Source organism: Miscanthus floridulus, chromosome 11, assembly GCF_019320115.1.
Source record: "Miscanthus floridulus cultivar M001 chromosome 11, ASM1932011v1, whole genome shotgun sequence".
NCBI classification, from domain to species: Eukaryota; Viridiplantae; Streptophyta; class Magnoliopsida; order Poales; family Poaceae; genus Miscanthus; species Miscanthus floridulus.
Window position 1 is genome coordinate 81795811 of NC_089590.1, and position 144179 is coordinate 81939989.

At 47.7% G+C, this 144179-nt stretch overlaps 5 protein-coding genes and 3 pseudogenes across 7 annotated transcripts; 6 read left to right on the forward strand and 2 right to left on the reverse strand.

Moving 5' to 3' along the window:
• Positions 1–13616: 13616 nt before the first annotated feature.
• Positions 13617–18307, reverse strand: LOC136491361 (secretory carrier-associated membrane protein 6-like). The gene is made up of 12 exons (XM_066487638.1): positions 18083–18307; positions 17852–17968; positions 17688–17750; positions 17562–17595; positions 17326–17448; positions 17085–17147; positions 16907–17000; positions 16368–16413; positions 16181–16248; positions 15328–15376; positions 15155–15220; positions 13617–13938 (listed from the first exon to the last, which is right to left on the reverse strand). Exons 1-12 carry the CDS (start codon positions 18137–18139, stop codon positions 13906–13908), a joined length of 813 nt encoding a protein of 270 aa, XP_066343735.1. The 5' UTR covers positions 18140–18307; the 3' UTR covers positions 13617–13905.
• Positions 18308–32264: 13957 nt separating this feature from the next.
• LOC136494893 (probable WRKY transcription factor 14) lies at positions 32265–35207 on the forward strand (annotated as a pseudogene).
• Positions 35208–51993: 16786 nt separating this feature from the next.
• On the forward strand, positions 51994–52924 carry LOC136490829 (uncharacterized protein At5g39865-like; annotated as a pseudogene).
• A 253-nt stretch (positions 52925–53177) lies between these two features.
• LOC136493586 (protein NRT1/ PTR FAMILY 8.5-like) lies at positions 53178–55938 on the forward strand. Its single transcript, XM_066489685.1, has 4 exons — positions 53178–53478; positions 53937–54030; positions 54238–54455; positions 54550–55938. Exons 1-4 carry the CDS (start codon positions 53245–53247, stop codon positions 55927–55929), a joined length of 1926 nt encoding a protein of 641 aa, XP_066345782.1. The 5' UTR covers positions 53178–53244; the 3' UTR covers positions 55930–55938.
• A 14947-nt stretch (positions 55939–70885) lies between these two features.
• On the forward strand, positions 70886–75425 carry LOC136493630 (uncharacterized). 3 transcript variants are annotated; one of them, XM_066489727.1, is made up of 5 exons: positions 70886–71140; positions 71243–72470; positions 72570–72776; positions 72865–74957; positions 75035–75425. In XM_066489727.1, the coding sequence occupies exons 1-5, from the start codon at positions 71027–71029 to the stop codon at positions 75137–75139; spliced, it is 3747 nt and encodes a 1248-aa protein (XP_066345824.1). In that variant the 5' UTR covers positions 70886–71026; the 3' UTR covers positions 75140–75425. The 3 variants fall into 3 exon arrangements, with proteins under 3 accessions (XP_066345824.1, XP_066345825.1, XP_066345826.1); XM_066489728.1 differs by having other exon boundaries at positions 72883–74957; XM_066489729.1 differs by having other exon boundaries at positions 72588–72776.
• Positions 75426–92310: 16885 nt separating this feature from the next.
• LOC136493588 (late embryogenesis abundant protein At5g17165-like) lies at positions 92311–94838 on the reverse strand. The gene is made up of 2 exons (XM_066489687.1): positions 94604–94838; positions 92311–92917 (listed from the first exon to the last, which is right to left on the reverse strand). The coding sequence occupies exons 1-2, from the start codon at positions 94687–94689 to the stop codon at positions 92641–92643; spliced, it is 363 nt and encodes a 120-aa protein (XP_066345784.1). The 5' UTR covers positions 94690–94838; the 3' UTR covers positions 92311–92640.
• Positions 94839–99632: 4794 nt separating this feature from the next.
• Positions 99633–101191, forward strand: LOC136493589 (large ribosomal subunit protein uL11z). Its single transcript, XM_066489688.1, has 2 exons — positions 99633–100220; positions 100946–101191. Exon 1 carries the CDS (start codon positions 99718–99720, stop codon positions 100216–100218), a length of 501 nt encoding a protein of 166 aa, XP_066345785.1. The 5' UTR covers positions 99633–99717; the 3' UTR covers positions 100219–100220; positions 100946–101191.
• Positions 101192–122681: 21490 nt separating this feature from the next.
• Positions 122682–132620, forward strand: LOC136492302 (probable transcription factor FL; annotated as a pseudogene).
• The last annotated feature ends 11559 nt before the right edge of the window (positions 132621–144179 follow it).

A 144179-nucleotide genomic window follows, 5' to 3' on the forward strand; every position in this document is an offset into this window, starting at 1 on the left:
GCCAACCTTCGAACTCCTGGGCCTTAATGGGCCGTGGGAGCATTTTCAACTCTGTATCCATTCTTACCTACGGTGGTTTTTGGCCCATTGAAGGGGCAACCCGCTGTCTAACGCGCCCTTTGAGGAGCGACTGGGGTGGCGTGTGGTGATGTGATGAGGCACGATAGGCGCGTCAATCTAGCTGGTCTGTGATGGCCTCGAGCTGGAGGAGATCGAGGAGTCGGTGGCCCCCCTAGCGTATGACCTATCTGTCAAGATCAAGGATGAGGTCATCCCCCGAGGGGTTAGTTAGTTAGATAGCCAAGCGGCGAACTTGTAATAAGTAGACAAGTTTTTAACTTTTGTTATGGCCAAACAGACTTTTGGTTCTTCTCCATTTTTTATGTATGAAAAGGTTAATGTGTTCCGACCCGTTCCATAGTTAAGGTTGTAAAGCTCGGGGTGCGGGCAAAAAAACTCTGATCACGCTGGTGAGCAAAGATGTTGTAGCTGCTGGGGCGTAGGTTTCTTGCGATCCGATCAGTTTTACTCAGCGTTTGTTTTCGTAGCCCTTGCTTCTAGATCTTAACGTAAGAGAGGATCGGGCGCAGAGAATGTTTTTCGGTAGATATACTCCTATCAGCCCCCGAGTGAGGTCCAACCCCTTGTTGTTGCTGGGTTCGAGTGTCACAGAAGATTGAGGAGACAAATAGCAAAACCGATAAGAAAAAATGTTTTTGAATTTTAGAAACATCGTTCTTAATTTCCGCAAGTACATGCATAGGCTAGGGGTAAAAGTGACTTAGTTGTTCGATGTTCCAGACGTTGATGAAGACTTTGTCGTCGTTGGTCTTGAGCTTGTAGGTGCCCAATCAGAGCACCTTTTACAATGATGTACGGTCCCTCCCACGATAGAGAGAGCTTGTGGTGGTTCTTGTTACTCTGGATGAGGCGAAGCACCAAGTCCCCAACATTGAAGGCCTAACCCCGCACCCAACGCCCGTGATACCGGCGCAACGCTTGCTAGTACTTGGCCGAGCAGAGGAGGGCAACGTCGCGCGCTTTATCGAGCTGATCCATGGCGTCATCGAGGGACGCCTCAGCTGTTGGAGGCTCTCTCATCGACGTCCTCGTCCTGCTTCGCTTTGCCCTTGGAGCGGTCAAAAATCGCTCTAATCGCCTTCTCGCCTGAGGCGCGGCTGGTCGTGATGTCGAGGAGCTCCTTGGTAGTCCGAGGGCCCTTGCATCCCAGCTTGTGGACCAAGGACTCGTAGGTGGTCCTGGATAGGAAGGCTCCGATGACGTCGGCGTCGGCGACGTCGGACAACTAGTTGCATTGCCTGGAGAAGCGTCGGATGTACTCACGGATAGTTTCCTCAGACTTTCGTCGGCAATTCTTCAGATCCTAAGGGTTCCCAAGGTGCATGTAGGTGCCCTGAAAATTTCCCACAAAAACCTCCTTCAGGTCCGCTCAGCTTTGAATCTGGTTGGGCGAAATGTGCTCTAGCCATGTTCGTGCCGAATCGGTGTGGCAGAACCGCCCAAGATAACGCGCTTACAGGGGTGCTTGTCTTTCACTGACACTAAGCACTCCAAGAGCGAGCTACATCAGGCGGGTTCCGTCGGACACACCCTAAGGGAGATCCCGAAAGATCTACCTTTTTCCCCAAGGATCCAATAATGAGAATGAGTTACAATACTTAGTCTATTTCATACATCTAGAGTTCTTAGAAATGCATTATTACATTATCAAATTCAGAGTGTGGAATATTAAACAGCGGAATGAAAAGAAACATCTATCGATAATGAACAAAGATCCGTCTGTGCCCACCAGAAGAATCCCTCACACAACGGCTACTCCTCAAGTAGTACCTGCAACAGGGGTAAATAAACCCTGAGTACACAATGTACTCGCAAGACTTATTCAACTAGTGGGAATAATTTCCTAACTCCAAGGGATATGATAAGCTTTATGGTTTGCTGGGTTTCTTTTTATAGAAAGCAATTCTGATAGTGAGTCCTTACTTATGTTCTTATTAGCAGTCATGATTAATTTATTATCTAACCATTCTATGTAAGCACATGTTCTATTTTCAAGGAAGGGTTGAGCAATCAGTTCCATTTCTTCACCTTTCATCTTTCAGTTCTTACTACGATGCTAGACGATAGACAAGCCGTACCGGAACGCCGACGATTCGTGAATCAATTCCCCCAGCTGGGTACCCCAAAAACACACGTCCTGCTTGTGCCCCAGGCACAAGCAGGACTAGCCCATCACTCTCCTATCATGGGGTCTAGGTCCCCGTCCAAACTTGGACTCCAAGACCCCGCTCCTGAGTCCTGGACTCAGTGCGGTGCTTAGACCTCCACCATCCCCGCCTTCAATCAGCCGGTTCGGAAAGAGCTAGAACCCACGACAAGAGAGCAACAAGTCTTCCCTACACCTATACCCAAGTATGTGTTCGGGATAATAAATTTGTGACTTACCTAGAACTCAATGCAACGATCGGTCCTTAACCGACATAGACAGGGAAAAAGTGTAACCAAGCTATGCCATGTTGGCCACAGAACACAATCTCTTACACCCACCAATACTCAAACCATATCCCTGCCCGATCTCCATTTTCCTTTCCACCATTTTATCATGAGTGATCATAATTATCACCTATTGTGAGTAACGGCATGTTACTCACGCTACCGATACCCTGAGCATAGCAGCTACTCGACCTATACTAATAGGACTCATAGGTAGATATATCTATGCATGTAATTTCCATGAAATGCCTGTAACGTAAATGCACATCATATATATATATTCAATGATCATTCAAAAATAGAGGTTATGCACCGGGGCTTGCCTTGGGCAGGCGGTGTGTCAACAAAGTCAGCAGCGAATGGCTCCGGGACTCCCTCTTGTACGAGAATCTCCTCCTCGTACTCCTCAATAATCTCCTCGTAGTCTTGTTCGTCCGCAGGCACGAACTCTACCAACTCGTTATCCACATGTATGAAATGATGATGCAACACTTAGTAATACGGCAACAGCAACTCTTAAAATTCAAATACACCTGTCAAGCTACCAAACTAGCTCTACCGACTAAGACGCTATGTTACTCATCATTCCCACTAAACAGGTATGAAATGTTTCATGCATTAACTTAGCAACTAAAGGAATCCCTATTCTTAATATCGATTTACTCTATATGATGAAACAAGGAGTACTAGCTATTCTATTTATCAACCAACTCTACGGCTACAAAAATTATAGTGAGCACATAATAATCTAATGAGGCTACTGTAAAAAATTCATGGCTAAAGCTATCACCAATTTGCCACAAAAATTCATACAAATATTAAACTAAATAATACTAAGCTTTCTAAAGTAAATTTATGAATCTATCATTATCACAGCTAATTGTAAACTAAGTACACCAACAAATAGATAACAATTTTGTGAACTTAATAAATTTTGTTTCACTATTTTTGGACATTTATAAAATTTACAATAATTTTTCAAAGTTCAGCTCAAAACTAAAATGAATAAACATTTATTACTTCACTGGAAAAAGGAAAACTAAATCCACCGCACGGCCCACTGCGCGAGCGGCTCGGCCCACTCTGGCGCCTTGCGCGTGCACTGCGACCCACCAGCGCGGCCCAATGTGGGCGCGACCCATCCACGCGATGACGGCGCGCGCGCGCCGGTCATCTTGCGAAAACACCCTCAGACTACCCAGTAATAGCGTGAGCCCTAAGCGCACTATTCCTTCAGTTGAGATTACGCAAAAGGCCCCTGCAACAACCTATCTTCACATCGTGGAGGTCCCTGACTTGGCTGCGCACGCCGACGCGACGACCAGTGGCACCGACGGCCCCCGTCGGGCACCCAAGACCCTCCCCGCCCTATCTATGGAGCCAATACCTGCCTAGGCGCGAACGCAAAGCACTAGGCAAAGAAAGCATGAGCCGAGACGCCGTAGTAAAGTCAGACCACGATGGTGGAGCTCCTGCGGTAAAACGGTGGCGTTCCGGTGAGTTACAACAACGCCAGAGTAAATAGGGTAGCGAGTGAGCTCCAGGCACTCACCACGGACCCAGTCGAGGTGGTAGTTCGGTCAGAGGCGGCCTGAGCCAAGCTGGCCACGTGCGCACGGACGGTTGAAGGGTCAAGATGGCGACTAGAGGGGGGTGAATAGTCATTTCTAAAACTTAATCGCGTCGGCTAACCAAAACAAGTGCGGAATTAAAACTATTAGTCTAACCAAGACTACACCCCTCTATCTATGTTCTTTAGCACCTTGCAAAGATCCTAATTAAGTAACAAAGGTGCTAGGCTAACTAGAGCTCACCTAACCAATTCTAGAAACAAGGTCACACAAATCTTTGCCACTAGTATTTCAAGCAATGAGGGAGCTCCTACACATGCTAGTAAGCAAAAGCACAAATCCAACTAAGCTCACTAGCAATGCCCAATAAGAAGGCAACCAATGCCAAATTAGAGAGTGCAAATACTTAGCTACACAAACTAAGCAAAGTGACTAACAAGGTTACACAAACCAAATTAGCCACGCAAGGGAGTTACTTCTATGCTACACAAGCAAGAAGGTAACTAGCGAGCTACATAAGCATAATGTATATAAAAGTAATCACAGGCTTGTGTAAAGGGATTGCAAACCAACGGAAAGAACAAGGTTGACACGATGATTTTCTCCTAAGGTTCACGTGCTTGCCAACACGCTATGTCCCTATTGTGTCGACCGCTCACTTAGTGGTTCGGTGGCTAATTGACATCACCCGCCAAGCCCGCACGTCGGGCACCGCAAGAACCTACCCATAAAGTGAGTGTAGCTCCATAACACACTCAACTAGAGTTGCTCTTCATGGCTCTCGCGGGGCGAGCACAATGCCCCTCACAAAGCTCTTCTCCGGAGCACCACACAAGCTTCTTGCGGGCTTCGACGGAGACCACCACCAAGCCATCTAGGAGGTGGCAACCTCCAAAAGTAACAAGCACCACCAGCTTGCAACTCAATCACCTAGTGCCACTCGATGCAATCTCACAATGCAACGCACTAGAATCACACTCACTCGCAATCGATTCGCACTCTTGCAAGCACAAGTGAATTAGAGGGCATCCAAGCACTCCTACACAAGCCACATAGGTGTGAGGGTGCTCTACAACCAGCCCAAGGCCGGCCACACACTGCTTTTATAGCCCCAAGGGCTAAAATAACTGTTACCCCTTCACTGGGCAAAGCGCGTACTGATCGGACGCGCAGGTCATAACGACCGGACGCTAGACCCCAGCGTCCGGTCACTTATAGAGAGGTTCTAGAGACGTTTTTCAGCGACCGGACGTGTCCGGTCGTCACTGACCGGACTCTCCCAGCGTCCGGTCGCTTCTAGACACGCTAAAAACACTGACCGAATGCTATGACTGGACTCGCAGGTGCTGACCAGACGGTTGGACCCTAGCGTCTAGTCGTTTTTTGTGCCAGCGTCCGGTCATAGACCTTTCAGCGCTAAAACGGCTATAACTCTTAGCTTCGAACTCCAATTTCGATGATCTTGGACATTTTGGAAAGCTTACTCAGAGGGCTACACATCCCACATGCATACTTGATCCAAATCACAATGGATCAAAACAGTATTCTAATCCAAGGACCATCCTATAGTTTGGAGTACATCGAAAAACATTTTTCTCTTCTCTAAGTTGATTCACGACAACTCTAACTTCTTCGCCTTTGCAAATGTGCCAACACCACCAAGTGTGCACCACCATGTGTATGTGTGTTAGCTTTTCACAAACATTTTCCAAAGGATTGGTCACTCAACTTGCCACGCCACTCGATCCTAGCGATGATGCAAAGTTGGATCACTTGAGTGACACTAGATGACCGATATGCAAACAAGTTTGCTCCTCTTGATAGTACGACCATCTATCCTAAACCCGGTCATCAACTTCTCTACACACCTATGACCGGTGAAATGAAATGCCCTAGGTTATACCTTTGCCTTACGCATTCCATTCCATCTCCAATGTCGATGCAACATATGCACCAACATGATCAACAATGATATGATCCACTTTATATCATCACGTGATCATATTGGTTCATCGATCTTGACTTCACTTACTTTTCACCGTTCCCTTCATCCATCGGAGCCAAGTCTTGCTCAAGCTTCACTGCCACGCGGTACATCGCTCCAAAGCCTCTGACTTGCCCTTCACGCTTGCAACCGGTCCATCAAGCCAAGTCTTGTCTTGATTTTCTCCACCTTGATCACATGACTCAATGTCATGTCTCATGTGCAATAAGCTCCTTCATCATCACATGTGTGAGCTTTGCAACATCTCCAAGCCATTTTTACATTCATGGCATATGCTGCTCACACATATGTATCTGTGGACTAATCACATGTGTATCTCGCATAAACACAATTAGTCCACCTAGTTTGTCACTCAATTACCAAAACCACACAAGGATCTTTCAACGGTGTGGTGGTGCACCGCGGTGGCAAGGCTATGTTAGGGGTGGCTAGAGGGTGGTAGCGACTTGGCAAGGGTGCACCGGGTGATGGGTAGGTGGAGGCAAAGATGGCGGTGCAACGGAATGAACACGAGCAGCTCTAGAGTGGGGGCCTTGCCGTCGACGCGTGTCGAGACGGACTTAACGACCCGGTGAGAGGAAAACTCCAAATTGGAGCATGGCACAACAAGGATCACTGCATGATGGGGTTGGCTGGCTGGCTAACTACACCACGAAGCCATGGACAAAGCTAATTGGACCGAGGTGACTCCACCAAGCCGAATTGAAGGTGCAGGTCCGGTGACCATAGCGATAGAGGAACAGGGAAAGAGCCAACATGGCTTGGCTCGTCGTTGCCGTGGTGGGACGTGGTTGTCAACTCGTAGCACAAGTGCACATGTGTTATAGGGTGATGGGCTACAGGATGTGCTGGCCAAAAGCCTAGGGCCCCATAGATCGGGGCTCGAGCTTTGGTCCTCGTCGTTGTCATAGCGTCTGCCACGACGAGGGTGGTAGCCGCGACCGGCCTCCTCTCTCTTGTCCCCCTATCCGCGCCTATGGGTGTCTAGGGTGTTACGTGTGTCATGATTGGGGCCGAGATGCTCATGCACCGGGACCATGGCAAGCCCCCTGCCGTCGAGCGGCGCCTGGTGGACGGATACGTCCTGACCATGATGTCCCGAAGACATGCGCTGACTGGCATCGAGCTCGTGTTGCCGAGTTAGTGAGCTTTCCGCATGCTGCACTGTCGCGTGCTCGAGCGTCATGGGCTTCAGGAGCCCTTGGAGCAAGGCCGCCATGGCAGCTATGTTCTGGCTTGCCTAGGTGAAGTGCGGGAGGCCTCCGTTGTCCTTGATGATCCTTTGGTTTACGTCGTGGGCGATGGCGCGTGCACGACCACCGTCTTCGCTCGGTTCGATCTCACGCTCGAGCTCCACACGCTCCTGCTCCAGCTAGAGTCGCGCATACTCGATCTCCTTGTGCTGTGCCCTCAGTTGCTCCACCCGCAGGTGAGGCGAGGCCCCTACATCTCCCTTGACCTCATCGTCGGGGTCATCAATAGGTGTAGCCCTCCCTCGTGGATGCTTTCATCGCATCCCTTGGGGGTGCCTACCATAAAGCATTCTCGCGAGGGGTGATGGCTTCCCCTACTGGATTCAGAGTTAGAGATCGTCTCTAAATCTCCCGCAAGAAGGTCGTGGAAAGATTCCACGACGTAGTATGTCATACCCACGTATTCTTCATACGTGGGGGATGGGTACATACGCTATGCCATGACATGACCAATGGTCCTTGCGGCGTTGCGCAGACCGAACAGGAATGCTGTCGGGGCGCTCTGGGTGAAGTATTCCATGGAGAGCGGTTCCCCTCTAGCAAGCTGCGTCATGACGTTGGCAAACGAGAAGGTGAGACAGCGCAGGTCCTCCCAGGACAGTCAGGGTCCTAGGAAGGCCTCGAGCTAGCACTCTAGCCTCCCGTAATCGAAGCCAAGGAGCTGGTCGCTCCCGAGGGCATGGGCCTCCAAGGCGTGCAGCTGTAGTTCTTCGAGGGCCTCGATAGTTGTGTCAAGGTCGGTGGAGCGAAGAAGTTGGACGGAGCGGGAGCCCACGCCACCTCTCCCTTCATGGTGACAAAAAAATCCAGGCTCCCAAAGTGCACATGCACACCCGAGACTCAGCTGACGTGTGGCTAGCCATCCGTGGCCTATTGTGGGCGACGAGACGCACAAAAGCCCCCTACCTGGCGTGCCAACTATCGGTGTTTCGAATCACCGACCAGTAAATTTATGATTTGCGTGTCTGGCCTGGATGGTGTGCTCGGAGGACACAAGAATTTATACCAATTCGGGCGGAATGTCCCTACGTCCAGTCTACTGTTGCTCATGTTACCGACACTAGTTTGTAGTAGGTGTTACAAACAGGCGAGAGAGAGGGAGTAGGTCCCAAGTCTCTGGTGAAAGGGTTGAATAGAGTTGAGTCTTGTTGAGCCCGTTCAGCCGTCTAGCCATCGAGCCATCTCCTTCATGGAGCGTTCTGCTTCCCCTTTTATAGATAAAGGGAAAGACATAGGTTAGACGAGAAAATGAGAGAGAGAGAGAGACAAGCAAGGAGGAGGAAGGCCTCCAGGATCGCGGCGCCCTTCATATCCTTTACGCGAATCCTACCAACCCTGTAGATGATGACGGGGACAGCTCCACGTCATGACCCTGCTCATCACTGGCGCTATACATGGGCGTCGTTAGCCGGTCGTGGCACTCCATTCTGTCCCGGCGAGCGGCATGGTTAGCAAATACCCCCGTCGAAAGTCGTACGGGGATTAAGTAGCATAGCGCCGGCATGCCCAACACTATTGGTGACGTGAGTCCTCAGGTATGGCACATCGTGGCCATGAGTCATGTCAAGACACACCTACTCCCTTTCTGGTGTTAGAAGTTTGACCCTGGGTTCGTACTCTTAGAACCGTAGTGGTCGGAGACGGTACGAACCCCCGTCGGACAAGGCAAAATCCCCCTTTGAGGGGTCTGGCGAGGCGAAGTCCACGCCCGAGGGTCTGGCGAGACGGAGCCCGCGCCCTCGGGATCGGGCAAGACGGAGCACGCGCCCTCAGGGTCAAACGTGACAGAGCCCACGCTCGAGGGGTCTGGCAAGACGGAGCCCGCGCCCTCGGGGTCAGGGGTGACGGAGCCCGCGCCCTCGGGGTCGGGCGACACGGAGCCCGCACCCTCGGGTCGAGCCAGACGGAGCCCGTACCTTCGGGGTTGGGCGAGACCAAAATACGCTCTTGACCATCCGGACGAGTTAGCGTTCACGACCATCAGCTTCCTTCTTCTAGATATCCCCAATACTGATACCTGACATTTATAATATGTAATAAATATCGTTACATTAATAGTGAAACATGTTTTTTCTAATAAACACATTAGGAGATGCAAATGTTGATAATATTTCTATATCTAGTTATAATTTTAAGGATTAAGTCCACTTTGACCCCTCAACTATTAGGTTCATCTAATTTTGACCCTCAACTACAAAACCGTCTAATGCTAGTACCGCAACTGTCAAAACCATTCACTTTTAGCACATGGGCGCGGGTGAGGCTGTTTTGTCCCACGTGGAGCGGTTTTGACCATGCCACGCTGGCATTGACCACCATCTTAGTGACATGTGGGGCCCACGCGTCATCGACTCAACTCCTCCCTCTCCATTCTCACAGCCACTCCCTGACGCCTCCTCTCTCCGCGCGCGGCGGGGCGGGCGCTGCTCCCTCGCACGGCTCCCTCATGGGCGCTACTCCCTCCGACGTGACAGCGCTAGCCTCGGCGTTGACCGTGCCACGCTGGCCCCTCTTTTTCCTCCCGTCACTGGCGACGAGCAGGCTACGGTGGCAGCGCGCAAGCAGCACGGCAGCACGCGAGCAAGCGGTGGTGCTTAAGCAAGTGGCGCACGGCGGCGCCTGAGCAGCACGGCAGCGCATGAGCAGGCTACGGCGGCTGCCGCCTCCCTACGCCACAGTCGAGGTCGCCGCGGACGCCGCCTCCATGCGCCGCAGCCAAACTTGCCGGTTCCACCTCCAAAATTCGTCACCTACACTCGACCTATCTTCAATTCCTATTACACGTAGCCTCCCGAGGTTCCTAGCTACCTTGTGGACGTGGTCGCACTGGCTTTCGTGCACCATAGAGCTCGCCATGGCTATCTGACGCGGCGGAACCGCGGTAGCGGCGTTGCGTGCACGCGCAGATGATGGCTCGGCATGGGCGAGACGGGGCGCAGCGCTGTGCCCAACCAGGCACGCAGTGGCGACAGGGCTCTCAGCCATGGCGTGGATGCGGCAGACACACAGCTTGGCGTGGCAGAGCCCACGTGCAGCAGAGGCACGCGCGGCAGCGGGTCAGCCGGCTAGCCATCGAGCGTTGTGACGACAAGGGCATGATCGGGTGCGGCAGCGAGGCAGCAGCACGATGCGGCAGCCAAGTAGCAGGGGAAGCGCGGGCGCAGTAGGTCAGCAGGACCGGCCAGGCCAGCGACCGAAGAAGCGGCGATGGCAGGGCGAGGCTAGATCGGCTCAGCCGTGGCACAGGCGCGACAGTGGGTCGACCAGGCGAACTGCTATGACAGCGCAGCGAGGCAGCACGGTGCAGGACGAACAGGTGCTCGGTCCTCAACGACCGGACACAGTGACCGCGGACACCGGTCGAAACAGAGTGCTACATGATTTTTGGCATACGTGTTTCTTAGATTTCACCGTGGCACTCTGGCCCGTTCAAGTTACTAGCCCCAAGCTTGCACTTAGAACTACAACCTTTATTCAGGCACTTCCCGGTTTTGAGCAACTGACAGGGAAGAACAGAAGCCCCAACATCGATTTGTCAGGCTGTGCAACGTAGAGAGATAGACGTGGTCAAAACCGCTCAACGTCGGTCAAAACATCCATGCCCCCTCTGAAAGGTCCTAATATGGCTAGAGGGGGGTGAATAGCCTATTTAAAAATCTACAAATCAACTAGAGCAATTTGATTAGTATGACAAATAGCGTAATAAAAACTTGCTCTAGCTCTACAAGGGTTGCAAGCCACCTATCCAACAATTCTAGTTGCAATGATTACTTAGGCACACAAACTTGCTATGTAATTACTCACTAAGAGCTCTCAATCTTGCTATTCTAAAGAGCTCAACTAGATAAATATAAATAATAAAGCAAGCTCTCAATTCTAATTACACTAAAGAGTTTGTATCAACTAGTTTGCAAAAATGTAAATAAATGAGTAGGGTGATTATACCAACGTGTAGGGGATGAACCAATCACAATATGAATATATATAGCCAATCACCGGGAGAATGCCAAAGATAAGAGACAATCGATTTTCTCCTGATGTTCATGTGCTTGCCAACACGCAACGTCCCCGTTGTGTCGACCAACACTTGGTGGTTCGACGGCTAAGAGGTGTTTCACAAACCTCGTCCACACGATTGGACATCGCAAGAACCGACCCACAAGTGAGGTAACTCAATGACACGAGCAATTTACTAGAGTTACCTTTCGGCGCTCCGCCGGGGAAGGTACAACTCCCCTCACAATCACCGGAGACGGCCACGAACAATCACCAACTCGTGCCGATCCTCCACCGATGCACTGAGCCATCTAGGTGGTAGCAACCACCAAGAGTAATAAGCAAAATCCGCAGCGCAACACGAATATCAAGTGCCTCTAGATGCAATCACTCAAGCAATGCACTTGGATTCTCTCCCAATCTCACAAAGATGATGAATCAATGATGGAGATGAGTGGGAGGACTTTGGCTAAGCTCATAAGGTTGCTATGTCAATAAAAATGTGCAAGAGTTGTTCCTTGAGCCGGCCATGGGGCTATAAATAGAGCCCCCATCAAATAGAGCCATTATACCCCTTCACTGGGCAAAACGCGCTCTAACCGGACGCTCCGATCATATTAACCGGATCCTGGACACAGCGTCTGGTCCACAGATGTAAGCCACGTGTCATTCTGAGTTAAACTTGAGCCGTCAGATCACAACGGCTATTAACTGACCGGATGCTCCGGCAAAACTGACCGGACGCTGAACCACCAGCGTCCGGTCGTTTACAGTAAGGGTCCAAATCCGGTTTTCTTCGATCGGACGCGTCCGGTCCACCTTGACCGAACACAAACTAGCGTCCGGTGCTAAACCCTAGTCACTGTGTTGCCATGTCAGTTTGACTAGACGCAGAAACCAGCGTCCGGTGCATCTCAGGTCCAGCGTCCGGTCAGTTGACCGACGCCAGCGTCTTCGCGATCAACTCGTTTTCACTTCTAACTTCTCCACCCTTGCTCCAATGAGCCAACCACAAGAATTTGCATCCGGCGCAATAGAAAATAGGCATTCTATTTTCCCGAAAGCGCCGAATCCCGTCGAGCAAGCTCGGCGGGAGGGAGAGAGGGACCCAAACCCCATCTCAACCCTGCAAACACCATCTCCTTTGTAAATGTGCTAACACCACCAAGTGTATCACCTTGTGCACAAGTGTTAGCATATTTTCACAAATATTTTCAAGGGTGTTAGCACTCCACTAGATTCTAAATGCATATGCAATGAGTTAGAGCATCTAGTGGTACTTTGATAACCGCATTCCGATACGAGTTTCACTCCTCTTAATAGTACGGCTATCTATCCTAAATATGATCACACTCACTAAGTATCTTGATCACTAAAATAAAATGGCTCCTACATTTTATACCTTTGCCTTGAGCCTTTTGTTTTTCTCTTTCTTCTTTTCCAAGTTTAAGCATTTGACCATCACCATGCCATCACCATTGTCATGATCTTCGCCATTGCTTCATCACTTGGAGTAGTGCTACCTATCTTATAATCATCTTGATAAACTAGGTTAGCACTTAGAGTTTCATCAATTAACCAAAAACAAACTAGAGCTTTCACCCTCCTAGGTGCTTAAAGTGAATAGTTTTGACAGTTGAGGTACCGGTACTAGATGATTTTATAGTTGAGAATTAAAATTAAACTAACATAGTAGTTGAGGAGCCAAAAGTGGACTTAATCCTAATTTTAAAAAGAAGCTCTAAAAATTATATGAGCAGCTATTTTAGGACAAAAGGAGTATATATATAAAGAAAAGTGCTTGGTTACTCCCCACAGCCACATATGACAAAAAAATGTCACTGCTTGAATGGATAACGATCAATTCTTAGGACCACAGGGCTATGCATATAACTGTAGTCAATGACAGCTAGATGAATAATCAGCGGACTGTTTGTTTGGCTATGGCTTGTCGTAAACGATCGTAAATTTTCAGTCGGATTAGTATTTTTCTCTCGCACAAACCAGCTAACAGTACTTCTTCGTGAACCAGCCAACTGAATAGGCTGCATAGGCTGCAGGTCGACAAATTTGTCTTTCAGGTCTCAACTATAGCTGGTTGAAATGGACTAGAAATGTATACGTCTTGTACCAGCAGCACAACTGCATGTTCAACGACAGAAAGCCCCAGGTATTCGACCGACCGCAAAGGACCAAACCAAACGACATGGACGCGAGGCTAATGTTTCAACAGCCATAGCGCCTCGAGTGCAATGAAAGCTGGGAAAAGACGAACGGTTCTCAGACCAAACTTTCGACTAAATTGGCCGGAACGATAGCATATACTAAGCATATACCAAATATTGCCTTGTACTCCATAAATTGACCATTACGCTAATGTTTCAGAAGAGCTACCCTCCTACTTCCATACCATCTTAAAAAGCAATTCTCAGCGCCACTGACATAAGAAAAGAAGACTCAAGGTGTACTGACAGGTATGCACAAAACCATCGAGTGAACATGTGCTACGTAGCCACAAGTAACTCCCCATTTTCTCAAGAAATGTAATTCTCCATCATGACTGGCTTCACTTGTTCCCTCTGAAGTACATGTACACTTTCTGCAAACATCAAGACACAGATAGCAATGTTATGCTTTAGAATTATGTATTATTATTAAGAAATACTTCAAGAAAGGTCATCTGAAACATGGAGCAATGTAGAAACAAAAAAAGTAGACAAACATCACACCATACATAATGGTGTTATATCGGCTGCAACAAAATTGTAAGACCAATTCTTATGCTGAGTCCCTACATATTAAGAAAACTGTATTGTTCATCCAAATGACAAACTAAATAAAATAGCAAGACAACCAAATATATCATTTGGCAAATCAGACATTAAAAAATTGGTAACAGTTATGTTTCTCAATGAAGCACCCCCACCGTATTCTTCTAAGGCAAACATTTTTTACTCAACTGTACATTAAGGAAAAAGTCTACATAGTCCCCTGACAAAACAGGTATCTTGCACACTAGACTATTTTACTCAACGGATGCCATCAATTCCTCGGAGAGGTCAGCCTCCTTGACCCCTGAACGCGGGCCAAGTCCAGAACATCCTGCAAATTTGGTAGCAGGGACTGCCACTATTACATCCCTCTCTGCCCAATCGACGCCACCACTAAGGCAAGCCCCCCCCCCCCCCCCCCCCCCCCCCCCCCCCAACTCAACAATGTTGTGGCCCACCTCCTTCCGTGGGGTCAAGGCCCAGCACTGGTCCGAGGCTGTTTGTGCAGGTCCACCATGTGGACGGCACAAAGAAGTGGAACGGGATAGGGTGAGTAGCTCTATTGGCGTAGGGGCATCATGTGGTGGCCAAAAAATCACTACAGCAACTGGCATGGAGCAAAGCGAGGGAGGGATGAGCGGCAGCAACATACGTGGAGGAGAGCTGGCAAGGGTTGATGCAGGGACAACTAAAGCACGTCAGTTGCACCCTGACAAGTGGCCCAGGCCTCGCGGCATGCCACTGGCAAAACCACCTCAGGTGGTCATTCAAATGGTATTGCATAGTTTAGTGTGTGGAATACCACGTTTTATAGGTTGAGGGGGTGAAGTAAGCACCCTAGGGATACCTTAGGGTGTATGTAGACTTTTTCCTAACATTAACGTCCATAAAATGTTTATATCAATGTGAACTTCAGACTTTAATACCAAAAAAGGACTGCTCATCTAGTATGTTGTTACACAATGGAATATCCACTAGTATGCAGAAACATTGAAATGTCAAGGTAGCAAATTGATGACTGTTGAGGGGAAAAAACTTTCATACCTGAAGAACCCCAATGCTCAGCAGTGTCTCCAGACAAAACAGTGCAAACCCCACAAAGTAAAAGATCTGCAACAGGGAAGTATTGATTCTTATTATCGCCCCAAGATTTGGGAGACATCACGTATCTGATGCATTGAAAAAGGCACGAAAAGTGTGTCCACCACTCAGCTTACCCCAATTATCACATGCTCAGAGAAGGTGTCAATCGCAGCCAGAATACCACTAACAAGAATTTTAAAAAAAAGTTCTGCATCAGACTAAGCATAATACATTGATGTTAAAAAATAGGTCAGCTATGAATAACATTTTCACACCATCCACTCAAGCCAATACGTTTAAGAGCATATTTACAGACCCAATAAAGCATAAAGCAATGAACAGTTCAGCTGCTAAATTTGAGACATTGAACTGGCACATGGCCAGCCATATTCTTTTAAAAGAGCGTAAAATTAATCAAATTTTTGACATATTTCAGATTCAGACCTTACAGAGGAAATTTGAGAGGTTACATGACCAACCATATCTTTTAAAAGAGCATAAAATTAATCAGCTAACTGAGTTATTTCAGATTCAGACCTTGCATAGGAATATGGAAGAACTTATTTCTGACCTTTCACAGAAAATTCTCAACTATAAGCACCAAGTAATTGAAACTAACTATACTCATAATATGGCCATGGGCAGCCATCCAACAAGGCGGCACACACACGTCCAATTATCATTAATTGTTGTTTGTTTGGAACCCTATATCTGAAAATTTAGGGAATTATCTCTTGCGATCCATAGTGACATTGTTTATTATGAAGGTAGAAATCCATATAAAAGGGTTAGTCATCTACGGGTTATGATCAAGCAAGAATCAACCTAGTTTCTCCTCCGAAATCTGTGATCCCAATCTATGATTTACTGATTTCTCCTTTCCCAGCAGCCAACATCACTGGCTATCTACGCAATGGTGCTTACCCACCCAAGCCCATAACTACTGATGGCTTTGATTACTTTAGATAAAAGGAGTGGCAAACTTACGTTAATGATTTCCCATGAAATACAATTGGTGGAGCAATGGCAGCAATTATGCAAAAACCAATGTGGATCTGCACCAGACATAATTGCAAAAAATGACCTCATCTGTGCTAAATGAAAAGTGACAACTACTAAAGTAGTTGAACTGAAATGTTAATCATGCAAAATAAACTTGCAAATTAGATCTTACCAGGTAACACAGGAAAAACCATCCAAAACTGAAAGCACTGTTAGTCCTGTTTAACAAGTTAATGAGAGTGTCAAATACAAAGCATCATGCAGCAAAGCAAAGACTTATAAATATAAGCATCTTGGTTCCAGAAATGTATATCATAACTATAGTAAGTTCCACTTAACAATCTTATACTAGAATTCGAGCCACATCAATGTTTGGTGCCTAAATATAATAGGGACAAATATACCGTGCCTCAGCTAATTGGTACATGAAAATAGTCACTACACTTCCCAAGTTCGCATATACTATATTTACACAAGAACTTGCGTTGCAATACGCACTGATGGAACACTTCCCAAGTCCGCATATACTATATTTACACAAGAACTTGCTTTGCAATATGCACTGATGCAAAAGACTCTAGGATGGGCACATATTAATTTACGCAATTGCAATATGCACTGATGGAAAACGCTCTACGATGGGCTCATCTAAATGTACTACAACGCGAAATTTATCCATATTAAGGAGTTCCAAAAATGATCACGGCATACCTCATTGCACGGTAGAGTGGCCTATACCATATCAAATATGACAGAGGAATTCCAAGCAAAGCATAGATTGTTGCAAGGAAAAACAACTTTGAATCTGCAAGCATAAGATATGCCAACTATTTAATGCAAGTGCAATGTATAGAGTACACCAGCATTTACAGACAACCATGAAACCCACCTCCCTCCTTGATCCAGCAGACTATGACAGCAATGAAGTTCCAGGACAGGCAAAGCACAATTCCTGCAATTTTATATTAACACAAATCAAAAGCATGAACAATCACTGCTAGCCACCTTTCAAATACACCATATCTAGTAGGCTTGTACCCCTAATTGCCTGATTCTGCAACCCCACCTAGATAAGAAAATGACTTGTTACTAGTAATCACAGTGCAACAAAATGGTCCATGCCAACATACCAAGCCAGCTTGCAAATGCAAGATACTGCAACTTCTGCACATTGGCTGGTATCTCATTGGCAATGTCATGGTGGATGATGGGGAAGAATGGTGGCCAGTTCTTCTCCTCCATCGGCACGCCAGCTGCACCAAGCAAAATGGGGGGAAATGCCAACGATCATATTTAAGTTGAAACAAGTGACAACTCGAACACCACTGACAGTCTGACACTAGAAAGAAAAAAAATAGTGACGCACCATTCTTCAGCGCCTCCTCCCTCCTCTTGATATCCTACAGCCACAAAACAGAAGCCATGAGAACACCACCGATCAAACAGCCAACTAAAAGTTCGAAAGTGGAAATGGAGGACAAAAAAAACCCACCGCCTCTCGCCGCTTCAGATCTGATTCCCACGACGAGAACTCCCTCGCCTTGCTCTTCGAGTCCTGCATTGCGCGCCGACACCGACCCCAAAACACTGGGATTAGCCCACGAATAGCAACTGAGGAAAAAGGGGGAGCAGCGTGTGGATGAAGCGCCTTATTACCCCCATGGTCTCGAGCGGGACGTCGACGACGGCGTCGCCCCTGCCGGCGCCGCCGAACCCGACGGGCTCAGTCGGCCGGAACCCGTACTGCTGCTTGCCACCTCCACCTCCTCCATTCTAGGACGCAACAGCGACGGTTGATTAGATACTCGCCTAAAATCTCCAGATCTACCAAACCACCTAGGTAGGCAGCAAAATTTCCGAATGAGGGGGAAAGGGTTTTGGGCTCACGGAGAAGGGGTTGTCGTCGGCGCTGCCCTCGTCGAAGGGGTTGGGGTCGTGATGCATGCTCGCCTTCGCTTCGGGCTCGACGCCGGCGGGGGGAGAAGAGAGGAGTGCGAGGCGCGGAGGTGGCGCGGCGCGGCGCGGCGGGGCTCGGTGCGGTGGTTTTGGACTAGGGTCGCTTCCAGTTCAAGCAGTTTCTCCGCCTTTTTTCAGCCTCGCGTTGCGGTTGCGCCTGCGCTGCTTTTCACGTGAGCTGCGGAGCGGCGGATGGCGACGCGACTGGGAGCGGGTGGTGAGTGTTCGGTCCGTCCCAACACCAACACGCGTCGTGGTGGCGGCGCCCACCGAGAGGAAGAGACCACGGGCCAGGGCCCGCCTTCATGCCCGTTTACCTGCGAGAAAACAGCGGCCACCTAGTGGCCCATTCCGATAGAGCCCGCAAGAGAATTCGTTCGGCCCCATTTAACTTTGGTGCTTTTCTGACAACTTGGGCCTTACATAGGCCCCCGAGAGAATTTCCTCTAGAAAATCGGCCGTGTCCGCGCGGAGTCCAACAAAGATTTGGGAGGTGACGAACGCGTAGGATTGCTCACTCCAAGGAGCAGAAATTCGGGAGGGGATCCATGGAATGGAACCGAAATGCCTCTCAACCGAAGCAAAGGTTCGTCGTCGCTATCTTCTTCCTCTGGCTAACCCCCGTCATCAGTCTCATTTAATTCGAGCCATGTGCGAGCTCCACATGCGTCTCACGCGTCCCCAAGCTTTTCTATCGTCCCGGACGCGCTCGGCAGGAGCTCAAATCTTTCTTAATTTTCTTTCTTTGAGAGGGCAGGGGAACTCAAATCTTAGCCACGAGCACTTGTGTTTAGTGTTCTTTACGCTAACCGCAGGTGCTTAATATGCAACTTGAAATGATAGAGTACAGAGAAAATGTTGCATATACAGCTGGCTTAGGGGTTCCACGCACGACAGCATAAGTGGTTGGTTGTTTCCTTCTTCAGTTTTTGTGTTTTGGCTTAATATATCTGGCATTTAACTGTTTATCAAGTATGGCCCATATGTGGACATGAGGCGCGAGTGAGTGAGAGGTTTGTGGTTTGTAGGAGCTCGATATCTGCGGTGGTCCTGCCTCTTGGTAGGGAGCCCCCTTGTGGAGCGAGATCCAAATAAAGCTATCTAGTCTCGAAGCAACAAGGCCAGAGATTGAATTGCCAAGTGGCCGCTAACGTCTTTTGGCAGTGGCGTAGGGACCTAAATAATCAGAGTGTTGAACGGATACAGTAGCGGCGTCACTGAAAGCATTGGATCCCACTGCACAGCTAGGTGTACTTCTGCTTACTCTAGCAGCGTGTGTAGAGGTAGAGTATGCAGAAGCTAGTTGCAGTTGTGGGTCGATCGATCGATCTGTAGCCTAGTAGATAAACGATCGTAAATTTTCAGCCGGAACAGTATTTTTCTCTCACACAAACCAACCAGTAGTACTTTTTCACGAACCAGCAACGATATGAACCAGCCAACCGAACAGGCTAAACCGGTCGAGCACGTAACTTGACTGGAAGTAGTTCTAGCTAGCTAAGCAATATAATGCCATGCTAGCCACATCAGCTCGATCGGCTTAGTTTTATGGAAAGGTCGTTATTACTAGCATATATTATTGAAAGATCGATCCCCTGAGTTTGACCTCAATATGTGCCAACGGCCCAGCCATAGCACTAGAGACGATCAAGATGAGATGAAAGGCAAAGATCTGGCTGGTACAGCATATTCAATGTTTTCGTAGTGTTTTTTATGGAGTTGTCGCTCTGATTATTTTTAGCTGCAGCTACGGGCAAATCAAAGATATTTTTTGCGGGAAGGGATTCTATTAATAAGATAGCACAGTTACATCCGTGTTTACATGCAAGTCTCTGCAGACAAAGAAATATACGCTATAGTATATCCAGAGCCCCCTTAGTAACAGCCTTCACCTCTAAATCATGTTGATGACTATCTGAATTCAACCCGTTGGAACTCAAATAACGCCGACGATATCCAAAGGAGCACAAACCCTTCAATCATCCTTAACGACAAGCACCAAAACTTGAAAACGCCGCATGGTCCAACGCCACGGGAACTTCCGGCCTATGACACATTTGGCACATTGAAAGAACATCGGTCGCCTCATCGTCGCATATAATCAAGGGACAATGTTGGATCTGGATGCCTAAATATCGGCCCGACTGCAGCTAAGATCGGGATCCAGTGAGTCGTTAACACATAGATGCAAATGGGGAACTCGATCATCCCGCCCAGTCGCATCTACCCTGCAAAAACAGAAGCAACATGAGGAGGGCCATTGTGATCAAAGCGACGACGGTAGGAGGAGGCGGTGGCTCTGGTACATATGTTTAGCTATATATTTAACTATTCTCTCACATCAATGGTATTTGATGAGCAACTGTGCTGTTGTTTTGGATTAAACACTACTTTGACCCATTTTATTTATTTCACAAACTCTGACAAAAATCCTGCATGGATCCGCTTAGAGTTGGAGTTATGACAAATAGTAAGCATGGATGTTGGTCTTTTTCACATTTTTTTCTCAAGTGGATAAAGGGTGTTGTAGTGCCATTTGGACAACCCCGAGTGTGAAAATAGTTGGGTCACTTAGTAAGAGATTGTCTGGATCCATACTGCTTATGTCAGTTACTAGAAGAAAAAAGCTAGCTAATATATATATAGTTTTTCATTAGTGGGGCTATTAGCTCCGTTTGGATTACCTAGCTATAGTTAGTAGTATTAAACTTGGGTAAGACAGTTAATAGCTTCGTTCTTAGCTATGTAGTTTATTTTGAGATATTAGCTGGACGATCAGCTATGGTTTTTGGATCACACTAGTGCTAATTTTAGCTGCTACTAGCAGCTGGGATTCACACGGCCTCTAAATAATACTCCAATAAGTCTTAGGAAGTATCTCGATTAGCTTGACTAAAGTCCCGTTTGGATGGGATTTTAGAATCCGGATTCTGAATAAGAATAGGTTTCTTGGATTCTGTGTGATAAAATCCCGTAAAATCCTAACCTGTTTGGAGGGGATTGTGAGATTGTGAGATTTTTTATCCGGATTTTGAAAAAACCCTAAGAACCAAACGGGGCCTAAAAGACCCTCAGATAGTTGAGAGACAAAATTACTAACCGTCGGCCACTTGCAAAGAAACTGTCGTGAAATGTTGCAAAAGTAGTACATTTGGTTGTCGGCATGTATATGCATGTGTGGATGCACGCTATAGCTCAATTTGTCGACAAAACGGCACCAATGCAACTTTGTCAAACTCAGAGATCAAGTTAATTGTAACTCTCGATGCGTACAGGTTCATATCTACTTCATATGTCCCTAAAAAAAGTCATTCTCGCTTCTAAAAAGTCAACAACTTTTGAAAGTGTTCGACTACCATTATAAGCCGACTTATAAGCTTTGATACAATATTTTTCTCTCACAACAAATCAATCGTACAAATCAACACAAACGACTTTACGAGTAGCCGAACAGAGCCTTTAACTTTGACTAATATATTTAACAAAATATTAATATTTATGGTACATAAATAGTATCATTAAGTAGATCGTTGAATTTATTTTTATAATAAATTTATTTAGAAATATAAATATTGTATATATTTTTTATAAATCTAGTTAAAATTGAGAAAGTTAGACCATTTCCATAGCTTCTTCCTACGACGGAGGGAGTGGCCCGTTCGGGTGCACGAAAAGCTCTGAAACATGGAGCACTGCACGCGCATGCCACGCAGTCCTACACAGCACACACACTACATGTACGGGACGGGACCCCATATGTCAGTCATCAGATCGACGGATTCTAGTTAAACATTTGCCTAATAATAAATGTGCAAGTGCAAGAAGTGTCACTGCACTCTCTTCTCGAACGGATCATCTTCGATCCAGGGACAGATCGAGATGCCATTGTTTTTCTGGCACTGCATGCATGGAACTCTGCAAAAACGGCAAGCAGCAAACAGCCTATTCACTTAGTCGTAAATAATCATAGATTATAAATTAGAATAATATTGTAATAACACACGAAGGCTAAAAGCGCATTACTACTACGCTACTGCTAGCAGTAGTTAACAAGGGCGAGCTCGCACCTACTAGACCCATATATATATATTGAACTCTGCAAAAACGGCAAGCAGCAAAGCGCACTACTACTGCTACACTACTACTAGTAGTTAACAAGAGCGAGCTCGCACCTACTAGACCATATATATATTGCCCTACCCTGGCCCTGGTCAGTCGCAGGAGTATTTTTAATAAGCACTTGGGACTGTATTTGTTTTCGTTGATAAAAGTTTAGCCTGTCACATTGCATCTTGATACCAATGAGAAGTATTAAATATAGATTAACTATAAAACTAATTACATAAATTGAGGCTAATTTAGGAGACGAATCCATTAAATCTAATTAGTTCATGATTTGACAATGTAATACTATAGTAAACATTTGCTAATTATGGATTAATTAGGCTTAATAGATTCGTCTCGCTAATTAGTCTACTCCTATGCAATTAGTTTTATAATTAGCTCATATTTAGTCCTCATAGTTAGCATCCGAACGTTCGATGTGACACGACTAAACTTTAGCCCTGAATCCAGACACAGCCTAACACACCCTTTAAAAAAAAACTTAATACACAAAGGGTACTCATACTCCTCATCCTTCTTCTTTGTGTAATGTAGCGGTATATACTTCAGTTAGCCCTGGTTATTATCGTCACAGATTTTGTACTTGTACAGAACTTGTATGAAAACATGAAGTACTTCTCATTCATGGCTTATTAGCAAATATACTCGTGCGTTAAAATGGGAGAAAAACGTTCGACTGGTTCGCTTTAGCTTACTGCACAGCTGCAGCAGCCACGACAACTTAATTTGTATAGGTGACTTGATGGTGTGAGTGGTTGATGCAACAATTACAAACGAACAAGTCTGTTAATGGAAACAAGGATGACAATGTTAAATATTTATTTATGTATTATTCCTTTTATAAAATTTAAAATATATACTTTATTGTATGATGATCATTGTATCCATATAATGTAAGTTAGTCGGAGGTGCTCATAGGTGTAGGGTATGTGTACTTGTGTTCATAGAGGTGAGTGTGTGTTCATGTATGTGAGCGTTTACGTCTATAACTGGGTCTCGCAAACAAAATATTGGCAATAATATGACAAATGTTGTATTAATTATGTATTGAATTAAACTACAACCTAGATAGGATTTTTTTTTCTTTCGTCATTGGACACTAAAATATTTACTCGCAAATGTATCCTAACTTTAGTTTTCATGCTATTCATGTGTTGGTAGAGTTAGATATCAAAGTTCAGTGATTTATTTTGAGAATCCATAAAAATATGTAATTTTAAGAGCATCTCTAAGAGTTCCCAAGAATTTCTTCCCGTAACCATGAAGTTTTTCAACTTGCTAAAATATATTGGGAGGAATAAATAAGATCATCTCCAACGGTTTTCAATAACTCATTCTTAAAATATAGAAGACAATTTTACATCAATAATCATATGCTATATCTAAATTATCCTAACCACTTTTATATATTCTTCTCTCCTGTACATTTGCATTAGGAACCTTTTTCTACTCTTTATTCTTTTTTTGCCCTTCCACCTTTAGATTGGCCGAAGTATATGGGTGTTTGGATCGTTGCGCGAGAAGATACGTGTGACCTGGAGTCTGCGCATCTTTACGCGCAAGGGGTTTTTTCTCAAGTGCCAAAAGATTGGGAGGTGAATTTGGGAGTTGTTGGAGATGGATTTTTTTCATTCTTCCCAAAATTCATGGATTGGGAAGGATTATTGGGTACTTTTGGAGATGCTCTAATATCTTATTAAAGTCGGCATGGGTTGGTCGACATTGTGTCTCGATTTTCATATGTCAGTAGCACTGGTATGCAGATAGCTTGGAGAAACATTTATTTTGATTAGATTGAATGAAAATTTGCTTAAAATTTCAGTTTATGATTTAATTGGTTAGACCATTGATTGATTCATATTATAGTAATAATTTATATCTAATTAGAACCCACAATTTAGTAATAGAAATATTTATTTATTAAGGGTCAGAGTTTCAAATGTAATATTGTATAGATTTTTTACCTTTATCTTTATATAAGAAATTAAAAGTATAGCTATTTATTAGAAAAGAATAAACAAAATAAAATCACGGAAGAGGCAATTACAGACACCACCGTGCACGAGCGGGGCAGCACATCTAGAATGAGACACCCATCAGGCGGACAATACGGAACATGTACGAGCCAGAGAAGGGAAAAAACAGAGACTGCAACGGAAAAAAAAAGACGCTGGTAATACGGACAGAACACGGTTTATGTTGAACGAAAATTTAAAGTTGGTAGAAATTTTGTCTCTTTAGTATTAGGTATAGATAGCTAGGTTCCTGGCTTCGCATCGATCTTATTATGGTAAGAACAATTCCACCAGGTCCCCTTTCCCCTTTTTCTTAAAATATAGTATAGGAGATTGAGAAAACTATAAATTGCAGAGTATAGGGGATATCTACTCTAGCAGATTGAGAAAACCAAATCCCCATTATATGTGGGACCTACGTGTCAGACACAAAAATGTCTTTCTTCCTCTTCTTTCTTTTCTCTTGCCCTTGTGTGTGCGTGCTATGACTCACCGGCACTGGCGCGCGAATGCGGGGCGTGGCTTGTCAGCCACTAGCTCAGATGTGCGATGGGGGTGGCTTGCCGGCCGGGGCACGAACGCGTGGTGCGCTGCAATGCAATATGGGGCCCATATGTCATATTGAGAGAGAAGGTAAAAAAGGGGATTGAGAAAAATTGCTACCAAATCCCCTCCATTTGAGGGAGAGAGGGGAGATTTTGAGGGTGTGAGAAAAAAACTTTTAGGGAAAGGAGTATGAGAAAGGGGATCGGTTGGAGCTGTGTTATTGCACCTCAATCCCCTTTATGCAATAATGTATAGGGAAAGAGGATCTCTTTTCTCAATCCGGTAGAGTTGCTCTATAGCTCATCTTCTATCTACTCAGGGATATGCTGATGGAGAGTGTGAGTGAGAGTGATACATGGAGGTTCTTGATACATATTGGCTTGTTGCACTAGAATATATACGCTCGGGCGTCACGTCACATGGCCGGATGCTTCTCATTCCCTCTTACACTAGCCCATATCCTATGCATGCATTGCATGCGCAAGCATGGCTAGCTACTAGCAGCAGAGAATCCCAGCATGCAGCACATACATGCATGTCATATATGCGTATGCATCTCAGAGAGGTCGAGAGATGTGATGCACGCAGTCTTGCAGAGAGAGAAGTGTGTGGGGATACTGGTACTGGGGCAGCTGCTAGGGCGCCCTCGTTTTGTGCCCCAATAACAAGAGAGATGCTCATGATCAGATCGATTTGATGGTGGTCGCCAATTTTTAGGCTCACGCGCGAACATGGGAGTTGGAAGAGGCAACGAATTGATGGCCTGAACTGGACAAAATCCAAAATCATATGATGATGTGAAGGTTGGTGGGGATCACTCAAATTTTCTGTAGCACTCGACGTTTATATATGTCTCTAGTGACGAACATTGAAATTATGGCACCATCGGTTACCGTACCAGGAATACTAGAATATGGGATTGGCGAGTGAATGCTGCATCAATATTGGCCCCCTGCTTCTTGTTTTGAAAATACAAGCTTCTGAATAGGCCACGTAATGTGATTTGCCAAGCAGAGGGGAGTGCAAATTAGGTTTACATTAGCATCTGATTTAACTTTTTTTTAGCAAACCGTACGTGTCTCACTTGCAGACCTTACATCACTACCCAGAATAATATACCCCTATTCTAAATTATAAGTCGTTCTAAGTTCTCTAGATACATAATAAAAGTTATAGTTATATATCTAGACATAACATATATTTAGATATGTTGTAAAAATTATATACTTAAAAACGAGAATAATGACTTATAATTTGGAACGAAGGGAATCCGATACATGTCCAACTGCAAAAGTTCCCAATTGTTTTCAAATACAAATGAAGTTCAGCCACAGCATACATGTTTGCATGCTGGCATTCTTCAATTAATTACTCTGAGATACTTTTTTTTTGCGAGGAAGAGATACTAATTAATTATCTCTAGCTAATACAATAAGCCCACTCCTTGAAAGGAAGATTCTCTAGCCTTTATTAAAGCGAATGTATCGCCTTAATCACAGCATGACACACAAAGGACAAATCCATATCATCTAGAACACCACCTAATCCCATTTGTTTAAGGTAATAATAACCGTGTACCTCTAAACAATTGTGAACGGGTCAGTGCATGTATTTTATAATGTCCTCATCATGTCAGGCTGCCCTCAAATTCCAATTCAGAGACTGCAGTTCTCCGTCACTAATTAACTCCAAACAATTCCTCTTAGTGCTCTGTGGTGTAGAGATCAGGCATTGATCGCCTTTTGGACAGTATCGCGAGTCAAGAAGTCAATCCAGTTCCAAAGCATGGTAATAAGGGAGAGACCAGTGGGGACTGCAGTTTCGAATCCAGAGAAAAAAATATTAAGGAATTGAACCCTACTCCATGCTTGGCACAATGTGCAGTTGTCAGTAGAAAAGAAACAAGGTGCACACACATCAAAAAATACTCCATGCTTGGAGTGTGGTTAAGTGATGACAAGACTCTGTGTCTTGACTCAACTCCATGGTGCTAAGTCAAACTGATCAGACAATAAGTTCATATAGTTTCTAATTAGTCTATGAGCATCTGATGCCTACGTGTGAAATAGATTCCACTCTGAGGTTGGAGTAAAAGATTAGAAGCCGCAGGTTGAATATGGTTTGACCAGTACGTAGGCTACGAGAAGCTAGGCAGCTAGCGAAATTCACACATGCATTTTTTTTAAATCACTGTTATTATTTGTAAACAACTTTCTGTAACTCGAGCATGTCACATGTTTATTGATGTCATAAGAATGTTGATGGGTTGCACTATGTTTCATCAAAATGGAGTTTATTTCAAACAATAGTACTATCGTAGTATGTAGCAAACACCAATAGTCAGTAGTCACCAAATAAACAAGGTAATAAGAGGCACATCAAAGTATATGCCTTAATTGTACATTTTATGTTCCCACAAAACTATCTAAAAATGCATGCACAAGACAAATTTGATAGACACATTAAACTGCTATATATACCAAAGAAATTAAATGACAAATAATTAATGACAAGAGTAGCACTCCTACATCATTATTTCTGAAAGATACTGTTCCCATATCTCTAAACCTGGACCATGTTATATGCAGGTTTGATTAAAATTATTAGATCAACTGAACAAACTGCTATTTCAGCTAGCTGCAGCCTGCAGGGACTACACTTTGGACAGCAATATATACGGAATCACAAAGCAGTCGGAGTACTCTATATTTTTAAGTAGGTGCCCATTATTCAAACGTACACGACTGTGATGACGAACGGTTGCATGCTGATTTTTTAAGCTGATGAATCGGCATCAGTGGCTGCTGCTGAGCTGATATTGTATTGTTAGTTGCAGGAAGAGATAATATCGCGAACCCTATCACCCGAAGCATGTCCTGTGCGCCGAAAACGCCTTTAAACGCGGGGCCAGGATCTTCTGCGCGCTGAATCCAACTTTACAGCACAAGGCTACATGAGTCTCGTCACATGAGATCCTCGCTCATGGATGTCATCGGATTCAAAGAAACTTCCAGCAGAAAGCAACTCGCCTTTGTTTAATCCCCATTGCAGCGTCACCTTCAAGAACCACCTTCCTTTGACGATGCATAAATAATTGTATACAGCAAGCGCTATCTGTGAAAATCTGAATTGATCAACTCCAATTAAATGACCATTTTATGTCACGAAATCTATGTGTGTGATCACAGTGAGATATGTGTCTCGAGTTGAGTTACTAAACCAAAAGAATTTGTATATACAACTGATGACTGTTTGCATTATCATCGTTGCCGCCGTTTGTGTAATTTACTTGAGCCACCAAATGTATAATAATATACTTCATGTAATATATATAATGAGTTCAAGTGGTGCATACACCTTGTTTAACTAGTACGTCTCTGATGAGATATTACTGTCATTTTCGGTCTCATTGGCTAGATCTTTTGTCCATTCTCGAAACAATTTATAATTTATCATGGCATCATATAAGATAGTTTTGAGTACATATACAAGATTATAACGTGTATATGTGATAAACCTCTAGTAGGCCAGCTAGCTGCCGGTGCCTGCAGGCCGGCCGGATCTTATTTTTCTGCAGGCAGCAATCATCACGTTGTTATGCTGTACATGTTTGAAATCCGACCAGCACGTCCATGTATATGTACCTGATCTCAAACGATAAGGAGATAGAGATGATAAAGTTAAATACATTAGATTCAATTTATTTTTAAGAAAACACATCGCATCTCTCTCACTTTCAAATATCTCTCCTCTAGCTGGGAAAGGTGGCAGTTTTTTATATACAATTTTGAAACTACACGCAGAGATAAAAAAAACGAACGGGATTGGTCAGGATAAACTCTTTTCTGTTTTCACTTTTATATTTTATTAGGGAAACAAAACTGAAATTGAAAAGGCAAAAACCGGGAACGAATACGGGTTCATCAGATATAAAAATGGATCAATTTGAACAAAAACATGTCGATAACGGTCGAGGTGCGAAAACACAAAACAGGAACATCGCCGCATAGAACAAAGAGACGTGACTTCATATATACTAACCTAATTGACTTGGCATGATGACATTGCCAACGTATAAATAATTCTAACTCATACACTAAGGTTCATAAGATGACAAGTATATAAAGAGTACAAGACCATTAGTCCGTAACAAAGCAAGAGTCTACCATGAACAGAGCTACTATGGTGTGGCATGGCCCGCAACAACATTATTGCACTACCTAAAACAAGATATCCTATGTGGGTAAAAACGGTATAAACCAGACAAAAAGAGAGAGAGAAAAGGCAAAAATAGCCAAAAAAAACAACCATAGTGTTTTCGTCCTGTTTCATATTTACATATTTACTAAAACCAAAAAAAAAGAAAACAGTTGGGACGACTACCAACACGGATTTGAATGGGTTAAATGCAAAAATCATCAGGACAGGATGTGATTTATCCCTACCATTTTCAACCCGGCCCCAACTACAAAACACAGATATATACTGAACGCGCTAAGCTAGCAATGCGAAGAGCCAACTTTTGTTCCATTATTAAAAATACATCCACACATGTTTGATGCTGCTGATCGGTTTGGGGCGCTACAATTATTCACGAGCATTCACAGTATCATTCGGCATATATCGTACCACACCCGGCTGGGCGCCTCGGTGCATAGAAGACAAAGCCATGCCATTTCAGATCATAGTACTCGATCGGCACACATGCATGCGCTTGTATATGTCCTGTGGTGAAACGACCAAAAAGTACACACGACTATGCGCCACACTGTAGCCGCCGCATATGGCACGCATTTTTCGTCCAGTAATTAACTCACCCGGCCGGCGGCCCGGCCCTGATGCTGATGCTGATATATAGACACAACAACGCACAACCATGCATATAATCATGGACTATTTACACATGAAAACAGCAGCAAGTAACTGCTCTATTGATGGTATACATAGTACAGGCACAGAACGTAAATATGATGTAAATTCTTGCATGTGTGCAGAGATCGATCCAGAGAGAGCGTCGTGACGATCAAATCGATCGGGTCGCCAGGCCTGCCTGAGCCTGAGCCTGAATAACGAAGTGGTGCAAGTATATATGTTGCGTGTGCAGCGGACTCGGTCATATTCCGTCCGTCGGTGGGTTAATAAGGAAGAAGAGGAGACAGAGAGACGACAGGCGTCCGACGAGCTGAGCTAGGGAGGGCCGGGGGCCGGCCGGGGGCGGTCGTTCCAGTTTTTTCACCGTGTGAACGGTTGCACTGCATGCGGACGCAGTGGCACTACTCCCTTTTTACCAGGCGGCAGCGGCAGACAAGCGCCCGACGCGGCCATGCCGCCTTGCGTATGGAGGTCGCACACCGGCCGCGGCCTCCCCCGCCCCGAATTTTTTATATTTTAGCATTTTTTTTAAAGTTTCTCACAAATAGACTCCGAAAGGAAAGATTTCAGAAAATAGACTCTTAACTCGGTGCCATTGATGCTGACGCCGAGCTAACACGTCTCGGCGCTAGCGTCCCTGGCGCCGAGCTCCTGGGCTCGGTAGGTGACATGGCAGGGAGCTCGGCGCCGAGCTCGGCGCCGTAGATCTTGGCGCCGAGCTCGGCGCCAGAGTGGCTGGCGCCGAGCTCCCTGCCATTTAATCCCGGCCCAACCTTCCTACCCGAGCGTTCTTCCTCTTCTTTCTCCTCCCTCTCGGGGTTTCTCTCTCCCCACTTCACCCTACCTCACGAATCGGCATATTGGATCTTGGAAACTTTGGTTTGATCCGTAGATCTTCGAGAGCAAGGTATCATCGCTCCCCTCCTAGTTTTTTCGCATCGATTCGGTATATATTAGTCGGATTTTTGAACGTAATAATCGTCATCACTTAGGGTTTCATTCTATCCCTCAATATATATATTATACAACCGTAGGATGATGCCAAGGCGTGAAAAAGCTAGTAAACCTATGCGCGTGTAGTTATGTTATGGATTTATTGTTGTGCATCAAATGGGAAACCCTAGGTTTATTTGTAAAAGTATGGTACTAAGAACCGAAAGCAGTTAACATTAAATCCTAAACCTAGGGTTTCTCATTTGATGCACAACAATGAACCCATAACATAACTATATGCGCCTAGATTTGCTAGTTTTTTCATGCCTTGACATCATCGTACGGTTGTATAATACATATATTAAGGGATAGAATGAAACCCTAAGTGATGACGATTATTACGTTCAAAAATCCGACTAATATATACCGAATCGATGCGAAAAAAACTAGGAGGGGAGCGAGGATACCTTGCTCTCGAAGATCTACGGATCAAACCAAAGTTTCTAAGGTCCAATATGCCGATTCATGAGGTAGGGTGAAGTGGGGAGAGAAAAAACTCGAAAGAGAGGAGAAAGAAGAGGAAGAACGCTCAGTCAGGAAGGTTGGACGGGGGTTAAATGGCAGGGAGCTCGGCGCCACCCACTCTAGCGCCGAGCTCGACGCCAGAGTGACTGGCGTCGAGCTCCCTGCCATGTCACCTACCGAGACGTGTTAGCTCGACGCCGACATCAATGACGTCGAGCTAAGAGTCTATTTTTTGAAATCTTTCCTTCAGAAATCTATCTGTGAGAAACTTTTTTTTAAAAAAAAAGCTAAAATGTAAAAAATTTGGTCCCCACCTCGTCAGCCCGCCTGTGCCCTTGAAAAGGTCAGCCTCCATCCGTCCGTCCGTCGGTCAATCGTCCGCCGCAGGAGGAGGGCGACTGGGCGAGCATATGCATATGCATGCACACACACATCGGCAGAAGAAAACAATACAAAAACCACACAACCCATCACTCTCGCCCTCCTGTCCCTCGTATGCCTCTCTGTCTCATCTGCCCTCACATACTTCTTTACTGTCCTCTCTTGGCAGCCAACTCAAGTTACCCATCTCTCCTCCCCTCTCCTTGTGTATCCTCTCCTCTCCTCTCCTCTCCTCTCCTCTCCTATTGCTTTGCTTGGCGTAAAGAAAAGATAGCTCACTTTCCACAGCCCCATCTCTCACATCCTGCTTCCCCTCCACCCTACCTCCTTTTCTGCCCCCACAAAAGCAAAACAAGCTTGCTGGATTGCTTGCTACTAGCTTACCTCCAAGCAGATCGAGACAACTTGCAACTTCAAGAGATCGCTGTCCTGCTACCCTAGCAAGCCTTCTTCGTTCTCCTTCGTGCCAACACATGCATGCACCCAAGCTGCTGCTTCCTGTGCATCACACTGGCTCTTCTTGGCTAGCTAGCCTTATTAGCTTGGTTCCAGTTGATTGCAAAGGAGCGAGACCAGAGAATTATTGAGCTAGCGGTTGGCATCAGCCGCGCGCTTGCGCGCATCCACTATAGAGCGAGGCAGGCAGCGACTAGCGGGAGCGAGGGATCGGCAAAGGGCGCCCTCTAGCTACCTCTAGCTGCCCCTCGGTCACAGCCATGTGCGACTACTTCCTTCCGAGGATGGAGGGCGACCAGGCCGGCGGCGGCGACCTTACCGACATCGTGCAGGTCCGGCGGAGCCATCCCTGGCAACGCCGTCCGAGATGCCGTCCACGGCCGCCGCGGATGAGTGGCAGCTCCAGGGAGACCCGATGCTCTTCCCGCCGCTTCCCTCGTCGACGACATCGGAAGCAGGCCTGCTCCGCCGGGGGCACCAGGCGCCGACGTCTTCGTCGGCGCTGACCCTTTCTCCGGCCTCGTGGACCCGTTCAGTACCGACTACTCCTCAGGCGCCGACTTCTTGGACGCCATGCCGGACGCGATGGCCAAGGTCGGCTTCGACACGGCTATCGGTGGAGGCAGCGGCAGCGGCTGCGGAGGAGGCGGAGGAGGACAGATGATAGACATGAGCCGGAAGCAGCCTCTCTTGCCGCGGGGGGTGCAGATGCCGGCGCTTGGAGTGCTGGCGCCGAGGATGGTGTTGCCGTCGCCGTTGTCGTCGCCGAGGGAGATACGACCATACCCGCCGTTAGCCGGCGACATGGTCAAGCTCGGAATCACGGCCGGGCAGGTGGCCGGGTGCGCCATCGACGCCGCCGTCGTCGGCATGCAGATGTCTTCGCCTCGCGCCGCGGGCGGGATCAAGCGCAGGTTGGGCAGATCCGCCTGGATCCAACACATCTGCTAGCTAGCTTCGTTGCATCATCTTATCTTGCATGTACATATATAAATACATACATACAGGGTGTGTGTTTGCTAGCTATAGCTCGTGATGATTTTAGGGAAGGTTCTGCGATCTCTTTTTTTTCTGTTCCTTTTGCTCCTTCTCCTTTTGTGCTCTGCAGTCTGCACTGCACATCCATCCATGGAAAAAATAAGAATTGACAGGGAGGATTCCAAGGATTCCTCGGGCTGTGCCAGGAATTGGCAAGGTCGTAAGTGTTGCCTACAGCTCGAAATTTTAGGCAAGAGAGTCATCATGAACACATGGTGTGATCGGTGGGGATATTTCTGAATCGGCAAACGATGCCTACTCATAGGGTTATGTGCATCTAGACCTAGCTGGTTTTCTGCCCCGGAAAGGCCGGCTTTTGAGTCTCCAAGGCTGATTTGCGAAACCCTAGTAATAATAAGCTTCAATTAGTTAAAAAAAATTCAATAACTTTGGCTCAAGAGCTTATGCGTGCATTTGTAGTTCTGTTATCACGTGATTACTGCAGTTCATCAAATATTAACACTTGCCAAAAATTCATCTGCTGCACAGGAAGAACCAAGCAAGGAAGGTGGTATGCATCCCGGCGCCGACAGCAGCAGGGGGGAGACCAACTGGAGAGGTGGTTCCTTCTGATCTCTGGGCCTGGAGGAAGTACGGCCAGAAGCCTATCAAGGGTTCTCCTTATCCAAGGTACTACTATGTGTTAATTTAGCACATCCACTAATTAGCTGGGATTATGTTTCAAGAGAAATGGTTAATGTGGCTCTATTAAGCTTATTAAGCTGAACAATCTGCTGGTGACAAATTGGAGGTGCAGCTAGCTTTACCAATTGCAAAGAGTAAACAAAACTATCTTCTCTATATATGGTCCATAACTATAGAATTCTCAGCTCCACGATTCTTAATTTGTGTCTGCATGATCGATGCAGTTTGAATTAATTAGCTGAAAGATAATTTAATGGTTACCTAGCTATCTAGGTAGCAAGACTTATGGGGGGATGCTTGTGATTCCTCATGTGTCCAATATAATTACTAGTTTTTTATCACTCTATATATGATACATTTTGGCATTTTTTTGGAATGCACAGCGTCATCCTAATTACAGATATGGTTACATTATCAGCAACAGATAACTGTTATGTAACTAAAATATTCCTGGGTTAATGTAGGATCCATGTTCCAAGGCATATACACATTATCAATACAATTGTTCATATTTCCAGATTTTAATTCTGTTCTATGCCGAGTGTAGGTTGCTCATTACACCCAGCTGGATTGATTTTTAGGATCTCTTTGCACAGTTTTTATATACATGTGATATGTCAAGATTATTAAAGTGGAAACAATGTAAAACTATGGTTTTTATTTAGCAAATAAAGCATATATAAACTGAACCAAGATATATGTATATATCGGCATATGAAGTGCGATTTACCTTACATACGCTGGTTGCAATATATCACAGCAAGTGATGAAAAGGTGCATGCTTGCTAACTTTAATAATGTTCTTGTCCATGAAATGCACGATATCCAGAGGGTACTACAGATGCAGCAGCTCAAAAGGATGCTCAGCACGGAAGCAAGTGGAGCGCAGTCGGAATGACCCCAACATGCTCGTCATCACCTACACCTCTGAGCACAACCATCCATGGCCGACTCAGCGCAACGCCCTGGCCGGGTCAACTCGGAATCACTACGGCAAGAACAGCGGCGGCAGCTCAGGTTCCAAGAGCTCACAGAACGAGAAGCAACAGCAACAGCAACAGCAATCGAACAACGTCAAGGAAGAGCCCAAGGATCCGGCGGCCATGACGACAACCATTAGCACGATTACTACAACTACTAGTAATTCTCCGGCAGCGGTTGTGAAAGAGGAGACGCTGGCAGCTGGATCTTCAGAAGCATTGGGGCAAGTCATGGATACAGCAGCAGTAGACCACAACATTGAACTCATGGACCAGTTCTTCATCGAGAGCTACAAGCCGATGATACCGGCAGCCGGCCACTCTGACGATTTCTTCTCCGACCTCGCGGAGCTGGAGTCAGATCCCATGAGCCTAATCTTCTCCAAAGAGTACATGGAAGCGAAACCAAGCGGTGGTGATCGTGGCCACCATCAGGAGAAAGCAATGTCCAAGGACTTGGATCCCTTGTTTGACATGCTAGATTGGTCTACTAATTCCTCGTCAGCAGGGAGCTCATTCGAGCAAGGAAAGAGAGGTTAATCCATTGGCGTATGTGCACACAATACATTTGATCAGCAGCTAATAATAACCAGAAATTAAGATTACCACAAGGTCGATCAGCAAGGAAATTAAGATGAGAGAGTTTTCCTTTTTTTCGCTTTCTTTTCCTCTTTGGTTCTTCTTTTCTACTTATTATCATTGTGTGATGAGAGAGATTGGAATTTTTGTTCTTAGATATGAACCTTATTTTTTAAGGTTTGTGTCAGGTTGCTTGGTGTACTTATATTGCATGCCCCGCCTCCCCCGTTATGAGGATTCTTCTACCTCTCGAGTCTCGAGTGTGTGCACTCTCCATTATTGGCATGGCATGGAGAGTTTATGAACGTTAACATTCTATGTGCTTCAAGAAGAGGACATAAAAAAAATGGAGGATAGATTGGAGCCGGGCCAGGGGTGATGTGAATGTGATAGATGGAGGAATAGAAGAAAAGGAGACCCACATCTTGAAGGTGATGTGACAGAAAGCAGGGCAGGGCGCCGTTGCAACGGAAGATGTTGTTACAAAGAGCTGGCCTCTTGCTTTTTCAGCTTTTGCATGCAGCTGGAGCTGGGGCCTGCTGGGCGCCTATGTTCGGATTCTGTGAACGGTACATATTTAATATTTTTGTCTGTGCACCAAGGAAAATGCACGAACCCTTCTTTATACCTGCCCCTGATCTAAACACCAGCCACTGCTCCAAGGCAGGAGTATTACTCAGGTCCCCTGTACATTAGTACATGTGATATACAGCGCAGCGCATCGATCTGTTCAGCATCTATCTCTGTACGTGCCCTAGCTAGAGCTAGCTCTCTGCAGTTGTGCCGGCCGGACTGACAGGTAAGGTAACGGCGTCTGTACTGTACATGTATATAAGTAGGGAAGTGAGTACAAGGTGTGTGTGCCGCGTCGCACGTACGTATCCAGCTTTCAATCTGGCCCACCGGACTTACACCATTTCCCATCACCCGTCGTACGTCAATATATATATATATATATATATATATATACTGGCCTGTGTGTACAGCAAGTATGCAGCAGGGACGGTCGTCTGCATACGTATCTTTGTGTCGCAGCGCAGCGCTGATGCATGTACACGTATGCGTGCACAATGATGCGGTCAATAAGGAGCAATGCATGCATGCGCGTGAGCGGTGCATGAGTGCCTCTGTTGTAGCAGCATTGGCCACGTGCACGTGTCTTACGGCCGCCAGCCAGAGATCGATGCATCGTATCAACACAGTGCATAACTGTAAGTTTGTCAGTCGTGTAGTCCTCTTCAGTCTATGCACCATGATTATGTTTGTTTACACACATAGGAGTATGTACGTACGTGCATCCATCAACGAACACACAACACTACTCTGCCGGCCGCGCCCAAAAGTACAACGCACTTCCCGGCCGGACAATGCATATTTTTTTCTTCCATACATGAAAAAAAGACACAATATATGTGTGTTGTCGCTGATTTTTCAATAAGACAGGTCGAGGAGCGAATGAATCCCAGATTCCCAGTTGATCGAGCTGGACCTTTTTTTTTTCCTGCTGCTGATTATTGGCGGACACAATATATAAGTACGGAGTACTAATATATATAAAAGCCGCCGGCTATCAGTTGGGCATTATTATGTTAAGCAACCGTCATCTCCTCACTGGTGCAAGGCTGCCGCCTCGCGCGCGCGCGCCACACCACTCGCGCCTGCATGCCTCCAGCTGCAGAGATCGAGGTCGTCGTCGGTGGCGCTCGGCCGCTCAGCGACTTCGTTCGTGCGTCGCCCGCGCCCGCGCCCGCGCGGCTGCCGGCTTGCCGCGTGAGCGATCGCTGATTGATCGGGCTGGCAACTGGCAAGTCTCCGCACGCAAACCGATCACGTACGCATCGCAAGATGATGCAGGCAACCCTGCCGGACGGTGCGTATATGTGGCCGCCGTACGCGGAGCTCCTGTGCGATCCGCACAGCGGCCGCGACGACTGGAGATTGGGTCGTGATGCGCCCAATAATTAGGCATTCAAGCGGCTGGGGCATACCTGTCCGCCCGGGCGTCCGTCGTTCGATGGCCCTGGCCGGCACGCACTGTACATAGGAGAGAGGGATCGAGCCATGGTGGGCGACGACGACGGACCGAGGGGTGGTCACCGCGGTCACGCGCGCGCGCGCGTGCGTGTCACTGTTTCACTTTTTGCCTATTGGGAGCTACCGCCAGGCAGGCAGTCAGGCAGGCCCTGCTCATCGACCGGCCGGCGCCGGGAATTGAATGTTAGTCCAAGGATGGAGCCGGGCGCGCGCGGCCCCCTGTACCGGCACATTTGGATGTTCAGAGGTGGCGCATGCATGCATGGCGTTCGCAGATGCAGAGTTGTTGCAGTGTGTCTTTCTTCGCTGGCTAAGCCCTGTGACGTGTTTAACGCAGGTGCTGTGCCGTGGGATCCCGCCGCAGGGGGCGTGGCAGAGGCATTTCCCGGGACATCCTTTTACGGTCAGTGAGCACAATTACCTTGTCCTAAATGAAATGAAGAAGAAAAAAAAAAGAGGTGAGCACAATTACCTTTTTTTTAGCAGAAGGTGAGCACAATTACCTGCCGAGGCACAATTACCGTGCTGGCCGCCCTGGCCCAATAAAAGCGAGCAGGGCTACTGATTCCTTTGCCTCCGGCCCAAACGAATGAATTTGGTGTTAGACCAAAGGGGTGGGGACTGGGGGACCCAGCCAGCCTTGTTTTGTTGGGCCCCTCCGAAAGCCCAGCGCAGCTGGAATCGGATTCCCCAATCTGGTGGAGGCCCTCTCGCCTCTGCTGACTGCTGTTACTGCGGTCCTGCTCCTGTTGTTTTACTTGCGCCTGCATCTCACACCCTCATCAGTGCCTAGGAGCCTAGGAGGGGTGCTATTTTTTAGAGGTAATGTAGCCGCGGCCACTTCCAACTGTTCCTCAAATCTTGCCCCGATGCCATCTGCCCACGCTTACCTGCCTGTCATCGCTGCGTCTGCGTGGCGCTCGGACCTCACCTAAACTCCAGTATTCCACTTAAGCAGCTCGCTGTTACACTGCAAGACACTGGCTGACGTGCCCATAGCCAAGTAATCCTCACGACGTCACGGGCACAGCTGGACCATCAGCTTCAGCTTCAGCTTCAGTCCTTCAGAGGAGCGCTCTTGGAGCCTTGGAGCGGACCGTCGGAATCGGATACACCGTTGCGGTTGTTCACCTGTACCTGTTTCGCCCTCAGATAAAGGCTCAAACCCAAAACAGCAAAGGGTTGCCAATTGCCATTGTGACCTCAGCACTACTCCGTCTATTATTCTTGGCTTTTTCATTATTTTTTCTTTATTAATCTACTCATTTTACTCTTGTGTACTATTGACAAGTCTGTTTGAAACAAGTTATATACAAAACTTGTGCTAAAGATGTTGTATATTTTTTCAAAAGATATGGAAAAACAAAAATTTATTCATAGAATTTGTAACGTAAAAGTTGTGCTAGAGCATGTATATCGAGGAATTATTATGACAAAATTACCAACTACTGTAATACTATGAACAAAAGTTAGGTTGAAAACGTCACATGTTTGTGTTGAGCAACTTGTTGCTCATGATCGTAACACTGAGTAAATTATGAGAGCATCTCCAAGAGTTCCCTAAATCCTCTCCTAATCTTTGGTATTTAGAAAGATTACAAAAAAAACCATCTCCAACAACTCCTAATATTTCTTCCTAAAATTTACGCACTTGGGAAATCTTCTCTCGTTCCGCGTAACTTTAAGCGGACGCGACCTCGCGCGGATACGGCTTCCCGTGTGGCGTCCTTTTTCCAGCGATGTCTTTTGCTGCGAGTCTCTCCTTCCCGCCGCCGCCGCCGCCGCGGAGCCTCGTGAAGTACACGAACGTCTTGCACTCTTGTGCACGTCGCGGAGGGTCATGAGGTACACCACCGCCTTCCGCTCGCCTCCCGGAGGCCACAGGGGCGACAACTTGGCGTCGCGGCCCTTGATTCGCGTCCATTTGATCTTCTCTTGGAATGCGATGATGCGGGCACGGACAAGGCGGGAAAGCTCCGGAATGTTGCCGATGGCATGTCACATGCATCCGCAACCTCCCGCAGCTGCTGCCTGGATGTCTCATTTTCGGCGGTGTGGTTGTTGTAGCTCTTCATCTACTCCACCGACAACGTCGCGTGCCTGCACGAGCCCGAGTGACGGGCGCTGCCGAGAATAGATACGGTCCTCAGCCGCAGCCGCTGGCGGTCGAAGGAGGGCAGCGGGAAGCTCCGGCGTGATACGAAACTATATTCAAGTACCATTTGCTCCTGTGTATATGTGTATATTCAAGTAATGCTCTTGGCCGGCTACACGCCCTGTTTGCATGGCACTGTTTGCTGGCGCAAGGTGAAGCTGTTGCTTTCTTGGTGCCATCTCTGCTTGCCTAGGCGGCAGCAATCTAGCTGGGGTGGCCCGGTGGCGGCGGCAGCGGTAGGGAGGTTGCGGCGTGAGAAAGGGTTCGCCCCACCCCTTGCAATCCCGCGACAAAAAAAGTCGGGAAAATTTGATGTGGAACTCAAATTCAATTTTTTAGAAGTCATTTATTAGAAACTATTGGAGATGCCCTTTGTCGGGTTCATAAACCCGGGGTCCCTCATGGATCGGCTTCCCAATAAAGGCTCGGCCCAGCAGACGATGTTGCGAATGACGCGCAACTTATGGCCCGGCCCAAATACCTAAAAGACAGACCAGAATGGCGATCCAGGTCTCCAACCGGAAGGCCTGGCCGAGGAGGAACGGCGCCTGCTTCTGACTCTGGCCCGCCTCTCCGACTAGAAGACCTCGATCCAACTCCGGCCCGCCTCCAGACGACCTCTCCGACCGGAAGGCCTGGCCAAAACACCACTTCCGACTCTGACCCGCTTCTCCGACCGGGAATGCGCCGAACCCCTGCTTACAGCTCCTCTCTGACTGACGCAATCAGAGCCGACTGGGACCAACTGACCGGGGACGCCCGCTCAGTAAGGACCAGGAAATGGACGAAGAAACTAAGGCAAGATACTCAAGTCAACCGCAATATCAAGGATCATACCCTATACACCTGTCGGACAGTACCCTGCGACCTTCCTGGCATGACAGAACCCAAGCAATGTTGTAGGCGCCGACATTTCCCCTACTGTGTTGTGGGCGCCATCAACTCCCATACCAGACAAACACGGTAAGGCTCCCCCACGTGCCTCTGAGGCATCAATAGTGTTGTGGGCGCCGGTATTTACCATATTAGGCGAACATGATAAAACCTCTTGCATGCCTCTGGGTATCAACAGTATGGCAGGCACCGACGTCTGCCATACCTGAAGAAGACGACACGATCTCCCACATGCATCTGCCATTAACAGTGTTATGGGCACCTACAATCATCCTGTACCCGATAGCGTGGGCAACAAGACTCAGCATACATACACTCTCTCCCTCTCACTTGTAAGGCCATCTCCTTCGTCTATAAAAGGGGATGCGCTCTCTCCTAAAGAGATAGATCGATCAGTTCACTAGTACACAACAACAGAACCACTAGGTTCAAACCATAAGCACACGCTCGAACACTTAGCACATAGCAGAGCTCCTGTCACTCTCAACCCCTCTGACCAGAGTCTGACCGGACCTCTTGAACCCCCCATCTTTCTCCTTCTCGTTTGTAACCCCACTGCAAACTTCGAGCATCTGGGCTCAGGAATAAAGTCACCGACCGACTCAAATTGGACGTAGGGCATGTTGCCTAAACCAGTATAAACCTTGTGTCATTGAGTGCTAGACCACATTTGATCACAACATACGATAAAACTACAAATATTTACGTGTTGGTCACTTTCTACACTGATAGTTGGCGCCGTCCGTGGGGAGGATGATGTACGTTCACACTTTTTAGTCATCGGATGGCCCACTTTTCCGCCACCTTCGCCATGGCGGGCTCAAGCGATATGACTCGCTTCAGCTCACTAGAGTTTTCCGCACTCCCACCTATTGGGATGCGGATTCCACCAGTTCTTGAGCCGTCCTAGGCCTTCCTCTTCGAAAGCCTAGACTTCGCCGCCGACCGGCTCGACGTACTACACCTCCGTGAGGAGGCAACCATTCCGGTGCCCGTCGGAGGGGCGCCCTCTATCGGCTCTAGGACACCCAACGACTTCGACGACAAGGCACCTGCGCTTCATTCCGAGCAAACGCTCTGCTCAAACCCCGCTGTGAGTAATGTACATACTATTATTTACTCACTACTTGCTATCTTCCGCTGATTATCCAGAGGGACCCCATTGTCCCTACCATGACCGCCTTGCGACTGGTTCTCCTATGGCCTCACGTCCCCCAAGGATGTGTATGCCTAGGGGCTCCGAAGGATGCTGGCGCCTCCCCCTCTCATGTACGAATTTGTAGGGATGGCGAGCTATGCTCCCACCTGTTTCCTCGACCTCATGGATGATGATGTTGAGAGTGACAGCTCCAGCATCGGAAACGTGGCACCTAGCCACCATCTGTCCCGGGAGTGCACTATGACGGACACTCCAAAACAGCTGCCGGTGGTAGTAGAGTCCTTGCAGACTCACACCCCTATGGACCCTAGTGTGGGGACCCTTACGCTCACATGAGAGCACGGCGTGGAGCTATGACAATGGCAGAAGAAACCAGCTACCACCTGCGCCGGCGTGCTCGGTGCACCACACTGTGCCCCGTGCGCATAAACCGGCAAGCGGCGCCCGGGGTCGCTCCTGCTAGGTCCAGCGCAACATCATGGATGCGGGGGGGATGATCCCCCATAGTTCGCTTGGGCTGACCAGAACATCGCCGCTGCGGCAATGCTTCTGCGCGGCCTTCCTGAGCCGAATGACCCAAAGGAATAGGCGATCCACCGGAACCTCCGGGCACTGGTGGAAACCACCGCCGTTCAATAGGCCTAGAGCTCCGCATCACGACACTGACTCACGGCCTCTCTCCCCACCAGGGGAGTAGGGACGCACCAGATGAATCGCTCCACCTGCTCACCGCTATAGCCGCCGAACGCGGCACAGGAGGCCACATCTTCTCCTCGGCTTGACCTGGCGCCCGCTCCGCACCTACCGCCTATATGTGAGCGGCTCAGGCCGAACCAAGACGCTCACAGCGTCATCAGCAATCGGCGTTGGTCCTGGCATGATGATGGTGTCCATCAAGCGATTATGATGGCAGGCAAAACACACCGTAGTCATCGGATGGCCCGGGACCACGGGCCTTTGCCCGACGCATCTAGAGAGCGCCACTCCCACAATGCTTCAACGGAGGATGAGGCAAAGGCAAGGCCAAGCATGAGGATCAGCACAAGGGCCCCTTCACGCAGAGGGGCAAAAAGAACAAAAAAAATCATCGTCGACCGACCAACTCCGCGTTGGTCGCCATGGCTGATCACACGGACAAGCAACCCCAGTAGGGCCTTCCAGACCACTTCAATGAGCTCATGGAGAGCCCATGCACCAACTACGCCTAACCCATTAAACACCTCTACAAGGACTGCGAGCTCCTCAAGCGCCTTCTGCGATAGGCCGGCGGGCCAAAAGAAGAAAAAGACAAAGAAGCAGTGGCCAAGAAAGGGGGTGTAGCGGGCAAGGATCCGGATGACTGAAGGTCCCTATACGACGACCGAGGTGATTTGACCGGATGCCTATCGACTGAAGGACGACAACAACAATGTTCTCACCAACACTTGGAACAGCGAACAGCTACGTCGTTTCTTCCCCTAAAATTTAGTCTTATCATTTTTTACTTAACGTTTGCTCCTATAGAGCGCCCTGACCTAAACACTTTCGGTCCAGGTCACTCGGGGGCTCTACGGGGGTGCAATGCCACCCCTCTTTTTACTATCATATGATAAAATACATTTTCCCCGAACGAAAGGGTAGTCTATTCCTTTAATTACCTTACGTAACTTTGCTTTAAATATTCCGACTGATCGCACCCCGCCTCTACCTACGGTTACAAGCGGCTGAGCCTCGCGGGCCACGCCTAGGCTCTTAAGGTTGCAGCCTACAGTGCGAACGGGCATGTGCGAAAAAGAAGAGAATAAAAAACAAAGTTATGCTAATGTAAAAATAAGGAACGGATGGGACAAGCTTCCCAAAACGAAATAGTTCCATCACAAAAACAAAGTTACTGTATTCATGAATACACAAAAACACTTTACACAGGGGGCTCCCCCATGACATTATCTTCTACATTTGCTAAAGTATTTCTACTCTAAAACTTCTACTATGGCTCCACGACGGCATCGACAACCGGCTCGACCGGCGTGGGAAGGAGCTGCTCATCCTCTGACTGGGCAACATTTGGCTCGGTTGGAGGTGGGTCGATGTCCACTTTTGACCTAGGCTCCACGCCATCTGTAGGCTAGGCAACGTCCTCTAGACGCACGCTTTTGGCCATGTCCACTTAGCGAGCATCCATCACCCACTGCGCGGAGACTTGCTCGGCCAACAACTTTGCGTGTGGCAGCAAGCTCTCCCCGAGCGACTAGATGTCCTCCATGCTATAGCCGTCAGCATACCCACTACAGATGGTGGTGAAGTCCAGGTCTGGGTGGTACGTCATCACCGAAGTCAACACCCCGATGCTCCGTAGAACAACCTGTTGGTGATGAGGGCCCGGACCTCATCCAGAACCTCTGCTAGTCAGATAGCGAGCGCGCTGGTACTTGGTGCTGACCTAAAGACCTCAGAGACGACGAGCTGGGCAACATTGCGTATCTGGTCAAGTTTCCCCTCGAGAGCACGTCGCTCTTCAAGGGACTTGGTCAGCACCTCCGCATTTCGGCCAATCATCGCTTTGGCCGTCTCTAGGTCCTGCCCCAATGACTCCACCTTTCCACCCAGCTCTGGAAAAAGGACGACAAGCTTAGTATCAAGCTAAAGGAAGAAACCAACATGCCGAAAAACAGAAAAGGTACGTACCGAAGCGAGTGTTCTTGAGGATGGAGAGTCTCTCCTCTTATCGAGTCACCTACTCGTGCAGTCGGGCGTTCATCTCCTCCATCCCCATCACCTAGCCCCAAAGCACGAGCACTTCCTGGTCAGCCTCCGACCGAGCCTTTTGCTTCGACTCTAGGGCCTTTCGCTCTGTATCTAGGGTCTCTAGGGCTCTTTGGAGTGCCACCTCGGTGTCCGCCAGGGACTTCTACAGCGCCACCTCGGTCTCCGCCTAGCGGGCCTTCGCTGCCTCAAGGCCCCGCTTGGTGGCAGTCGCCCGTTCCACTACGAGCACTTCTATCGTCAGTGCCTCGGTCGCCTCCACCGCCCGGTCCTAGGACTCACGGTGGGCAGACTCCAGTTGGCGCTCAAACTTGGCCATCCGGGCATGCTCCATCCAGAGGAAATGGGGCTTGCGGCATGACATCTCCTACAGACCCTACAAAAAAGAGAAGCAAGCATGCTGAGGCAACCGACGAAAGACCAAGGGGTCAGGAACAAGTGTGGGAAACTCACCGCCATGGCGTGGCGTAGGTCGACCTTGACCAACCATTGGACAGACTCAACCCGCTCTTGGGCCTCCTCAAGCTTCACCAATAGCTGAGCGAGATTGGACTCCATGGCGAGTCCTCTCCCCCCAAGAATGTCCCAGAGCCGACACTCCTATGAATCCCAAAGGATGAACCAAACCTTTGTTGGGTCCTCAGGATAGGGCCACACTAGGTCAGTATCCTCCAGCCCGCTAGAGGGTCCACCCTTTGACTGGACCACCGTTAGCTCCTACGACGGCGCCGATAGCTCCACTACGTCACCTACTTCATCATCGAAGGGGATCTCCACCACCTCGGTTTCATGGGCCACCGACAGGTGTTTTGGCTCTGTCCTAGCCGCATCTTCCCCTGACACCTCTAGCCCCGACCGAGAAGGTGAGCCACGTAGCCCTCCGCCCGACAAGGCAGGGAGCTCGATCTCTCTCTCCTCTTCTGTCGTAGCCAGTGGAGGAGGGGCCACAAGGGACACCTCTGACGTGGCCTCCGCCATCACCACTGGGGTCGCCACTGCTACCGTCATACGAGCGACCGACCCGGGGGGCACCACCCCTGGAAGGGAAGGACTCGCCGCCACCACCCTGCTCTCCCCGCCGCTCGCCACGGCGCACTGCAAGGTGGGCCTCCAATCCTCCCGTATGGGAGTTGGGGCGATGCTCAGCCCCGTTAACATCTGGCCACTGTAAAAAAAGTATAGGTCAGTCACACTCCAAAAAACTCAACAACAAGATCGAAAAAAGAAAGGCAAACCGAGATGGGGTACGACTCTAAAACCCCAACCCGACGTCAACGAGCTAGTAGGGTGAGGACCGCTCCCGAGCCGTGACCCACGCCCCCTCACTTCAATTGGGGGCGGAGTCCACCCAACCGGCTCCTGCCCAGCCCACAAATCACCACGATCTTCGGCTTGGGGCACACCGACTGGAGTAGCTTGCAGGACATCCTCCTGCTGTGAGTCGCGCGCTGGCGCCAGCCCCGACAACGCATGGGCGCAAGACCGCTCCTCTGACTGCCTAGCCTATCCTGTCGCGCCCACAATAGACGGGGATGTGGCCGGCGACACGTCAGAAGGGCGTGATGACCGTGTCTGCTTTGCCTCCCATTCACCGATGGCATCCGCGCTGGCAGCATGCTTCCTCGGCGTAGGAACATTACCGTGCCTCTCTACCTCCTGCTCGCCGCCAGCGTGTGCGACCGCAGGATTGCAATGCTCCACCGAGGTCACAATGACCTCCCGGCTTTCCTCCTCCTCGGAGAAGATCATATCATCGCCCACCTCTGTGGGGTCCTCCGACTCGAGCTCTGACTCGACGTTGCTCCTATTTTCCCCAGCCCGCACATGTCGGGTTATCTCCTTCTCCTTCTCATGCTTACATCGAGCCTCCTCGGTTTTCTTCTTCTTCTTGGCATCCGCCGCCTCCTTCTGGGCGGCCTACCAGGCCGTGCCCTCTGGCCCCTTCGAAAGGTGCGACTAGGACTTGTAAACTCTAAGTCCCTATGAAACAGGTGACTCAATCAAAAAACAAGAAAACAAAGGGAAAAAGAACATGGAGTAAAGAGAGGGGAGCAAACTAGTTTGGACACCACTGAGGAGTTGAGAGGTCTGGGCTTTCCATCGAGGTTCTCTTTAGGCCTCAGCTACAGCACCCAGTCGAGGCGACTCCCGAGCTCATCGTTCGATAGCTCCTCCGGTGACACGCGGTCAGGGTCCATCAGGCCGTTGTACTTCCACATCGATCGCGTCCTCTTGGCTAGCGGAGCGACCTGACAGCGGAAGAGGGTGTGGAACACCCGCACCCCATCAAGGCCACGCTGCATGAGCTTCTAGAGCTCCACCTCGATAATCTCCACCTTCTTCTTCTATCGACTAGCGGGGCCCCACGACCAGCTCTCTAGCTTCCCCCTCCTCCTACCGGTGAAAGGAGGGAACGGCGCCTCCACCGGGTTCCTGATGTAGAACCTTTCCCTATGCCACCCCCGGTTGGAGTCGTAGGGGATATACATGGGGTACGAGCCCTCCGCACTCGGTTTCTTCTGCAGCGCAAAACCCCCCATCAGTGCGATCATGAGCGACTTCCCCTCCAATAAAGCTCGCCTAGAGGACATTCGCCGGAAAAAGTCCACGTGCGGCTCCATCCCAAGGAAGGCCTCGCACACGGTGATGAATCCGGCGATATGTAGCACCCTAGTCAGATTGAGGTGCTACAGCTCTAGGCGCCACTCATTGAGGAGCCCGCGTAGGAACCAGTGCACGGGGTATCCTAACCCACGCTCATGGAAGGCGAGGAAGGAAACAACCTCGCCGGCCTGAGGTTGCGGGAAATCCTCCCTCCTGGGAGCCCTCTAGTGCGCCACCTCCTTCAGCAGTAGAAACCCCTTCTCGACGAAGGCCTCCAGCACTGACTCCCTCACAACAGATGACCTCCAACCCGACATTTCACTCCAGGTTTGCGAATGAATTTGTGAGTTTTCTCCTCTTCCTCGCTCTCCCCTTTTTCTCTCCTAGGAACCGCTGTGGCACTCATACGCTCTTGGCGAGAAGGAAGAAAGAGAGGAGACGGCAGATGAGGAATAGGTGAAGGAATGGGGCGAAAGCCCTCTCCCTTCTCCTACCTAAAGAAAGGGGCAAAATAGTTGTGAAAGGCGCGGTGATCGGGGAAAGGCGAAACAACGGGGTTGAAAAACCCTCTCCCTTCCCCCATTCAATGCGGATGGGATACGATGGGATGCACCCTGATTGATGGGATGCACCCTGCCTGACGAAACGACGCTTGGTCAAACAGGACATGGCCTAGGTATGGCCCACCACTACCACATGCCGGGCACGAGAAACAAGGCGCCACTGTGCGTGGGTGGCCCACCGCCTTCCTAGGTGGGATTTGGAAAGACCCAAACAATGGGATCTTCGCTAGGAGAGACCAACGGGCTTCCTGAGTCTAATCGAATGGCTTAGGCGAACATTGAGAGATAGGTAAGGAGCAACGGGACACTCCATGTGGTCCATGATGACTCTGTCACAAACGACGAGCGTGGATCCCGGTCGGACATTACCGATTGGAGCTCCTCAAACCCCGTCACTCGAGTCATCATGGTAACATTACCGACCCCACTCTTTCTTTATAATCATTCATACATCCATACACGCATTCATTCATTCCATACACCCACGCCCCAAGATGATTTTGCCTAAATTGCATGGGGGCTCAGGGGCTAAAGCATTGCATATGCAGTCAAATGCATCACAACGCTCCGTGTTGTATCACAAAGTGGCAGTTGCCTCATTCAACATGAGCAACGACTGACCAGGATTCGAAGACCGGCCCACGAAGGGCTTGAGGCCGCCTCACGTCAAATAGAGCCAGGGGAGAAAACGTGGATGAGCCCCGAGCGGCCCTCGCCAAGTCTGCCCCAAAGCAGACAGGGTCATCTCAACCTTCTCGTTCGATCCTAAACCTCACCAAACCCACAGAATCTCTATCGAGTGGAGGTCAGCGGGCCACCCGGGTCGGTCTGTGGAATGACCCAGGCCTCTGCCAAGTTGCAGGTTAAGGAGCAGTGGAGTGCCACATGAGGGCTATGCTGACCCCGTCACGAATGATGGACCCGAACTTCACTTGATCATACCCGTTAGCGAGCTCACCGTGCGCGTCACTTGAGCCCGAGCCATCGAGGCAAGCAACGTTAGCTCAGCCCCTCCAGTTGTGAGAAACCAAGGACAGGGTAATGCACAAAACTCAAACTGACCCCTACCAAGCCCAACGGGGCTCAGGGGCTCAAGACACCCAAAAACGCCTCGGCTGCGCCTGGATCCATGACTCCGACTCGCCCAAAATCCCTTGACGTGCACGACGCATAGATCCACGAGTCCATCTAGGCGTGCCCGATGCCTGGATCCATGAGTTCGCCTTGACTAATCTCTCGGCTATGCCCGACACCAGGATCCGTGAGCTCTATCTTGCTCGATCCCTAAAACAACTGCCTCGGCTGTGCATGATGGGTCCATGAGTCCGCCTCGACCGATCCCTCGGCTACGCCCGATGCTAAGATCTGCAAGCTCCATCTCACCCGATCACTAGAAACAACTGCCTCAGCTGCACACGACGGGTCCACAAATCCGCCTTGCCCGATCCCTCGGCTGCACCCGATGTCAGGATCCGCGAGCTCCGTCTCGCCTGATCCCTAAAAACCCGCCACGGCTGCGCACGACACCTAGGTTGACGACTCTGTCTTGACTAAAATGCACGCAAACACGTCCACTAACAAAAAACCCCTAGGCGATCCTACCCAAATCGTCCGGGGGCTACACCAGCACGTACGAAATGAAACTTCCCCTGCTGGCAACACGAAAAAAACCCCCAGACGATTCTGCCCGTATCGCCCAGGGGCTCGAGGGCTATACCCGCGGGTGCGCTCGCACGCACCCGCCGTCAAGACAAAAATCCCTTGGATGATTCTACCCGAATCGCCCGGGGGCTCGGGTGCTCCTGTCGGGTTCATAAACCCAGGGTCCCTCATGGATCGACTTTCCAACAAAGGCTCGGCCTAGCAGACGATATTGCAAGCGACACGTAACTCATGGGCCGACCCAAATACCTAAAAGATAGACCCGAAGGGCGATCTAGGTCTCCGACCGGAAGGCCTGGCCGAGGAGGAACAACGCCCGCTTCCGACTCTGGCCCGCCTCTTCGACCGGAAGGCCTCGATCCAACCCCAACCCACCTCCGGATGGCCTCTCCGACCGGAAGGCCTAGCCAAAACACCACTTCTGACTCTAACCCGCTTCTCTGACTAGGAATGCGCCGAATCTCTGCTTATAGCTCCTCTCTGACTGGCGCAATCAGAGCCGACTGGGACAACCGACCGGGGACGCCCACTCTGTACGGACTAGGAAATGGATGGAGAAAGTAAGGCAGGGTACTCAAGTCAACCGCAATACCAAGGATCGTACCATGTACACCTGCGGGACAGTACCCTGCGACCTTCCTGGTATGACACAACCCAAGCAGTGTTGTAGGTGTCGATATTTCCCCTACAGTGTTGTGGACGCCATCAACTCCCATACTAGACAAACATGGTAAGGCTCCTCCCACGTGCCTCTGAGGCATCAACAGTGTTGTGGGCGCCGACATTTACCGTATTAGGTGAACATGATAAAACCCCTTGCATGCATCTGGGTATCAACAGTATGGCAGACATCGACGTCTGCCATACCTGAAGAAGACGACGCGACCTCCTACATGTATCTGACATTAACAGTGTTATGGACGCCTACAATCATCCTGTACCCGATAGTGTGGGCAACAAGACTCAGCATACGTACACTCTCTCCCTCTCACTTGTAAGGCAACCCCCTTCGTCTATAAAAGGGGATGCGCTCTCTCTCAAAGAGATAGATCGATCAGTTCACTAGTACACAACAACAGAACCATCAGGTTCAAACCACAAGCACACGCTCGAACACTTAGCACATAGGGGAGCTCTCGTCACTCTCGGCCCCTCTGACCAGAGTCCGACCGGACCTCTTGTACCCCTCATCTTTCTCCTTCTCGTTTGTAACCCCACTGCAAACTTCGAGCACATGGGCTCAGGAATAAAGTCACCGATCCACTCAAACTGGACGTAGGGCACGTTGCCTGAACCAGTATAAACCCTGTGTCATTGAGTGCTAGGCCACATCCGATCACAACGTACGACAAAACTACAAATATTTACGTGTTGGTTACTTTCTGCACCGATATCCTTCTTTTTTCCTCCCAATACCTATTTAGAAATTTGAAAACTACATGTTTTTAGGAGGAAAAAAAATAAGAAACTCTCGGAGATGCTCTAAGCTCTCTCTTTCCATTAAAAAAAGGTCACGCCGAAAAAGTTGTTAGGATAAATTTATCTATAAACTATTAAACTGTGTTAAATAATGTACCGAGAAAAACTTACAATAAGAAGTTTGGATGATAAATTTTACCCTGCAAAATATTATATACAAAAATTATCATGTACTAATATATAAACAGAAGTGTATGGAAATGAATGTTTCCAAAAAAAAAAGTTCACGAGGCTAGTCATATTACTATTTGTTTGTTTCTAATTCCGTGCACGTTCGCTGGTTGGCAAGACCGCTCTTTCGGCCCGTCCCCCGAGAAAGAAATCGCATATGGACATGGACTCGCGGAGCCGCCGCGTTGGAGGCACGTCAGGTACGGAAAAAAAAAGAGTAATATGCATGGTAGGTCCTTGAGCTTGTTTTGGGGTGCCACTTAGGTCCACAAACTTTTAAATCGTACTTCTAGCACCTTAATATTGTTTAAGTATGCCACTTAGGTCCATAACTCATCGGAACAACGTTTTGGTCGACGTGCCGTGGACAGCGTGGCGCTGACTGTGTCCAAGCGCACGTGAGCCTGGTTTAGGGCGTGAGCCTGGTTTTCAACTGGCCGGTATGGCGGCGGCCATTGCCGGAGGCGAAACCTCGTCGGCGAACACAGAGAAGGGCCTACAGGCCATGATTCGTCTTGGTAAAATCACGGGATGAAAGAGGAGATGAAAGCGAGCTCACCACGGGGCTTCTCGCGGCCGGAGACGGCTTCGAAGACGGCGTACGGCTCGGCGAGCGGACGACAACTCACGCCCTGTACTTTTCTCCTGTACATTTCAAAGACGGTGGATGGCTCGGCGAGCGTCCAAGCGCCATTATGGAGCGTGCTCGCACTGCTGCTGTGCCTGTCTCGCTGCGCGCTGTCGCTGTGTCGCTGGCTCGCTGCCACGTTGCTGCCCTGCCGTCCGCCGCGACTTTGCCGAGCTACGCCACGCGTGCGTTCACACCCGCCCGAGGCAGCGCCCTTCGTCCAACCGAGTCGCGACGACCCATCAATGCCTGGCTCGCCTGCTCGCAAGTGGACGCCCTGCTCCGGCCATTATTGGCCTTAACCGAGCCGGAGTAGTCGACGCCGTCTCCACGGGTGTAGCTTAGAAAAACCGCACCTCTTCGCCTTTCAAATTCGCGCTGCCCCCAGCCTCCCGGTCCAATTCCTCGCCCCAGAGAGTATCCATGAAAGTTGCCTAGCCATCCAAACCACGTCAAGCCTCAGCCGTTCACTGTCCTCGGCCAATTTTGGAGTTTCCGAGCCGCCGGTCATCTCGCCGCCGAAACAAAGCATCCTTGGGGGTAAGCCTCTACGGTGGGAGTTAGCTCGATTCCTTGAACCAGTCGATTGATCCTAACCATATAGTGTTGCTAGGGCCGAGCTCGCCCGGCCGTGCAGCTGCTAGGGGTGCCGAGCTCGAACACAGCCAGTGAGGGCGTGGCTAGTGAGGGCCACGACCGCAAGCAGCGGGAGGCGCGCATGTCGCTGCCCCGCGCTGAGCGGGCACCGTACGTCAACTTCCTCAAGCCCGCGTCGTCGCGACGTGATCCGGCGATGGGGTGCGCGACATCCACCGAAGCGCGGCGCGACATGGTGTGGGTCGGTGCCGACGCCCACGCGGGGTGGAGCTTCTCGCTGCCCTCCGTCGACCGTCAGCGTCTGTGGCTGTGGGCCATGTCGATGCTCGGCACCCTCGGCCTCGCCGACAGCGCCCGTCACTCCGGCTCGTGCAGGCACGCGACGCTGTCGGTGGAGGAGATGAAGGGCGACAATGGCCATGCCCCTGAAGCTTCGCACGCCGACGCTGACGCCGCCCAACGAGCCCAAGGTGATCAACGCGTGGGAGCTCATGGCGGGGCTCGAGGACGATGTGCCGACGCCGCGCGCCACGTACAAGAGTCTGCCACTCGATGAGTCGCCGCAGGAGTTCGCCTTGGAGGCGCCGCCGCTGCCGCAGTGGATGCAGGCCGACATGGACATGCCCGTCGCCTTGGTGTCGCCCCTGTGGCCACCGGGAGGCGAGCGGAAGGCTGTGGTGTACTTCACGAGCCTCCGCGGCGTGCGCAAGACGTTCATGGACTGCTGCGCCGTGCGCCTAGACGAGCGCGACGTCTCCATGCACGCCGTCTTCAAGGCCGAGCTCGCGGAGCTCCTCGGGCCCAGCTTCGTAGGCGTCGCGCTCCCGTGCGTGTTCGTCGACGGCCAGTGCCGAGGACGTGCACTTCCTACACGAGGCGGGCGCGCCCTGGAGGGGTGCGAGGCCGCGCCCTCGCGGAAGCTCGGGTACATGGAGGCGTGCGCCGCCTACGGCGACGTCCGGTTCGTGCCGTGAGAGAGAAGGAAAGGTCTATTTCTTTAATAAGAAAACGTGCGGTTCACGTGCACTTGCGTCACGCTGTCTAAGCCACGTCGGCCAAAACGTAGTTTCGATGAGTTATAGACCTAAGTGATATACTTAAACAACATTAAGGTGCGAGAAATACGATTTGAGAGTTTATGAATTTAAGTGGCACCCTAAGACAAGTTCAAGGACCTACCATGCATATTATAAAAAAAAAAAAACGAATGAAAGGCGCACAGAAAAATATCTGAAATCGCAGATGGACATGGACTCGCGGAGCCGGGGCCTGAAAGCAATGCCTTCCGGCTTCCGGTCACGCCCCAATTTATGACGAATGCACGGTTTTCGTTGGAGGCCCGGAGGAAAGAGATTTTTGCGGTCTACATCGTGGCCCGAATCGACTCACCCCTCTCCTCTCGCCACCGCGAGTTTTGCCTCTGGTTGCGACTTGCGACCGGCACCGGGGCACCCTCCATGGATAGAGCGGCGGCGGCGGCGGATCCTACCAGCACGGACGCCGATGTCGAGCGGGCGAGCCCGCCGCTCCAAGGGGAGGCTGAGGTACGTGTCCTCGTGCTCGTCTTATCTGTTCTATAGCTTCCGTGTCCTTTCGAGGAGGCCTTCAGCTGCGCGCGCTGCGCTGGTCGATCAAACGGCGCGCTGCTGCAGGAGCGGGAGGCCCCGACCCCCGAGCGCCGGGCCGGATTCGTCCGCTAGGCACAAGGATCCTCCACCGGCTGCCTGGTGCCTTTTGCCGCCTAGCCTAGCCGGCCGGTAGTCAGCTGCCGCTGTGTTTCACTAGCAACTCTGCACAAAAGTGGGCCCCAGTGGCAGCTGATAGTCTGCTACCAGCAGTCAGCGTACACAAAAAAAAAAAAAAAAATTGAATAGCACATGATGAAACGGTTCCTGATGAAACATAGCATACTCCTCTCAATTTCTTTTAGTTTCTCTCTCTCTCAAAAAGAACATAGCACGATATAGAAATATGCGTGTCCTAAACACAGCAATATTGTCAGAGCTTGGTGCCTCTGCTGGGAGCTCGGGAACAGGAAGTGGGCAAAGACAGTAAGAGTAATAATATCTACTCCAAGGCGCCCAAGATAGTCTTGTGTGAGTTCTGACATTTCCTCTTTACACTTACATTTGATTCAACAACAATGATCCTAGTACATGTGAAAAAATATACTATTACAGTGTTTTGTTGTATATTTGCTTTTATCTCAAAGTCTAGTAAAGTACATCGATCATACCATAACATTCTTGCTGCAGAATGATAAGTTGATAACCATGCCAGTGAAACTCAACTTGCTGTGCCAGGCCTGGTATTCTTGGAAGTCACCGCTTTCTACGGGGTCTACCTGAACCTAATCGTGTATCTCCAGGACGTTCTTCATGGCGACAGTGCCTCCAACGCGGCGGCCGTCAGTTTCTGGGCTGGAGCTAGCTACCTGATGCCCGTGGTCGGCGCTGCCATTGCCGATTCTTGCTGGGGCAAGTACAAGACCGTGCTCGTTGGCCTCTCCATATCTCTCGCTGTACAATCCTCTGCACGACTTGGGAAACTTGGCATTTGCATTCTAGGCTGGCAGAAACTGGTAGTTGCTTCTCTGACGAACAAATGAAAAGCAGGGGATGGCCGTGATCACGACATCGGCTACGCTGCCGTCTCTGAGGCCTCCGCCGTGCGAGCACGGCACCGGCACGTACTGCGCCCCGGCGGCTCTGCACCAACGGCTGGTGTTCTTTGCGGGTATATACCTGTGCGCCATCGGGATCGGCGGGGCGAAGGCGGCCATAGTCTCGTTCGGCGCGGAGCAGTTCGACGACGAGAACGGCAAGAACATGGCGGAGAGGGAGAGGAAGGCCTCCTACTTCAGCTGGTACTACGGCGTGAGCAACCTGGCCATGCTCACCTCGGGGACCCTGCTGGTCTGGGTCGAGGACAAGGTCAGCTGGGGGCTCGGGTACGGCGTCTGCGCGTCGTTCGTCGCGGTGGCCGTCGTCGCCCTCGCCGCGACTGCGCCCGTGTACCGGCTCGTGCCACCGGTGGGCAGCCCCTTGAAGGGCGCGTGCCAGGTGCTCGTCGCGTTCGCTCGCAAGGTGAACGTGAGAGTGCCTGACGATGCCGCCGAGCTGTACGCGGAGGAGCATGTCAAGGTGGCTTCGCATCATCCACCTTGCGAGTTGCTAGAGCACACGGAACAGTTCAGGTGCTTGGACAAAGCCGCGGTTGTCACGAGCGCAGACTTGGAAGACGGCAGCCCATGGAGGCTGTGCACGGTGACCCAAGTGGAGGAGCTCAAGACGCTGCTGCGGCTGATCCCGATCTGGCTCACGTCGGCCGTGTACTTCGTCGCCAACACCCAGGCGCAGACCACCTTCGTGCAGCAGGGCACGATGACGGACTCCAGGATCGGGCGCGGCGCGTTCTCCGTCCCGGCCGCGTCGCTGACGTGCATCGAGACGGTGTTCGTGGTGGCCTCCATCGTGCTCTACAACCGGGCCGTCGCGCCCGCGGCGCGCCGCTTCCTCGGCCGCGCGGAGGCGTTCACGCCGCTGCAGCTTATGGGGCTCGGGCACGCCGCGGTGATCGCCGCGGTGGCCCTCGCCGCGTGCGCCGAGGCGCGCAGGCTGGCGAATGTCAGGGCCGGGGCAGCGCCCTTGCGCATTGCGTGGCTGCTGCCGCAGTACGTCGTGATAGCCGTCTCCGACGCGTCGCTCAGCGTCGGGCAGCTGGAGTTCTTCTACGACCAGGCGCCGGAGACGATGCGGGGCGCATCCACGGCATTCTACTTCCTGTCGTGCTCGCTCGGAAACCTCATTTGCTCGCAGCTGGTGACGCTGGTGGCGTCTGTGACCGCGACGGGCGGCAGGACGGGATGGTTCCCGCCAAACATGGACGATGGGCACTTGGATTACTACTTTACGCTCATTGTCGGCATCACCGCAGTGAACTTTGCCGTTTTTGTTTACCTCGCCAAGAATTACACGCCCAAGAGGGTTAGATAGGATTCTCTCCTTTTTTTCTGTTAGTTGTCATCTGCATGTATGTAGTTCATATAAAAATGCATAATATAAATTTGATTTTTTTTACGGGAACAGGAGGGTTTGTCCCCTATTGAATGAAATTTATTAAAACCCAAACCAAAAGTTGTTGACTAAATTTAATAGATATATAAGTTTATCCCAAGTCAAACTATGCAAAGTTTGACTAAATTTATACGAAAAGGTATCAGTATCTATTGCATCAAAGATGTAAATTATAAAAAATATATTTTATAATATATCCAATGATGCTAATTTGATGTCCTAACTATTATTTTTTATTTTCTATAGTTTTGGTTAAAATTAACACAATTTAACTTAGGACAAATTTGGACACCTTATATTTTAGGATGGAGGAAGTAGGTTATTAATATTCTTATTCTTATCTGAATACGACTTTAGACTCCTAATTTACTTTTGTGTACGTGATTTTTCATCTTCATATCTGGTCTTCATTGGATTGAATCTACACCATTATAATCAAGATCAGTGGCCCTTTTTTCTTTACTTTTAGACCAACTAACGCTGTATTTTTTGTTTATCGCCTTGTTCACTGGGCTTATAAGTCGTACTTTTTCGGCCAAAAAACAGTATTTTTCTCTCATAACAAATCAGCCAACAGTATTTTCAGCCATGGCTTATCATCCAAGCAAACAGGGCTTATATTAGTTGTGTAGGCATAGACTTTGATTTAATATAAGCCTCGGGCTCGGTCCACGACGATCTCTGCGGGCCAATCACGCCAACCACAAACAGTGGTCGGCGATACTTTCTCCTACTCGTGGATGATTGCAGTCGTTATATGTGGCTACAACTCCTGATAAGCAAGGATGAGGCAGCGGAGGCGACCAAGAAGTTTAGGGCACGCGCGGAGGTGGAGAGCGGCAAGAAGCTACGTGTGCTGCGGATTGATCGCGATGGCGAATTCACTTCGGTGGAGTTCACTGCGTACTACATGGGTCAGGGTGTGGTGCAACACCACACCGCGTCGTACTCGCCATAGCAGAATGGTGTGGTGGAGCAGTGGAACCAAACGGTGGTCAGCATGGCTCTATCCATGATGAATGCCAAGAGCATGCCGACAAGGTTCTAGGTTGAGGCGGTGACCACGGCGGTGTTCATCCTCAACTACGCGCCCACCAAGGCCCTAAAGGGCAAGACGCCATTCAAAACTTGGTATGGGCGCAAGCCAAGCGTGTCCTTCCTCCAGATATTCGGTTGCATCAGCCACGTCAGGAAGACGAAGCCGGTCCTCTCCAAGCTAGAAGACAGGAGCACACCAATGGTACTCCTGGGCTACAAGGAAGATACCAAGACGTACCGGCTCTATGACCCACGTGGAGGCAAGGTGGTTGTCTCGTACGATGTCATGTTCAATGAGAAGGCGGCCTAGGACTGGTATAGTCCTGGCACGGGGGAAGCTGGTGGCTTCACCAGCACCTTGGTCGTTGAGCACTTAGTCATCCATGGTGGTGGAGACGCTGGAGAGGAGGTGCCGACCACTCCAGCAACAGAGCTAAGCACTCCTAGGATGGTGCTGAGCACTCCGAGAGGGGTGCCGAGCACTCTAGGAGTGGTGCTGAGCGGTCCTGCAGTGGTGCCGACCACTCCAGGACTGGTGCTGAACGCTCCCATAGAGGAGCCAATAGGTCTTGCAGTGGTGCCGACCACTCCAAGACTCGTGCTAAGCACTCCTATAGTGGTGCCAACCACTCTAGGAGTGGTGACGAGCGGTCCAGGAGTAGTGCCGAGCACTGCAGTCGGGGGGCCGAGCACTCCAGGTTCTGTGCCGACCACTCCGGTGGAACAGGGAACTCCATCGACGCTGATCGAGTTTGCCTCACCTCCAAGCGACATCACTGAGTTCATGAATGCCTTCCACGATGGTGAGGAGGTGTGGTTCCGTAGGCTAGATGACATCGTCGGTGGCATAGGGTTCTCAGGCCTGGTGGGTCGGTAGCTCAATGACCTAGAGCTGCTTCTCATCAGTGCAGAGGAACCACCCACATTCGCGCTGGCCGAGCACGATGCAAATTAGCGATGGGCGATGCTGGGGGAGGTGAAGGCGATCGAGGAAAACGAGACTTGGGAGCTCATCGATCCACCTCCAGGTTGTCATCTGATCGGCCTAAAGTGGGTGTACAAAGTCAAGCGGGATGAGCGTGGCACCATTGTCAAGCACAAGATGCGCCTCATTACCCGAGGCTTTGTCTAGCGTGAGGGCATCGACTTCGAGGAAGTCTTTGCGCTGGTAGCGTGCATGGAGTCTATCCGACTACTGCTGGCTTTGGCAGCAGCGAAGGACTGGCGTGTCCATCACCTGGACATAAAATCCGACTTTCTCAATGGTGAGCTGGCGGAGACGGTCTTCGTTAGGCAACCTCTAGGTTTTGCTATCAAGGGAGCAGAGCACAGGGTGCTCTGACTGCACAAGGCGCTCTACGGGTTGCGGCAGGCCCGTGAGCGTGGAACGCCAAGCTTGATGCCCCGCTGGGCGAGCTTGGTTTCACGCGGTGCACAACCGAGCACACGCTCTACACACAGCGATGGGGGAAGGAGGAGCTCATCGTTGGCGTGTACGTGGATGACTTGATTGTCACCAGCATGCGTGCAGAGGACATCGACAGCTTGAAGCGTGAGACGACGGCTTATTTTCAAATGAGCAATCTCGGCGCGCTCTGCTACTACCTCGACATCGAGGTGAGACAGGGGAAGGAGGCGCTCATGCTCGCTCAGAGCGCGTACGCCTCAAAGCTGTTGGAGCGGAGCGGCATGGCTGAGTGCAAGCCGTGTGTGACTCCAATGGAGGAGCGGCTGAAGCTGACGAAGGCTAGTACCGCGGCGAAGGTAGATGCAACACTCTACCGGAGCATCATCGATGGTCTACGCTACCTAGTCCACATGAGGCTGGACATTGTATTCATCGTGGGCTATGTCATCCGCTTCATGGAGGATCCCGGAGAGGATCACTGGGCCACAGTGAAACAGCTGCTGCACTACGTCAAGGGGATGGTGGATCAGGGGATCGTCTTCCCCAAGATCGATGGAAGTGAGCTGCAACTCACTATGTTCAATGATGCAGACATGGCGGGGGACATTGATGAATGGTGGAGCACCTCTGGCGTGCTCGTCTTTCTTGGGTTGGCTCTAATCTCATGGTTGTCATTGAAACAGAAGGTGGTGGTGCTCTCCACATGCGAGGCAGAGAACATGGCAGCGGCCATAGCGGCGTGCCAAGCTTTGTGGCTGCGTCGGCTGCTGGGTGAGCTAACCGGTGTGGACGCTCACCCACCAGCACTGATGGTGGACAACCAGCCCATCATCGCCCTTGCGAAGAATTTGGTTCTCCACGACCGGAGCAAGCACATCAACATCAAGTTCTACTTCCTCAGGGATTGTGTCGATGGAGGGCATATCGTCATTGAGTTCGTCAAAACTGGTCGGCAACTCACGAACATCCTCACCAAGCCTCTCGATCGTCTTTGGTTCACGAAGCTGAAGAAGATGATCGACATGGTGGAGGTTGTAACAAACCGGGTTTTTGGTAAAGCCAAAAATACAAACTTTTTAAAAAAATTCCTGCGACATGTGAGACATGTAATTGCTAGGTCAACCATGAGTCCAACTCACTAACAAGACATTGCATACATGTAAATGGTTTGTAGGTGATTGCCGGAGTTTTCGAGTTGTCCCGTGTTTGAGCCTCATTTTTTGTTGGAGAGCACAACCATAGCAACCTACTTGAGATCCTCACGGGATTATTTCGAGTCTTCCGTGAATCTCTCTCTATAATCCCGAACCCCACTAGAACCCAGACTCGCCATTTATATTTGTGTCGACCATTGGACCAGAGTCCCTAAACCCTAAGACCCCTAGAAGACCACCACGATGAGTAATACATGCGGGTACACACATATAAGACCTAGGAGTAGGAGAACAAAGGAAAAGACCCTCTCCTCTAGTCGCCAGGGGAAATCATCTCGAGCCCCCTCTTGGAGCTCACATCTCAAGTACCATCAATATCCCTCTCTTGAAATTCCTATTCAAACTCCATGCAGATTTCCCTGAATATCTTCTGAAAAATCCCCATCCGAACACTCATGGAAATCTCATCTTGAGTTCATATGAATCTCTTCGAATGATTCCTCGAACACCGCTTTATATTTCACCTTGGAAATCCTTCTCAAGATGTGGTGAATTCTTCTCAAAACCAAATTCAAAACCGTTTAAACATAAATTGGAAAATCCATTCCCTTCTCTCTCCCCTCCCCTTCTTTCTCTTTTCCTGCACCGGCCCAACAGGCTGCAGGAGCCCAACAGAGCACCCCTCCCGTTGGCCCAACCGGCGCCAGTAGGCCCAGCTCGCCACTCCTCCCTTCTACCCGCTTGCACGCACACGGCCAAGCGGCCAGTAAGATTGGCCCAGCTGCTTTCCCCCTTGTGGCCGCCCTTCTCACCCCCTCCTCACCTTGCCTAGCCTAGCTAGCATCGTGGCCCAGCTCATGCTCGCGCTCGCGCTCGCCCGCAGTCCGCATGCGCACATGCACGGCCCAGCAGGCTGAGGCCCAGTTCGCGCGTGGCCGTGCCCACTAAAGAAGCCGGCGCCCCACTCCAACCCTAGGAGCAAGACGCTCCCAGGCGCCGCCACCGCTCGCACACCAGCGCCTCCTGCTCCGCTCCTCGATTCGCGCCGCGTGTACCTCCCTGGGCACGGACGCCAAGGATGGCTGGAGCCTCCTAGAAGCCCTAGCGCGCAGCGCTATAAAAGGGTCGCCACAGCGCCGCCCCTTTCTTCTCCCTATAGCCGCCGCTCTCCACCAGAGCCGCGTGCCTCTGCCCTTGCACGCCGCGCTCTCCGAGCCTCACCTTCCCAGACGCCCCGTCACCGAGCACCAAGCCACTGGCCTGCTAGCAGCCACAGCCGCCGACCTTACTCTCCACGCCGAGTGCCCCTGCTGAAGCCCCATCGCCAACCCCCTTGTCACGTGGAGACCACGGCCTCATTACCGATCACTGCTCCAAGCCGATCCGCCACGCCGTGTTCCACCGTGCCGAGCACCTCGCCGTGGCAGTCAAGCCTCGCCTTTTTCTCGTTGCAGATGCCATCGTCCTCCCTGCCTATGCTGTCTTGTCCTCGCCATGCGGCTGCACGACCAGCGTGGCCATGGCGTCGACATGCCACGGCCATGACCGCATCACTATGAGCCACCATCGCCTTCCTCTCCTTCGCCGAGCCATGCTGAGCACCTTCGCCACGCTGCTCCGAAGCACGCCGAGTCGTGACCGCGTCAAGCTTCGCCCCGTCCCCAAGCACCGCGTCCACGACGAACCGCTGAAGCCGCGTCCATACTTCGTCACCCTCTATGCCTCGTCCACGGCCACGACCATGCCAAGCCCTAATCCTGTCCTGGCCTTCGACGCCGGCTTGACCCTAGAGCTTCTCCGCTCTAGGACACACACGCGCACTCACATACACGGCCTAGCCAAGCCCACTAGACCACGGTGTCAGGAGGACACCGAATCTGCCGCCACCTTGACCACCCTTGTTGCCATGCCAAACCACCACCAGGCGCCTGTGCGCGAGCTTGCCTCCGGCGAGCATGCTGCCGCAAGAGTAGCAGAGGAGGTAGGGAGAAGAAGGAGCAACAGCCGTTTGGACTTGTTCCACCGTGAGCCAAGAGGGGAAAAGGAGGGTGGACACAGTCCACCATGGACCTAGTGTGCGGTCCATGGACCCACACCACCCAAACCACCGTGAGCCGCCCCCACGCCCATAGCCTGGAACCAGGCCCGATAGGAGCCCAAAACCGCCACGTGGATGGCCTCCCCGCACGACACGTGGCGGGCTGAGCCCGGCCCAAATCCAACCCTGTCCAGGCCCACCAAGGCCCAGTCGGGACCCAAATTGGTTGACCGTTGACCAGTCAATGCTGACCGTTGACTGGGGCCCACATGTCAGTGACACAGAGTCATCGGACCCACTTGTCAGTAGGTGACATCGTGCTAACATCATGACGACGTCATGCGGGCTCCACCTGTCAGCTCGGAACCATGATGACAACGTCATGCTGACGTCAGCAAGCCACATGGACCATTCCCATGCTGCCACGTGTAAAGCCCTGGGTTATCCTTCTTTTTTTTCTTTTTCAAGAAAAGGATTTAACCCTTGGAAAGTCATAGAAAATCCATATGACCTCAGAAAAATGTGAAACCAGTTCCCACATTTTTCTAAAATCGAGCCCTACGATGTGGACCAACCCTTAAGTACTTTTGACCCCTCAAAATTGAAGGGCCCACGCTTTGCTTGCGCTCACACCGTTCGCGCAAGACACGTACGATGCCTAGGAATGCCACCATATGGTTCCAATCACCCCTCGACCATGATCTATGACTAAGCCACTGACTCGACGCTCTTAGCCATGCCCAGCCAAGCCATAGCTAGCCCTTGGACAACCTTAGCCACAGCAGGCCGTAGCTAGCCTCAGCTGGCCAGAAGAAGCCACGACCCTTCGGGACAAGTTACAACAGCCCTTGGACCTCCACATCTTTATCACGAAGTCGAATCCTAGTCGAACGCCATTCCTGGCACCGACAAAAGCCCCTTCCTGCTCGTTCTTATACTCGTTCGTTCACTTACAATACGTGATCTTGATCTATCTATATTTGTCTGCACCTTGCCCTTGTGCAGGTCTACCTATCACCCAGCTATGGAATGTGCTACTCCACAGTCGTGTCGAGTTGTTGCATCTTTCGGTCGTGTTTGGCTCTTATCACTGGTTGTTGGTGTTGTTGCCTGTGTGCCGAGCCTTCGAGCTGGCTGAGGGATCATACCTCATTTGGACATTACGATTGCGGGATCCATCTCACCATGACCGTGAAGCCGAGTGTAACTCGACCCCTCACTTTTTAAGTTGATTTCATAATACTACAAGTGTTAACTCCTACCTTCGGCCCTAGGACATGGTCGTGATGGATTCGATGTCGATACTAACATCGATGCACGCCTTGAGCCCTCCATGACCAAGTCCTGAGGGAGATGACCTGGAGATAACAATCGTGGAACAATGGGTGCCAACTCGTTGGTATAGCTTGTGGCCGCGAGTTCGCCTTGCCATGACCATGGAGCTATGCCACTCTTTTACTTTTACTTGTCTCTTCGTGCACAAACCCCCGTATGCATGTACCTTGTATGACCATGGCATTTCCTTGAGTCCCACGGTGACAACCGCACCGCTATGACTTAGAGAGATGTCTTAGTGCCAGTGCACCTGAGTCGGGTACCCTACGAGTGGTTTGCGCACTTGTACTCTTTAGTGAGTCGCTCCTTCCAATGCCATGTCTTATGTCGTGGCGTGTGTGTTGGAAGGAGCAGACCTCAGTTCCTTGCTAATATTGCCTTATTAGCCACTCTGTTCGATCCCGCTGTGTCCATGGCGATTGGATCAAAGACCGGACTATCTCTTTTTAGCTGGCGAAGCTATAGTCTATGTTGTACCTCAGACCCGTGCGTGTCGACCCGATCGGCCGTCTAAAACCATCTTCCCGAAGATGTGTCTGAGAACAAGACATGGAAGTACCTAGCTAACCCCTGCTTCTTTTGTTGTGCTGAGCAACTCTCTTCTCGGCTCCAGACGTTATTATGTCATGAGTATCGAGAGAACCCATTGCTGTCCAATCTCTTTACGCTACCGCTTTCTACCATAGCGGGTGAGCCAAAGTACATTGGAGCCAAGTCACAATAGTGTTATCGTTCTTGTTTGCTACTCGTGTCCAATTGTGACTTGTGGGATAAGACTATAAAGAACCGAACCCCGTTGTTCTTTCCTTACTTGGCCCATCCTCCGATTCCCGTCAACTCCATGATGCCCAAATCGAAAGACCATGAGCCGTGGTGCTTGCTATGGATAAGCCTTGGTGGCTTAAACCAATTATCCTATAGCCGTTCCGGCTTGGCCATGACTTAAGCTTGTGCTTAGCAGACCATCACTTGTGATTCTTTGGCCCGAGGAAATCAGACAACCGCCGAGAGGGCTAAGCCGTGTATCCCTTATTGCCTCGCTTGTGTTATTGGATTTTCCTACGTCTTGGCGGCTTTTCGAGTGTTGAGTGCTCTTTTGCCTTGCGTGTCGCTTCGTGAAGTAGCTGACGATCGGACCAAGAGAACATGGACAACAACAAGGACTGCAGAATGGAGTCAATGTAGAAGGAGGTGACCCCACTAATGGAACACCAACGAATGGAGAATTGTACCACTACTACCTCTACATCGCAGGTGTCATGGCAACACCTTCTTTTAGAGAATCCTATTAGACATTGCATAATATCTAGAACTGCTAGCGCTTTATAATTGTTCCTTCGCTAGTACTTTGATGCATGCTACTACCTGAGCCATTATTACCCTGATGCAACCCACTCTACCATGTCACCCTGCTTTACGCATTCGCTCACTTATATATGCTTACTTGCCTACTTGCTTGCATACTACACCACTATACTTATTATTAACTCCACTTCGCATTATATCGGGGATGTGATGCTGGTGGTGAACCCCCTAGGCATGGTTTGGTTATGGGTGCCGGACTGGGTGGTGTGTGAGCGTGTTGCGTGTGTCTTGGGTGCATGGAGAGTGAGGGTTGTGTCGACCGAGCTGGAATAACGACGAGCCTAGGGCGAGTCTTGCCATGTGGTGCTACCTGGGCACTTGGATATGGAATACCTGTGGTGGGTAAATGGTAATTGGAGGTGGCCTTGGGTGTGAACCTCGGAGAGGTGGAGCCCGGGGTAGAGGTGCTGTGGTGGCACGTAAAATGGAAAACCCTGATGGAGACATTTTGGCTTGGTCAATCCCTAAGGACTTACTAGTACTCAGACTCACCGGGAATCCTTTACATTCCACTCGCCTATATGGTGTGGGACGGTCGGACTACTTGGTAGAACAATGCCACTACTGCTAGGCGAACGTGTGCAAGGAGGTACGGGGCGCGCAGTTTCCCCCACACCCTTCTGAGACTTTAGGAGGCCTTGTGGACCTGGCTCTTAACATCAGGAGGGCCCCGGCTTTGTCTACGACTCATAGTATCAGCCATCCCAGACTAGACTTGGGATGTTCCAGGGCTGAGAGGTAGGGTGGCATCGTTCTAGGCTAGCAAGCGACTAGAATTCTGCATAGGAGATTCTAGACTCTGAGGATGGCTAATCTTGTGGGTATGTAAAACATCTGCAGAGTGTATGGTTGATCGATCGATACATATGCCGACTTGTCGGCTATGGACCTTTCCTGGGTTTCGCTTAAACTAGATAGGAGATGAGTCCTTCTTTTCTCCCTCCAGGGTTGGGGTATTTTCCGGTCGTGAGCCTTGGGGGCTGCGGGCCGTTGAGACAAGTGCCGAGAGGGAGTTGGCCTGTCGACCTGAGTGTGTGAGAAGAGATGCGGTGATGGTGGTGTGGTCATGGTTGGGATGGGTTGGTGGATGGATATGGATGGATGTGGATGTGTGTGGCTGGGAATGTGTTAAAAACTGGATATTATTATTACAATACTACTGTTACTTCTCATGCGCTAAGGATGCAAACCACAGCCAAATGTTAGGATCGCCAGATCCCCTTTTTTTTATCTTTTCCACTAAAGCTCATCGGTGCTGACCATGGCCTGCACACCTCTGGCGGTGTGCAGATTTTCCTGCTTCTCAGAGATGTTGACTTTAGAAGGATTAGGAGGTCTCGTGCCTACGCTCAAGTTTGGTTCGGAGATGGAATCTACGCTGCACTACGCCAACTCTGATGATGACCCGTGAAGGAGGAGCCTTCACTCAATAGTCTTCCGCTAGATTAACTCTATAATAGGTGTGTTCCCCAGTGATGTAATATCTTGTATTCTTGAAATCTTACGATGTATGACTGTGATATTGACTGATATATGATAGTATGATGGAATCAACTATTTGTTTCATTATATTATAATTCATTCTGTGGATTTTTCCTTTGTGGAAAATTGAGGATGTTTCAGAGGTTCTAGGGTTACCAGCAGGATTAGGAGAAGAATTGTAAAGTAATCTGCTGCTCTCCACCGTGTGAACGCGTGGCAGGGGCAGGCGCTGAAAGGACTCCCTGCTTCTACACTGTAGCCGTGGTAGGGGCAGGCGTCGAAAGGCTTCCCTACCGCATTGTAGCCACAGCAAGGGCAGGCACCAAAGTCAGCTATGCTGTCACATCTAGTCACTGTAGCAGCATGGTAGCCTGACGTGTCTGTGTACTAGGATTAGATGGGTAGAGTTGTATATATAGTTTTCCACTGCCACTCAGTAATGAGAGCGAGTTCAGTTTTGTCATCTCCTTTGCAGAGCTCCGATAGATGCTGGTGCTTGTGTTGTGTGTGTGCTCTGTTCTCCCTCCCTTCTTCTACCTCTAGCCATAGTGTGTGGTCGGCAACGCCAGTGAGCGGTCGGCTCACCCGTGCGGGAGATCCAGGGGCAACACAAAACAATGAAAGGATTTCCAAATGTATTAGAGAGCTGGAAAACAACATATCATGTGAAGAAAAAACAACACAACTTCTATTAGAATGCTGGACATTTTTTCTAGCATGTAGAAAGGAGTAGAACAGTATAATTGATGAACTATATATACAATATAATTCAAAGGTGCAAGCAAGATCTATTTCAAATTAATAGTTAACTGGAAAACATATTCTATAAGAAACCATTTTATACCATATATTGTAGTTGGTGTTTAAAAATAGAGCCTCCACCAACAGTTGACACGCAATGATGCAATCGAAGCTCGCAATTCTTGTCCCCTACCGTGCAAAAATTATGAATAACCTACAATGCATTATTAAAATAATGGGAATCCCCATAAAAGGCTGGTCGATAACATTCATTGAACACAGAGAGTAGAGTCAGCTAACAGAGCACAATTGCCCAATCAAGATAAAAAAAATAAGTCGTGTTTCAATTAAAAAACAAAGGCTCCACCATTTTCAGTATCAGCAACAGGAAAAGACTGCATTATAGGACCTTCACAAAATTCACATTTAGCTGTTCACTTGAGGTCAGAAATTTTCTTCCCAACAAGTAAAGTAGTCATGTGCCATAATCAATATTTATTAGGAAGCTAGGGCGCTGAAGACATAGGTTATAATTAGCTGAATATTTTTAAGCATTGTGGTTAATTTAATTTGCAACCACTATGCATAAATTTGGACACGTAGCCACGTACAGGTAGTTTCCCTGTTATCCACCAACACCTAGAGGAGGTTGTCATATAAGCATTAAAAAGAACCTTGCTACAAGATAATGTAGGGATCACCTCATGGCTACTAACACACATTCAATCTTTAAGCTATTACCATGACTAATGGTAACTTCAGATTACTATGTATAGAGCATACACCAGATCTCCACATTTAAATAAAATATCTAAAACACCAGCAGAATACTTTGATTGCATTATAAGAAAATAAGCTACATATGAAAAACAACTTTCCAGCGCAAAAGAGACAAATTACGTTTGTTTACAAAAGTGAAAACTGATCAATGTTATAGGTAAACAAAAGGGACAAAACAATATGTTGGTGGCAGCAAAACTACATAAATTGTTCCCTTCTACAGAAAAATGCATCATCCAATCAACCAACATGCAAATAACATTAGAAAAAGGCTAATCGCATATTCTACCCACTTCCAGACCAATTAAAATCTAGAATCAAAGGCAAGAACACAGATTTGTAGATTTTTAATACGCAGACCAAACGCGTGGAGGGTTGAGCTCTAATGGGGAAATGTTGCATGCATGGAAAATCGATTTCAGTGTGCAGGATACGTGAGGCTACAAGTCAGTTTAGTAAACACCAAAAAAAGCAAAACAAACCTAAGTGGAATTTCATCAAACATGTTACCGACAGAGAAGACGCGTATCACAGAGATTGAGAAATGAAGCAACAACAAATTAATAATTGCATCATAGAGAGTTCGAGCTTGTTAGATGTCTCCTCAACAATCTGACGCCCAACTCCTCATCAATCTGACACGCAAAACCCATAGTAGCCCTCACATGAGACGTTGCAGATGTTCCTTTTCACCCAAAACCCATCTCAATGACCAACCTGAGCAACCTGACGCGTGTCAAAGATCTCTCCACAACATGCCTAACCACAACCACCGATGTCCCTGCCCTCGCATCTATCCTTCTGGTATTCCATCTCTTTGGGGAGGGGATCAGGGGATCAGGGAGGACAATATGAAAGAGAAATCAGGAATAATCGAGAGGTGCTGACCTTAGCAGTCGAGGTCTCAATGTAGATCGAGATCGATGGAGCGTAGAGGAGGTGGATCGGGGCCGGACAATAGAGGCATCGTCGTTGTCGTCCACGACGGGTGTGGACGTCAGTTGTGGCAGCGGTTCGACGATCAAGGGTGGGGGCAGTCGTGACATATCGAAGGTCTCCTGCGGCGTCTGACTTGGCGAGGGGCCGGGGCAGGCGTGGAGGATGGTGGAGGGGAGGCGGCGACCTCCATGTATCACTGCTCTCGCTGTCCTGGAAGATGAGCAGAAGGCGGTGCGGTGCACGAGGGCCGAGGGTAGGGAAGGAGAGTAGATGTCGGCGATACGCGCACGAGGGGATGGAACGGGGTCGCAGGAGGGGATGGAGCGTGGATGGATCATGGGATTGGGGCGACGGGTCCACCATGCGTCCATGCGGCGTGTGAGCGAGCGAGGTTTGTTTCCTTCCGGGCAGACAAATCGCGGGAGCGAGGTTTGTTTCGTTGTTTTGAAATCACGGGAGCGAGGTTTATTTCCTTGCTTTTGAATTTTGTCGTAAGGGGCGGATGTAGAAGCGAGGGGTGCGGGATCGCAGCGAGCAGAACCATAGACCCATGTTGGAATGTCGCACCAAAACGGTATCCACTATTTGCTCTTTTTAGTTGTGAGAGATTGGCTAGATATCTGCATATAGGATGCATTTCATATTACTTAATTGCTCAAACATGTTCAAAAGCACAGAACAGAAACAGTGAGATGATACATAAGACGTGACTGACGGTTGCGCTGACCAAGAGGGCGTGGTACTCAGATTAGGGATTCAATTTTTTTGTCACCTAGTCGACTCAGTTTTTCTTTTATTGAACAGAATTGATATAGATTTCAAAGCAAATAGAGTATACTAAAAATGACCTAACGAGTTGAACATAACTAGTAGTAGGTGTTACCTCGTATGTCCTGATACATTGTTTTTTCATAGTTTTGGAAAACCGTCGACAGAATATGCTCGACAGTCTACCGAGGGGTATCCCGCGATGGTAGATCTATCGGTGGGGGTGCACGTAATCAGGAACCGGATGGTGACACAAGGCGCAGAGACATCGATTTAGACAGGTTCGGGCCGTCTAATCGACGTAATACCCTACGTCCTGTGTCTTTGGTGTATTGTATTGATCTGGACGACCAAGTAACTTGATGTGGCCTATCCGCTAGGGGACCCCTACCTCTTCTTATATACTCAGGAGGAGGTAGGGTTACAAGGTAAGTATCCTATTTGGTACTATACAATGTCTTGTGGTGCACGCCGAGCAACGCCGTGCACGCCTTGATCTTGTGGGCTGGACCACCTCCGATGGTGCGGCCCATGTCTTAAGGGCCATACCCCCACAAAAACAGTACCATGATTTTGCGAAATTCTTTGAGCTCCACTTAGGACCTGTTTTTCCTAAATCATGGTTTCGCAATTGCAAGTCTCTGGCTTTCCAAAACTACAACATCTAAACACGCGCGACCTCTTCTTTCTGGTCAACAAGAGGCCATGAGTTCAACTGATCTTTCAAAGTGAATATTTCTGTCAATTATACTGGAGTACTGAAGCTCTCAACAACAACAAAATAATAACAGCGGCGCTGAACCTCTCAACAACTACACAACAACAACGGCAGCCTGTTCGGGAGACCGTATCGTATCGTGGATTATTTACTGCTGACTGGTTTGGTGTGAGAGAAAAACACTATTCCCGACTGGAAATTTACGATCGTTTACGAGCAAGCGAACAGGCTGGGTGCCGCCCTGCAGTCCAAAAATAGGGCCTGTTCGCTTGAACTACTATTGAAGCAACAACCTTTTATGGAAGCAAATATCCACGTACGGAAAGGCCTCCGGAGCACGCATTCGATTTCCGAAATTCGGGCCTCGTTTAGATTACGAAAAAATTTCAACCCGATAAATAGTAGCACTTTCGTCTTATTTGACAAATATTGTCCAATCGTGGACCAACTAGGCTCAAAAGATTCATCTCGTGATTTCGAACTAAACTGTGCAATTAGTTATTTTTTTTATCTATATTTAATACTCCATGCAAGCGGCTAAAAATTGATGTGATGGAGAAAGAGTGAAAAAACTTGAAATTTGGATGGCATCTAAACAAGGCCTCGAAACGAGCGCATAGTTTTCAGATACAGCAAGACTGAATCGTATCGAAGAGACGCCGGCAAGTAAGGCCCCGTTTAGATTTCAAAAAATTTTGCGCAGTACTCGTCACATCGAATTTTGCGGTACATGCATATGCATGGAGTATTAAATGTAGACGAAAAAAAACTAATTGCACAGTTGAGTAAGAAATCGCGAGACGAAACTTTTGAATCTAATTAATCCATAATTAGACACTAATTGCCAAATACAAACGAAAATGCTACCGTGGCCAAAATCCAAAAATTTTTGATCTAAACGGGGCCTAAGCCACGTGGCATCCTGTGGTTCGGCCAACAGGATACAGTAACTCGATAATGTGGGGTCCAGCGCCTGCAAGTTTAAAAATGAAATTCTGGGGAGATGAACAGGCCCGCTCCAACGGCTGGATTCCTCGAATTCAAATCCGGCCGCGCTTTCTGCCTTTATAGACGACCCCCACGCTCCCCGTCGTTCGCTTTTCCGGATGACCCATCGCAGCTTCGCATTCGCTGCGCACCCCAGCTGAGCTGAGCCTAGCAGAACTAGATCGGACGAGAGGAGGAGGCCAAACGGCGGAGAGGAAGAGAGATCGAGGAGGACGGTCGCCGCCGCCCGCATCGAAGAGAGCATGGACTTCCTCGCGCTACCCCGCCGTGACCTGCAGGCGCTGTGCAAGCGCAACGACATCCGCGCCAACATGACCAATGCCGCCATGGCCGACGCCCTCCGCGCGCTCCCCAAGGTAGGCACCCTCGCATCCTCGCCCCGTTACGCGTCGATCGCTAGATCTGGGCTCTGTGAGTTAAATACTTGCTACCTTACGCGTTCCGTAATTCTGTTCCAGGTCGAAGGGATCGAGGAGTACGTCAAGGTTCTGCAGCCGGTCGCTGTGCCGCAAACGGCGGTCAAGTCGGTGAATGAGGAGCAGAAGCCGAAGAATCAGGAGAGGCCGCTTCCGCGCGGCCGCCGCGGCACGGCCAAGTCATCGGAGCCAATTGAGCCAGAGGAAGACAAGGAAAAGTTAGAAGAGGATGCGAAGCAGCAGTCGAACAAAGAGGATGCGCAGGGACCTGGCGTCGGGCGGCGCGGTGCCAGCCGGCGCGCTAGGCCCGTGCCTCTGCCGCCGGGCAAGGCAGTGGCGGAGGAGGACGGCCAAGAGGACAATCTGAAGCGGGAGGCCAAAAGGGATAATGCGCCTGCGCTCGTCGTGGGCCGGCGTGGTGCCAGCCGGCGCGCTCGACCCTCGCCTGCTGTGGCCGCGCCGGCAGCCGACTCGGTGGTTGCAGGTGCGGAAGAGGAGCAGATCGAGGAGGTGCTGGTGGAGGACCTCAAGCGGGAGGCGACCATGGATGATGCGCCGGCCCTTGGCGTAGGTCGCCGCGGTGCCAGCCGACGCGCTCGGGCGGCGCCTTCTGTTGCTGCGCTAGCGGGCAAATTGGTAGCGGAGGAGCAGAGGGCCCCGATCCCACGCGGCCCTCGTGTCAAGGCCAAGGGCACCTCGACCGAGCCTATCGGGTTGGACGACGGCGATGATGAGGAAAAGGCGGATGCGAAGCCGGAGGAGCAGGAGGACGCCCAAATCCTTGGCGTAGGTCGGCGCGGAGTGGCCAGCCGGCGCGCTCAGGCGGCGCCTGCTGTAGCTGCGCCAGAAGCTAACGCAGAGGAGGAGCAGAGGGCCCCTGTCCCACGCGGCCGCCGAGTCAAGGCCAACTCAACCGAGCTTATCAGTCTAGACGACAGCAAGGAGGAGAAAAAGCAGGACACGAAGCCGGAGGAAGAGAAGGGAGATGCGCCAGCAATTGCTGTGGGGCGGTGCGGTGCCAGCCGGCGCGCGCCTGCCCATTCAGAAGCTCCGGAAGCGCCGGCTAAGAGGAGAAGCGCTGCTGCAAGTAAAGATGAGGCAGGGTATGTGGCCGTGGAGACAGTACCTATTCGGGCCACTTGTCAGCGTAAGCCGACGATGAAAGCAGCAGCAGCTGCAGCGGCAGAGGAGAAGGCACCACGAAGGGCCACGAGGAGGGTCGCGGTGATGAGGACCCTTTTGCAGCAGGAGGTACAAGAGGAAGCACAAGGTGAGAACTGAGAACTGAGAACTGAGGAGTGATTTCATCCCAATCAATGTGCACTAACTGAGATGCTGCTTCTGTTGCTAATTTTGGTTGCTGAACCAGGTGTCTTCTCTGATACAGAGGCTGTGGGTGCACCGGTTGTGGCCGTGGAGGCTGTACGCATCCGGGAGACTCGCCACCGTAAACCGACAATGACAGAAGCAGCAGCTGCTGCTGCAAAGGCAGAGGAGAAAGCACCACCAAGGGCCACGAAGAGGGGCACGGTGATGAGGACCGTTTTGCAGCCGGAGGTACAAGAGAAACCGCAAGGTGAGAACTGAAGAGTGTTTTCATCCCAATCAATGTGCACCAACTAAAATGCTTCATTTGTTGATGCCAAATTTGATTGCTGAACCAGGTGTCTTCTCTGATGCAGAGGAGGTCAATACTGAAGATGGTCTTAGCTGTCAAGAGGAGGGTGATGTGGTTGTTGATAAGGTGCTGCATGACTCGGTGGATGACACCATTCTTCTTGATTGTTCAAGTGATATCAGTTTGGTTGAAGTGGAGAAGGCAGGAAACATCACAAGTGAGATGCCTGAGAACCAAGCGGCATTGGATGAGGAATTGAGGATGGTGATAAACCGAATGGGGGTGGTTATTGGTGACAGCATGTCCGAAGCCACAGTGACAGATGAAGTTGTTCAGGAAGAAAAGGGAGTACTGATCACCAATGAGATGCCACAGGGGACAGCTGGCATGCATGACATGGAGGATGATCAGTTTGAAACTGTTTTTGTTCAAGCTGATCAAGTAGTCACTGCTGACATGGAGGTCAATACTGAAGATGGTCTTAGCTGTCGAGAGGAGGGTGATGTGGTTGCTGATAAGGTGCTGCATGACTCGGTGGATAACACCATTCTTCTTGATTGCTCAAGTGATATCAGCTGGGTTGAAGTGGAGAAGGCAGGAAACATCACAAGTGAGATGTCTGAGAACCAAGCTGCATTGGATGAGGATGGTGATAAACCGAATGGAGTGGTTATTGGTGACAGCATGTCCCAAGCCACAGTGACAGATGAAGTTGTCCAGGAAGAAAATGGAGTACTGATCACCGATGAGATGCCGCAGGGGACAGCTGGCATGCATGACATGGAGGATGATCAGTTTGAAACTGTTTTTGTTCAAGCTGATCAAGTAGTCACTGCTGACAACCTGCCGGAACAAGTGACAGATTGTGAAATTACTGTGGTGGTGAACACATCACCGATAGTTGATGAGAGGCAACAGAGCACAGTTACAATAGATGAAAATGTTGTCGAGGATCGTTCTGAAACTGATGGTGTTCATTCCAATGAACAGATAGAAGTGGTAACTACTGACAAAGTTCCAGAGCTAAAGCTGATAGAAGATGTTTTAGTTCAAGCTGATCAAGTAGTCACTGATGACAATCTGCCAGAACAAGTGACTGATTGTGAAATTACTGTGGAGGAGAACACAGCAGTGATAGTTGATGAGAAGCAACCGAGCACAGTTACAATTGATGAAGATGCCGATGAACAGATGGAAGTGGAAATGCCAGAACTCACCGGGACAAACGTTGAAGTTATTGAGGAGAAGACACCACCGGGAGTTGATGAGAAGCAAAAGAGCACAGTTACAATGGATACAGATGTCGTCGATGATCATTTCAAAACTGATGTTGTTCATGCCGATGAACAGATGGAAGTGGAACTCACAGAGACAGATGATGAAATTGTTGAGGAGATGAAGACACCACTGGTAGTTGATGAGAAGCAACAGAGCACAGTTACAGATAATGGAGACATTGTGGATGATCATTTCAAAACCCATGGTGCTCATGCTAATGAACAGAAGGAAGTGGTGGCTACTGAAGTGCCAGGGACTGACAGTGAAATTGAGGAGAAGACACCACTGATAGTTGATGAGAAGAAACAGAGCACAATTACAATGGATGGAGATGTTGTCTTTGATCATCTCAAAACTGATACTGCTAATGCAGATGAACAGAAGGAAGTTATAGGTATAGTTACTGAAGTGCCAGATGAAGTCACAGGGACTGACGGTGAAGTTATTGAGGAAAAGGCAGTTGTGATTACTGAGGACATGCCAAATCAGGGAACTGTACCAAATATCACCAATACAATGGATGAATGTTTAAAGGAAAACAATTTTGGAACTGATTTTGGTCATGGCAATTTGCAGAAGAAAGCAATCACTGCTGACATTGAGCCAGAAGTCTCGAGGGCACAAGACGGGGGCGCCCGGAAGGAGAATGCATTGCTTGATGATGTCACAGAGTCCCTGTCCATGAGCATTATCACCATGGAGCCATCAGTGTGCAAGAACAGCAGTGAGAAGAACCCTGCTGAATCCATGGCAGTGCTAGAAGAGAAGGGAGTGAAGGTTGCAAGCGAATCCGAGGATTTGACTAAGCTTAGCCTAGGGCAGCTCAGAGCCAAGCTCAAGGAGAAACTGAATGCCAAGAAGGTAATGAACCAATTCCACTCCATCTATGTAGTCTTTCCGTATTTGATTTGAATGCTGAACTGGCTTGTAACATGCAGAACAAAGAAGCAAAGAAGAGGGTGGCGCTTACCAGGGTGGATGAGAATGTTTGTCGATCCCACGCAAAGGGGCAGCAGCAGAACCAGAATCTGCAACAGCATTAACCTCCGGAAGAAGCTGGCTCTGAACTCATCTCACGTGTGCGTTCAGATAGCATGTAGTTGTGGTGAAACCATGGTTTCTCCTACCTGGGCATCTAACTTATGTGTGAATTGTTTTATGTGTTTGTGTGTTTGCGTGGAGGCCTTAAACGATTCGGCTGTATTTTGTCCAAGTCCAATCGTAAGCCAGTACCCAGCATTGACCTGTGTGGTTTGCTGGTGTTAGTTGACTGTCTTATCTCGAACTCATTGAGAATATCTGCTTTGCCTATATCTCGTGCAATAACAAATTATTATCAGATTGTATGGAAATGCAATAGCCTATTTTTGTGTATGCAACAAGTTAACTGCAAGCTGATTAACAATCCCATCCTGAGGTTTGCTGGTTGTTTTACAGCTCGCCTTTTTCAGGAACTCTGAAGGTATAATAACAGAGATTTGTCACTGTGTTTGGCCGGTTCCTCCCAAAGACATATTTCCAACCGTTGATATATTAGTAATTTTATACTGCAGTCATCCATCTCTGATTGACAGTCCAGAGCTACACTGCTTTAATTACTGTGCACCTATCTTGGATTCCTCTGAAACTGAAACTACAGACTGCGGTTTATGCATTTAGGTCATTCATTTGGTGATTTGTGTGTCCAAACAGAAATGCGTTTGATTTTACATTGTGTCGATCTACAACATAGAAAAAAATTTAAGGATTTGGGTTGTAGTCCCGCTGTTTCTACATGCATCTCATAGGGTGATGAAAAAGATTGTTTCTGTTTGATAAAACCAGGTGAGCACTCCTGCAGTCCTACTTACTACTGTTGTTTCGGTGTTTGCTCCTCTTTTCTTCACCTTTTTTTTGGCTTATACACAATATCCTGGCCTGCTGAAGAAAGGAGAGAGGTCTGGTTGATTTCACAGCATGTGCTTGGTCACTTTTTGAAATTACTGTACACCTTCTGGTTGGCACAATACGTGGTGCATTGCCATATGTCGTATAGAAATTGGTGTCTATACTTTGGACTGCAGAGTTTACCTGTTGATTTGTCCCACCTTTAGTTTTTTAGTCATTGATTCTCACCTCTTCTCTTTATCTCGCTAATTACAGATGTAAGGAGGTTTTGGTAATGAGTGGGAACTTGCTAAATCACTCATTTTCAGAGGTTTGTTTCACTGCTTTTGTTTTTTGATGCAGCTTAGTTGCTTATCTATTTTCAAAGGTTTGTTTCAATGCTCATTTCTACAGTTATGAGTTGACATATATACAACTGGTCGTGCCATTTAATAGCCTGAAGAGTTAATTGCCTTTGCTTTCAAAAAATGGTAGCATGTTCATTTTTTACTCCCTAAAGTACTGGAAGGGTTCAAGTATTTTTGTAGACATTTACAGGAAGCTAGAATTGTAGAAATAATAAAACATATAGTATATGATGATTGACGCTCTTGCTATTCCTTGATTAGGTTCAGTTTTTTACATGTATACCTTCGTATTGGTTGGTTGCTAATAAAAGTAGAGATATGAGAATCATTTAGATGATACATTGTTAAGGGCACGTTTGGATTCGTTGCCGGCTTGCCTCGCCTCACCTCGCCTTAACATGTAAGGTAGATTTATATGAGCTGGCAGAAAAAAAAAACAATGAGACCATTTGTTAAATCCCAGTAAGGTAGATTTATATGATAATAAAACCTAAGACTCCTTTGGGTATGCAACTATTCAGGTCTAAGGTTCAGTGATCCACACACTCGAGAAATGGTTTGCGTCTCTTAAAACAAGAACCCTTGGCAAGTCTGCATGAAATGGAATGTTGTTCTTCCCTGATTTAGAGTTGTGATAGCAAATGTTTTTTTCCAAGGCTAAGAGGAGAAATTATGCTGGTTGCCTCTTCAGTTAGCTGACTAGATAGAGCAGTGTTCTTTCTCCCTCTATTCTCTGCTCTATATTTCCGATTATATTTGGCTCACTACATTGGATTCTTAGATATTAACATAGTACTGCATTCCTACCATATAAAAATCTTTTATGCCCATATTAATATATGTACGTATAGAATAATATGTTCATTCGTATTTGAACTCCGCTGCTTTATCTATTTGAAAAATTAGTTGCGTTGCATCTCAGAATTGCCGGTCAGTACTGTTACACCTATATACACCATTGTAGTGAATTTTAAGAATACTTTTGATCCAATCACTTCTACTTCCATTTGTTTACTGAATTGGGCGAGCTTTGCTAATTCCTAATCAGATGAGATGGGCACATGTGTTAGTTGTTGCTTTGATAGTTCCTGGTAAGATACATGTCTCCTAATAATTGTGTGGAAAAACGGTACATGTATCTATGCTTGTATGGCAGCAAACTAAAACAGTTTTGCTCAATAGTATTCTGACTTGCCTTATTCTAGAGTTGACAATTAACTGTGGACTTACAGAATACAGTAATGTTAATGCACCCCCTCATGCCTTTCTAGATATCAAATTAGTATCAGTGATTTATTGCTTCTACTCGGCGATTCAGAGATTTCAAATGGCAGCAGATGCAGTGCCTGAAATTACAACTCCACAAGGTTCTACAGATGAATATGCCCTCCTTCCATATGAAATTGTCTTGACCCCTCTTGGAGATTATAACAAAGGTTAGCTACAAGTTTTCAATTTGATATCATGGTTACTATTGTTAGTTGGTCACAGCTGAAGAAAAACAGCTAGAATAAATAGGATGCAAGGATCAAGCACAAAAAGTTGATGCTAAAATTTGCATTACTATGTTCATGACTGGATACTCATCTATTTTACTTACTGTTGCAGATCTACTATCCAAGTATGCTGATCATTATTCCTATAGATATATTTTTCCTGAAAAGGAAAAAAAAGACTATGTTGGCTATTTTTTGCAACGGTACTTGGAAATTGAAACCGGATTGATGATGGCCAGCCATAGTTGTGTCCTGCCTCTAGCTTATTGATATAGACCACATCAGCCTAACATGACAGCCAGTTTCCTCGGTGTTTTTCAATATGACTACTAACTTTAGGTTGGCGTTTTGGCAGGATAACATGATGCTGGGTTCTTAATTTCTAAAATATACCTTTTTAGTTGACATAGGCAGGGTTGCACCTAGATCTAGACTGATCAAAATATAAGATGTGTTACCTAGCTATTCTAACATTGGGTGATTATAGCTGCCCTTTGAGTTAATATCAACTCTTCTATCTCTTATTTATCTTTCTGGTTGTAAAGTCTATAGTGTTACGTTCTTAGTTTATTGTGTACAAATTATTTCTTTATTTTCTGTTCGATGTCCTTGCATATATTTTGTAGCTTGATTTCCAAATTTTTATATCCTTGTCTACTGTGTAGATTGAAACTGTGTTTTCCCTTTAAAAAATGTTTTAAAGTCAAATTTATGATGTTTGCAGCCTATGAGAGACATTTGTTCCCTTTACTGACAATCTCTATATTCATTATATGATGCCTAGGATGTCAATTTTATGATGTTTTGATTTTTGCTTTTCTTTACGACACTATTCTTTTAGTGGTTTAATTAAACATCTTGTGATGCCTAGGATGCCAAGGCGCAGGTAAAACTTAGTTGCGATGCGATGTTACAATCTGAAAATGGAACGGTGTTTGCAACCCTACTATTCCTGTCACGCTCCACACACACCTTTTTGAAGCACCAGACTTCAAGGATGGCAGCGAAACATCTGATGATTCAGGTTGTATGGCTTCTTTGGATACAGGTAACATCACAACATTCATATAGACGATGCATACCATAGTTCCTAATACTTAGCTACAATGCATGCTTTTCCTTGAATTTCCAACATCGGACGAATTCAATGTGGACAGAGAAGCTCTTGACGAATCCTATAGACAACAGCAAGAAGGTGATGTCACTTAGACCCTATATAACGTTCCTTAGAGTGTTGCTCTGTTCTTTTAGATAGCCCGCATATACTGTCGATTGCGTCCTCATCACATGCCTAGACACTGTTCTCTCTAGTATACAGCTCATCAGGCATGCCAATGGCCAAAGTTATTATGGCGTCGGTTTGATCCGCCACCGTTCAAACACTGAGATGAAACTACAAGCTACAATCCTTGCTTTGAAACCAAAGGTACAACTTCGAACCAAGTTATATAGCTCCTAATGCATTTTCATTTACGGTAGTACATATCAGATTCTTGTGTAGTTAAAAAACTAACATTTGTTTTGTTGATTTAAGCAGCCTTCTCGCCCACTCTAATCTGAGTCTGACAGGTGCTAACCTATCCAACCAGAGCTGGAGTCTTAGGTGCAACCTAGGAACTGCTATTTTTCTCCCGCATTTGATGGTTGTTGTGATCCCGTATGTCTAATGTACTAACTTATGTATCAGGTGTGTACTAAGCTTGTGTGTTAGAAGCTATGCTATTAGTGTCTAATGGTTCTAATCCCACGCATCTCTCTGTCTCCAATCTCATGTGACAAAATCACAAGGTATTATCACGCGTGCATGGGCGCGCGCAAATTACTAGTTATTATTAGAATAGATAAAACTATTTGTATTTTTTAGCACTGACGGGTGAAGCGACGTACATGCACCCACGAGTTACCTGCAGGTATGTCGCTTCACTCGCAAGTGCTAAAAATATATTGAATTTCATCTATTCTAGTGATAATCTGACCCATGGGTGTGGGTATCTGTGGGTATTGTACCCAATAGGTGTGGGTACGAGTACAAAATCTTATCAATGAGTACAGGTATGGGTATAAAATTTTATCTGATAGGTAATTTGTCACGGGCGGTTATTTACTCTACTCGAACCTTACCTGACCCGTTGTTATCCCTAGTTTAGCCAATAGTAAGATAAGAAATTTTGAATGGTGATGTAGGCGGAGATTTCCGAGGATCCAAATAACCTCTGGGTTTTTTTTCAGATTTAGTGAGCATTTGGAATAACAACTCTATTTTAGTGCAATCAGTGCATAGATTTTTGCATGGTCAGTGTTTTCAGCTAGTTGGTTTCATTACCTCAAAGCCGCTCCCAAATTGTCTTACTTCCATGAAGTATAACATGTTGAATCACCACTAGAGGAGGGATTAGGACACAGGTCCTCTTTCTTTATCGATTAATCAGTTTCTTGATGTTGAAGTTGATTCTATAGAGATATCACTTCCTCATGAATTATCTTGAATCGCGACCTTCCCATGTGCCTGTCAAACAAAACCACAATATTTGAAGCACCTCGCCCCGCCCTTCTCCATTGACTCTTATTTCAACACTAACAAAAGCTCAACCACCAGTGCCACTTCTCTCCCCAAATTGAGCGCCCAATTTGTTCACTATAGCAGCAACAACGAGCACCAAATTCATCTCCATCAAACAAATCAGCAGCAAGTTAGGATTTATGATCCTACCCTGTGTTGCCCATAACCCTTTGTTGTCACCGTGTCACAATAACTAATACTCATGGAGCCAAGTGGCTGTTTGGATCCACTGACACTAAAAATTAGCTAGCTAAGAGCTAAGAGCTAAGAGTAACTCCAACAGCTTGGCTAAAATTAATAACCAAATTCCATAGTTTAGCCATTTTGTAAAATAAAAAACTCCTCAAAAAAAGAAGAGGTCTACAACAGCTTGCTATTTCTTATCATGAGATAGCTAGCGCCCGTGGTTGGCTTTATATGGCCATCTAAAATCAAAGGGATAGCCACCTTCCCATTTTATAAATCCAGATATCACATCCGTTGGAGCCTACCTTTTGCTATACAAATTCTAAAATAGCTTCCAAAACAAGAATAGCCGAGCTGTTGGAGCTTGCTCTAATATCTGTCATTTTTAGCTAGCTAATTTTTAACATGAGGTTGTTTGGATCCACCTGCTAATAGATGGTTGGATAGTGAGTTGAAGGTGTATGTATATGAACTATTAGCACCTATTAGCAGCTCTAAACCTTCTAATGGAACGAATAGCTAGCAGCCCTTCAACTAATGATGATGCTACGAAGCGGCAGTCCGTCTGTTCGGATGGAACACTCCGTGCTTACTCCCTCTGCCTGGGTCAAATGGACAGCAGCCCAACCGAACACCCCACTATTCCCTCCATCTCTCTTACACACAGACCCTGAACATCAGCTCCACTTCTCCTTCCTCCAGACTGGAAACTGCAAGTTGCTGCCTAGCTCGTACGAGCGCATGTGTGCTGCTTGCTACATCTACTTCCTCAACCTGGCCCACACCGACTCTCCGCCGCCCACCCCAACGGGTCGCCATCGCATGCACCGCTCCCTGTCCCCGCACCCCGCTTTCGTGTCGTTGCCCTCGTCGCTCATCGTGGGCATCCTCTCTAACCTCGCTGAGATCGGCGGCTCCTTCCGGCTGTCGTGTGTGGCCAAGCGGCCAGGAGAGGGGCCATCACTAGCCAGGACCCAAGCTAGGCATAGGCGTAGCTGGCTACTGCCAGGCACAGGTGTAGCTACCCGCTGCTAGGCCGTGCCACCATCCTCGGCCGTCGGGTGGCCAGAACCGATCGTTGCGTCGTCCAAAAGAAGAACGATAGGGTGAAAACGCTTATTGCAAGCGTATGTTTCTAGTGTTTCAGATGTTTTAGAGGTATGTTGCAAATATTTCATGCGGATGTTGCAAAAGTAGAATGGGATGGTGTATATGTTGCAATGGTTGCACACGTATGTTGCAAACTTTTAGTCTCAACGTTTCATCTATTTTTCTAGATGTACGTTGCAAGTGTGTTTATTTAGATGTTGCATATTTTTTATACTTATGTTGCAAGTGTTTTATATGGATTGTGCGTATGTTTTACAGTACTTTTTAAGTATTTTAGATGCATGTTTCAAGTGTTTCATCTGTCTTTAAATGTATATTGCAAGTGTTGCATCTGGATGTTTGAAAAATAGATCGGGTGTTGTATCTTCGTCGCTTTTTGATGTCTCACCTCGGTGTCTCCTCCTCCTTCTCTCACTGCTGGCTAGGCATCCGCCGCCCCCTTCCCCTCTTCTCGACGCTGGTGACGCTCGGGGCGGCGCGGCCCCATGTGGGCGCGCGAAACAGACTGGAGGCGCGGACGTCCGAACGTCTCGTCCGTACGGACGTTTGGGAAATTTTTTTATATAATATTTTTTAATAATTAATTACAAATCTAGCATTTGGATGGTAAGAATTGCAAATATAGTGTACTGTCGGCTTTAGTCTAGCCGATAGGGCCCCTATTGGCAACTGGTGGCCTATCAGGACCCTATCGGCGGCCTAGTAGCCGACTAGGTACCCAACCACGCCAGACAGGACAGCCCAGTGTGAAAGGATCAAGATGTGCAAGAGAGGAGTGAATTGGGCTAATTCTAAATTTCTTGCAATAATTAAGCCCTACACTTAGCCCATTTCACCCTCTTATGCCTAAAAGTGTTTCTATTGTTCTACTGCACAAAAGTTCTGCACACTAGGTTCCAATCCTACTCTAGCATGACAATTCTAAGAATGTAAAGACATGAATTAAATTGCTCAAATATAAATGCTCAAGGCAAAGAGAAGGAGAGGATCGCGGTGATGTTTTTCTGAGATATCGAAGAGTTGTCACTCCTCACTAGTCCTCGTTGGGGCACCCGCGCAAGAGTGCAGCTCCCCCTTAATCCGCGCAAGGATAAAGTGCTCTTTACGGGTGTAAGGTTGAGATGGCGACTAGAGGGGGGTGAATAGTTGTTTTTAAAACTTAATCGCGCTGACTAACTGAAACAAGTGCGGAATTAAAACTATCGGTATAGCCAAGACTACATCCCTCTATCTATGTTCTCTAGCACCTCGCTAAGATCCTAATTAAGCAACAAAGGTGTCGGGCTAGCTAGAGCTCACCTAACCAATTCTAAGAGCAAGGTCACATAAACCTATGCCACTAGTACTTCAAGCAATGAGGGACCTCCTACACATGCTAGTAAGCAAAAGCATAAAATCAACTAAGCTCACTAGCAATGCTCAATAACAAGGCAACCAATGCCAAATTAGAGAGCGCAAATATTTAGCTACATAAACTAAGCAATGTGACTAACAAGGTTACACAAACCAAATTAGCCACGCAAGGGAGCTACTTCTATGCTACACAAGCAAGAAGGTAACTAGTGAGCTACACAAGCTATCTAATTACAAGAGCAACTACACAAGCACAATGCATATAAAAGTAATCACAAGCTTGTGTAAAGGTATTGCAAACCAACGGAAAGAACAAGATTGACACGGTGATTTTCTCCCAAGGTTCACGTGCTTGCCAACATGCTATGTCGTCGTTGTGTCGACCGCTCACTTGGTGATTCGGTGGCTAATTGGCATCACCTGCCAAGCCCGCGCGTCGGGCACTGCAAGAACCTATCCCAAAAGTGAGGGTAGCTCAATAACACGCTCAACTAGAGTTGCTCTTCGCGGCTCCCGCGGGGCGAGCACAATGCCCCTCACAAAGCTCTTCTCCAGAGCACCGCACAAGCTCCTTGCGGGCTTCGATGGAGACCACCACCAACCGGTCATGGTGGACCGGACGCGTTCAGTCGCAAAATAGAGGCTCAGGAAGCTCTCTGAAAATGACTGGACTCAGGCGCAGCAGCGTCCGATCATTCACTGTGCAGCGTCCGGTCGCAACTTAACCGTTGAGATCTAGCGGCTCCGGTTGAACGCAGAGTGACATGTGGACGGCGTAGAGCGATCGGACGCTGGCAGGGTGCGTCCGGTCGATCTGACCGGAGCGTCTGGTCGTCCCGAAATTTGCCCAGTGAAGGGGACATATGCATAGATTGGAATTGTGGGAGAGTAATTACTACCAAATGATGCTAAGGTGTATAGAGTAAACCTTTGAAGTATGATACCAATCGAAGTTGCACCTTTAAGTTCATTCTTAGCACCATGGTTAGCTAGATAACACTTGGAAATAAAAAAGCACTAGATACCTTGTGAGATCAACATTAAAGCAAGGTACTAGCATTACTTGAAAAGCATACCAAGTGTCTAGCTATTATCGTATGCATGCTAGTTTTCATTTCATCAATCAAATTCTACAACTAGCATACATCACACAAGCATGCATATTGAATTCAAGAACTTATGCAATGCAAGCAAGCACATGAATATGCACATATCAGATGCAATTAATCAAAGTTCATGAGCTTGCTCTCCCTACTTGTGTGCTTCTCTTGTCCAAGAATTTTGATCCATCCCTTTTCTTCAACACCGTTGCTCTCCTCTTTGTCCATGTCCATGTCCAACCTCTACTTCTTTATCTCAATCTCTCCCAAAGCTTTCATATCTTATCTTATCTCTCTTGTACAATCTTAATCTCAAGACTTTCATATCTTTGTACAATCTCTCCCACTTTGTCATCAATTTCCATAAAAGATGTGCTTCTCATTGATGCAAAGGTATGCATTTGGGGTAGATGGTTGATGCTTGAATCTTGCATTTTTATGGACATCACTTATCCTAGCGATGATGTAAAGTTAGATCACTCGAGTGACACTAGATGACCGATATGCAAACAAGTTTGCCCCTCTTGATAGTACGGCCATCTATCCTAAACCCGGTCATAAACTTTTCTACACACCTATGACCGGTGAAATAAAATGCCCTAGATTATATCTTTGCCTTGCACATTCCATTCCATCTCCTCCAATGTCGATGCAACACATGCACCAACACGATCAACAATGATATAATCTACTTCATATCATCACGTGATCATATTGGTTCATCAATCTTGACTTCACTTGCTTTTCACCGTTGCCTTCGTCCATCGGCGCCAAGTCTTGCTTAAGCTTCACCGCCACGCTGGTCCATCGCTCCAAAGCCTCCAACTTGCCCTTCACGCTTGCAACTGGTCCTATCAAGCCAAGTCATGTCTTGATCTTGTCCACCTTGATCACATGACTTAATGTCATGTCTCATTTGCAATGAGCTCCTTCATCATCACATGTGTGAGCTTTGCAACATCTCCAAGCCATTTTCACCTTTATGGCATATGTTGCTTCACACACATGTACCTGTGGACTAATCACCTGTATATCTCACATAAACACAATTAATCCACCTAGGTTGTCACTTAATTACCAAAACCACACAAGAATCTTTCAACGGGCTGATTCTTTGACACTCTATCGCAGTGAATCGTCCACAACCGCTCACACCATGACTTGGGTCATCCACAAGCTCCTCCGGATGATCACCAAACTTTCAATCACCACCGAGCCGTCTAGGTGATGGCGATCACCAAGAGTAACAAGCACGAACTCTCACTTGAACAAGACAAACCTAATGAGAAAGGTAGATACACACTTGTTACTCCCTATGCACTAATGAGGTCCTTAATCTTAGATTCTCAAATCCCAATCACCCTCTAGGCTCTTGTTCTCCCTTGCACTCCAAAGGTGTTTCTCAGCCGAATAAATAGGCAAGAGAGCTAAGTTGGATGACTAGGAGAAGTATTTATACTCCTCCATTCAAAACATGATCGTTATTGTCCAACTCAGCAAAACACGAGGTGACCGGACGCGCAGGTCCTGATGACCGGATGCACAGGTCAGTACATCGCAGCTGCAATTGGCCGACCTTGTCAGAGAGAGCCGTTGGAGTGACCTGACTGTTGGCCAGCAGTCCGGTCAACATCCACCGGACGCGTCCAGGTCAGGAATTTTGGTCTCTGGACCCTCTCTGATGTCGAGCTGACGGTGCAAGCTCAGAGTCCAGTCGTTTACTGTTTAGCGTCAGATCCTCCCTGATAGTGAGGCCCCACTGCTACGGATATGACTAGAGGCGTGTCCGGTTATAATCACTGTGCAACATTTGATCGCTCCTCGGCTTTCTACTGCGCTCGTTGATCACTGACCGGACACAACACCTATGAGTCTGGTCATCACCAAACCAGCGTCCGATCAATATTTTGACCGTACATTCACTTTCAATTCAAAATCATTTGTGAATGAAGTTGACTCCACTTGATCTTTGGGCTATTCCTGAGCTAGCTATTGCTAAGTTTGACAAGTGTGCACCACACCTAACTCATTAGACTCACATAGGTCAAGCTACTAGTTCATACCTCTCTTAATAGTACGATCAAAGGAAAAACAAAGTCCTAAACTACTCTAAGTGTCTCTCGAGCGCCAAATGACATATAGAACTAGTCCGTCCTTAACCTTATCGTCCATCATTTGAAAACCGAAACGATTTTCATCGACAGGGGCATGAAAACCATAATTGCCCAAACGATCATCATTACCATGATCTAACTCAAATTGCCTCTACAAAACATATGTTAGTCAGAGTAATCTTGTGTCGTCATTAATTACCGAAACCCAACTAGGAACCTAGATACTTTCACAATGGACCCATATCGACTCGATAGGCATATCGACACTCGGTTAGCCAATAGGTCCCTGTCGGCCTTGATATAGCCGACATGTCCTAAAATATCTAACCGGTCATCTTCTCCCTCATGTTCTTTCTCTTGCTCTACTGGCCGCTATATATCAAATTTTTGTATAACAACTTCTACATTTGCAAATAATCATTAAAAATAGGCCACGTACGGTCACTAGCAAGCCCGTTAAACCAATAGTTAGCATGTTTGTTTGGATCCATTAATACTTATTTTAGCTGCTAATTTTATTGCTAATTGATCAAACAGACCTAAGCCACAGCCCACATCCACAGGGTATGCAAAACGCGGAACACGTCAAGCAGAAACCGATCGCGCCGATTGAGTCACGAGTCACAACGACGTTGGCTCCGTTCGCTGGTATGAAATTTGGCTGAAAAACACTATTCCGGCTGAATTGTTGTGAGAAAAAAAAATACTATTTCATCCAGAAAAAAAAGCTGAACAAATCGAATATGGGATAAGCCGAACAGGGCTGTTGCAGGCACGGTTAGCAACCAACCATGCGTTCTCCTATTCGGCATTGTGATTTTTTTTTCTCTCACACACGTCGTCTTCATCAAACTTAAATGCCTGAGACAGCGATTTCAAACCAAACCGAAACCAGCCGCACGCATATGCATGTGGAATCTGTACAAGTCGCTGGCAAGGATGAACAGCATCAAATCTACTCCGTATAAAACGTGCACCTCCGCCTGTGAGGCTGTGATCAGATGCTTCTGATTGGGACACACAGCTGTATCGCAGCGCAGGCACAATGAAACACCGTACCAGAACGCACCAGCGTGTTCCTGTCCCAGACACGAGCATCACGTTACTACCATGCACTCTGCGAAATGAAACACCACCAAGATCAGAAAGAAAAATATATTCATCGAAAGATGCAATGATAGAACAATCCCAACAGCTTCTATTTGCGAATGCAAAGATGATATGATAATAACGACATCCTATCAGGACACGACACATGCGTCTGTAATAAGCCAACTAAGGCCTTGTTTAGATCCCATCAAAGTTTCAAGTTTTTTCACTCTTTCTCCATCACATCAATTTTTAGCCGTTTACATGGAGTATTAAATGTAGGTAAAAAAATAACTAATTACACTGTTTAGTTGGAAATCACGAGATGAATCTTTTGAACCTAGTTGGTCCACGATTGGACAATATTTATCAAATAAGACGAAAGTGGTACTGTTCATTAGGCTGAAAAAAGTTGCAATCTAAACAAGGCCTAATATAAGCGTACTCCTACGTACAGCGACGATAATTGATAAGAGCTATGCGTGCACATGCATCATGCAATTGTCCTATCTCGTCGTATGCATGTGTAGACCATAATAAGGTCAGGTTTGAAAAAATCAAGGAATTATAGAATGATCCATTGGGCAAAAACCTCGCTGTCAGCATTATTGAGCCCGCCCTGCACGTCATCAGCTTCAATAATCCCAAAGGCAGGCAGGCAGGCCAATCCAGGCACAGGATGTTCGTAATGCATCAGCTAGTGCTAGTCCAAGTTCAGTCACAATCACGCGGCAAGCGTGGTTTGCCATCATTCATACTGGTATATATACGGATCGGAGTAAATTTGACATATAGGCATTTTATTTTATACTGTCCCAATGTCCCACGATTCCTATTTTAAATGCGACATGTATAACGAATCTCCAGCTCGGTCAACAAAAGAAGATAACAAAACAAACAAATTTGGCTAGAGCTGGTGGATCATAGTGCAACGAGATGCAATCTCGCGGAAGACACATTTCAGCACAAAACGTGCGTTCCGCTTACAATATATGAGTGCAAATCTGTTTTATTTACAGTATAAAATTGTCTTTTGGAAGATCTTTATTTGGTCTCCTTTTAGGATTCTTATAGAACCATATCTCCAAATATATGTGTTTATGACTTTATGCACTGATCATTTCATACAAAGTACTCTCTCTATTTCCAAATTATAAGATGTTTCGTCCTTTATAAATATACTAGGATATATGCCCGTACGTTGCACTGGGGCCATATTTTTACTCACGCACATCTATGATGACAAATTTGATTATTTTTAGAAAATAAAAAAAAACTAATACACAAATTTATATTGGTGACCCTAAACTATTTCTAATTTTTTATATATATATGGAACCACATTATCTTTCCATCTACTCTCTACATCCTTGTCCTCTTTTTCATGTTGGAGTGTCCGTTCCGCGATGATTTTTTTTCTCGTCGTTTGCGTTCACGTACGCCCCTCGTGGCCATGAAGCTCCACAAGGGCACTCCGTTGTCACACATGATCTCTGTCACTGTTGCCACACCAGTCCTCGCGTCTTGCTTGCCCTCGCCGTCGTCACGCTCTACGACATCAACTTCGCTGATAGTTACGAGTACATACACCGCACCTCCTCTTCATTCTCTGCACCGTCATCAACGACGTCTCCGCTTACCACCTCCTTGTCTTCGAAGGTGTCTCAGGTCAACTCCTCCTCGTCTTCACCGTCTCCGGCCACCGCTACAGAGGCATGCGACCTTATGCGGGCCTATGTGTGCCGGACGACGAGACATCTAGTAACATGCCCGTTCATTGACTACCTCCTCCGGAACATCATGAAAACGCCCGTCGATTTATTAAGTACAGGGGACGCCGGTGCTAATTGCACTCGACGCCGTAGTCGGTCAAGAGACCAAGTTTTTTCAGGGCCAAATTCGATGATCGGTTTCATCGGCCTATAATAAGTAGTTTATATGATTTTGGATGTAGAACATTTTATTTCGGAAACTTTTTTTTTGCTGTATATGATTTTCGATGGGAAAGAGAAACGGTTTTTTATGTATATGTTTTTTCAGCAAACGCTTTATTTGCCATATTTTTTTGGAAACAAGGATGTGGAAGAGTTTGTCTGTGAAACGGGGGATGTGAAAGAGTTTGTTTTTGAAAAGGATTTTTTTTTCTAGGGTTTTTTCGTGTATATGTTTTTTTTCAGAAATGTTTTTTTTCTCCGTAAACGGGGACGTTGGTTTTTCGGTGTCTTTTTTTGCCATGGGGCGGGGCGACACAGACGATGACTTTAGTTATTTTTTTGCCGTATTTTTTTTGGAAACAGGGATGTGGAAGAGTTTGTTTGTGAAACGGGGGATGTGGAAGAGTTTGTTTTTAAAACGGATTTTTTTGCCAGTTTTTTTTTGCGTGTATATAATTTTTTCAGAAATGTTTTTTTCGTATTTTTTCAGATTGGATTGGAAACGGGGACTTTTTTTACGGTGTTTTTTTTTGTCGTGGGGCGGAGCAACGCAGACGATGACTTTAATTATTTTTAGGTGGATTGTAGATATAGCTTTTGATATAAACTATTCCCTCTAACTCAAATTATAAGCCATTCCAAGTTTCTTGCGGAGTCAAAATATTTCAAGTTTACCAAATCTATATAACAGAATAATAACATTTATGATACGTATCATTAGATTTTTTATTAATTATATTTTCATAGTACCTATTTGATGTCATAAATCTTTGTTATTTTTCTATAATTTTGATCAACCTTGAGATGCTTTACTCTCCAAGAAACTTAGAATGACTTCTAATTTGGAACGGAGGGAGTATATGTTTAGATGAATAGATAAAGCGATGAATTAAAAAAACGTCTTATAATTTGAAATAGAGGGAATAGTATATATGCTACTGAGATTGCTTTTGGATTTTGGTGATCACTAAAGTTTGTCTTCAAAAGACCACTACTTTCGGAAGTATTTTCTGTGTTGGTCAGATTCGTAACAAGGGTGGGGAGGGGGGGGGGGGCAGATTTGATCACACATGATGCCAGTAAATTTTTAAGTAAGGATTTATTTTGATGCATTCGTGTTCACCTCAGTCCATATGTATTGAAGTGGATGGGTAGAAACCACCCCAGTACGTTCCAATATACATGGATTAAGGTAAGTACATCAAACCAAGCCCTGAAGTAAATCTCAGCCGATGTTAGCTGGTACTGCTAAAGTTTCGTGAAAGTCTCCATAGGTGTAGGAAAGTGGAATTTACTAATAACTAGCACAATGCTCTAGCGTTGCAACAAAACACAATATGTCTTGAAATCGTAGTTCATACTATTGTTGGATAAGAGTTGCTCTAACTCTTATGAGCACGAATACAAAGTCTGGGTGGACACGGATGGTATAAGGGCAGGGTTGTCGTTTCGGATATGGATTATATTTATTGACATGTGGAGGAAGGAGGATGGGCCTCAGTTCAGTTTCTAGAAGCGGCGGAAGAAGAAATTTTCGCTTCTTTGAATCTTTGATATTAGATATTTAAGAAATAGATGGATAGAATAGGATCAGAAAAATTTTAACTGAAGTGGATTTCGGTTGGTCTAATAGCCTACCACGTGATTGATTAATAAGCAAGCTATAATGTTTAGAGGTAATAGCTGGTGTGGGCATGTGGTGGGCAGACACTACCTGGATTTGGTGTTGATAGGGAAGAATACTTTGGCCAGAAATATGTTCGCATATATCGATAAAACCAAACCAAGAAAATTGTTTATGTACCCGTCTAAAGATAGCTCATGGTACATTGAAACTTTATGCCTGTAATTTAAAAATTCGGTGGAATCATCCAGGATTTTGCCATTTTGAAACCATGCTTTGCCGACAAATGATTGCTTACCGATAACACATAGAAAAGGTAGGTTTTAGACATTCTGTGAACCGCTGCAAGTGATCTGATTCTTGGGTAGCTAGCTGTTCTACTATAACATTTGGATTTTCCTTACTTCAAATTATTTTTATAAATAGTTTATTTCTTTGTTTTATTATATTGGTCAACTCTCCATTTGTACCCGTTGCATCCATCTATACTATGTATAGATATCATTTGTATATATGTTTCTTAGCGTAGAAGCTATTTCTTTTAGATGATGGATGAAATTCTAGCTTCAGAATCCTCTTCTAAGAATGCATCATGGTACACTTATTATAAAAATATAGAGACTCCTCCAATTTGTAGCTCGAGTAGTTATTTGTCATGATTTGTTCCGTTGAGTCAGCTCCTGAGGTGCTGTTTAGTTCTCAAAATTTTGCAAATTTTTTTAAGATTTTCTGTCACATCGAATCTTTGGACACATGCATGAAGCATTAAATATAAATAAAAAATAAAACTAATTATACAGTTTAGACGAAATTCACGAGACAAATCTTTTAAGCCTAATTAGACTATGATTGGACACTAATTGTCAAATAACAACGAAAGTGCTACAATACAATTTCCCAAAAAATTTCGCCAACTAAACAAGGCCTGACTATCCATCTGCGCACCAATTAGAGCAGAAGTGGAACCAAAGCTTTTTTTTTTTTGAGAATGAAGGGGGGGGGGGGGGGGGGTTTGTCCCAACAGGATCCTCACTCATATGGGGACCAAATATGGAAGTGGAACCAAAGTTGAAGCCATCTGATGAGAAATGTTACGCCATCTGCTAGTTAATTGAAGTTGTAAGGAACATATCGAGATGAGACATTCTGGCAGAGAACATGAAGGGGGAAAACACGGTGTGGGGATATTTGGTTTAATCTAAGTTGCTGGATTATTATAAAGTCTAGTTTTTTGTATTAATAATCTCAGTAACATCTTGATCCTTTAGGCGAGCATAGTGGTTATCGACTATGGGGACGTTCGGCTGGTGTGAATTTCAGCCGGAATTCACTGTTTATGGCTGAAAATCTACTCTCTCACAGATTCCTCCAAACGAACAGGCCTATATATGAACTGCATGATGGTGACAAAACATGCACAAACCAGTGACCCAAGTACTTATAACACTGAGAACGACACCGGCACATCACAGGCACACATCTCCTGCTTGTTCTTATTACAGGCACGAGCATCACGTTGCTACTATCCATGCCTGATACAACTGTAGTACTATAAAACCAGTATTATATATACTTATATTGATAATACTGGTATTAGCACAGCCACACTGCTATCAAGCACTACTAGTAGTAGTATAATAATACCGTAGTGATAAGCAGGGAGCCCAGCTGAGCAGAGTGATAGGTGTATCAGCGCCAGGCTCTACTTATCAGCAGTGGGCTGGCACAGTGCCGCGCGGCTCACTCAGGCGACGGGTGGCGGCTTCTCGACGTCCTCGAGCGGGCGGAACCACACCTTCTGGTCCAGCACCGTGCCTCCCGCAGCATTCGCGGCGGCGTCCGGCGCGCCGCCAGCGGCCAGCTTGGGGTCCACCGCCGCCGGGCCGAACACGCCGGTCTTGGGGTGCGGGCTCCAGTACTTGTCGGGGTTCCCGGCGCCGCCGATCACATCGTCCGGCACGAACGCCGGGCGCACCTGCTCCTCCAGGTTCTTGTCGTACGCCGAGGCGTGCACGGCCCTCCTGCACACGGAAACAAGCCACCCAATGATATTGGTGAACACCCGTAACAAGACTACAAGAGAACTTCAAGATCCGAACGGCGACAGAAAAAAAAAATCCCAAAACCTCAGCTAACACAACGGCGCCATGGCATCAGACAAATTGACGCAGTAACATTCGCATCACGATCGGAGTTCCACGCAAGGCAGGGCTGCACGCGCAAATGGGGAAGAGGACACGCAGGCTCTTTTCCACTGACACAAGCCGGCTGAATGTTGAATCAACGAACAAGCCGGTTGTACGAGAAAAATACTACAATAGATACAATAGATTCCAGTGGATAAATTCAAACGAACAGGACGAAGAGCCAGGGGAGGCCAGGTGGCCGGCCCCTCCGTCCCTACTCAGGCACTCACCTCCACCGCGTACCGTGATACGTCCGCTACAACAGAGCCACGGCGCGTCGGACACCGTCCGATGGGCGTGTTAGGTGTTACAGGGCCCCAGCGACGGACGGCCCCGATCGGTCGTCGGCCCGCGCGCGCGATGGGATCGAAAGGGAGAATCGTACGGACCGGACGCGAAAGAACGGCCGGTGGGGCCCAGCTGACGCGGATGCTTCACGTCCTGGCCCCACCGTCATACGGAGGAGGGGGATCCTTTGAGTGAGAACCACCAAACCAAGCGAGCCATGGCAGATCGGTCGGCAGCGGGAGTGATGACTGGCCAGTGGCCACTGGTTAGGGTGGAGCGACAACTACCGCGCACCAGGCCCATCCGCCCCCGAGAACTTTTCGGAAAGCGATGGAGGTGGGTGGGTCGCTTGCTGCGCGGCTTGACGCGCACGTCCTGCGTGCCTCCACTGCTCCTCCTCATCTTCTTTGTGTGGGTGCGCCATGCCCTGACACTGCCAGTGGCCACTGGGAGTGCCGGAGTGGCGTCGCGTTGGCTTTTCCTTCCTCCCTCGCAGAGGCTGACGGACAGCCTTGCAGATTTGACAGTCTGAAGTGGGCTGAACGGCAGAACAAATATCTACCTGTGGAAAGCGCTCGATCAATTTCATCTTAAGTTCAGATAAATATAGAAAAAAAATCAGATTCAAAAATATTAATGTTTTATGTCTATTGACGTATAAATGTTGAGAATTTTTTCAAGCCTAGGCCAAACCTTAAGATTACTGACCTTTTGATGAAGACATGACTACAAGGATGATGGATCTAGCTTCATTAGGAGGTGCAAGGGTTTCTAGCTTTACAAGGATGATGGAAGCTCAAGGTGAAGTGGCACTGCTGCCAGGCTTTCAGTTCCAGGTGCTCCCCCTCGGCCCCTCTATTATCGTGTTCTACGGTCAGAGGACTAACAAAGCTGTCGATGTTCCCAAAGCAGAGGGTTGCCATATCTTGTCAGAAGATGATAACCCTTCTACTGTTGCTAGTAGATTTTCTGCTGGGCAAAATCTTGCCACTGAATCAGAGTTATCCACAAAGCTAAGATCCTCCAAAATCGGAGGAAAAAAAAGGTGCAGTGAGCTGCAACCTCAACCTCTGCAAGCACTGTCCCGAGCCTACTCAAAGCAAACAGATGGCTCTGCTACAACTACCACGAGATCTTGGACGAACTGAACAAGAACAAGCATCCTCAAACATAGTACTAGCAGGTGAACAAACACAGAATCACAGGGCAAGCCGAAACCGCGTGTCTCAGTACCTCGGGGAGGCGGCCTTGCCGCCCAGGACGCGGCTGACGAAGCTTCCAGCGATCGCCCGCCCCTTGGAGCTAGCTGCTGCTGCCATGCAAAGACCGGCCGTTCGGGAGCGGAGGGGAGGCAAGCGGGGCGGAGGAAGTCACCACAGCAACAGTGAAAGCGCTGTGCCTCGGCGAGGTCAGAGAAGAGAGGTTGAAAGGGTGCGGTGGGTTTTCAATTCCGTGGACTCCTTGCTCCCCTACCGGCTGGCCCTTTTTATAGCGCCCGGGCCCGCCCCCCCCCCCCCCCCGGGGGGGCCTGCAGCGTGCGCCGTGCAGGCACCACCGAGCAAGCCAGGTGCAGGCACACCGCCGTACAGCGCCTGCTATTGCCATTGGCTGTTGCTTAAACAAAAAGGCGACGGAGTTAACGGCCATAGCAGCACTTGACGGCAACCTTTGCCGCTCCTGATCGGAACGGCCAGCTGTGCGTCCAACTACCTACCAACGGCCAGCGGCATCGCTGTCCGGAGAGGGACGTCGCCTTGGGACCTCCATCAACGCTGGGCCGTCTGATCATCAGATCATTTGTTGCTTCCTCCTACTACGAGTATCATTGCGCGGCTTTTCTTACCCCCTGAAAGGCTGGAAATGGTGCTATCCATGTGCCATTTCTTTGATGTCAAGTGTGCTTTTGTAAAAGAACTGCTAATAACTCGGTTTTGTACCTGATCGTGCGGGCTAAAATGGCACACGTATGCAGCATTGTTTGTTTCGCCGTAGTGGTTTATTGTTAAGGAATCACATTATTCAATGCGTGACAGGGAATGGGAGGACGGTTTGACTAGGAGGCAGCGGAGAGATACTGCAATATCAATTCCATGCGTGAGAGTGGAAATTTCGCTTGCCAATAATAAAAGGAAAGTGATTTTCTTGACGACCTCCCCGGTACTATACGAGCGTATGCTTTGTTGGTGACAAGCAGACATGGATACATAAGGGAAGCTGTAATTCGTCTAAGAAGGTGTTTGTTTTCTTTGCAAAGAGCTACGGTTTGCCGTGGTAAAAATCCCTCTTTCTCTTCGTCCTTCACATGTTTTCCTCGTCCACGTCAAACTTGACCCCCTCTTTGTTAAAGGCTCGCTTGGAAATCTTCAATTGCAACAGGAAGTCTGACCGTACGGTGGTGGATAGACGGGTGATGAACGGTAACCAAGTACTTCCTCCGTCCGAGTGGAATGAGAGTACTGTTTACCTAGGAGTCAAACAATTTAAAATTTAACAAAGTTTAGAAAATATCGTCATGTTTAAATCTTCAAATGCATTTATTATGAAAATATGCATCATGAATAATCTAGTCATAGTGTCATACATCGTAATTATTAGTAATTTTGTATATATTTTTTGTGATGATTTTTTTTTTGTATATTTGATCAAAATTAGAATTGTTGACTTCTTAGGAAGTGGAATTTCAGTCCTTCTAGAATGTAGGGAGTGCAATGTCCACTAAAGACTAACAACACATATCATAGGGTAAGCTCACGATTAGGACAACTCCAAGGGTATTAAAAGAGCTAGCTCATTGCTCATAGAATATTTTATTCAATGAAAAATAGGGAGAACGAATGATAAGCCAGCTCTTCATTAAAAGCTAAACTCACAAAATTTTTCTATGATTCATTTGTCTATGTTTACACATTTTTCTATGCTAACATGTTTAGATTACTCTTATATATATATATATATATATATATATATGAGCTAGTAAATTGACTCTATTTCTGAGAATGCTCTTATATTAGTATTGACAACAAGGTGTCTATATATAGTGGCTTTGTCAATCTCATGTTCTGTTAACTCATTATCTCGAAATTACTAGGGCCGTGTGCGTGTGCGTGTGCCTGTACGTGCATGAACTGTACTATGATTTGGAATAAAGTAAGAGCATAATTAAAGGTGTTAGGAGGAGACGTGGGAGGTAGGGGAAGAAAAGGGGGAAAATTGATGGATCCAAGGCTAGAAACTGTGGGCATAATCTTTTTATAATTCAGTGCTGTATAGCGTCCATATCATCGAAGTTCTAGACTACAAGCATTACAAGTACGGTGTCTTTTTCATTTTTTTGTTTTTTAGAAAAGGGGAGGTCAGATCTGGATCAACAGGTACCAACACAATTACACAAACATAAAAGACAAGAGTGTGTACGGGTAGCCACCATTAGCATAAACCTACGAGAATCACGGGCGAGATTCGAGAAGCCGGCGTATTATTGAGTAAAAGAACAGCCAGTGGCCATATATTGCTCATTTGCTCGTTGCTCGTAACAAACAGGGCCAAATAGCCAATGAGCTCGCCGGATCTCGTCGCCGTTGCGGCGCTGTGCTGTGCCCTGTGCTCTGAACTGTACCGTAGCGAGTAGTTTAGCAGTGCGGCTGTGCGGGCATCAGAATATGCCGTTCCAGATGCTGGATCAGCGCCGACCAATCCATCTCCCCGCGCCAGGCGCGTTCCGCGTCGGCCCACACGTGCCGTCCCCGTGCGCGTTCGGTCGGACGGGCGCCGTGGATCAGATTGACACCGGTGCAATGGATTAGGTGCGGTGTCTGGTTATTACTATTCTAAGCTCAGGGAGCTACTAACTGACTGCAGTGTCCAAACAAAACAACCCTCCTATCCCTCCTTTCTGTTTTTGTTGACCCCAGAGCCGGGGCTTGAATCCTTGACAGGTTATTATTGTTCTCGCTGAACTCCTGTTCGGTTGTTCCGGAAGAGGCCATTCCAGGTTTGAAACTGTTTTTCCGTAGTTAAGATTTGTGAAGCAGAACGTTCGGCGGGAATTAATCTCAGATTATCGGAATTAAGGGGATTGCTATAAATCCAGGCGCCTGAAATTTGGATTTTTTTTCCAGGCGACCATCTCAGCGATTGGATCAAGATCCAACACCCCAGCTGATGCAGCCCCCTGTTCATCTTCTTCCTGGACCGTCTTGCTGGAGGGGACCGAGGAGGAGGAGGAGCCGCCGCTAGAACACGTGGGAGCAGGGCACGGGGCGCGACGCCCCAGCGGGCGCGTCGGGGAGGAGACACTGCCGCCGTCCGCCCAGATCTCAGGCGTTTGAGATATAGGAGATGTGCGGAAATTAATATCAGATAACCGAAGGAGGCCTGAAGGAGATGCCGGAACGAAAAGAACGGCAAAGCGTTGGACCGGCATGGTGCACGCAGGAACAGCCGCAGGCCTCCGTCCACCGTCGGCGACGTCATTCTATCTGCAGGAGCTGGCAGCAGCCGTGTTCCGTGCGTCCGAGGACAAACAAATGCCATCCTCAGGATAAGCACCGTGCCGGAACAAGTCACGTACGCAGCGCAGGCACACTCTATCTTATTTTGTAGGAGTACGTAGATAAGAGTATGCAGCTGCAGCCGTCCCTCGTCGTGTCGCGCCCAGCACAAACCGCCACCGGCCGTATCCGTAACGCGCGCGTGCCTGCCATGCCATGCCATGCATGTGCCCATGCCCCGTGCGGCGTAGATAGATGAAAGATGATACATCACGCGCGCACGAGTACGAGACCCACGCCCATCCAGGTGAGGTCCTTTGCTCGATCGGTTTCTTCAGGGGAAGTGCTTGCTCGAAATAATAGAGTTGGGATGGGATATTGTGCGGCGGCAGCAAGTGCGGAACCAGATGCGGCTTGTACGGGTTGCGCCTGGGCCATCCGTCGTCGTCGGGTTCCATGCATTTCCGTCCCCCACAAGTGCGGGGGAGCGGCGACTCGGAGCGGTCGCTACTTGGCTCCCTGCACTGCCGCGATCATCATGGTTCGATATGCAATCTGAAACCAAAATCAGAGCACACGACTAAAAACTGTACGCATGGCGAAGTGCAGGCTCAGCTTTAGAAGACAAGAATAAGGTTCTGTGGTGTTGTGGAGGGAGACGTGGTATGTCGTCGGCAGGGAGCGACTTGGAGAGACAAACGGAGGACGAAGAAGATGAGTATCGGATTGGAGGTGCCAACGTACGAGCACATTTCCACGACGCGATTCCTTTGCTGGGATGTTTGGTGCACCGGCCCCGTTGACAACCACTTGCGCAGCGCCCCCGCAAAAAGCCGTGCCGTGCAGCGCCGTGCCACGGCAACGTCACGACACGAACGCGGCACGACTCGACTGGGGGATGTCTGCGTCCCTTTCTATGTACTATTTGTACTAGCATATAATAATATACAAGTAGGTATTATAGGTAGATGTTGGCAGGGGGCAAGGATAGGAGAAATTGTGGAAGGGAAATCAGACGAACAGCACAGAATTTAGACGAGGAATGATTGAGTGCTTGAGAGTTTAGAGTTGTTTACATGAATCGTGATACACCTTCGCCGGCCGTGAACGTACGTATTTTCGCCGTTTCGCGTCTACGCTTTGAATCGCAGCGAGGAAAATACCACTGCATCGTGCCGCAGAGTTTGAGCTTTGACACAACCGCGCTCGGCACGTCAAAGTGCGCGGCCCGGACCACCGGCCATGGGCGACGCGTCCTGCGTCGTCAATGTGATGATCCGGTCCGGTCGTGCCACATTTTCCTTGTAGAAGTATGAGGTCGACGCACGTGTTTACGAATTACGAGTTGATGATGCGGATGTCTCCTGCCTTCTCTTTTCTTCTTTCTCGATTGAATGATGTCTGGATGTGGATGTCTCTTTATTACTGGGCCTGACAGACTGACATTTTGCACAATGGCTGCTCTGCACACGCCAATCTGTTTGCCCGTGGGCAGGAGCAGTGCAACACGCATTCGATGGGTAGAAGCAGACCGTTTAACGCCAATTCGGCCCAGAGGCTGAGAAGGGCCTAAAGCTCAACACAAAGGCCATTCCAATCTAAGGTTCTCAGTGGAGTTGGTCATCTGCCTCCTCGTATCAGCCTAAGCACCTGCCTAGTTGGGTTTCAACTGGGCCTCTCAACTGCCGCAGAGGCCCAAACCATCAGCCACCGCGAAACGCAGCCAAGCTGCACTATAAAGAACGCGAACCGCTGCCAACCGAAACGCTACGGCCGCCGCCAGCCTCAAGCTCCCAAACCAAACCCTACCCACACCCGCCGCCGCCGGCACACCACCAGCAAGCAGCAGCAGCAGCCATGCCGCCCAAGTTGGACCCGTCTCAGGTGGTGGAGGTCTTCGTCCGCGTGACGGGAGGCGAGGTGGGCGCGGCGTCGTCGCTGGCCCCCAAGATCGGCCCGCTCGGTCTCTCCCCGAAGAAGATCGGTGAGGACATCGCCAAGGAGACCGCCAAGGACTGGAAGGGCCTCCGCGTCACCGTCAAGCTCACCGTGCAGAACCGCCAGGCCAAGGTCTCCGTCGTCCCCTCCGCCGCGGCGCTCGTCATCAAGGCGCTCAAGGAGCCCGAGAGGGACCGGAAGAAGGTCAAGAACATCAAGCACAGCGGCAACATCAGCCTCGACGACGTCGTCGAGATCGCCAAGACCATGCGGCCCAGGTCCATGGCCAAGGAGATGGCCGGGACTGTTAAGGAGATCCTGGGGACCTGCGTCAGCGTTGGGTGCACTGTCGATGGGAAGGACCCCAAGGACCTGCAGCAGGAGATCGATGATGGTGAGGTCGAGATCCCCTCCGCTTAAAGGTGAGCATCCCAGCTCTTCATTCGCACTCCTGTTCTTTCATTGATTGCTCTGTGGGGTTGCTAAAATTTAGACGAGACCAATGTTCAGTGTTTTAGATTCAGTGAGCTGCGTGGATATGCCAAATGAAGCATTGATTTCTGTTTAGATTCTGGTATTGCGTTGCGTTTGATTTTGTAGGTAAAACTCGAAACTTTATCAGGCCTGATAAATCACACTTTCTTTTAGTGGTTAGTGAATAGTGATACACTTTATATGTCTTTTGGGAGGTCTAGATTGCCATTCTAGTTCAATTCTGTGATAGTAAGTATTTTCCGCCTATATTTTTCACTAGGCTAGTTACATTTGCAGCACCAGCAACTCTAATTTCTCTCTGTTGGCACTTGGCACTCAGTTTTTGGCTGCAAAAAAGTTATAGCAAACTGGCCTTCTCAATGCTTTATATTCATCGTCATTGAAGATATATCCATTTGTATGCTTCATGGTCTGATTATTGATATTTCGTCAAATCCTTTGCCTGCTTATAAATGTTTGAATCATTTTCATTGCATCCTGTTTAACAGTAATGTGTTACACAACTGAAGTTCTTTGTAGTATGTGTGTTGGTACTTGGTAGGCTCGTAGGTACATTCTTGTTTTAGGCTTTGGTTGATGAATGTCTATTGTCTTTTTTCCACTCAAAGTCTTTTGCATGTATTTATGACTTTGCCATTTGTTCTCGATGCAGGCTATTCAACTAAGGGGATCATCAGACGCTGTTGAAGTTGTGTTTTGTTCCAAAAAATGCTGTTTATGTACCTCACCGGATCCTCCAGCCTATATTTATCTTGCACTGGTAGTTAATCATGTGATAGGACTTAAATATTGCTACCCCGCATCTAGGTTATGTTTTAAGCATCAATGCAACTTGATCAGTACATCCTGTCCTGGTGAAAGTTTCATATTCCAATTTTTGCTCGGAGACCCCTTACAATTTGGGATTGTTTTTCCTCGTTTCTGTTAACTTTCTATGAAAATGAACGGATTACTGTGATTTTTTTAATTACAAAATTTACGATTAGCGATCATCTTACTCTTTCACCGACCGTGCAGACAGCCTTCAGTTTTAATGTGCAGATTGTAAAACAACACATCATAATATTCTATCGATCCTTTGTTTCTCTTGTGAACACCATACAACCTGGCCCGACCACAACAGTACAAATTGAGTTGATTGAAAGTCTCACGATCCTGACTTTTGAGTCTCCGATCCTGACTGATTTGAGTCTTTCTCCACTGTCCGCCGTTGTGTCCCTTGAGCACAGACGCGCCCAAGCCGAGGTCCTGGAGGCCATCCACCTCCGCCCCATCCGGAACCGACGCCGGAGACTCCTCCCTCGCATGTTGCAACCGTACGGCTTCCACGCAGCCGGCCACACTGTCGGGGTGCCTTCAGCTGCGCCTGCCGCCTCGCGCAGCCTCGACAGGGAGCACTACGCTTGCGCCTGAGCGTCGTCGTCACTCGTCACCCTCCCTGGTCCGAGAAGATCAGTTCGTGTAGTGCAGCATTGAAGATGCAAGTGATGCTTGTTTCAGTGGGAGAAAGGGTGCTGCTGTAGTTTTAGGACAATAAATAGTAGATTTGTTTTAGTAAATTGCAAATTGTGACCGCTCAGAGGCTTTGATTAAAGAAACCCTGTCACATAGTTGTAGATGTAGTTTTGCAATTATTACAGATTAGAGCATCTGCAACAACTATCTATCAGGCCGTACTGTAGATGTAGTTTAGCAATTATTACAGATTAGAACATCCTCCATTCTCCAGCAACTATTTATCAGGCCCTTTACTCTATTCTTGTCAGTGGAGGCCCAAAAAAAAAACCTTCAGTAGACTACCTAGGTCTCCTAAATTTATTCGCCCTCTAAATTCAATCTCACTAGTCTAGAACTCTTGTTGGGCCAACATGTGGCTAACTGGCTAAAAAAATAAAAATTCTTTCGCCTATTTCCACTTTGCGGCCGTCGCGGGGAGGAGGACGACGCCACCTTCTTCCTCGGCGGCGGAGCTTGCCTCAGTTGGATCTGGTACCTCGCTGCCCCCGTCGACCACCAATCCCTTCGTATGTTTGGAATAGAAGAATCCTTTCGAATTGAAACCTCTATTTTTCGTATGTTTTTTCTTCATTCCAAACAGAACCTAAAGGTGAAATCGTCTAAGAATCTAGCATTACACGAAGCGTTTTACTTCGTGATGCCTGCATGCATGAAGATGGATAATGGACAGCGACGCTTCTTGTTTCTTTGATGGGTTGCGCTGCTCGTGGTCCCTCTGGGGTAGGTGCTACGCCTGGCGCTAGGCCGCGGACATGCGTTAATGTACTGACCTGCGGTAGGGGGAGCCCATGCGAGAACTTGCACCATTTCTATTGATTAGGAGAGGTTGAAGATGTCGAACTCCTCCGTCACAAGGTTGAAGACGTCCTTTTAGTCGCCACTTGGGCCAGCGAGGTAACGGGCCTTTCTCATTTGGATTCATGAATGTTATACTGTGTTTTAGCATTAAAAAAAACACATTGATTTTTTCTCTCTCCCTCTCCCTCTCCCTCTCTCTTTCACAAAAAAAAAAACACAGAAATGTCTTGCAGAGGAAGGCGAGTGAGTTCTCCAAATATAGCTTCAGCCATATGCTTCATCGAAGATGTGAATGACTGCAAGCATCTGATAGCAGTCTCGACAATGTTCGTGCTCTCTGACAATCGTAGCATCAATGCGAGAGCAAAACTTCTCGTTGTCATCTTGCAATCTTCATAGAGAAATTCAAGCGCGGCCTCCACACCAGTTTTATGATCTGCAAGGTAGGCCTCTCCTTCTCCTCCTCTGCGATCTGTGATTTATCCTTCCATAGAAAAAATTTATTTCTTGTGATCTGTGGATCTGTGATCTTGTGATTTGTGATTGTCTAGAGGTAGAAGAAGGCTAGTAGGTAGAAGAAGTCTGGAGGCTAGAGGTAGAAGGAAGGTGGAGGTTGTTGGATCTTAATTCTATGGTGCAAAAAAATTTATATGTTGAAACTATATAAAATATATGGTTGTGTGGTAGACCAGACTCTTTCCATTTCCACCTCGCCTCGGTTGCTGAATGCCACATTTGCCAATAGGCCAAGCCAGAGCGTTTGAAATATACCGGCCTTCTTCAACCATTGCCGGTTCCATTAGCAGCATGGCAAATGGTTTCTCTAGACTTCGTTGAGGGATTGCCTTTGTCCAACGGGAAGAATTGTATTCTTATTGTGGTTGACAAGTTCTCCAAGTACAACCACTTTGTCCCTCTTGCTCATCGTTTTACAGCTCTAACAGTGGCCAAGTTTTTCATGGAAAAGATATATGCCTCAATCCATTGTGTCTAATCGCGGCCGAGTATTTACCAGCCGTCTTTGGCAAGAGTTTTTTCTTAGCGAAGTTCTGGTACAATACATCTTGGCACTCGGCCCTCGGGTTTTCTCCTTTCTGTGTGCTTTATGGTCAGCAGCCCCAACACTTTGGCATGAACTGATTCAGAGGTTACCCAACCGCCGTCGCTCTCTGACTGGATTCAGGAGAAGGCGACTATCTCTAACGGTGGAGACTCCTCCCTCACAAGTCACAAGTTGCAGCCGTACGGCTTCCACGCAGCTGATCCACGCCGTCGGGGTGCCTTCAGCTGCGCCGGCCGCCTCACGCGGCCTCGGCCGATGGGGCGCCCCTGCCACCACCCCTGCCGCAAGAGGGAGCACGAGGCTTGCTACGCTTCCGTGCTCGCTTTGCGTCTGAGCGTCGTCGTCACCCTCTCTGGTCGAGAAGAAGATTCAGTTTGTGTAGTGTAGCCTTGAAGATAAGTGATGCATGTTTCGGTGGGAGAAAGGGTGCTGTTAGTGTTACTGCCGGCAGAGAAGTTGTAGTCTAGTGATCTACACAAGATTACGGTGCAGAAAACACAGACATTCAAGTTCAGTTTTGAGACAAATATGTATGCAGCAGTAGATTTGGGGTACATGTGGCGAACTGATCAAGAAATAGTAGATTTGTTTTAGTTAGTAGCAAATTGTGGCCATTACAAGTTCGGTGTTTAGAGGCTTTGATTAAAGAAGCCCTGTTACAGAGTGGTAGATGTAGTTTTGCAGTTTTTACATATTTTGGAGACCAAATATTATGAGAACTTTGAAGGTCGCAGGAGCAGGAGCTACAGAAAGTGACAGAGTTGTGACCGATCTGTGTTCAGTAAAGCAAGAAAATTTGATTTTTTGTGACAAGTCAGAGATGCGCTGCAGTTAGAGAGTTGAGATACATCAAATTATTACGGGAGAAGGCATGTACTACCTCTGTCCTGAAAAGAATACAACTATAAATTACGTGTCATGAAAAAGTAGTTCACGTTTAACTAAATTTCTAGTGAATAATATTCATATTTATGACTTTAAATTAATTTATTATAAAAATACATTCCATATAAATCTAATGGTATTTCTTTGGTATCATAAATATAAATACATTTTTATTTATAATTGGTTAAACTTAGAGTACTAAAACATGGACGTTGTGCTAGAATTATATTCTTTTTTACGTAGGTAGCACGTAGATTGCAGCAAATAATCAGACAAGTGAGAAATATACGCCGGCACAACCGGCAGGTCAGCAGAGGTGGCTGGGCAGCTGGCAGCGTGCGAGTGGAACAGCACGTGATGCTGTCGTCGACATCTCTCTGCTTCTCCTTGGAGCAAATTTCGTAGGAGCAAGCAAGTTTTCTCTCAACTAAGGTTTTTTTTTATAAGGTTCTCTCAACAAGGTTGCGTACGTACTGCTTGCGTAGTGACTTGGTGCTCCAGGCTTTGTGCAACCGTGGAAGTTAATGAATGAAAATATGAAATGCAACCTGCTGAATATTCGATAATTCGTGGAGTCCCAATCGGGGCCGTTCCTTTCGGTTCGTCACTGTAGAGTGTATAAAATAATCTGCCGGCCTGCAGTGACTTTTCGCTTAAGCTTTGTCTACTCAGAACCTCCTGTGGTTCATTATTTTGCCACAGAATTAGATAGGAGCAGGCGCGGATCTAGGGGTGGGGTGGGTGGGGACTCTAAGCCCCTCCTACCATCTTCATGGCAATAGAGCCTCTCCTAATTTTTTAGACAAGAAATAGAGAAATGAGGAGCTCTGGAGGTTGAATATGACTTCAGTCCTCTCTTCCTTTAAATCCTAGATCCGCCACTAGATAGGAGCAGAAGGCGGTGGGTCAGTGAAAATAAAAAGGCAAAATTGGTCACATGACACTGAAAGTGACCTCTCTTTGCTAGCGAACATTGAAAATAATCAGATTTACAGAAAGACACTATATTTCTTGTCAAATTTGCTGACAGACACTGCGTCTATTAAAATATTCATTTCTGACTTTGGAGGATAGAGAAGAGCGGCGAAATGTCATTTTGCCCCTGCCTTCTTCTTCCCTCTCTCTTTTCTTCTCTCCCTGCACAGGTAGCACGCCAGCAGCCGCTCTAGTTCCTCCGGCCTTGGTGGCGCGTTGGGCACGAGCTATGGGTCTCGCATTCGTCGCACCACCGCGACGCTCCCCAGCCTCGGCGCCACGGCAGCGGCACGCCGGGGCGACCGTACGAAGGAGCATCCCGCAACAGCTGCTCGCCGGTCCTCGGGCAGGGCAGTGCTCCGGCGAGCAGGGTCATCGGTGCGAGGCGAAGGGGGAGGGAGGTGATGACAGCGAGCTCGCCAGCGAACGGCGGGGAGGAGCTAGTGGCGGTTGTTGATGAGATGAAGGGGCCGGCGGCGGTGGAGATGGAGCCTGGCTCCAACGAGGTCGATGACGAGGTGTTGTGGGCACGGATCAAGGAGTAGGAGTTGTGGGGCGGGTTCGCGGTGCGATTGCAATCCCAACAGAGCAAATGGTGGGGCGGGAGGTGGTCAGTGCGCGGAGATCGGGAGCTTGGGTAAAGGTCCATTAATGGCGGCGGCAGTGACGCTTAAGGGCTCTGCGGTGAGGGAGAGGATAGGGGACCACGGTGTGATGAGACGAGCCAGAAGGCGGCTTTTATAGGGGTGGAGATAGGGAGGTGAGTGGTAAGGGAGCTCCGGCTACGCGCGTCAATGGCGGCCTAGACTCAGTGTGCGCGGAGAGCGGATCGAGGCTGGACGGAGGAGGAGCGGACGAGGGTGGGTAGGCGCGGGCTGGTCATCGGATTGCTCAGTCGCCACCTGGTGCTGCGACTGCGTAGCGCTGGACTCCATGGTGCCTGTGGATGGAGCACTAGGAGGAGTCCGCCGCCACGTGGGGCTCAATGCTCTCTCAGTGAGCAGGGGAGAGAAGAAGAAGAAGGATAGGGCAAAAATGATATTTCACTGCTCTTCTCTCTCCTCCAAAGTCTGATTATTTTCAGTGTCCGCCAGCAAAGAGAGGTCATTTTTTATGTCTTGTGGCCAATTTTGCCAAATAAAAAAGTTTTCTCATAGCATTTGGGTTGGCTTGGGTAGTAGGCTAGTTCCGTTAAGGACCGTTTCAGAATCTCCAAGCAATCCGCGCCCCCGCCCCACAAGCGGCTCACCTATGGCTCTTTTTTACACGCATCTCTTTCCGTTAGCAGTGAGGGTTTCCGTTAAGGGAAAGTTCGTTCTTGTCGATGTTTCGAATCACCGTCTAGTAAATTTATGATTTGCGCGTCTGAATCGGATGGTGTGCTCGGAGGACACAAGGATGTATACTGGTTTGGGTGAAATGTCCCTACGTCCGGTCTGCTGCTGCTCGTGTTACCGGCACTAGTTTATAGTAGGGGTTATAAACGGACGAGAGAGGGAGCAAGTCCTAAGTCTCTGATGAAAATATCGAACGAGGTTGAGTCTCGTTGAGCTCGTTCAGCCCTCTAGCCGTCTAGCGTCCTACTTCCCCTTTTATAGATGAAGGGGAAGGCGCAGGTGTGACAGAACCGCCCAATTTATACAAGATCAAGTATGGTTGTCCCCGCTAACACGTTGACACACCCATACTTTCACTCATATAAACCCGGTAGTCCGCCGAGTGTCCCGAAAGACCTCGGTAAATCAACATCACAACCAAGATCGCGTGATTAAGCAAATACACATCACATACATCGGGTTGTAGCGGAAATAATATTACAAAGAGAAAAAAAATAATAGTACAAGTTTGGGTTTCAAAACCGCTTAGTGAAAACAACATAGCTTTCAAATGATTACATTAATATAAGTTCCAAATATATTGCTAGCATAGTGACATCATCCGACAAAAGCATATAGATGAGAAGTAAGTATAGAATCACCGAGCCCACCGACGGTTAGCCACCATCATCAACAGGTCGAGAACATCACCTGCAACAAGGTGGGATAAACCCTGAGTACTCGAATGTACTCAGCCAGACTTACCCGTCTTAAACCAAAATAAAGCGACACCAAGGATTATGCAAGGCTTTCTTTAGTGGGCTAGCTAACTTGTTCGCGAAAAGCATAAGCTATCATGAAGAAACCATTTTAAGTACTTTGCATCATCTTTATTATGACCTATCCATCTAGGTAAGCACATGTACTATAGCAATCACTTGATTAACCAATAACATCCAGTTACCAATTTAGATTTAGTATATCCCATATCATCACGATAACCATCCTTGTTCCATAATAATTACTACGATGCAGTAACTCGAGTCAAGTGCTCACTATCTAGGAGCGATGGCGATTCGAATCGATTCCTAACCAGCTGGTGATTTATTCCTTACACAAATCTCACTCACCCGCTAAAGTGAGGTATTGATCACCGAGTCAACTATCCAGTTATCTCGATTTTGCCAGGAACCACATGTACCCGGGGGCCGACCGACTACACTTTGGTCTTATCATCTCGCCCCCGTGTCCTACCACACCTGCTCCGGCACAGTACGCTGCGGGCAATCTACTCGGCTCGAATAATCTCCTAGCTTCGCGGTCGGAAGGTACTTTATCCGGCCAGCTAAATGTAAGGCATGCGTTCAACATGACTCGAGGGCCAACAACGGTCGGTCCTTAATCGACACAGACGGAAACTAACAGCACCCCAGAACCCTGTCTGGTTGCCTCCAACTTTTTTTCCGTTCGGTCTCCAATTATCCATCACACATGGTTAATTCCAGGATATCATTCTTTCCATAGCTAAATTCTTCTAGTAACCACCTATAATGTAGGTGACCGGATATCACCGATCGCTACCGGTCTAAGCAAGGCTAAGCAGTTATTCGATCCCGACCTAACAGGGTAATAAGGTAATAAGGTAGGCAAGGATAGTAATAAATGCATCAACGGTTTCAATCAACTCCTACAACTTAATGCAACAATATATAACTCGTATATAGAAAGAATTGCTTTTATAAAGTAGGAGACTTAGAATGCTCCGGGGCTTGCCTGGGATCCGACACAAGTCAGTTCCGTTAGCTTGCACCGTCATGGTGACATCTCCGGTCCTAGCACTTGCTTAGTCCTTCCATCTTCGGGATAGATCCTCCATACATCGTCTTCGGGTTCGGCTCCAACATCATGTTCTTCACGTGGTTCATCTAGCGCACCTAGATGAGATGCAAGATGCGTGTGTATGAATGTGATGAATTGTAACACAAGATGCATCACATAAACATTCAAGATAAACACAAGATTATGTAAGACATAGACACCAATAGCTATTTAACTAACCTCACACCACTAACTATAGAGAGCAAGCTACTCACATCAACTCATATCAAGCAAACAAGTTATTCACAGAAATCACAGAGTCAAGGCTGCAACAGCAGCAGCTAATTTTACTCATAACAGGAGTTGTACTAATCTAAAAGATATGCAACAAGACAATCTGGAAAGCTTATGGAATTTTCTACAATTCATCTTTAATCATCTTATCATGATTCTCAAGTTAACTAAGTCAATTATACCCATTTACAGAAACTGGTCCACAATTGATAGAAAGCAGCCATTTCTGAAACCCAACTTTAAACAGGCATAACTCACAAACCACAAGGCCAAATACCACCAAATTTTAACAGCAGCTAGATACATGAATTATCTACAACTTTTGTATAAACAAGTTTCACAACAAAGCACATTATCATAAAGAACTTTGCTAGGTTCCCAGATCTGTCCAAAAACCACATTTGCAAGAAAATAAATATTAACTTATGTTGCAAACACATAATTAGGCAAAACCAACTTTACCAACATGTCACACATGACTAAAGAACACCAGAAAACCTAGTGTCCATGACCAAATAAATTCTTTTAATGCATTTCTTAATTTATTTTAGATAACAAGGTGACTTAATGAACATATACCAAAAGTATACAATAAATTCTACAAAAATTACAGTGGCTCACATATCCTCTCAATAGTCTACTGTACAAATTTCACTCCATTTGAATATGTATAGCAATCTCTATGAAAAAGACAAGTTGCTAAAGCAAGAAATCATGTGAGAGCAAGATAAACCAATAACTCACTCATACTTCATCCAATACTCATGAAATTTTTACCACACATCAACTATCACATGAGTAGCATGCCAAAAAAATTTCACTTCATTTGGAGCCCTAGATCTACAGTTATGAAAAATAACAAATTCAACTAGCATTACAACCTTACTGCACAAATCTATTTTTACCATAAAATATTTAAACTAAAACATGCCATATTATAGATCTACTGCATATATAATTTCACAAGGATTCCAAAAAGTCCTCATTTACTATTTTACGAATTTTCTACGATTTACTATGAATTTCCAAAGTTCCTGCAAAATAATTACAAATCAGTCCTTACGGGACTATTCACATGAGTCACAGGTTCTGCAGAAAGGCCCCTGCTCTTCTTCGAATTGTTGTACGAGGTCCCTGACGTGAATTTGAACAGAGGACGCCGGGGAATCTGCCGGTGGCGGCCGGAGAAGGGCTGGCGGCGGCGGGGGAAAGGTGGGGAAGCACCAGGAGGTTGGTGCACACTCGTAGGTGGCCGCAGCTTGCTCCGCGGAGGCCCGACGCGGCCTGGCCACGCACGCCGGCGGCCGAGGCGACGGCGGGAGGCGACACCAGCGCTGCGGGGCATGGCATGGCATGGCCGACAGGGGAGTGCAGGAGGGGCGGCGTGAGACGAGGAATATGATGGCACTGACGGCTTGGAAAGAGGAAGGGCTGAGCAGCGGGGACGCGGCGAGGCCGAGCTCGGCCATGGTGGCCATGGCTGCCCGCGTTCGCGAGCAACAGCGAGGCGAGGGTGCAAGGGAGAGAGTGAGCCCGGTCGTCCATAACAGCGTGGCACGCGCAGAGAAGCGACGAGGCGACCGCAGGGAGGCAAGGGCACGCGGCAAGGGAGAGGGCGCGCGGCGTCCATGTAAGAAGACCATGTCGGCAAAGCGTCAAACACGTGGTGAGCGTCGCGGTGGGCAAGGTGGGAGCAGATTTGGGCCGTCTCCGGGCCAAATCAGACAGTGGGCCAAAAATGAAGTTTGCTCAACTCTGATTACTTTCCAACTTTTATTAAGGCCGCATGGTCATTAGAGCTCTTCAAGAATGGGTAATTAAGCCACAAACTGCTAGTGTCAGTGTATTGACAGCGACAAGCAAACGTTCAAATTGATGGTGAAAACGAGGTCAAACTGGTGCCATCTTTTTACATGCTCTTCTCCATGAACTTAGCTCCAACTTCCATTTTGGGGTCAAGTCAAGTTGCTTAACGAAATTTGGAGAACGCGAGACGTCAATGCCGATGTCGATGAATTTCTAGACTTAGAATATTTTTAAGTCCTGAAATCAGCAGTAAATTCGATCTTGTGACCTCGATTTGACTTACTTCCAAGATGATCTAGCTCTTTGTCCAAAAACAAAGTTTGTTCTACATGATATGGACTACAACTTTCATTTAATGTCCAGCCTCAAAACTGGTATAGATCCTACTGTTCTACTTTGACCAAAGTAGGATCACGATGAAGCTTAAATTATCCTTTTTGATCCATTGGAGCATTTTCTCGGCATTTGCCCAACATGAACCTTTTATGACTTTTGTTGTAGAGTTCATCTAGAGTCATTTGGGCATGGTTGCAAGATTTGGTTGACGATCGAGAATTCCCTTCACTTTATAAAATAATTCAAGCAAGGACATAACTCGTCATTTCATGTGACTTCTTGATTCCAAACTTCACGAAACTTTTCCATGGACCAATATAGATGGGTATTGATGTGAGACTCACGAAGATATTCCAATAACACCACCCAAGCATATATCTTGAAAAGGGCCTATATGTAAAGCAAGGGTGCAATATCCAAGTTTAGGTTGGGGCTCATTTCCATAGGTTTGACCTTGACATCTTCATCATTACTTAATATGCCATGTTTGAGCTCAAACCCATTGCTTAACTGGTGGCAAACACCTGGGGTGTTACAGCCCTCCCCCCTTAAAAGAATCGCGTCCCGAGATTCAGGACGAAAGACTTTTATGGAAGAGAGACATGGTACCAGTTTCCAATATCAGCCATAGCTTTAGGCTACCTAGCTTCAAGCATAAGAGAGGCTAATTTGGTCAAGATACTTTCTGATACTTGTCCTTTGTAGTAAGTTTTGTCTGAAGAATTTCCTTCGTTGGCCTTCATAAAGTATTGTTACTTTGGGAGGAATCCAAGATAGCAATGTCCTACGTACTTCGTCCTTGATGTACAAAGAACGATACAAACGTAGACTAAATACTTGCAGCATCTACTTCCCAAGTGGATATAGCATAGACCATAAGGACTTTGCACTAGACCGCAGCCTATTGACGGATATTCCTTGCAACGGTGCTATATTTGTTCCCAAGGTTTGAAAAGCAGTTCTCTACAAAAGTGGCTTGAGCACAACTTTTTATAAGGGATGAGATCCTATACGACAAACATCCACTGAGGTTATGGAAAACCGACTAACCAACAGACAATGTCTAATCCAGTTGTAACTGTCTAGTCATTTGATGCCAACTGATGGAAAGCTACATAATGTTCCATGGGTGTAGTTCTCTTTCTCTTATAACAATGGTGTATGGTCTGAGTCTGCTGAGTGAGTGGTAAACATAGTAGCTGACTCTATCAGCTCAACATTCTCGATGATCATTCCTTAGGGAGCCTTTGGATCCAAGTTGCAATAGTGATCTAGGTTGAATCTGATGCACCCCTTGGGTAAAAACACATATAAGGTACCAAAGGCATGTCAGCATTGGAGAACCATTGACGCAGAAGGATGTTAGCAAGGCTTGGAGGACAACACAAGTTGCATGTAATCACAAAACTAGGGACTAGTTCACTACCAAGCAGGTTGAGTATAATTTGCCTTCGGGGTGTAGTTGCACAGCAAGTTGGGTTAACTTGCATCGTAGCGAAACCAGCTTTCTTACTACATTTGTCGTTGAGACTTCCATTCTAAGGCCAATCAATATCTCAAAAACCATAATCCAAAAATCTGCGGTTTGACACCTTTCCAATTGCTTTCGAATTGCAAGGGCACAATTTTGACTTCTAGAACACCTTGACTGCTCACGCATTGCTGATCTAAGAGGGCAAAGGCAAGGCACATAGGGGTGCAATTAGTCTTCTCAAGGGTATGGAGGGTTGTCTAATCAGCAATATACCTACAAGTTGTAATTCCTTGGCATGAATTACAAACACAACCGTCTAATGCAAATGATGATCGCAGTCACAGCGAAATTGCAGATTCTATACCCTTTTGTTTTCTATTCATATCTCACAAACTACTGCTCCAATATGCACAAAATTTGGTGGGCTTGTAGATCCATGGGTCTTCTAACTGCTCACCAAAAATCAACTCAACCGGACACCGTTGACCATCCAAACAATTCATCTACCAAAACTGCTCTGTTCTGAAATGGCAGCAAACCGAGCCTGACAAGATATCTCTCAAATTCGACATTTTACTCAACCAATACTCAAACCAACTTAAGACATTGAAGGGCCCTAAGCAAGGAATGAGATCACCAAGTTTGGGATCAATCCAGCTTCGTTTGAGTCACTAACCGCCGGCTTGAAGATAACCGGTTTAGCGCCACAAAATCTGGATAGATTTCGTGTCCTCCCTTCTCTTCGCTCCACACGTTGAGGTATGTGTTTGGCACTCTCTAACCTTTCTCATAGCAGCAGCAGTCTTTCTCTAGCTGAGGATGGAGACTAGAGTTTTCCTTACATGCTTCTCTGGTAACACTTCAACTATCGTTCTAGACACCAACTTGACTATGCACAAGCATTGGACTTGTGGGCTGTTTTCGCCTGGCACAAAACATTATTCCACATGTAGGGTATTTCTACATTGACAAGGAACCAGTCCTATATATCCTTCGACACTTCATCCAATAGAGTCCGGACACATGTGTTAGTGGCACCTTGGGGCATAAAGATGCTGACTAAAACTAGGGACGTGCTTTCATTAGCTCCTACCTAGCCGATACAACATCTTGTACTATATACATGATTGTCCAAGATGGAATTGACTTGATAGCACATTTGGAGAAGAAGTAACACTTGCATTGCGGGGCCAGGTTTGCTGTTTCCTTGATCAACATTGTTCTGTGAGATCTGGCCTTCATAGTTACCAAATAGTCGTTACTTAACTGAAGACTAACTTTCCTACTGGTAACAAATCAGTTGTCCCTCAACACTAAAAAGGTTCCAAATCTTCACTCTTGACAATAAAAATTTGTGGTCGAAGCCTACAGATGGTTGCCATTGAAGTCAGCAGAAAGGGGTCACACCAAAGAAGGTTGGTTCGTCTATGTGATCCTTATGCACCTAAAGATTGAGAACTTGGACAGGAACTCATATATATCAGGTGACCTATCACAGCACATAATATCCTGGTCCATTTATCATCCGACTGATAACTTGTTTAACCTTAAGTGTGGTGCACCTTTCTGATCCAATGAAAATGACATAAGTTGCTCACTAGATGATCGACGTCATTACAGGGACATTCACGTCGAGTAGAGTCACTTGTCTACCCTCTTGCAGTCTGTTTATGTTCCTGTTAGTGACCTATTCTTCAAAGGTTAACCGTTGGACTACTCCAGAAGGAAGTCCTATTGCATCTAGTTCGACATATAGATCGCTTGACATGATAAGGAGAGATAACCAAGGAAGAGCTCACGTGAAAATAACACATCGGTGCAGTTTGGCAATGGATCATGACTAGGAACCTCGATACCAGCATGTGCCGAGCAGCACAACCTTGTGTGCGCGCCCACAAGAGGCTCTCGGTTTCATCGCGGCACCATAGATCGCTAATCGTGGCACCATTACTGAACATATAACCTACAAGAAATCTCACATGGCATAAATTGGGTTGCATAGGAGCAAGCACTATGCGAAGGAGGGATAGCAAACAAAGGTAGTCACAAGGTTAGGAGTCAACATGTAGGGGATCCGAAGATTAAAACACAGCGCAAGAGAACATAGCTTAATTGCCAAAGACAACTAAGTATGAGATTCTTGATTAAATTCCACGCACACCTCACGTCTACCAAGGTGATTACCAGATGAAAGATTATCATAAGATTCGGTCATGTTGAGCAACAACATGAGACCAAGACTGATAGACATCCCGAGACGTGGGAAGGTTGGAGACAAGATAAACAAGATTCAAGGGACAGAGCCAAGGCACTGACTAAGGATTCAGTTGAGAAAGCAACGACATGATCTACGAGGAAAAGGTTCCAAAGCAGGGTAGATAGCGATTAGCGTTGCACCAGCTCATCAGTAGAAGAAGGAGCAATGAGATCTAACAAGGACTTTTGAGCAAGGTCCTTCCACACAAGAGTGGGACAACCACGACACATGCAAGCAAAGAAGGGGGCTAAGCTTGGGTCGAAGGTCAAGCAAAGGCAGGGATAAAGGTCTTCGTAGCGCAACGTTCAAGGGCTAGCAACCACATGTACAGGCTCAGGCTCCTAAGAGAGAACTTAATTGAAAATGACAACCATGAGATTACCAAAACTTGGACGTGGTTCTAAGATAGCGCTCTTCAACACTCGTATGCTTACCGAGGAAAAAAAGGGGTGATAACTATGGCACTAATTAGATAACAAGCATACATACCCACCACTTGGCTAAACTAGAGGACATTATAGGTTAAGCATGTAACCACAATTATTTCTAGCAAGGCTAAGCACACACTTTTCTCAAGCACTTCCTATTCAAGCAACATGGAACAAGGCATTCTTGTTTAACTCCACACAAGGAAGATAGTGCAATACATTGATCACAAGTTACTTAGTACTTAGAACAAAGGAAGGGAAGCATATTTATGCACAAGCACAATCATGATGCATGCTCGTCCTATTCGTCCTCACGAAATTGCTAGCCTAAGGTGGCAATCACGTTCTATGTCGGTGGCATAACACGTACTCTCTCGATATATAGCTAGTCATCAGCTACATTCAATCTACGCATTCGTGGTTAGCGTACCTGCAGGCAAATTCATTACAGCCCATCCCCACAAGAGATAAATAAGCGCACAATAAAAACAGTAAACTAAGATACCCCCATATACACATCCCCAGATATATATACTTCGGTATCCATAGCTACCCGGCAGATATACCCACAATTAAGTACCTTCATATATACATGTGTGTAACATGTAAATATTCCAGTAACCACAGCTAACTCTCCCCTAGACCGATAGTTGGACGGTCATACTCTCACAACTCACACTTACCTGGGCGTAGAGGCAATTGATCCATACAGTACCATTCAAGCGAATGGCATCCATACAATAGTACAAGTTTGGGTTTCAAAACCGCTTAGTGAAAACAACATAGCTTTCAAATGATTACATTAATATAAGTTCCAAATATATTGCTAGCATAGTGACATCATCCGACAAAAGCATATAGATGAGAAGTAAGTATAGAATCACCGAGCCCACCGGTGGTTAGCCACCATCATCAATAGGTCGAGAACATCACCTGCAACAAGGTGGGATAAACCCTGAGTACTCGAATGTACTCAGCCAGACTTACCCGTCTTAAACCAAAATAAAGCGACACCAAGGATTATGCAAGGCTTTCTTTAGTGGGCTAGCTGACTTGTTTGCGAAAAGCATAAGCTATCATGAAGAAACCATTTTAAGTACTTTGCATCATCTTTATTATGACCTATCCATCTAGGTAAGCACATGTACTATAGCAATCACTTGATTAACCAATAACATCCAGTTACCAATTTAGATTTAGCATATCTCATATCATCCAGATAACCATCCTTGTTCCATAATAATTACTACGATGTAGTAACTCGAGTCAAGTGCTCACTATCCAGGAGCAATGGCGATTCGAATCGATTCCTAACCAGCTGATGATTTATTCCTTACACAAATCTCACTCACCCGCTAAAGTGAGGTATTGATCACCGAGTCAACTATCCATGTATCTCGAGTTTGCCAGGAACCACATGTACCCGGGGGCCGACCGACTGCACTTTGGTCTTATCATCTCGCCCCCGTGTCCTACCACACCTGCTCCGACACAGTGCGCTGCGGGCAATCTACTCGGCCCGAATAATCTCCCAGCTTCACGGTCGGAAGGTACTTTATCCGGCCAGCTAAATGTAAGGCATGCATTCAACATGACTCGAGGGCCAACAACGGTCGGTCCTTAATCGACACAGACGGAAACTAACAGCACCCCAGAACCCTGTCTGGTTGCCTCTAATTTTTTTCCGTCCGGTCTCCAATTATCCATCACACATGATTAATTCCAGGATATCATTCTTTCCATAGCTAAATTCTTCCAGTAACCACCTATAATGTAGGTGACCGGATATCACCGATCGCTACCGGTCTAAGCAAGGCTAAGCAGTTATTCGATCCCGACCTAACAGGGTAATAAGGTAATAAGATAGGCAAGGATAGTAATAAATGCATCAACGGTTTCAATCAACTCCTACAACTTAATGCAACAATATATAACTCGTATATAGAAAGAATTGCTTTTATAAAGTAGGAGACTTAGAATGCTCCGGGGCTTGTCTGGGATCTGACACAAGTCAGTTCCGTTAGCTTGCACCGTCATGGTGACATCTCCGATCCTAGCACTTGCTTAGTCCTTTCATCTTCGGGATAGATCCTCCATACATTGTCTTCGGGTTCGGCTCCAACATCATGTTCTTCACGTGGTTCATCTAGCGCACCTAGATGAGATGCAAGATGCGTGTGTATGAATGTGATGAATTGTAACGCAAGATGCATCACATAAACATTCAAGACAAACACAAGATTATGCAAGACATAGACATCAATAGCTATTTAACTAACCTCACACCACTAACTATAGAGAGCAAGCTACTCACATCAACTCATATCAAGCAAACAAGTTATTCACAGAAATCACAGAGTCAAGGCTGCAACAGCAACAACTAATTTTACTCATAACAGGAGTTGTACTAATCCAAAAGACATGCAATAAGACAATCTGGAAAGCTTATGGAATTTTCTACAATTCATCTTTAATCATCTTATCATGATTCTCAAGTTAACTAAGTCAATTATACCCATTTACACAAACTGGTCCACAATTGATAGAAAGCAGCCATTTCTGAAACCCAACTTTAAACAGGCATAACTCACAAACCACAAGGCCAAATACCACCAAATTTTAACAGCAGCTAGATACATGAATTATCTACAACTTTTGTATAAACAAGTTTCACAACAAAGCACATTATCATAAAGAACTTTGCTAGGTTCCCAGATCTGTCCAAAAACCACATTTGCAAGAAAATAAATATTAACTTATGTTGCAAACACATAATTAGGCAAAACCAACTTTACCAACATGTCACACATGACTAAAGAACACCAGAAAACCTAGTGTCCATGACCAAATAAATTCTTTTAATGCATTTCTTAATTTATTTTAGATAACAAGGTGACTTAATGAACATATACCAAAAGTATACAATAAATTCTACAAAAATTACAGTGGCTCACATATCCTCTCAATAGTCTACTGTAAAAATTTCACTCCATTTGAATATGTATAGCAACCTCTATGAAAAAGACAATTTGCTAAAGCAAGAAATCATGTGAGAGCAAGATAAACCAATAACTCACTCATACTTCATCTAATACTCATGAAATTTTTACCACACATCAACTATCACATGAGTAGCATGCCAAAAAAATTTCACTTCATTTGGAGCCCTAGATCTACAGTTATGAAAAATAACAAATTCAACTAGCATTACAACCTTACTGCACAAATCTATTTTTACCACAAAATATTTAAACTAAAACATGCCATATTATAGATCTACTGCATATACAATTTCACAAGGATCCCAAAAAGTCCTCATTTACTATTTTACGAATTTTCTACGATTTACTATGAATTTCCAAAGTTTCTGCAAAATAATTACAAACCAGTCCTTACGGGACTATTCACATGAGTCACAGGTTCTGCAGAAAGGCCCCTGCTCTTCTTCGAATTGCTGTACGAGGTCCCTGACGCGAATTTGAATAGAGGACGCCGGGGAATCGGCCGGTGGCGGCCGGAGAAGGGCCGGCGGCGGCGGGGGAAAGGTGGGGAAGCACCAGGAGGTTGGTGCACACTCGTAGGTGGCCGCAGCTTGCTCCGCGGAGGCCCGACGCGGCCTGGCCACGCACGCCGGCGGCCGGGGCGACGGCGGGAGGCGGCACCAGCGCTGCGGGGCATGGCATGGCCGACGGGGGAGTGCAGGAGGGGCGGCGTGAGACGAGGAATATGATGGCACTGACGGCTTGGAAAGAGGAAGGGCTGAGCAGCGGGGATGCGGCGAGGCCGAGCTCGCCCATGGCGGCCATGGCTGCCCGCGTTCGCGAGCAACAGCGAGGCGAGGGTGCAAGGGAGAGAGTGAGCCCGGTCGTCCATAAATGTCTGCCTTGCTTCATACATACTTAAGTGTACAAAAATAAAATTGAATAAACCTTTAAGAAAACCGATCATTAAAAGGGCAATGTGATATTGAACAGTAGAACATGGTACAATACCAAAAATTTCACAGGGGCTCAACACCAAATGTCTGACAGAAGCTCAACACCAAAATGTCTGACAGAAGCTCAACACCAAACGCATCGAGGCATTTGAAACGGTGGTAACAATATTGCTTACCCTAGAAATATGCACCATTTTCACCATAGGTCTCGTTTGGCTAGTCTGAAATTTGGTTTGTTCGACTTCTTTTTTCAGTCGGAACAGTGTTTTCTCTCACAACATTTTCAGCCAGAACAGTGTTTTTCAGCCAATTTCAGCCAAGTTTCAGACCAACGAACGGGCCATAGTGTGTACTTTAAGCAAGTTATGTTTAATTATACTACATAAGGAGAATACACGTGTAGTAATATTGAATTTAGTAGTAGTAGACTAGTAAGATCAAACAACGCACGCTAAACAGAATGCTCTGTGTAGCAGACCCTACAGCACAAAACCCTCCAATCACTTTCAATTTCTATGCGCAAACAAGCCTGAAGAAATTCTTGTCCTTCTACTCCAATGAGGAATAGTTAGGGGCTGCTTGGTTGCTGGCCGCGTCCAGCCACCAGGAGTGTGGCGGCGCCACAGTTTTGTGGCGGACAAAAACAACGCCACCGCTGTGGCGAGAAAAGCGCTGGAAATGAACCGAAGATCGTGTGGCGTGCTGCACATTAATTACGAACCAAGCAGCCGCCTGCTTTCCTGTGGCCGCCGAAGCCCAGGCGAGGCGAACCAAGGCCGGCAACCAAACGGCCTCTTAATTTGACAGCAAATCAGGATGTTGGAACAATAAATCTTACTAATATTTTTTATAAATCTAGTTAACTTTCAAAAAGTTTAACCGACACGACTCCTAAGTAACACCCCTTTTGTACGGAGAGAGTAGACCATTAGGGACGTCATTAAGAACAAATTTAGGTGATCTAAGGCCGGTCTTAGTATGAGCTGAAAAGACCCGAATATGTTTTCAGTAATGATTGGTCATGCACTTCTGCGGTTCCTGGCTTTCTGGGGGCACATCGCTGAGGATATCTGAACTCTCTGTGCGACTTGCACGTGGTCAAAGATTCCCAGGGACTCAGGGAGGTAAGGGCGCGCCCAGCTTTAGCTTTCATGAGACAGCGACGCGGCCGTACGGAGTTGGTGGAAGCGATTTCACGTGCAGCATAACTCGTGCTTGCTGGTCCCACTCAACAGGGGGCCTGAAGCAAACGTATACGCAACGACATGGATACGAAAAATACGTGTACTGATCGCGGTGTCAAGGAGGCAAATTGCTGGAGCCTCCTCGCTGACATTCCTGAAGGAAATGCTTCGTGCAAGACGAGAGATCGATAGAGGTACTGAAGTCTACCATCCCTACAGGCTACAACGAACTGCGGATCGATCTCTCTGCGTTCAGCACCAAGAAAACCACTGGTTCCCATGCACGCTTGGAGTGACCGGGTGAACAATCTCTCTGGTCCCTGCTCCTTTCACCGATGTGTCTTGCCCGGAGCTACACAGGTCTAATGGATGAGTGACTACACGAACCTTCCACATCCACTTGACCACTTCCATCGGATATTTAGAACGGGGAATTATGTCAGGCACCCAAGATCGAATCCACATCCACCCGCCAGCAATTAAGTGATCGGTGATCCCATGCAAATGCATCCTCGGTTCATCTCGAGAATACGAACGATATCTAGGGGCTGTGCACTGCAGTGCAGTGCTCCTCACTTTCGGTCAGTAATGCACGCAGGTGCCTCAGTACGTGCCCTGCCGATCTATATGCTGGGAGCATTTGGTCTCTATGATTGGAGTGCAAGTACTACATGTCATGCCGGACCGGAGCGGGTAGAGACATGCTTAGCTTGTTGTCTGATACGGCTAGCTACGGTGAGAATGTGAGATGGAGGTCGATAAGCGGACAAATTTAGCTCACGCACACAACTGTTTTGCGAGACTGCGTCAGAGTGTGGGTGTCCATTAAGAGACGGAGCAGCAGCAGCCGATATGATCAAAGTTGACGACCAATGCAACAAGATAAGGCCAAGGTGGCCGGGTGGCTACTGGCTAGCATGCATGCATGGGGGTGTTTAGGCAGACGTACGGTTTGGATAATCGTAAGGATCGCACGGCACACTCTCATCTTGCATCTTGCATACCCTAGGATCCGCTTGAATATTCAGGCGGCTCTCCTTCTCTATTTCTTGCATACCCTAGGATCCGCTCGTCGCTTCGCTGAAAAACTAGGTTGAAAAGTATTGTTCGCTGATTTGTTATGAGAAAAAAATACTGTACTATGACGGATAAGTTCAAGCAAATGGCACCTCAACGATGCATGGTTAGGATCTAATGAGGCTGCATAGGTTGTGGTCAGGGGCGGATTTGGGCCTAGGGCCATGGCCCTAGGAGTGGCCCAAAATCCACCTTATGTATATGTAGTTTTCTGGACCGGCTCTAGATGTTGGGCCAAATCTTGTAGACTCCGGCCCAGCAAAGAGAGAAGAGAGACTGAGAGAGGCAGCGCCCGTTCGGACTCCCCAACTCCCCCGTTTCTTCTCTCCAGAGTCTGGATTGGTGAACTTCAGCTCTCCCTGGCCCTCACAGCCTCACCGTTTACCGACACTGGCACGCTGCTAACCCTAGCCGCCAGAGTACCAGGCGCCGAGTGCTGGTCGCCGACCACCGTCCTCCGTCGGTTCCCCGTCCCACTGCCCACCTGTCCTCCACCCCACCGACGATCAGTCCCTGACGCTCGCCATTCCACCACGCCCACGCGCGGACGCGCACGGCGCACTGCCTCCCAACGCCCGGTGCCCACTTGGGAGTGGCCGTAGTAGCCCGCAGGGTGCAGGGCGCAGCTGGCCAGCTGCACGCGTGGAGCCGTGGAGGTAACAGAAGAGGACCTTGACGGCTGGATCTGCCGAGAACCTGCTGCTGTTGTTACTTTATTTGCTGTTGTCTTGCGGATTGCTATAGAAGAGGAGATTGGTAATTTCGTATTCTCAAATCTAAGTTCTATTTTAACATTGAACTTTTACCGATCTTGGAATTCCATGAATGAATAATTGATTATGCTGATTTTTGTAGCCTATATAGTTGTGCAGTATAGAGTTGTTAATTTTTTGTCAGGTATTATTTTTAACTACTTTCGTATGTCCATTAATTATGTTGTGGATTTAAGTATCATCTAAACTTATGCATTTATGAGTTAGTTTTGTTATCTATCAGTATTTGACTTGGTGCGGATGGTATTTTGACCCGGTGCGAGGAGCATATACGCTTTGATAGTGGCCCTAGGCGTCTAAATTGACGAGCTCCGCCACTGGTTGTGGTGGTTAACAGGAGAACAAGGTGGGCGGGGGCACCATCAAGGCATCAACCATAGGACTTGCGGGCCATGGTGGTACCAATAGTTAACTGTGGCAGTGGTTGAGTGATGTCAAGACCCGACCCAATGGCGTGGTGGCGGCCGACAATGAGGTGCGTGAATGACAAATCCATTGGTGTTTTCGAAGAATAATGAATTAGTCGGTGTTGCCAATGAAAGAGAGGAGTGCCCGAGAATGGAAAAGAAAGCTAAGAACGTCTTTAACAATGTCACTTTAATTAGCTCATATGAATCTATATCATCACTTTGCTTATGTGGAAGGGAGAAGATAAAAAAAGAGAGCAATCTATCTCTTATATCTCCACACATATCTCGCTCAAAATACAAAGACGTTTGTGGGCCTACCCTTAAGGGCTCGTTCGTTTGGGACAGTATGACGCCAGAATTCATTCCGACTGATGGAATCTTATACAATTATAAACTAAAGATCTAGCCAGAACTATTCCTAGAGTCCATTCCCCAGGAAGCGAACGGGGTCTAAAGAAAGAGAGAAAGAAGGAAAGAAGTTGCAGAATAAACAATACTTACATGTGGTGTTTACATAATGAAGTGGCAGTGACATAGCATGTATAAGCTAGTTGTTGTCTCATAATGTTGAGGACGTGTTTAGTTATGTCCACATATCTCACCTTACCTCACAAAGCCAGAAAGCAGAGCAAAAATTACATTTAGTCCTATTGTTGACACTTGTCGGGTTCATAAACCCGGGGTCCCTTATGGATCGGCTTGCCAACAAAGGCTCGGCCCAACAGACAACGTTGCAAATGACGCGCAACTCATGGGCTGGCCCAAACACCTAAACGACAAGCCAGAATGACAATCCAATCTCTGACCGGAAGGCCTAGCCGAGGAGGAACGACGCCCGCTTCCGACTCCGGCCCGCCTCTCCAACTGGAAAGCCTCACAAAGGAGGAACAACGCTTGCTTCCGACACCAGCCCATCTCCGGACGGCCTCTCCGACCGGAAGGCCTGGCCAAAGCACCACTTCCGACTCCAACCCACTTCTCCGACCGAGAAAGCGCTGAACCCCTGCTTACAGCTCCTCTTCGACTGGCGCAATTAGAGCTGACTGGGACCAACCGACCGAGGACGCCCGCTCGGTAAGGACCAGGAAATGGATGGAGAAAGTAAGGCAGGGCACTCAAGTCAACCGCAATACCAAGGACCGTACCCTGTACACCTATCGGACAGTACCCTGCGATCTTTCTGGCATGATAGAACCCAAGCAGTGTTATAGGCGTCGACATTTCCCCTACAGTGTTGTGGGCACCATCAACTCCCATACCAGACAAACACGGTAAGGCTCCCCCCACGTGCCTCTGAGGCATCAATAATGTTGTGGGCGCCGGCATTTACCATACCAGGCGAACATGGTAAAACCCCTTGCATACCTCTGGGTATCAACAGTATGGCAGGCACCGACATCTACCATACCTGAAGAAGAAGACGCGACCTCCCACATGCATCTGACATTAACAGTGTTATGGGCACCTACAATCATATTGTACCTGATAGCGTGGGCGATAAGACTTAGCATACGTACACTCTCTCCCTCTCACTTATAAGGCCATCCCCTTCATCTATAAAAGAGGGTGTGCTCTCTCCCAAAGGAAAGAGATTGATTAGTTCACATATATTGATTCACCCTTTGTAACTTTAGACACTCTAAACTTATACCGAACACTTAGAATATAGCAGCGCTACCGTCACTCTCGGCCCTCCAAACTAGAGTCCGATCGGACCTCTTGTACCCCATCTTTCTCCTTCTCGCTTGTAACCCCACAGAAAACTTCGAGCACCTGGGCTCAGGAATAAAGTCACCGACCGACTCAAACTGGACGTAGGGCACGTTGCCTGAACCAGTATAAACCCTGTGTCATTGAGTGCTAGGCCACCTCCGATCACAACGTACAACAAAACTACAAATATTTATGTGTTGGTCACTTTCTGCACCGACAGTTGGTGCCGTCCATGGGGAAGACGCTGTACGTTCACACTTTTGGTCATCGGATGGCCCATTTTTCCGCCACCTTCACCATGGCGGGCTCAAGCGATACGACTCGCTTCGGTTCACTGGAGTTTTCCACACTCCCACCTGTTGGGATGTGGGTTCCACTCATCTTTGAGCCACCCCAGGCCTTCCTCTTCAGAAGCTTGGACTTCGTCGCCGACCGGCTCGGCGTACTGCACCTCCGTGAGGAGGCACTTGTTTCAGCACCCGTCGGAGGGGCGCCCTCCATCGGTTCCGGGACGCACGACGACTTCAACGACAAGGCGCCTGCGCTTCATTCTGAGCAAACCCTCTGCTCAAACCCCGCTGTGAGTAATATGCATACTATTATTTACTCTCTATTTACTATCTCCTGCTGATTATCCAGAGGGACCGTATTGTCTACACCGCAAACACCGTACAACCGGTTCCCCTGCGGCCTCGTGACCCCCATGGACGCGTGCGCTCGGGGGCTCCGAAGGACGCTGGCGCCGCCCCCTCTCACATCCGAATTTGTGGGAATGACGAGCTATGCTCCCACCACTTTCCACGAACTCCTAGATGACGAGCTTGAGAGCGACGGCTCCAGCATTGGCGATGTGGCACCTAGCCACCGTCTGTCCTGGGAGTGCGCTATGGCGGACGCTCCGGGACAGCCGCCGGTGGTTGCGTAGTCTGTGCAGACTCACACCCCTCTGGACCCATGTGGGGGGTGCCCTCGCGCTCGCACAAGGGCACGCCAAGGAGCTACGACAATGGCGGCAGAACCAGTCGCTGCCTACGCCGGTGTGCTCGGGGTAGCATGATGCGCCCCATGCGCATGACCCAGTGAGCGGCGCTCGGGGTCGCGCTCGCCAGGTCCAGCGCGACATCATGAATGAGGGGAACGACCCCCCCCTATAGTTCGCTTGGGCTAGCCAGAATATCGTCGCTGCGTCAATGCTTCTGTGCGGCGTTCCCGAGCCCGTCGACCCCCAGGAGCGAGCGGTCTACTAGAACCTTCGGGCGCTGGTAGAAGCCGCCGTCGTTCAACAGGCAGAAAGCTCCGCATCGTGACTCCGACTCGCGCCCTCTCTCGACACTGGGGAGTGGGGACGTACCAGACGGATCGCTCCATCCGCTTACCACTACAGCAACCAAGCATAGAATGTATACTCGATGTATCATATATTGTCTCTTGTTGTTATATTTGTCCAATAACATGATATGTGTGTTTAGAAAACCAAGGACAAATCAACATATTTAAAAAAACTCTCCTTCTAAACAATCTAGGTTACACAAAACATCAAATTCAATGTAACCCAAAGTATGTAAAGAAGACAACTAGTTTGAACTCATCAGTTTTATTATCAATATGAATAACATATTTATTTTCAGTACAAGTGACTGGTTCCAAAATATGTAAAACTGAAGCATCATCAACCAATTCATCTTTATCACAAGGAACTTCAAGCAGATTATCATGGGATAGAGATAAATCAAGAGAGAGTTCCACTAACAATTGCTCTATGATAGCATGATTTGTGGAAAAATTTAGTACATTAAAACATTTCTCACCTTCCAGTGAGTGTAGCACCATGAGTATTACCTGTGTTCTCAACGTGAGAGTAATAGGTGCATTGTGAAGTGATGGTTCTAAATTGCATATGAGGTTGTGAGCTCCTTATTTTCTTCTATGTCATCCTCTCGCTTATGGACATTATCCTGCAGAAGGTTAGTCATAGCAAGAGGAATAACAACAGACTCTTCCTCTAAATGGTACACCTCAGCATATGAAGTCAAAACAGGAGGTGGATTAACAAATGTTTCTCGCATAAGGAGTTTCATATCATTTCAAGTTTGAGGTTTATCAGAAGTATCTAAAGACTCCCACCAAGATAAAGCAGAATGTCGTAAAACACTAGCTGCATTTTTTATCTTTCCTCCTTGGACATATAAAGCGAGTAGCAAATATGTTATCTATGGCAATTTTCCCACTCTATGTACTCATCAGCACCTATACCATCATAGTCGGTGGATACGAACAACCTGTCATTGTTAGAAGACAGCAAAAGATAACACAAAAGTATTATCCCTATCAAATAACTACGTGGTTGCCGTTAGTGTCACTTTTCATAGCAAGTGGAAGCATTTTACCAAGCTCTTACAAAGTTCTTACCAACGCAAGCAGTGGGCGGTTCAACCGGAGGCTGGTTCGTGATATCCTGTAAGGCAGTGGCACCGAGATTGCAAGGCCCTTTTTCTGTACTGATCTGAAGAGTTTGTGTAGCTTAGAGGACACACAAAGAATATTATGTATATCTGGCACACAAGTCAGTAACAGAAAGTAATGCTGAATTATAGTCCAAAGTACTTGTTCTCAGTTGCTGGTCTAAAATATTCTAAGTACTAGGTGTGTGACAAACAAGTATGGTGGATAGCAAGGTGACAGGTGTATGAAAAATAAGTATGGTGGATGGAAACAGCAACACAAACAAGGAACCAGACAACACACACTAACACAACTCACTTTGGTCTTCTCTATGCGCTCCTCTAGATATTGTTCCTCTTTTGCCCATCTCTTTTTTCTATTTTTTTGGGCTGTCGTTGTTTTTTTGGGAACTTTTGACTTTTTTATTTTATTTTTTTGATATTTTTTCTTCACTTAGGAGTACAAAAGAAGTAACCACAGAAAATATGAGCCTAAACAAGTGAAAGACGTGGCCTGTGGAAATTTCAGAAGACGCTGCTCAGAAACGACAAAAAGCTTGTGACCACGAAAAGAGGATCTTGTGACCAGTTTTTGACCAAATTAAAAATCTACTGACCCCTACAAAGCAAGGAATGGACGGATCCAAAAAAAATTCTGATCGATTTTGATATATGGAACGTCGAAATTCCGAGTTCGTATGCGAAAACTAGACCAATTTTAAGAATTGGCTTCCGAATTAGAGGACAAAACAGGAACAATGTGCGCAAAATTTATCACCGAAGCAAAGATTTGAGGGAAACGATGGGGGAAAAACACACGAACTGGACTCTAACACTGACCTAACCAGCAACAAAACCTCGACTAGGACACAAACTCAACACGAGGGACTCTGAAACTGAAATATGCAAAGGCTATGGCGCGGAAGGTTCTAGGACAGGAAAAAAACAAGTATGGCACTGGACTATGGGACGAATGCGAAACACTCAAAACTAGGGGATAAATGTGAACCTGATGGTATACCTTAGCTCTGATTATCACTTAATGGGAACAGGGATCCCGATCTTCCATCAAGTAAGAGGTAACTATCATTGTGGCGGAGAATGACACATCCGATCCGGCTTCAGATCGAAAGATCGAACCCTGCAATCTTAGCACCACAACTCCTCTGGTTATCAACCAAGACACAGATCCTGTTGACCTCGCCAAGAAGGCTAATCCTTGCCGTGCGCAATGAAGAACACAAGCCAGAACAAGAAAGAAAGCAATCAAATTGCTGATGAATGATTAATCTCATAAAGTTGGGGTCTCACAAACCGATGAACTGTGAAAACTGTTCTTGAATGCCTCCCGCCAGTCTTGGGCTTTTCCCTAGAGTTGTCCTGATGCGTACAACACCTTCTGCTGGTCATCGCACTGCGCTATGTTGAGTTGCTTTTCCATTGCACGAACCATAGTCAATCTTTTCTTTAATTCCTCAAAGTTAGCCTGGCACTTCTCGAACCACACAAACTTAGCATTTTTCTCCTAACAGAGTTGTCATAGGCTTGGCAAGTTTAGAGAAACCTTCTATGAATCTTCTGTAGTATCCAGCCAATCCCAAAAAACTTCGAATCTCTCCCACCTTGCTTGGATCTACTACTATTCCACCATTAGAGACAACATGACCTAGGAAAGAAACTTTCTTCAACCAGAATTCACACTTGTTTCGCTTAGCATACAAATTGTGTTCCCTGAGCTTCTGCAAAACCAACCTTAAATATTCAGTATACTCTTCTTCCGTTTTGGAAACACAATAAATAAGCATCAGCATCAGTCGTTTTCCAGCAAGCCGAACATGGCCCAAATCTCTCTAATGATCCCATCCATTGCCATTATAAGCCCCGTTCGGCTTACCCCATATTCGGCTTGTTCGGCTTCTTTTTTCAGCCAGAATAGTGTTTTTCTCTCACAACAATTTAGCCAGAACAGTGTTTTTCAGTCAGTTTCTGCCAAAATTCTGCCAGCCGAACGGGGCCATAGATGTCTTCCCTTTTCAAAAAAAAAACCCACCGTCTTCAACTGCATCGATTTCTTGCCGTTTTTCTACTACCTCCTTTCCTTCCTGTCACCGGGGCCATGTTTAGATTGCAAAAAATTGTAGCCCGATGAATAGTAGCACTTTCGTCTTATTTGGTAAATATTGTCTAATCGTGGACCAACTAAGCTCAAAAGATTCATCTCATAATTTCCAACTAAACTGTGCAATTAGTTATTTTTTTATCTACATTTAATGCTCCATGCAAGCGGCTAAAAATTGATGTGATGGAGAGAGAGTGAAAAAACTTGGAATTTGGAGGTGATCTAAACAAGGCCCGGGTAAATGGTGTACTGAAATAAAACAAGGTGATTGAAATGCATGGTTTTCAAGACATTAGGTATCAGATCCAACAATGCAAAAGAACAGAAGGGAAAAATTTGGATTTAGGATGGTGCTAGTAGACACTAGTATACTATCAGTGCTTCTACTTCAATCTCCAGCTTCTCTTCCAAATCTACTCTTCGTTTCGCCAGCAAGCGGCACCGTTCAACCAACGGCCAACGGACCTCTTGAACCATGAAGTGCGAACCCCTTATCCTTATCCACGGTGAGCTCTGAAATCCACGTCGACTCACACGTACAGTACTCTTGAGAGATCGATTTCACACGTTGCAAGAATTGAAAGAGGAAAAGGAAGCCATCGAGACGTGCAACAGGACACACATCCACGAACGCCGCGACGGGACTGCTTAATGCAGGCGGTGTAGGAGTATTATTGGCCTCACCGTGTCTTCTTTTTATGTTCCAGCAAGCACGTAACGTAGGGGGCGTAGAATCTAGACTATCAAATCGCGAGGGGCGACGACCCGACGACGATGCAGCTTTCTACAGGACTCATCGCTTGGAGCAGTCGCCAGTCGACAAGCACGGCAGCATAAATGCGCGCACAAAAGCTAGTACAGTACAGTAGTAGGACGTCTACAGTGCAGTGCGTCGCAATAACCAGCGAGCGAGCAAGTCGACGGGCCTTGCATTGCAAAACAGTTGCCGCTATATAACAGGCTCCTCCAACGCACGGCGAGCCAAGCCCGCCAAGGTTGGCAACCCTCGCACACGAGAGCATGGATCCCAACGACTGCCTTCTCGGCGGCGCACCCGTTCCGGTGGGACCTGGGCCCGCCGGCGCACGCGCCTCCGCCTCCGCCGCCACCAGCGCCACAGCTGCTGCCTCACGCGCCGCTGGTGAACGCGGCGCCGAGGGAGCTGGAGGACCTGGTGGCCGGCTACGGCGTGCGCCCAGTCCACGGTGGCGCGGATCTCGGAGCTCGGGTTCACGGCGAGCACGCTCCTGGGCATGACGGAGCGCGAGCTGGACTGACATGATGGCCGCGCTCGCGGGGCTGTTCCGCTGGGACGTGCTCCTCGGCGAGCGGTTCGGCCTCCGCGCCGCGCTGCGGGCCGAGCGCGGACGTGTCATGTCCCTCGGCGGCCGCTTCCACACCGGGAGCACCTTGGATGCCGCGTCACAAGAAGGTACTGTACAGAGTATGGTCAATTTTTCTTCAGTGTGTTTGCCTGCCTCTGTGAATCTGTGGTGATGTGGTCGTGCCTGCCCTGCGTAAATGCATGCATGCATGATGCATGCGGACAGTGCCCATGCATCAGTCAGTCCTGTTGAGTTACGTGCTCTGCTCGCCTGTGATATATGTTACCTGTTCTTGTTCAATCATATCGTCGCAACTAGCAGTGCTGTCCGACGAGCGCGACGCCGCGGCCAGCGGCGGCATGGCGGAAGGCGAGGCCGGTAGGAGTATGGCGATGGCCGGCAAGAAGAAGGGTAAGAATGGGGTCGGCACGAGGAAGGGCAAGAAGGCGAGGAGGAAGAAGGAGCTGAGTCCGCTGGACGTGCTGGACGACGACAACGACGGAGACGGCGGGTCGGAGTCGACGGAGTCGTCCGCGGGCGGCTCCGGCGGCGGGGAGAGGCAGCGGGAGCACCCGTTCGTGGTCACGGAGCCCGGCGAGGTGGCGAGGGCCAAGAAGAACGGGCTCGACTACCTCTTCCATCTGTACGAGCAGTGCCGCGTCTTCCTGCTGCAGGTGCAATCCATTGCTAAGCTGGGCGGCCACAAGTCCCCTACCAAGGTACGCACACTTCTCGATTAGTTTAGCAGGGTAACGTTTTTACATTACATATATATAATAAAGCCGTTTTGTGTATACGGACAGCTAGCTTGAATGTACGATAAACAAACGTATTGTCATCAACCAAACTTTTTAGGTCGTTGACAAGCTGGCCAAGGGTCAGAACTGCTATTCACAGGAGGACATAATTCTCAATCGTTTGAGTAGTTAAACCGATTCAAAATCCAACTAAAGTTGTATATATAAAAATACTAATATTTATGATCAAAATAAATATATTATTAAAGTAACAATAATGAAGTATATTTTCGTAGCAACCTAGTTGATACATAAATATTAACATTATTCACTATAAATTTGACCAAAATCAATCTAGTTTGATTTTCATCAAATCTTGCATGTTTTGTGGACGGGAGGGACTACGATTATTCACTATGATAATATAATAGTAAAAAAATATAGTGGCATGCAAAGGCCGTTCAAATTACCTAGAAGGAAGAATGCAAACCCTTTGTAGTGGAATTCTATATTTTCTGTACCGTAAAAGATATAGTCTATTGTACACGCGGTAGCCTGTACTAGTCCTAAACTCAAGTACTCCTAACGCAAAAGCGAAAGTACCCTGTGTAGTACTTCTACGTACGTGTACATAGAGCACGCACGTAGATGCGCGCAAGCACCTGGAAAAAGCGAGTGACGTGTCAGTCATCGGTAGGCTGCCAAAGCCTGTGCGGCCTTTGTGTGGTCTTGTCCGGCCCTAGCGTCAGATGCAGATAGGCATGCATGGCATGGACGCCCCTCTCGGACTCCGTGGCCTGCGCCCTGTGTGCTGTTGCCACCGGTTTCGCGCGTACCAGTACGAGCCATTTGAAGCTCGCTTTGGCAGTTTGGCTGGCGTACGGGTAGTCGCGTGCTCACCCGCAGTCGCCAGTCGCAGGCGGTGCGCGATGAAGTGAAATGAATGCACGGCCTGGCCTGGCCGGATTCCAGGGTGATTGGATATGATGGCTTCCTGACCTGACCCGGACGGCCGCATCGATGCGCTCCTGCGCCCGCGCCAGGCGCACCCACCCAGACCGAGGCCAGGCGCGCACAAGCTTGTTCGATCCGTGAGCTGCCTCTGCGTGCGCACTTGTGCGCGCACGACACGACACGAGCTGCTCTGCACTGCACTGCATTGCACGGGAACCAATCGACCGTGGCTGATGAACAACCTTTTTGTGTGGCGCGCGCGCGTGCGTGCTTGCATTGCAGGTGACGAACCAGGTGTTCCGGTACGCCAAGAAGTGCGGGGCGAGCTACATCAACAAGCCCAAGATGCGGCACTACGTGCACTGCTACGCGCTGCACTGCCTGGACGAGGAGGCCTCCAACGCGCTGCGCCGGGCGTACAAGGCCCGCGGCGAGAACGTCGGCGCCTGGAGGCAGGCCTGCTACGCGCCGCTCGTCGACATCGCCGCGCGCCACGGCTTCGACATCGACGCCGTCTTCGCCGCGCACCCGCGCCTCGCCATCTGGTACGTGCCCACCAGGCTGCGCCAGCTCTGCCACCAGGCGCGGGGGAACCACGCCCACGCCCACGCCGCCGCCGGCCTCCCGCCGCCCCCGATGTTCTAGCTGCGTCGTCGATATGTGCCTGCACCGTCGCCCTACTTCTCACATCCCCGTTCCTTCAGGCAGTTCCGTGGCGCGATCGAAAATTGGAAGAGGGCGAGCTTTCTCTGCCTCTGATGTGATGTTTGTCACTTGTTTGTTGCGTTGTCCTGGTTAGTCACGAGTGGGCTTAGATCTAGAATGGGGACGTCACTTGTTGGGCCGAGCGGGCCGTGGCACAATTTACAGTTTGGATGGGCCACTTGTTTATTACCTCGCGGCCTCGCCTAGTTGCATTTGTATCCCTCATGATAGTTGTTCCCAAAAAACGGTGTACCACTCCTGTGATGATGATATATCCTAATTATGCGTTCACAGTAGTGCCATTTGTTTTTCCTCTTAATACAAAAATGAGTTTTCCACATTTTTTATTTTCTTCAATTCGCTCTAATTGTTGAATGGTTGGAAAAAAAAAGTTGGGAAAGAGAAATATCTCTATTCAACTTTTCTCTCTTCTATGGTTCTCTCTCGCACACACCCCTATTATTAGCTCATTCGTGATTTTCTTTGATTCATTCTAATTGTTGAATCGTGGGAAAAGAGAATATCTCTCTTCAACTTTACTCGCTTTCACGGTCGTAGGTGGTCTTTCACCCTTACCCCTCTCAGCTCATTTGTGCTTTCAACACCCCCCTCTCAGCTCATTTGTGATTTCCTTCTATTAGCTCTAATTGTTGAATCGTTGGGATACCTCTCTTCGATCCTTTTTGTTTTTTTTTACGATTGTCTCTTACTCATGAATTCCTTCTATGCACAAGTACTTGTTGAATCGTTGGGAAAGAGAAATATCTCTTTTCAGCCTTTGGGAACTAGAAATGTATCTCTTCTACCATTTTTTATGGTCATCCCCAAATCCCACTCCTCCTTATCGACCCTTAGTTCATTGTCTCTCATCTTGACGGTCGGCTTGGTGGTGGTGGTGGTGCTATCCCCACCTCCTTGGCTCCTTGTAGTGTGTCGGTCGTGGCAGTGGTGCGGTTGGCCTTCTCCCTTGCATGGGGTCTTGTTGGTGGCACTTTCTCTCTGCATGCTCATTCCTGACAGGGTTCTATATTATGGTTGTTCTTGTCATGAGCGTAATTCGTTGAACACTTGACCTAGGTCGTGCATGATATGGCTAGTATTAATCGCTCAGGGCCTCGGCGTACGAAGATGGTGTTGTATGGGACGCACTTCATCATCTTTGATCTTTGGGTGCTATGTCCTTAGTGTTTGGCGACGACCAGACTGGTCTCTCAGCCGGCGCCGGCCTCAATGACGTTGACACATTTGGGTGCTAATCCCTCTTGAAGGTGATCACAGGCTCACATGAAGTATCCCTGGCGGATGTAGGAAAAATGTTTAGGAGGGGCTGAATAGAACGTCCAAGTCCAACATAAGTCTGTTGTGTCTAGTACAAGTCAAATGTAAATAGTTTAAAGCAGGTTTATATTAAGACATTGATAACTAATTTAAAGTAGAACATGTATGGGTGAAAACAGTACGGATATTTTCCAATCCTATTCGAGACCGAATCCGTTTAGAGGAGTACAGATCTAGTCCGTATCCGAGTCTGGATATTCAACATTCGATACCGTATCCGTATTCGTATCCGAATAATCAAATCACATATTTATGATGTCGATATCCAATGGTATCCTATCCGTCATGGTTGATAATATCCGTATTCGATTCCGACTCCGGATAAAATATGAAAACAAATGTAATATTAGTGATATTCGTTCGTATCCGATCCGTTTTTATCCATAAGAACATGTCAAACTTTTTTCTCATTTCAAGGCTCGGTGCATTTTGTCTGGGGTTAATTCATTTTTTATACTTAGCACGCCTGCCGCTGGCTTGTGGCCTCAGGGGTTCTGTCTAGTGTCGCCCGCTGGAGTCCTTGTTGGTTGGCCATTGCTAGCGCCCTAGTGCCTAGGCCACTAGCCGCTGCAGGCATGGCCGATTGCCGGGGGCCGCGCCCCAGCTAAAAGCCGTTGTGCTGCCGATCCTGTCTGTGGCTGACTTGTCGCTGTGCTACACACGCTCGCAAAGCATCACTGTTGTGCGCCTCCACCCCCTCGGAATTCACTGAATTAGTGGATTTGGTGCCAACCACCGTCGTCCTACACTTTTGCCAGTTGGATTGGACACTGCAAGGGGGCTCATCCGCTCGCGTGTTGGGACTTGGGATGGGATATGTCTATACAACAGTCGATGGGTTGCGCTCTACTCCATTCAGAAAGGAGTTCCTCGAGAGAATAGGAAAGAGGCATACCGCCTGGGCCTGGAATAGTGTCCAGTTGACAAAAGTAGGGATAAACTTAGAAGAAGCACATTAATTGGACGGCCCTAGGTCACTGAGCATGAAGTCATCTTCTGCCTCGAGACAGGACAGAGCCCTCCTTCTTAGTGTAGATATGGTGAATCTTGGGGGGCTCCAGAGGGTCACTAGGTTCTCGATGGCGGCAGCCGGCAGGGTATAGATGACCATGCAGCCCGCAACCCTTCAGCTAGACTCGAAGCACAACTTTTTGGCTTGACCTGACCACGGCATGGCCTTGACACATAAGGCTATGCCTGGACCGCTCCTCAAGCACGTCGGGCAGCATATATAGCACGGCCCGCTAAAATACATTAGGCCCAATAAGGCCCGCTATTCATGCAACAATTATGCATACCCTAGGCCTAGTGGAAGTTGTCCCTGCTCTGTGTCCTACGACTCGGCCAGCGCGACTCCTCCCACCCTATGCCGCATGACTCCTCCACTCCTCGGTACCCACATGACTCCTCGACTCCTCGATCCCCACATGACTCTTCCCTCCACGTGCGTGTTGTCTGCTCCCTACCTCCACGAAAGAAGGAGACGCCTACCCCACCGCGACGCCACCTCCGTGGGACTCCCACCCCTACCCGACACTACCTCGTCCTCAGCTACCACCCTGGGCTACTCTCTCGGTGAGCCATCGGCGGCAGCCACTAGCTGCCCGCCCCACCGGCCACCGCCTATAGGTGCCTGGCTTATCGGTCCAGCCTGGCCCGAAAAAAGGTATGCAGGGCTATGCCTGGATCGACGACGAGGCCCGTGGCCCTCTTTGGCATGGCTCGGTGTCCGTAGGGCCTTGCCTATCCTAGTGTGATCGGGCCGTGATTTCTTCACGCCTGGGCCGGGTCAGGGCAGGCGGCCCGTTTGAATATCTATATGGTAGGGGGCTTGAGCCCCCTTTGTCTCATCGCAAGATCCGCCTCTGGTTGCTACCACCCGCTGTGAAGACGTGATCCATTGAACACCTAAGCTCAATGAGTCCGACTGCTAGATCCCCCTGGCTCCTACCACCCACTCAGAAGACGTGTTCCATTGAACATCGCAGTGCAATCAGCTTGAAAGAGTTGTGAACTAGGAAGTAATCTCCATCCACTGGGCCTGGCATAACCACTTATATCAGGGCACTCCCTAGTTGCTAGTACGTCTCATAGTCCGTAGTGCCACCTAGGCGCGTTGGAGCCAAACCCTCCACGCCCACGCCAGCGCTAGCCACCCGCTGCCCCCGATGTTCTTTTTTTAACTTGGAAGAGATCTCCATTACTCAATGAATTTAGGCACTAGTACCTGAATACAATTTGAAATACTATCTCGTATGGGACCAGCATTCGAACTCAAACTTGCCCATAGGGCAGCTAAGCAGATTAGAGGAACGAGGGTTATGAGCTACCACTCATCGGGTGAAATTACTATAAAGCAGGTCCTTTAGTTCCCAAATTAGACACTCAGCGAGCAACGATCAAACTCTGATGAATTGGCTGCCTCAACTACCATCGTGGCATCCGTTTCCAGCACCACGTTCTAAATCCCAAGTTCGACATCCCATTATAGTGCTTGCAGACAAGCGATAATCTCTGTGTGGAACGGCTCCAAAACTTTCCCAGCCTACCATACCGAATTTTTTGTTTTGTTTTTTTGCCTTTTTAAAAAAACTTTTTTACAAATGTGCCCCTGGAGGTATGATTTTAAAATATGGACCCTTAGCTCGGTGCCGAGCTTACACATCTCGGCGCCAGTGCATATAACGCCTAGGTTTTGGGGCCACGTAGGCGTCAATGAAAACGTGGCGGTGACCTGGCAGGCACCTTGGCGCCACAGATTTTGGCACCGAGCTTGGCGCCGTAGATCTTGACGCCGTTCCGACCTTACAGGTGGGTCCGCTATCTTTCTCTCCTCCTTCCTCTCCTCTCTTCCTCTCCTGTTCTCTCTCATGCCCTCTGTCTCCGCGGCCGCAGCCATCCTCGCGCGCCGTGCCGCTCCGCCCCGGTAGGCGAGCCTGCCCGGAGCCCCAGCGCCGCAGCCAGCCGTGCCCCTGCCCACCCCGCGCACTGGCGCCGTGGCCAGCCGAGCGCCGCCCTGGCCGGCCGCGCGCCCGAGCCCGCCCCGCACACCGGTGTTGCGGCCAGCCATGCCCCATCCCACGCGCCCCATCACACGCCCGCCCCGCACGGCCGCCGTCCCACGTGCCAGCGAGCCGTGCCCCGCCCCATGCTCCCCCGATCATCGAGCCCCGATCGCCGTGCTGCGCCGCGCCGTCCAGGAGTGCCCGGCCGGGTCCATCCCCACCCCGCTCACCGAGACACGAGGCACCGTGCCCCGCCCATGACTACTGCGCCGACCTACCCATCGTCGAACCTGGACGGGAGCGACTGCGCCGTACCTGCTGCGCTGCCCTCCCTTGCTTGCTCCACAAGGGCAGCGGGGGTGAAAGCTCTAGTTTGGTTTTGGTTAATTGATGAAACCTTAAGTGCTAACCTAGTTTATCAAAGTGATTATGAGATAGGTAGCACTACTCCAAGTGATGAAGCAATGGCAAAGATCATGATGATGGTGATGGTATGGTGATGATCAAATGCTTGAACTTGAAAAGTAGAAAGAAAAAAACAAAAGGCTCAAGGCAAAGGTATAAATAGTAGGAGCCATTTTGTTTCGATGATCAAGACACTTAGCGAGTGTGATCACATTTAGGTTAGATAGCCGTACTATTAAGAGGGGTGAAACTCGTATTGAAATGCGGTTATCAAAGAGCCACTAGATGCTCTAACTCATTGCATATGCATTTAGGATCTAGTGGAGTGCTAACACCTTTGAAATGCTTGTGAAAATATGTTAACACATGTGCACAAGGTGATACACTTGGTGGTTGGCACATTTGAGCAAGGGTTAGAAACTTCACCGGGCGGAGTGTTCCGCCCGTAGAGTGTGGATTGTCCGACGGTGCCACCGGCGCCCTATACAGAAAAGACAGGGGTTCACTAGAGTGACCGGACGCTGGTGGTGCAGTGATCCGAACTGCTGGGTTCAGAGTCCTGGTTAGTGACAGCAGTAAGCACACGGTCTTGGTCTTGTGACCGAACGCTGGCATGTAAACTGACCGGATGCTCATGGTCTGAGTCCGATCAGTGATGACAGTACGCTGACGTGAGGCGCACAGAGAAAATGTTGAGTGACCGGACGCTGGGTGAGTCCGGTCGAGCATGACCGGACGCGTTTGGTCGTGATTTTGCACTGAATGGAACCTTACTGGAAACGACCGGACACTGAAGTCCAGCGTCCTGTCACTTCATAGCAGCAGCGTCCGGTCATCACTTGACCGTTGAGATCGAGCGGCTCTGGTTGAACACAGAGGGACACATGGCATGCATCGCGTGACCGGACGCTGAGGTCCTGCGTCTGGTCAGTTTTGACCAGAGCGTTCAGTCACCCCGTGTTGTGCCTAGTGAAGGGGTACAACGGCTCTATTTCATGGAGGCTTCTATTTAAGCCCCATGGCCAGCTCAAGCTCACTCTCTTGGCCATTTGCATTGACATAGCAACCTTGTGAGCATAGCAAAAGCCCTCCCACTTATCTCTATCATTGATCCATCATCATTGTGAGATTGGGAGAGAATCCAAGTGCATTGCTTGAGTGATTGCATCTAGAGGCACTTGGTAGTTGTGTTTTGCTATGGGATTCACTTAGTTTCTCTTGGTGGTTGCCACCACCTAGATGACTTAGAGCAGCTGAGGAGGATTGGCATGAGTTGGTGATTGTTTAGTGGCCATCTCCGGCGATTATGAGGGGATTTGTACCTTCTCCGGCGGAGTGTCGAAAGGTAACTCTAGTGGATTGCTTGTGTCATTGAGTTACCTCACTTGTAGGTATATTCTTGTGGTGTCCAATTATGTGGATGAGGTTCGTGCAACACCTCTTAGCCGCCGAACCACCAAGTGTTGGTCGACACAACGGGGACGTAGCGTGTTGGCAAGCACAGTGAACCTCGAAAGAAAATTGGTTGTCTCTTGCCCTTTGGTATTCTCCCGGTGATTGATAAAGTATTCATCTTAGTGATTGGTTCACTCCTCTGCTGCGGCGGTATAATCACCTCACTTACTCATTTACATTTCCGCAAACTAGCTATAACAAGCTTTTTAGTGTAGCTAGAATTGAGAGCTTGCTTTGTGGATTAAGTTCATCTAGTGGAGCTCTTTAGTGTAGAAATTGTGAGAGCTCTTAGTGAGTAGTAACCTAGCAAATTGTGTGTCTAGAGATCATAGCAACTAGAATTGTTGGATAGGTGGCGTGCAACCCTTGTAGAGCTAGAGTAAGTTTGCATTTCGCTATTTGTTATACTAATCAAATTGCTCTAGTTGATTTATAGATTTTTAAATAGGCTATTCACCCCCCTCTAGCCATATTAGGACCTTTCAGGGGGCCGTAGGCTAGTACCAGGGTGCCGTTTGCTGGCCTCCTGTGGCCGCCCGCCCCCGCCCGCTTGGCCACTCCGGTTGCCGGCTGGGTGCACGCGTGGGTGCACGACAGCTTCCCTGCTAGCCGTCTTCTGCCTCTTGTTGACCGAATGCGCCTCCCCTGCACTTGAGGTACATTAGTTTTTAAATTTTGTTATTTAACAGTGGTTATTAGTTGGTTAGTGTGGTAGTGATTTAGATAGGTAGAAAGATATTTAGATTGATAAGTTGATTGATGGATACTTTACATAGTTAGATATATAGTTAGTTATATAGTTAGTAAGATAGTTAGTTAAATAGTTATATACTTAGTTACATAGTTAGTTAGATAGTTACTTGACATAGTTAGTTAGTAGTACTTAGTAGTTAGTAATGAATTGATAATATCTATTTAGTTAGTTATTACATACTAGAGGCCTTGTACTTAGTATGCTTTATTTATATTGGACTAAAGGAATTGTGCGTCCTTATGTGTATGAACTAGATGGACAACCTAGTGAGCATATATCATGGAGGCACCATGGAAAGAGATCACTATGGATATGTTGAGTTTGTTGAGATGCAAAGTGTGCCTGTGTTATTCAATAAGAAGCCTTCATTTAGTGAGTTGGTTGTAAGGGCTCGGGAGGAGCTACATTGCAATGGAGATGATGACATTGCAGTGAAGGGTGTACTTCACCTAGGTTCCCCTCCCAACATCCTAAGGAAGATGATCCCAATTGGGTGTGCAGACCAGTGGGAGAACTTTGTGAGATCGGCTATGAAGTGCCAGTTCCAAAGTTTAGGACGTGGTTGTGCGTTGGGTGTTAGTTGATCCCATCCCTCATGTGTTTTCCCCACCTAATGGGTCAGCAGGCACACTTCAACCCTCCCGTCCTAAACCTGATATGGATGTGGAGGTTGCACCTACGGTTCCCGATGCTCAATCTACCCCCAATGAGCTAGTTGGAGATGCTTGTTAGACTCATGATGTTGTGGACAGATCCTCCTCATGAGATCCCTTTGACACAAAATCATCCGAGTAAGTCTCTTATCTGCATGGTTATTGAGAGCTTACCCCCTTCCTTACATCCATTTTTTTCATTCTTTTCCTTATTTTTCTACTTATATTGCAAGAGACATTCCTACAATGTGGATGTGCCCTCTGTTGCTATGCTAAGTGCACTGTGGAGATGGATTCCTGGTGCTCCAATAGTGTTGAAATTATGAATGGTTCGGAGCCATATGAGATGGCAAGGGTTCTTGATTCTAATGATGATCGCCCTAGTTGGAGAGCTGACAAAGAGTGATGTTGAGATGCTGATGCGTATCTTTCTCGGCCGCCGTGATCCAAGAGTTCACGAGTTCAGCGATCTTGCTCATTCTGATTAGGTGTGTACAGAAGGGCGTGATGATGAGCTCCTAGAAGCTCCTGAGGCCGGCCCTAACATGGTAATTGAGAAGGGTAGGGTATTCAAGGACCTTCCTTGCATTGAAGAGGTGATTGTAGGCATTTGCAGTGATATGAAAGAGACCTTACAAGGTCTTGCATTCATATGCGGAGCGCCGTTACATAGTTGTGTGTGACAAGGAACGCTGCCCATGGAGGGTTTGTGCAAGGAAGCAAAAGGTCACCGAAAAGTGGAAGATCACAAAAGTTGTCGGGCCACACAATTGTGCTGACCATGTGCTGACACTGAAGCATCGATAGTTGACATCTACCCTCATTGCCAACGTGGTTGATGGGAATATTGTAGGGAGAACCCAACATGAAGGTTAGGATAATTATCAGGATTGTTGAGGCAGTTGTATGGAGGTTATGTGATAACTTATGGTAAAGCTTGGAGAGCTAAGCAGCAAGCATGGAAGATAATATATGGGGACTAGAAGGATGGATATGAGCAGCTGCCAGTACTTTTCAATGCAATTAAAGTGGTGAATCCAGGCATGCATTATGAGTACATCCCAAAACTAAATGCAAGGAAGGAATGTGAGGTAGATATTCTTCCGTGCTTTCTGGTACTTCCCTTAGTGTGTCGAGGCCTTTAGGCACTGTCGTCCCATTTTCTCTATTGATGGTACGTTCTTGATTGGCAAATACTAGGGCACACTTCTTATAGCCATATCATGTGACGTGAACAAGATGGTTCCTTTAGCATTTGCTTTGGTTGAGAAGGAGAATAATGACAGTTGGGGATGGTTCTTGAGGCTAGTCTGGATACATGTGGTTGGGCCTGGCATGGAGGTTGGCATCATATCTGATAGGCACCAGGGCATACTTAATACCATATGAGAGCAGATAGAGGGGTATGCACCTTTGCACCATTGTTGGTGTACTCGATACCTTGCCGAGAATCTACTTCCGAAAGGATGGTGTGAAGGATAACTTTGATCTATTCTAGGAGGCTGCTCGACAGCTTGAGGACAAGTACTTTTAGAAAAAGTTGGAGCAGGTCAGAACCGCATCAAATACAGGAGGTAGACAATGGCTCACAGGTTTGATGAGGGATTTGGAGAAATGGACAAGAACTCACGACTGCCGGTGGATGGAGGTACGAGTTTTAGTGCAGCAACATGGTGGAGTCATTCAATAAGTTGCTATTGGGGATACGTGGTATGCCTGTGAATGTAATCGTTCAATTCACCTTCTATAATCTTGTTGCCTGGTTTCAATGATAGACACGTCCATGCATTGAAGCTGCGGAGTGATGGAGAGATATGGGCTCCAAAACCAAAGGCACACCTAGAGAAGGTAAATAAAAGGGCTGGCACACATGAGGTTACATATTTTGACCACACCACAGGGACTTATCAGGTCAAGCATAGGGGCGGTACGATGTCCGACGGCGAGGTCCGAGAGTCAAGGATGCATGTGGTAATCCTCCAAGATTTTACATGCACTTGTAGTAAACCAAGGCAGTATCACTTTCTATGTTCTCATTTGGTGGCAGCAGCTAGGCATCACAACTTTAATATCGAGAGCAGCATACCTCACGAGTTCAGTGTCGACATGCTTGTGCACACATGAAGCCCCCGCTTCGTGCCTTTCCGGGACCCTAGAGAGTGGCCTCTATATGATGGGCCAAAGTATATTGCGGATCCAGCTTACCGTTGGAATAAATGTGGATAAAGGAAGAGGACGAGGCACATGATGGTTATGGATCAGATACCCGAAAGAACGAGGCATGGGAGAGGAATCCTATTTCTTACTAACCCGAGCAGTACGAGTGCGGCAAGTGTGGTAGACTAGGCCACAATTCACGCACTTGCCATTGGCAGATTAGTGAGGTGCGACTATTGGTTATTTTCATTATTTCATATTTATCATATTCTTTCAATTAATTATGTATGTCTCAATTTATGCTTGTAATTGTAGCAATTACTTGTACATTTCTAAGTTTATGTTTTATTATATATTAAATTTCTATTTCATTGACTTTTTTTGTAGGATGGCGTAGTTCCACCTGCTCGACCCGGCGTACGAGGAGACCCACCGAGGACGTCTCATAGCGGAGGGATGTTAGGTTTAGTTACCTAAGGCATGTTAGGTTCAGTTAAAGGAACTATGTACCCTTGTTTAGTACATGTTCTCACATGCCATTTCGTGTGCTTGTTGTTCGCTTCAATTACCTAAGGCATGTGAGGTTTAGGTCAGGACCTCTGTACCCTAGTTCGGTACATGTTCTCACATGCCATTTCATGTGTTGTATGTGTTGAATTATATAATGCCCTACTTCGTTAGGTTTTATTTGCAGCATGTGATCATATTTCACTACGTCCGCAATATTAAACTGAATATTATGACCACAAATAATAAAAATAACCACATAATGAAAAGTCTAATACTATGACACATTAAACAACATAATAATACTAGAAGTACGTGTCGACTAAACTAAATAACGCTAGTACATGACCTAAGCATGCCCATACTTAAAGTGCATTACATGACAACACAATGAAAAGTCCAACAATAGACAACATTGTTCATGAATAAACCATAGAACTAGCAAGTAATGGAGACTACTGAGTGCAATGAGACCACTTTCCCTTCCTCAGGGCATCGGGATTATCCTTCATCGCTGCTTTCGCTCGGCGTGCACGCTCAAGCTTCTTCTCCCTCTCCTCCCTGTACGCAGCAACACGTCTCCTTTCCTCCTTTTCCTTGTGCTCCTTTTCTGCAGCCTCCTCTCCACGTCTCTTCTCCATCATCTCCTTGTCCTCTGCCTCCCACTGCAACAGTTTCTACATCCATTCTTTGTCTTCAGGCTTGATCTCAGTGTCGATCCACTGCTCAAAATCACAGAGCGGTAGAGAGGTCTGCAACAAATGCAATTGTTACAATAAAAAAATCATGCAAGATTTCATATGACACAAAATAATTATTACACAACATCAATTCCTCACCATCTTATTAATACGACGCTGACGAAGTGTAGGCTCATACGCAAAATTGGAACACATCCAATCCTCTGCCTATACGTGTCCTCTTCATCGGACTTGGCTGCCTTGCAAGAATCGCCACAAAAGCACATGGGCACTGGAACATCACTAGGCAGAGACAATGAGTCGAAGGCATTTCCGGTCATTCAGCCATAATTATATTTTAGCCATTTTCGTTCTAATAACCAAAATCAATTAACATTAAACCCTATACCTAGGGTTTTTCATTTGATCCACAACAATGAACGCATAACATAACAACGTGCGTTGATGTTACTTTGGTTTGCTAGCTTTTTCACGCCTTGGTATCCTACAGTTGTAATATAAATATTAAAAATCAATGAAACCCTAAGTAATGCCGATTCTTAAGTTAAAAAATCCGACTAATATATAT

Excerpts from the sequence above, each read along its gene's own strand:
- LOC136493630 (XM_066489727.1), top strand. The coding sequence starts at position 71,027 with ATGGACTTCCTCGCGCTACCCCGCCGTGACCTGCAGGCGCTGTGCAAG. Across the intron at positions 71,141-71,242 it reads CCCTCCGCGCGCTCCCCAAG|GTCGAAGGGATCGAGGAGTA; the intron begins GTAGGCACCCTC and ends ATTCTGTTCCAG. Across the intron at positions 74,958-75,034 it reads AGAAACTGAATGCCAAGAAG|AACAAAGAAGCAAAGAAGAG; the intron begins GTAATGAACCAA and ends TGTAACATGCAG.
- LOC136493588 (XM_066489687.1), bottom strand. The coding sequence starts at position 94,689 with ATGGCAGCAGCAGCTAGCTCCAAGGGGCGGGCGATCGCTGGAAGCTTC. Across the intron at positions 92,918-94,603 it reads GGCAAGGCCGCCTCCCCGAG|GAGGGCCGTGCACGCCTCGG; the intron begins GTACTGAGACAC and ends TTCCGTGTGCAG.
- LOC136493586 (XM_066489685.1), top strand. The coding sequence starts at position 53,245 with ATGACGAATGCACGGTTTTCGTTGGAGGCCCGGAGGAAAGAGATTTTT. Across the intron at positions 54,031-54,237 it reads GGCGCCCAAGATAGTCTTGT|GCCTGGTATTCTTGGAAGTC; the intron begins GTGAGTTCTGAC and ends TTGCTGTGCCAG. Across the intron at positions 54,456-54,549 it reads GCCTCTCCATATCTCTCGCT|GGGATGGCCGTGATCACGAC; the intron begins GTACAATCCTCT and ends AATGAAAAGCAG.
- LOC136491361 (XM_066487638.1), bottom strand. The coding sequence starts at position 18,139 with ATGCATCACGACCCCAACCCCTTCGACGAGGGCAGCGCCGACGACAAC. Across the intron at positions 15,377-16,180 it reads TTTCATGGGAAATCATTAAC|TGGTATTCTGGCTGCGATTG; the intron begins GTAAGTTTGCCA and ends AATTCTTGTTAG. Across the intron at positions 13,939-15,154 it reads TGAGCATTGGGGTTCTTCAG|AAAGTGTACATGTACTTCAG; the intron begins GTATGAAAGTTT and ends TGATGTTTGCAG.
- LOC136493589 (XM_066489688.1), top strand. The coding sequence starts at position 99,718 with ATGCCGCCCAAGTTGGACCCGTCTCAGGTGGTGGAGGTCTTCGTCCGC.